The sequence below is a fragment of the Ischnura elegans genome (genome assembly GCF_921293095.1).
Source record: "Ischnura elegans chromosome 13 unlocalized genomic scaffold, ioIscEleg1.1 SUPER_13_unloc_2, whole genome shotgun sequence".
Lineage (NCBI taxonomy): Eukaryota > Metazoa > Arthropoda > Insecta > Odonata > Coenagrionidae > Ischnura > Ischnura elegans.
Window position 1 is genome coordinate 4130196 of NW_025791658.1, and position 144179 is coordinate 4274374.

The 144179-nt window shown below is 39.5% G+C and overlaps 2 protein-coding genes, 1 long non-coding RNA gene and 1 other non-coding gene across 7 annotated transcripts in view; 3 read left to right on the forward strand and 1 right to left on the reverse strand.

Annotated features, from left to right (window-relative positions):
- Positions 1–4520: 4520 nt before the first annotated feature.
- Positions 4521–120513, forward strand: LOC124172657. 4 transcript variants are annotated; one of them, XM_046552107.1, is made up of 15 exons: positions 4521–5093; positions 24140–24217; positions 40810–41073; positions 44299–44635; positions 57751–57929; positions 66202–66384; positions 69996–70127; positions 78435–78578; positions 83781–83915; positions 91698–91829; positions 92243–92368; positions 97278–97487; positions 103369–103579; positions 114084–114495; positions 120054–120513. In XM_046552107.1, the coding sequence occupies exons 1-15, from the start codon at positions 4797–4799 to the stop codon at positions 120145–120147; spliced, it is 2934 nt and encodes a 977-aa protein (XP_046408063.1). In that variant the 5' UTR covers positions 4521–4796; the 3' UTR covers positions 120148–120513. The 4 variants fall into 4 exon arrangements, with proteins under 4 accessions (XP_046408063.1, XP_046408066.1, XP_046408064.1 ...); XM_046552108.1 differs by lacking the exons at positions 4521–5093; positions 24140–24217 and adding an exon at positions 28545–28860; XM_046552109.1 differs by lacking the exons at positions 4521–5093; positions 24140–24217; positions 40810–41073 and adding an exon at positions 28545–28860.
- Positions 27146–28520, reverse strand: LOC124172659. The gene is made up of 2 exons (XR_006868237.1): positions 28376–28520; positions 27146–27783 (listed from the first exon to the last, which is right to left on the reverse strand). It is a non-coding gene; the product is annotated as an uncharacterized LOC124172659 (long non-coding RNA).
- On the forward strand, positions 75682–75754 carry Trnag-gcc. Its single transcript has one exon. It is a non-coding gene; the product is annotated as a tRNA-Gly (tRNA).
- Positions 120514–133218: 12705 nt separating the features above from the next.
- LOC124172732 (zinc finger protein 271-like) overlaps positions 133219–144179 on the forward strand; it is an 18904-nt gene continuing 7943 nt past the window's right edge. The window contains exon 1 of the mRNA XM_046552201.1: positions 133219–133345. The gene's annotated coding sequence lies outside the window, so the exon portion shown is untranslated. The remainder of the gene's footprint in view (positions 133346–144179) is intronic.

The window sequence follows — 144179 nt, forward strand, 5'->3', positions numbered from 1 at the left end:
ACTTATAGCTGACTTCTACAATGCATTTCCTTGAGGCAAAAATGACGTCACAGGGCGAAAATATTCGAGATCTGAGTCTTGTATCTCCACTGCGAGAATAACGTGTAAGAAGGTATCCTTATTAGTGCCCTACTTGACTTGACATGTTGCCATTGGCGGAAGATTACGCAGTCTGCTGCAAATAGAGTGGTTTCCTATTATTTTTTTATTGCCTATATCGGAAGATTATTACTCCTGGAGTACGTATTTCACGCTTTTAGATTTTTAAATGACGATATCTATTTTTCGCGATTAAATGAAAAGTGAAAATTTTCAAGCGTGCGAAAACGCGACGGGTAAGGAAATCTCTCCGTGTGACGTATTTCTGGTTCCCCCTCCCGCCTTGTGAGGTGACCTTGATCGAGGCTCTGAGCGCTGATAGGACGCAGGATGCTAGAGGGTAGCTGAGTACCTTGCTGTCTGGTAGCGCTTGACTTCAATAAGGATTATTAATACCTTATCAAACGAAGAAAACTTTCCGACCTTAGCCAGTTTTAATAGGTGATTATTAAGACATGTTTCCCTGAGCTCTGTGCCTCATGCATGCATTGGTAATCTCAGACGATGTATAACTCCTATCTAGTCATATAGAAACTAGGTCCTTGTGACGTCACGTGGAGCGGCATCGCATGGCCCTTTTCAAATGAGGATAAAAATGGACCATTGCCATTCGTCTAAACCGGTATTTCAAAAACGAAATAATTTGTATATTATGAATACAGTAATTGTGGGTAACAAATCGCAATCAATGCCTTTCGGTTTCTTTGATGAAGGAAACTACCCTATTGCTTCGTTTCTATGGAGTGGTACTCAGCTAAAAAATTATGAGCTTAAGGGTTGCATTACGACTGTAGCCAGCAGTTATGGGGACGGACCATAAGGCAGCCGTTCAGTGAACAGTCAACAACCACGAAATCAGAGGAACACGTGAAAAAAATTAAACAAAGTCTAATGATACCATTGGAAAGATACCTTCTGAAGTATCATACGTCGCTAATAGCTGAAATGCCTTTTCTTAAGGAAAACAATGATGTCCCAGAGTCAAAATATTCGAAATTGGAGGCTTTTATCTCCACGGCGAGAAGAACCTGTAAGAAGGTATGCCTGTAAGTTGCCCTACTTGACTTTAGCAGTTGTCGTTGATGGACAACTACTCACCCTCCTTCTAAATGCTTTGTTTGCCATATTCTGGCGTGGTACTCGGCGGAAACAGATCAGTGAATAGACATTAACCACGAAAGCTGCAGAACGCGAGAAAAAAGTAAACAAATTCTAATGATTCCATGCACGAAAATACCTTCTTAATTATCATGCGACACTGATAGCTGAAATTCCCATTCTTAAGGAAAAAAGATGTCCCAGGGCCAAAATCCTCGAGATTTGTGTCTTGTACCCCCACAGAGAGTATAACATGTAAAAAGGTATGCCTGTAAGTTGCCCTACTTGAATTTAGCTGTTGCCATTTGCGGAAGACTACTCAGCCTCCTTGTAAATGCTTTGTTTGCGATTGTCTGGCGCGGAACTCAGCGAGAAGATGTCAGTGAATAGACATTAACCACGAAAGCTACAAAACGCGAGGAAAAAAGTAAACAAATTCTAATTATACCATTTACGAAGATACCTTCTGACATAACATGCGACACTAATAGCTGAAATGCCTTTTCTTAAGGCAAAAATGACGTCCCAATGCCAAATTCATCGATATTTGAGTCTTGTATCTCCACGGCGATAATAACCTAAAAGAAAGTATACTTATAAGTTGCCCTACTTGACTTGAGCTGCTGCCATTGGCGGAAAACTACTCAACTACCTTCTTGACTTCATTAAATTTGGCGAGATGCTTTATGAATTATTCATAACTACATCAAAGGACGAAAACACAAATGTGACATGGAAACACTTCTTGGAAATTCTGCGCCAAGTAATCAACGAACATATTCCGCAAAAACTGATATGTGATAATAAGAAACCACGCTGGCACAACAACGACGTCAGAAGGGAACTTTGGAAAAAACTATACATTGGACACAGAAAGTCCATCACGTAATGTAACAATCGAAGGATCTTGACGCTGAAGAAAGTTACCTTGAACAACGCTAAATGACCAAGAAGTCAATGCGAACTGCAATGCGAATGTTAAAGAAAAAAGTACTCGGTGAATTACTCGAAGAAAATCCGAAATCTTGGGGCAAGCTCTGGTCTGGAAGGGAAAAAGCAATGCCCTAGGGGGGGGCAAGCCAAGTTGTGAAATTTTAGCATGGGAATGGTGAATGAAACCAACAATAGGGTGGTTTCCTATTATTTTTTTATTGCCTTAATCGAAAGATTATTACTCCCGGAGTACGTATTTCACGCTTTCAGATTTTTAAATGAAAATATCTATTTTTCGCGATTAAATGAAAAGTGAAAATTTTCAAGCGCGCGAAAAAGCGACGCTCAAGTATGAATGCCGGGAAATATCTCCGTACGTCGTATTTCTGGTTCCCCCTCCCGCCCGGTGAGGTGACCTTGAGGCGAGGCTTAGCGCTGATACGTCGCAGGCTGCCAGCAGGTAGCTGAGTACCTTGCTGAATGGTAGCGCTTGGCTTAAAAAAGGTTTATTAATACCTTATCAAACGAAGAAAACTTTCCGACCTTAGCCAGTTTTAGTAGGTGATTATTAAGACATGTTTCCCTGAGCTCTGTGCCACATGCATGCATTGGTAACCTCAGACGATGTATAACTCCTATCCTCTCGTGTAGAAACTAGGTCCCTGTGACGTTACGTGGAGTGGAATCGCATGGGCGCCAGTCTGGCCTTTTTCAAATGAGGATAAAATTTGACCCTTGCCATTCGTCTAAACCGGTATTTCAAAAACCAAATAATTTGTGTATTATGAATACACTAATGGTGGGTAACGAATCGAAATCAATGCCTTTCGTTTTCTTTGATGAAGGAAACTACCCTATTTAAGAAAATTATAACAGCGCTTTATTAGTTTATGAGATTATTTCCTTGATAAAATAGTTTTATTTTAGTTACATATGTTACATAGTTATATAACACATAGCAACACATGTAATTATTCGTGGGTTTAAAGAAAATTTGTTGAATACTTTCTTTTCAATGCCGTACTGATTTTGCTTAAAAAGAAATTTTGCGAATTTTTCCTTCTAGGGGGGGGCAGCTGCCCATGCTTGAAACCAAGGTCGGTAAAAGCCTTGCTCTTTTACTGGTCAGTAAAAGGGCAAGGCTTTTACTGACCTTGCTTGAAACCAAATTAGACGAGTACGTCACTTGTCTAATTCTCAATAGTCAAAGAGGGAAAACGAATGGTAAAATATGTATAGCTCATTAAAGAACAAAGAAGATATAATTCAACAAAAATTTATATTTTCCATGCGTCAAATTTCCTTAAGTAACAATTTGGGCTGTTAAAAGGAACACCAATAGCACTTTATCTGCCTAATCCATTTCTGCTCATCCGTCATCACTCTCTGCTGCATCTTACTTTCTCCTGTAACCAAAGGAAAAAATCCTCTATATTATTTCCACTGTATAGATACCTTTTTCTCAACTTATAACCGAACTCCACAAATGAGGTACCAAAATGCACACAATTTATCAGAGAACATGCGACGCCACATCTAACTTCCTAAATATTGCTATTGTTTCCTAAAATTGGTTTTTAAAAATTAAAAAGAAATCGATCTTAAAAAATCTTGCCGGAATCGATTTAAAAAAATCGATTCCGGCAAGATTGTCCTCATTCCAAGAGTAGTTTACGCCGTCGGATCCCACCATGCCTTTTAATTTGACTCGCAGAAAATTTTCCATTAAGGTTTCCTATGCGATGACTGTTAACAAGGCTCAGGGTCAGACTTTGCAAAGAGCTGGCTTATTCCTGCCTGACCATGTATTCTCTCATGGCCAACTTTATGTAGCATTCTCTAGGGTAAGATCTTTTCAAAATATTTTTGTAAATATTAAGGAAAACGCTAAACAAGTATTAACGGAGGATAGTGTAATTACTTTCAATGTTGTGTTTAAAGAGGTCCTCTGACCTCAATTTGTACATGAACATTCCATTTAAATTTGTACATAAGACCCTGCCTTTTTTTCTACATTTTAAAATTAGAAACGCGCCTATCCCTCTGTGGACCTGCATTGAAAAGAGCGGGGGAAGCCCGCTGGGAGCAGGCGCATCACTCTCGATATTGGATAAAAGATAACTATTTGATACTTCATTATAAATAATTATTTTATATAGTAGAATTTATTTATACAAGTACTTGGGGAATAACATATACTTAATGGATTAGTTTTCTGATAAAATGTGTAATAGAACATTCCATTACATATTTATACTTGAAATATGTTAGTGTACCTGATGCATTCCCGGTAAGCGAGTTCGTAAATTGCGGTACGGAGGTAAGTCACGTGATCCATCACCTTGGGCTACTTGGGCTATCTTCATTTGCGTTTGTCGTGCCAACCACATCGTATTTCACCGTAGCTCTTGGATGCGTAAAATTTCTTTCTTAACATTTCATTGGTGGATGAAAAATTCTTGCTATCGATTCAATTGCATGTGTGATGCTTTTCCGCAAGTTTTCGTGTCTGGAGACGGCTGTATGCCAGCGAAACCTTCCCGAGATAATAAACTCCCGTTTCACTTTTCAGCGAAAGATTGGCAACCCTAACTGTTGTGGGTGTAGGGAGAATTGGTTTTGTAAACACAAGAATTAATGTTGACGTTCCAATTCGTTCGCAAAAAATGGTTCAGTACTGCGCGGTTCCGGGTTGTAAAACTACAGGGTCGACTCCTAACGTTTCTTTTCACAGATTTCCCTTCGACAAAGTACTCTGCTTTCAGTGGTCCCTTCTAACCCGTCGCGATGGGGCAGAACCTAAAGTATCCCCTCATATGCGAGTGTGTTCTAAACATTTTGTGCCCAGCGATTATCGTACTATTAATTCCAAAAGGAAATACCTGAAGCCGACAGCCATCCCTAGTGTGTTCCCCGATGGATGCTCCGGTAAAAGTAAGGATGCGGACGAACCACGACAACAGGTAAGCTAATTCCCGAGATCATGTTTCATCAATGGCAACTATTATGATTCAAATGGTGAAGTGCCTAAAATTCCACGTAAATCTGCGATGTTGCACTGTGATATTCTGATAATGATCAAAGTGCACTGATTAACTCGGATAACTACACATACGTTTCTCATCTTTTTGGCTTCCATAAAATCCACCTTGTTTACACTAGTGAAAGAAAACATCTGTGGTAAATCAAGTATCTGAGTTATTAATCTGGATGCAACTCATTATTTATTAATTCCATCTGTATATATGGATATTTACTATTGCACACACATCAGCCTTCTTGGCATAACAATCAGGTAATTAGCAACACACACAAAACAGTTGCCAAGAGGCATGTTACTAGAGACACCTAGCAACATAAATAAAATAGATGTACAACAACATCCGTCAACATTTGTTACTGCAATTGGAATAATTCAGCGAGATTATTTGATTCCGTATGGGATTGCCTCGATCCACCAAATATTATCAAGAAAATCTCCTGATTATAAATCAATTGTCGTACAGGCGAAAGTGTTTCTATATTATATTTAATTCCCACGGCAACACCATTTTACGAGATAGGATGGTTTTTAAAGATGGCATTTAATAAGTACAGCAAGTTGTATGCAGAAAACATTTAGTGGCGTTAAATATGGATAATAAATACTGTGGGTGATACGTTGTAATTCATGAGAGTGTATAGTAACAAAAATGTGCATTCTGTTCTAATACAAATACAATAATTCACTGCAGGCAGCACAAGAGGTAACATATTGTCTGGCTTACTCCAAATCATTGGAAGAATAAACTACATTAACACCTAGAGATTTTATGAGCCTCTATGATATCAATTACGAAGTATAGGACTTGCTTTGAATGGTTGGGAACCAAATGAGTGTAGATGTGAAGTATTACCCTAATGTAAAAGGCAAGGCATGGTTCTGTGATAGATTCTGACGGATATGGTCTGATGCTTAGTAAAAGTCTTGATTGAGCAAGTTCCATAAGGAAGTTCCTTTCTAAGATCCTTTACCGCTTCACGGAAATTAAGGATCCCATCGCACTCCACTCCTATTTCTCGACGATTGTCCTTCCCATAGTTTTGTATTGCTCCCCAATTTGGTCCATGTCAGCCCCGAATAACCTAAAATCCCTCCAATTGCATCCCCCACTTCTTTGCCAAAATAGTGAGGCATAGAGTCCCTCACTTACGCAATATGTCCTCTGATGCTGTATTGTCTTCGCTTTCCTTGTCTGATCTGCAGAATCTCAGACTTAAAACGGACTTCAACTTTCCACACAATATCTAAAGGCCTGTTTACACGGTACATTAACACGTACCGGTTAATGTCTAAATGTATGAACTCGAGAATGAACCACCCAACTTGTGCGAATGCATGCACAGAAAATAGAGCCTGTTCTAATTTGGTTCATGCATTCGTACATGTTCCGTTCTGCTCCACAAAAATCATCCACTCAAACAGACATTAACTCGTACACGTGTAAACAGACCTTTAAACTCGACCTCTGACTGCCCCGAACTCCTGTCTCTGTTGAATTTTAGAATACCGACTCATTCCACCCGCTCGCTATAACTACTCCACCTGCCTGTTATTCCCAGAATTTCCCTGACCAAGCGCTCACCTTTATATCGCCTCTCCTCCCTTCAAAACTCACTCCCTCCTTCCATAGATCCTTTTTACCTGTCACGCAAAAAATTCACCGATCAAGCTCTGACCCATATGTCTGCTAATTGAATGCTATACTTCCCTACTGGTTAATTCTTTGTTTGTTTTTATGTTGTTATTGTATTGTGTTCAATTCATGTAATTGTTTAAAATTTCACTGTATACTGGCGTTACGGCTGTATGTGAAATTTACTTAAATAAATAAATACATAAAAAAACATAGAGGTCAATTAGCTGAGTGAGTTCCAGATAGTCTTAGTCAAGCATACATACGGTTGAGGATAGGGCACTGCCCTCTTACCTCATGCGTATGTCTTTACTGAAGTTAGGGAACCTTCCCAATGCGATGATGGTAGATACCCGTTAACCCATTATTCCCCAACCTGTATTCAGGACTTTTAACTTCGGTTGTTGCGCAATTTCAGATTTATTTTGGCCTAATTAAGATGAATTTTTGGAATAAAAATATTTTCATCATATGCTATGATTTTCATAATGCTGTGTATACGCAACGCTGGGAAAACTCCGGTAAATAAATACAAAAAAGTAATTTTTTACACTTAAGTTACCTCTTTTATTTTTTATCTTGATTTGTACACTCGATATCTTTGCCGGGAGTTATCAATATTCCTTCGGAGGAAATGCCCCATTCTGTCTTTTAACGGACATGCTGGGGTATGTCATTTTTCCTAGGGTGTCTCGTAAGTGTGCATCGATTTTTATGTCAAAGGCCATCAGTCATAAAAATACAATTGCATAAATGATAATGTTGGTGAAAATGACAAAATTAGAACTAGAGATACTTAACAAAAGTCAGTAAATCGAAGAAAAAATTATTCAGAAGTAGAAACTTGTTCTGAGAATTAGGATTCAATAACGTTGCGTTAGCGCAACGCTAGGGATTAATGGGTTAAGTATTCGACACATCCACATAGAATCTGATAAATACCGTGATTACGGATTTATCTAGGGGGATACCTAGAATACCTTCCAGGGAACCACCCTACCGATTTAAATAATACCCTTTGGTTACTCAAGGAAATAAGGGTTTTTAATAAAATTTAAGTTTACTCACCCATTTTACAAAATCAAAATGTACGGTGGCTATCTTTTTATTCTCTATCTGTTGAAATTTCGGAATTAAATGCTACAGAAGTGGTGCAAAATGACCTAGCTAAATCACAACACAGTAGATTCCGTTTAATGGGTCCACCGGTTGCTTGGGGCAGCCGCTTAATTGGGGCAGATCTTGAAGAACAGAACCCAATAGAGAGGAATATCCCAGAGTATTCTCCGCTTTATTGGGCCACAAGTTGTCGACAGAGACTCTGTATTCACGACGAAAGTAAAATTTTTTGTTTTCAGAATACTATTTTTTTACATTTTCCTCCTTTGATTTACTCTTATTTTTAACAAATGTTCCTATTCTTGCCCTATTTTGAAAGTTCTTGTTGTTATTCTATCCGCAAGAGGATAGGACTTTTCTTTAATAGGACTTAGTAAAAGAAATTCATTCATCGTCGCACGAGGCTGTGAAAAATATTTTAACAAAAATGTTGTAATTCTTAAAAATTATAATAAATTAACTAAACTCGCTGATCTATTAATCAAATAAATAGTTTCATAAACTTTTGTTGCATTATAAACGTTCCTTAGTCTTCTTTCCATCATTTCAACGTTTGTTTATGCCCATATAGAGGATAATTCGCCTAATTGGGACAGCCGCTTAATTGGGGCAAAGTGCACAAGTCCCGATAAGTCCCAATTGACCGGAATCTTCTGTACAACTACGTATAGCTAGAAAAAGTCTTGATAGAGCAAGTTCCGTAAGGAACATAAAGGTCAATTAGGCTAGTGAGTTCCAGATAGTCAAACATACAGCTATTCTGTTGTAGAATTTTGATACAGTTGAGGACCTCAAATACGGAATCCTGCTCCAGGACACCGAAAGATGAATTGGGCCTCAAAACCTCGGGAGTGTTCATATCATCCCCTGTGAGCGTAGTCACGCAGCGGCATTTCTATGGGGGGGAGGTTAAGGGGGCCATTGCCCCCCATTAGGCAACTAATATACACTAGATAGAATAGGGTGGTTACCTATTATTTTTTTATTGCCTAAATCGAAGGATTATTACTCCTGGAGTACGTATTTCATGCTTTTAGATTTTTAAATGACGATATCTATTTTTTGCGATTAAATGAAAAGTGAAAAATTTCAAGCGCGCGAAAACGCGACAGCTAAGTATGAATGCCGGGAAAACTCCTGTGTGACGTTGTTCTGGTTCCCGCTGCCGCAAGTGAGGTGACCTTGGGGCGAGGCTCTGAACACTGATACGACGCAGGATGCTAGCAGGTAGCAGAGTACCCTGCTAGCAGGTAGCGCTTGGCTTAAATAAGGATTATTAATACCCTATTAAACGAAGGAAACTTTCCGACCATAGGCATTTTTACTGTGCGATTATTAAGAGATGTTTCCCATAGCTCTGTGCCTCATGCATGCATTGGTAGTCTCAGACGATGTAAAACTCCTATCTACTCGTATAGAAACTAGGTCCCTGTGACGTCACGTGGAGTGGCATCGCATGGGCGCCAATCTGGCCTTTTTCAAATGTGATTAACGTTGACAATAGTGTAGTTTCCTTCATCAAAGAAAACAAAAGGCATTGATGGCGATTCGTTACCCACCATTAGTGTATTCATAATGCACAAATTATTTGGTTTTTGAAATACCGGTTTAGACGAATGACAAGGGTCAAATTCTATCCTCATTTGAAAAAGGCCAGATTGGCGCCCATGCGATTCCACTCCACGTGACGTCACAGGGACCTAGTTTCTACACGAGAGGATAGGAGTTATGCATCGTCAGAGGCTACCAATGCATGCATGAGGCACAGAGCTCAGGGAAACATGTCTTAATAATCACCTATTAAAACTGGCTAAGGTCGGAAAGTTTTCTTCGCTTGATAAGGTATTAATAAACCTTTTTTAAGCCATGCGCTACCAGACAGGAAGGTACTCAGCTACCCGTTAGCATCCTGCGTCCTATCAGCGGTCAGAGCATCGATCAAGGTCACCTACCAGGCGGGAGGGGGAACCAGAAATGCGTCGCACGGACTTTTTCCCTTCATTCCTACTTACGCGTCGCGTTTTCGCGCGCTTGAAATTTTTCACTTTTCATTTGATCGCGAAAAATAGATATCGTCATTTAAAAATCTAAAAACGTGAAATATGTACTCCAGGAGTAATAATCTTTCGATTTAGGCAGTAAAAAAATAATAGGAAACCACCCTATTGCCATTCATCTAAACTGGGATTTCTAAAACCAAATAATTTGTATATTATGAGTACACTAATGGTGGGTAACAAAATGCTATCAATGCCTTTCGTTTTCTTTGATGAAGGAAACTACCCTATTGCAATTTTGATTGGACCCCCATTACTGCTGGGAAGTTAACCCCCACTTAGACCCCTGCCCCTTGTCCTTATCCTGAATCCGCGACTGTGGTCACGACTACATAGGGGAAACTGTGGCCCATAGCTGACGGAGCATGAAAGACGTACAGTTGAGGACCTCAAATCCGGAATCCAGAAAGCAGGAAAACCACAAATCTGGAAATAAGATTAGGACAAATGGAAAAATCTGCAATGGCTGAGCACAGCATCCTTGAGAATCATATGATTCACTGGGAAGAAGTGAAGCATCTCTGTCGATCTCATGGATACTGGGACTACTAGTAAAAGAATTCATTCACATTCGAAAAAACAGCAATAACATCAACAGAGACTGCAGCTATAATTTAAGCCATATGTGGGACCACCTCCTAAAAATACGAGGGGACTGGCAGCCAATCAGGAGATGCTAAACCGCCCTCACCCACAGAATTCTATATATATATACCCCTAGACTTTGAGGATTTGGTATTGGATTCCTGAATCCCTGAAGACAATGGGCGAGTTGTCCGTGGAAACGTTGGAAGGAGAAATGGAGGACCTGACCCGGTGCAAAACCCGAGAAAGCTTCACTGCAATTGTTCGCCGGGAAAAAACCAAAAATTATAGAAATCTGGAACGTTAGAAAATTTCTCTGCATAGTGTCTTTTCTCTATGGAAGCGAGGCTTGGACGTTGACAGCAGCAAAGAAGTCAAGAGTGGAAGCATTCGAAATGTAGTGCTACTGAAGAATGATGAAGATAAAATGGATTGACCGTGTGAGTAACCATGAAGTGCTAAGAAGAGTGGGAGAAAAGAGAAGCCTCCTAGAAACATTGAGCAGAAGAAGGGACAACTTAGTTGGCCATATTTTGAGGCACGATGGTCTGATGAAGACAATCGTTGAAGGACAAGTGGAAGGGAAAAAGGGCAAGGGACGGCCCCGAATGAGTTATATCGGACAGGTTGTAAAGGATGTAAAAGAGAATAAATATGTAGCTATGAAGAGATTAGCGGATAGGAGAGAGAAATGGAGAGCTGCGTCAAACCAATCGTAGGATTGTTGACTAATGATGATAAGTGTTTTGACTTGCCACCTCATGGCACCACTTTCGGAGCCTTGTTCTGGGACGAGAAGGAAGTTGGCACACGCTATGAAAATACACCAACAACCTAGGCAGGGGTCCGTAGGGATCTCAAATATCGAATGCAAGAGCCTGAAGACTTTAATAAATTAATTAATTAATGAATAAAATATAGAAGCATTTGTACAGATTTACTGTCCGACTAAGAAAGGTTTCAATAGGTATCGCAACGTCTGCTGGGGAATGCTATCAACGAAAGCTTTTGAGAATGAAGAAAAAGGTACAGTGTGCTGAAGATCAGAAATCCAGGAAAACCAGAAGTCTAGAAACCCTTCCGTCCCAAGCTTTCTGGATTTGAGGTCCTCAACTGTACAGTGCAACCTCGGTAAAACGAGACCCCACGGTGCTCCAATAAACACTCACTTTAGCGAATTGTCGCTTTACTGGAGATGGAGCAAATAATAGCCAATATACCTATTGTGAACAGTTATGCAGGAACAGGATTGTTGCAGCGACAGATAAATTTTTATCCGATAAACGTAAGTATAAATCCAGACGAAAGTTGATGCTTGTTTTGCATCACTAAATTTCCTTACTCAAACAAAAACAAACTATTCAAACAATTTATAAGTGCCGCACTGAATAAAAATCATGCAAAGCATTGTTTTGTCAATCATTATGCCAGTGCACAACCGACAAAAGCAATTTTTCTACGCACTCAATTTGTGCATTTACGTAATCATTCTATTATTTTGGTATTTTCCACTGAAAATTCAAAAATTATCTTATAAAACTGTGTCGCGGTTATTTAATGCCTCAAATGTTTCCATTTATGTATGTTTATTGTTCCTGTACGTTAAGCGGCAGTTCAGTGAAGTAGCGTATTGTATTTATTTTTGCAGTCGAAAACGGTGGAAGCATATATATATATATATATAAAAAAACTTAGAAATTGACAGAAAAACGAAAAATAAAATAACCCCTTCCCGATCAATTCCTTGCCTTCCCTCTCCCCTCTGTGTCGGAAATTTCTTGCACAACAAAAAACATTGTATATATACTGTTGTGCCAGAAATGCCCCGCTTTTTATATCGGATTATCCACCACTCATCAGAATGAACGGGCATCGCTCTTCATGCAATAGTGTTTCTTCTGTTTCTGCTTCCCTTCCAGTCGCCGTTCATGCTTCCTCCCACAAAGCTCTGTTTGACCAATGCTATAAAGTGGGAATATTAGCCTCCCTCCCCCCGTCTACCACCCCCCTAGAACTGAAGGACTTGGAACAGGCATGCATATGGGCTTTCCGTGCGTTTTCTGGTCCAGGAATCAACCGCGCCCACTAGAAAGAACAACCAATCCCCGTCCACCGTTTTTCCTCCCTCCATCTTTGCCCTCTGCCTTGCACCCTTCCTTATGACCTTTCCTCACTTTCCCTCCTCTTCTCACTTGAGAAAGATGGGCTGCGTCCCATCGAAAATTTGTAAAAACAACCTTTCCCCGTAAGTTCCTCACTTTTATTTTATTTTTCGTTTTTCTGTCGATTTCTAAGTTTTTTTGTGTGCCCACCCCAGGGCAAGAAGAAGTTCCGTTACATTATTTATATATATATATATATATATATATGCATATAAATTCACAGGTAAGGAAAGAAAGGGAAAGGAACATGGAATAGACTGGGTTCGAGTCCCAGTCAGGCCGCATTTTTACCCTCTGATTTCTGGCTTTTTCCATCTACCACAGCACTGTTGTCCTTGTCCTTTTTCTATTCCATGTTCCTTTCCCTTTCTTTCCTTACCTGTGACTTTATATGCATATTTGCGCTTAAGGCGTCGTGTGAATGAATGAAGTATTGTGTCAGCTATTTTGGCTTATTTCACTTGGGCTCTGCGTGCCCCGAAACGCATGTTCCTGTCTCTTTCCTGCTATCGTGTGAGTGTGTATCTTTCCTTTCATCCTTGTGTCCTCGTCCATTCCTTCCGTTGGTGAGTGGTGAGCTGCCCCAGTGCCATCTATTGGTTACTCTGGTGGGCCATAGCAAAGGGAGTTTTCTGTATATAAACCCCCGCCGAAATCATGGTAAATCTAAGCGTCCTGGTAGCGCAACTGGTAGAGCACCTGGCCGGCAACCAGGAGGTTCTGGGTTCGAGTCCCAGTCAGGCCGCATTTTTACCCTCTGATTTCTGGCTTTTTCCATCTACCACAGCACCGTTGTCCTTGTCCTTTTTCTATTCCATGTTCCTTTCCCTTTCTTTCCTTACCTGTGAATTTATATGCATATTTGCGCTTAAGGCGTCGTGTATATAGCATATATATATACATATATATATATGCTTATATATATAAGCTTATGTCTGTATATGCTTGTTTTACCCAATGATGTTGGGGGTGGCAGAGCATTGCTTGGACATGGGCCATAGAATGGATTTTAGAAGTATGTAGGTTCTATGCTGGGCCATTGATTATTGGGATCGCATTGCAAAGGAAGTGATTGAAATAAACCTAGAGGAGAATAGAGGAGAAAACCTAGAGAAAAAGAGGCAAAGGCAGCCTCGGTGGCGGAGGAGATGTTTCCTCGCCTGCCATACTGAAGGTCAAGGGTTCGAGTCCTGCCTGGATAGGGTGTGTGATTGTCTGTTGATTGTTTAAACTCCCGATGTAAAGGCCCTTCTGTGCTGTTTTCGGGGGTAGTTGAGATAAATAAATTAATGCTTCCAACTAAGCTGTACATGGTATCCCCTATGAAAAAATTGTATAAGCCTGTTTCAAATTTTTATACATTCTTATACATTACCATGGTAATGTATAAGAATGTATAAAAAATTGAAACAGGTTTATACAATTTTTTCATAGGGGATGTCATGATTAATCGCTATACAGAGTGTTCCAAAAAGAATGACCTGATTTTAAATAAGATTATTTATTAGGAAGAAGGGCTTAACATCAACATATTGTATGCTAAAGTACTCACAAAAGACAAAAGTTTATAAAAAGCCATCATAAAAGGTCTATATGTCCCCCATTGGCTGCGCGGACGACATATAGCCAATAGCTGAATTCATCCCAAACTGAGCGTAAGGTGTCCTCTATCACTGAAGCTACAGCAGTTGATATTCTTGTTTTTAGTTCATCAATGTCATGAGGTAAGGGAGGAACTTAAACACGCTGTTTAATATTTACCAAAGAGAAAAACTCGCATGGTGTTATGTCTGGGGGCCTAGGAGGCCAAGAGTGTAAAGCCTGGTCTCGCGGTCCTGTACATCATCTTCAGCGAGACTGGCTGCACCTTATTGTTAGACCTAATTGTTAGACCAATGGTCAAAGGGTTGCATGCTCCACATCAGCGCTCGTAGTGACATTCAGCGGATTTTTCTAAAACTCTGAACAATGCCAATCACATCTGGTGCTGTTTCGCTTACCTAGTTACATTTGTTTCAATATTATTACGAGTTAAAATCCGGTCAATCTTTTTGGGACACACTGTATTAATGAGCAACAATCAGGGTAACCAAGGGCATAAATAAATGCTGTTGATATTTGTGGTTGTGGTTTCTTGAGAACTCATATTCCATATTGTTGCCAACCTTGATAGGCTGTGAGGGCCTAACATATATAATTTATTTCAAACTAGCCGGCCACCGGGCATTGCTCAAATTTCGTTTAAAAATAGCTTGCGCACAGAAAAAAACGAATTCATTTCAGAGAATGAAAAAAATTGTAGTATGCCGTAAAATATATCATTGCAAAAACCATTGGTAATATAACCACTTTGCAACGGATTCCTGCGGTGAGGAAGCTCATAAATGAGTCGGAGGGTCGGGCTTAATAACCGAGCATATGGACTCGATAAGCTGGGTCTCAAGCCAGGCCTGAATGCATCCAACAATAGGGTGGTTTCCTATTATTTTTTTATTGACTAAATCGAAAGATTATTACTCCTGGAGTTCATATTTCACGCTTTTAGATTTTCAAATGATGATATCTATTTTTTGCGAATAAATGAAAAGTGAAAATTTTCAAGTGCATGAAAATGCGACGGCTAAGTATGAATGCCGGGAAAAGCCCATGTGACATCTGGCTGCACTGCTGTGTGAGGCTACTGGGTGCAAGGCTATGAACGCCACTACCATGCAGGCTCCTTGCTGCCGAGCATAACGGTAGCGTAGAGTACCCTGCTAGCAGGTAGGCAGGAGCTTGGCTATAATGAGGATTATTAATACCCTATAGAATGAAGGAAACTTTCCGACCTTAGCCAGTTTTAATAAGTGATTATTAAGACATGTTTCCCTGAGCTCTGTGCCTCATGCATGCATTGTTAATCTCAGGCGATGTAAAACTCCTATCTACTCATATTGAAACTAGGTCCCTGTGAAGTCACGTGGAGTGGCATCGCATGGGCACCAATCTGGCCTGATTCAAATGAGGTTAAAATTGACCAATAACTTTCGTCTAAACTGGGATTTCTTAAACCAAATAATTTGTGTATGAGTACACTGATGGAGGGTAAAGATCGCAATCAATGCCTTTCGTTTTCTTTGATGAAGGAAACTACCCTATTGCTACCTCAGCGGTCACCTACCGGTCTACCTTGCGTTGGCTGGAGCCGACAGCCGCTTAATTGGGGCCGATCTTGAAGAACAGAACCCAATAGAGGAATATCCCAGAGTATTCTCCACTTAATTTGTTCAGCATGCCGCTTTATTGGGCCATGAGTCGGCGACATAAGACTCTATACTAGCGACGAAATTAAAATTTTTTGTTTTCAGAATACTATTTTTTTATATTTTCCTCCTTTGATTTACTCCTATTTTTCACAATTGTTCCTATTCTTGCCCTATTTTGAAAGCTCTTGTTGTTATACCATCCGCAAGAGGATAGGACTTTTTGAAAGACATTCATTCGACTTCGCCTGAGGCTGTGAAAAATATTTTTAACTAAATTGTTATAATTGTTAAAAATGATAAAAATTTAACTACACTCGCTGATTTATTAATCAAAGTAATGGTTTCACAAACTTTTGTTGCATTATAAACATTCTTTAATCTTCTTTCTGCCATTTCAAAGTTTTTTATGCCAATATACAAGAGAGTTCGCCTAATTGAGGCAAAGTGCACAAGTCCCGATATGTCCCAATTAACCGGAATCTACTGTATTGTGAAAAGGATGTTGGACTAGAAATTGGTGTGTGTCAGTTGGACCACAATCCAATATCCAATGGATTGGCCAATAAATTGAGAAGTGTCATATGGGCTTAAGGAAACATCCAGAAAAAAGTGGGAATTTCACAGCCAAGAAAGTTTAGTAATGTATTGTAGTTCTATTATCTATTTTTGTGAATTTGTTTCTTGAAACTGCACTGACGTCTAAAAAATCTCTAAAATGACCTTTTCGGCTGACCCTTTCAAAAAGAATCAGGTTCTCTTCTATCTTCGGACACATTCATTTTACAGTAAAACCTCTTTACATCATAAACCTCCATACTTCACACCACCCCTATGGTCCCGTCAGATTTACATGTAAATTTATAGGCAAACCTCTTTGTAGTGAACCTCTTTATCTCGTAAAACCTCCACTTATCATACCAAGGAGATACATCTGAGACGGCCTAACTACCTCCGCAAATCGTACCGAGACAACTAGAGACCATTAATGCAGCCGTGATTATGTACATGGAATGACATTTTCTGCTGTAAATGTTTCACCCTTATTTTTTTCTTATACACCTTTTATATGTTGTAATTATCGTGTAAACCCTGAGTAATGGCCTTTTGTTCAATATGAGAGCATACCTAACTGTAAATAAGAAAAAAGGTATCCAACTATCCTTAATCATTTTAAGTGTCTGTTGAATTAAGAGAGATCACATCATTTTCTCTCGTATCATGGTAAAAATCATGGAATAGCGCTCGCCTTATGTTATCATCAAATAATAAATATATGTTCACTAATGCATGCATTTTTTTAAATGCATAAATATAATGGTTCAAAAGACAGTAGAGCCTTTCATTTCCAAGGGATATGAAAAAAATGGTGCCTATCACTAAAACCTCTCTATAGTGAACCTCCATTCATCAAATTGCCTGAATTTTGGCCCCCTACTTTACTCTATATAGAGGTTTTACTGTATTAATTTTTTTAAATAATCTTTTTGCACTGAGCATGTTGTAAATAAACCAACTAATTAAAACGTATTATTTTCTAATTGCAAAATACTTTGGCTCAGGTAATCCGAGTCTTTTTTATTCATCCTTTCATATACGCTCCACGATAAATGCGATCGGTGTAGGGCCCCCCTAAGCTCAGGGACCTCAGCGATCGCCGACCAGCCGACCTGGCCACACCGCCCCTGGATGACCTTACTTTACGAATCAAGATACACACACTTTGCGAACACAATTAATGAGTACTTAGGGCGAAACATGGGGAGCGATGATGCGTGCAACGGAATGCTGCTATTTTCATTACAATACTCTGTTTTTGTTTGTTTTGCGTCGTCAAACAGAATTCCTGTCCATTATTACGTTACTCTCATTGTTTCTTCATGTCATCAACTATACTCTGTTCATTTTATCTCTGCGGGTGAGCTGGTGTGGCCAAAGCAAGTGGAGATGAGGGGAGGGAAAGTTTCTCGACATGTGACCTTGCCCAAAGCTAAGACTAAATCTGCCTATGTTGTACGTCCTGTCAGTGCATAAATGGCTATTGAATAACCAATAGGGTAGTTTCCTTCATCAAAGAAAAAGGAAGGCATTGATTGCGATTCGTTACCCACCATTACTGTATTCATAGTATACAAATTGTTTGGTTTTAGAAATACCGGTTTAGACGAATGGCAATGGTCCATTTTAGCCTCATTTGAGAAAGGCATGATTGGCGCCCATGCGATTCCACTCAACGTGACGTCACAGGGACCTAGTTTAGATTATATAGAGTTAATAGGAGTTTTACATCGTCTGAGATTACCAATGCATGCATGAGGCACAGAGCTCAGGGGAACATGTCTTAATAATCACCTATTAAAACTGCCTATGGTCAGCCTCACTTGCGGCAGCAGGAACTAGAATGACGTCACACGGAGTTTTCCCAGCATTCATTCTTAGCCGTTGCATTTTTGCGCATTAGAAAATTTTCACTTTTCATTAGATCGCGAAAAATAGATATCGTCATTTAAAAATCTAAAAGCGTGAAATACTTACTCCAGGAGTAATAATCTTTCGATTTAGGGAATAAAAAAATAATAGGAAACCACCCTATTTCGACGTATAACTGACCAATGAGAGACTCATGGCTAGGGCTAGGCAAGACTCTCGACCACCCAAAAGTCTCGCCCCTTCGAGATTTCTTCCCCGGCTCCTCGAAAAAAATAGAACTATTTCTATGTTAGACATTGAAAATTATTTAACCAACAGATTATTTTAAGACATGTTATACATTCCCAAAACCAAAAATAGTTTTGATATAAGATTAACATTGACAACTTAAGCACATTATATTATTTAATTAACCAAAATTGACAGGTAACCATGAACCTTAGTTACCGTTAATAAATATTGACAAAAGGTACTTATAATTCTATGGAATTAGAGTATGTTATCTTCTTTTTTTTTAATTTGCAAGTGAATGTTTCTTTTTTATAATATGACTATGATAAGATACATTGTTGTAACCCTATGACATGCCAATGTATCAAAATTATATGCTCAATTTCATTACGAGCCCTGATAATGGATTGTAAATAAACGGAAAGGTCGGCAAAATTTACATTTCAATTTAAACACCTACGCTCCAAGATTCAAATTTTATGTTAAATATTGAGGTCAGGAAAAGGAAATAAATTTTTTCCAAATCTCTCGTTGGGAACTATATTAGCATCATGCACACTCTTTAAAAAATTTGATACAGAGGGTGAATCATTAAATAATATATTTTTATAGTGTGAATAAATCCGTAATAGTCGTAAGGGATACCCCAGTAATCTCTATCATTGACTGATTGCAGTATTCATCGGAAATTCTCGCCTTGCCCGGGAATCTCGACCGGTGTCGAGAAATCACAAAGAGGCAAGACTTCTTGAGTCTCGTCAAGACTCTCGATCCAGGCGAGACTCTTGCCGTGCCATGAGTCTCGTCCCGACAATGCCGAGAATTGATAGCCTCGTCTCGACCGCCTAGATGAGAATCTCGCACAGCACTACTCACGAACCACCTGACAGGCTGTCTGATGAGTAATGCCATTCATTATGGCATTCATTTTGCGACCATTCCGGTTCTCGGCCATTCGTGCGTTTGTCCAGTGCTTGAATTACTACTATTTGAAGTACTGGAACGAATGACGAAACATTTAAACCACACATGACTGCAGCTTCCGATTGTATTTAACTTCATGTTTTACCGAGAATAAAAAATGAGTGGCATTTTTATAACTTTTTTATTTACATACTGTACCCATAAATGAAGAAAATTTGTATCAAATTTACTATTATCATTCACTTTTTTAAAAACCGTCTTCTGTCAGACTTCAATTAACCAGGTAACGCCTGAATTAAAAAGTTTCTGAGATTTTTGTAGTAATCATGCATCTAAATGTTTACTAAATTCTGAGTCATTTGGTGCAAAATTTATAAAGGCATAATTACATCATAAAACCTGTGTATCAACAGTACATAAGGCGTAAGTAAAGAAAATCGTAATGCTTATTCTAAAAATTCCAATCTCTTTTTTGGGCTTTTATTTTCAAATTTCAAACGGCTGTAAATGCCTTAATCACAGCTTTATAATAGCAAACTTTTCGGAAAATGTCACTAAAAATATTCTTATCAATTCAAAACTCTCAAAAATCCTAATAAATTACAGTAAATGACAAAAAAGTTACGTTTAGCACTGCACTACCACCTGGTACCATTCGGTAGCGCTATGCGTTAACGGGTTAAAACAAGAAATAGGAATTACTGACAGCTGCATCATACTAGATGTGTTGTATTAGTTCACCTGTTATCATTACAACTTAATTTTGCAACCTTAAAATACCAACGCTGTTCCGGCTGAAATTGTGAACTGCTGTTGTCAACTCTCTAAGTTCCTACTGTGCTAACCTTTGAGGATTGTCTTTATCACTCCGACTCCCTCACTTGGATGGGGGGAGATTATTATGCGAATACCATACCAATTCATCAGGAAGAGAATCGGATCACCGCAGGACAGATGGGACTGCCTTCTCTGCTAATGCGGCATTGCCAAATTCAACAGCGTGGCTCGTAAGCTTACGAAGGCATTGCATCCCATGTTAACATGGTCGTGGCCAGCGAGGGGCAGGAGGGGCCGGCCGCCCCCACGTAGAAGCAAAAATCGCAAATGCCTTAAAGGAAAATAATATTTTTTCAAGCAATTAATAGCATGTGCCATTATATGTATTGTAAAGATGAAACTAGGATATGTTCGACAAAGAGGTGGAGGAAGGTTAGTCGTTCTTGAAAGTGAAAGGTACATTTCCCAAGGTGTAGTTTGACAGAGCTATTTTGAGACATCAAACAATACATTTATATATATGTACAGTTGAGGACCTCAAATCCGAAATCCAGAAACCTGGAAAACCCGAAACCCAGAGCATTTGAAAATTCCTCTGCGTAGTGTTTTGACTAGCCACCTCGTGGCACCACTATCTGAGCCTTGTTCTGGGATGAGTAGGAAGTTAGCACACGCTATGAATATACGCTAACAACCTAGGCAGGGACGCGTAGGGATCTCAAATATCAAGCACAAGAGCCTGAATGCATTTATAAATTAATTAATTAACAAAATATAGAAGCATATGCACAGATTTACTGTCCGACTAAGGAAGGTATCGATAGATATCTCAATACCTGCTAGAGAATGCTATCAACGAAAGCTGTTGGGCACGAAGGAAAAGATGTATTCATTGCTCGTTCTCATCCATTATTAAGCATGTATAGTTTATGCTGCGGAAGCTACAGTCGTTATTTGACATATGTTAGTATTAAAATTCTCAAAAAAAAGTATACCACTTTTTCTATGCGCTGAAGACCAGAAATCCGGAAAAATCAGAAATCCGGAAATGCTTTGGTCCCAAGCTTTCCGGATTTGAGAGGTCTTCAATGGTATCTATTTTGGGAAATGAAATTCCTAAATTTACGGATTGATACGAGTATTTGTGATGGATATTCAGCATTTCAGCAATCAGGAAGAGAATCGGATCACTGCAGGACAGATAGGACTGCCTTCTCCGCTAATGCGGCATTGCCAAATTCGACAGCGTGGCTCATAAGCTTACGAAGGCATTGCATCCCATGTTAACATGGGGGTGCCCAGTGAGGGGCAGGAGGGGCTGGCTGCCCCCAGGTAGAAGCAAAAATCGCAAATGTCTTTAAGGAAAATAATATTTTTTCAAGCAAATAATATAAAAAAACTGATGAAGAGCTGGTACAGTTTCCTTAACACGTTGGTTTCGTTCACCTTTTCCATGCAATAAACTTACCTATAACTTGAACAACCATGACATCCCCCTTCTCCTAGTTTTGATCCTGGGTATACCTTTGTGTGTTAATAATAGAAATAATTGATAATTCTTCGAAGGTAGTCATCAGAATTGCCATAAATTCATTTTAGGTTGAAAAGCTGCATATTACTACAAGATTATCAGTATGTATAATATGGATTTTTTTATGAATAAATATTTTATATCTACATTTCGTGTATCCGCAGACCAAAATTATACCATAATAGGTAGACCAGTAGACCAAAAATGGGTGACATTTGCCCCCAATGTAGACCAAATGTAGTCGTCTACATTTGGTGTATGGCAAACCATGAGGTTTGCTGTACACCAGATAAAGGTGTCTACATCAGTGGCGCAGTGAGGAGGGGAGGGTTTGGGGGATAAACCCCCTCCCTTCCCTCCCCCCGAGATCAGAGAAATTTTTAAGTTTAATCCATATTACTTAATTGGATTGATATTACTAATGGAATAGTGTAAGGATTAATAAAAATATCACTGAGAAAGCCGTAAAACTCACCATTTTGAACCATTTGTCTTTAAAATTCGGCAATTTGTTAATCTCGCACCTACCGCTTATCCTGGTGGGTATCCTATACCCCCACACAACCCCGTATTAGTTGCACATAAACCCCCCCGGCCTTAATTCCTTGCTGTCCCCCTGGTCTACATCTGGTTTACATTTGGTATACTGCAAACTTTGTGCTTTGAGGGACCTCATGGGATCATATGCAAATGTAGCCTAGCTCCAACTGATCTCTTGTGTTTATCCTATTTATGTATTCCACTATTTATTCCACTATTTATTCCACCTTTGTACCTGATGTCATCAATTTATAATTAATTTATTATCATCAATCCTAACAACGTATGGTAAATATCACACGTTGCTTTGATCCTATGCTTTTATCCCTTTTATACTTTTTTCTAATATAAACTGAAGTTTTATCCTACAGTGCACATGGAATAGATCCAGTATGAAGGCTATAATTGTTTTTCTTTTTACTTTTTACTGGTTCTAAAAAATTATCTGTATCGGGACTGTGCCAATTATATACATTTTTATCCATTTATTTGATTTTATTTTGGTTTTTTATATTAAATCAGGTTGTTTACGAATTCTAATACATACTTAAAACCAAATTTTTATAATTTTATCAGTTCAATCCTCTTAAAATATTTTAAATATCTTTTCATCCTTCAATTTTGTACAACTTTACTTCCATGTCAATTATTATAATTTTATTGATTTTAAGCTCTTCCATTCAGCTCATTTAATGCCATTCTATTCATACTGTATATTTTACTTGTTTATTAGATGCATACCTATTTAGGGAAATTAAATTCTTCCATTTACAGATCAATACACTTGTATGTATGTGTGAAAGAAAGGTGCTACCTGGCAGGGGCGCAGCTAGAAATTAAGGCTGGGAGAGGGGGGGGGGGGGTTTGGGTGCAACTAATACCGGGGTGTGTGGGGGTATGGACTACCCACCAGGGTAAGCGGTAGGTGCGAGATTAATAATTCTGGAATTTTAAGATAAACGGTTAAAAATTGTGAGTATTACGGCTTTCTGGGGGATATTTTATTAATTATATCAATCCAATAAACAATTCATCAGATGCTACCATGGAGTAATATGGAGTATGTTTCTCTATGGAAACAAGGCTTGGACGTTGACAGCAGCAGAGAAGTCAAGAGTGGAAGCATTCGAAATGTGGTGCTACCGAAGAATGATGAAGATAAAATGGATTGACCGTGTGAGTAACCAGGAAGTGCTAAGGAGAGTAGGAGAAAAGAGAAGCCTCCTAAAAACATTAAGCAGAAGAAGGGACAACTTAGTTGGCCACATTTTGAGGCACGATGGTCTGATGAAGACAATCGTTGAAGGACAAGTGGAAGGGAAAAAGGGCAAGGGACGGCCCCGAATGAGTTATATCGGACAGGTTATAAAGTATGTAAAAGAGAATAAATATGTAGCTATGAAGAGATTAGCGGATAGGAGAGAGAAATGGAGAGCTGCGTCAAACCAACCTTAGGATTGTTGACTAATGATGATGATGATGATGATCAATCCAATTAAGTAAAATGGATTGACATTAAAAAATTCTGGGAGGGGTTTTATCCCCCAAAATCCCCCCCTCGCTGCACCACTGCTACCACATTTGTCATCTTGACTATGAGTACATACATAGATAACATTAGGGAGAAAGTTTTAATCCACAAACTTAATACAATATGGACTAAAGTAACCAAGTGTGAGATACAGCATGGATACAGTGACTTAAAACTTTGACAATAAATTGTCTCTTCTTTCAGGTTGACTTAGAAGAGGTCCGTGATAAGCTGAAGGAACAATTGGAATCAGAACCAGAGAAGGAGACATCAGAAGAGAAGGTAATTCCTTTTTTTTTTAATAGGGTGGTTTCCTATAATTTTTTTATTGCCTAAATCGAAAGATTATTACTCCTGTAGTACGTATTTCATGCTTTTAGATTTTTAAATGACAATATCTATTTTTTGCGAGTAAATAAAAAGTGAAAATTTTCAATCGTGCGAAAATGCGACGGCTAAGCATGAATGCTGGGAAAAGCTTGCGTGACATCATTCTGGTTCCAGCTGCCACCATGTGAGGTCACCTTGGTGCGAGGCTGTGAATGCCGCTATGATGCAGGCTGCTAGCAGGTAGCACTTGGCTTTAATAGGGATTATTAATACCCTATCAAACGAAGGAAATTTTCCGACATTATTAAGAGATGTTTCCCTGAGCTCTGTGCCTCATGCATGCATTTGTAATCTCGGACGATGTAAAACTCCTGACTACTCATATTGCATCTAGGTCCCTGTGACGTCACGTGGAGTGGCATTGCATGGGCGCTAATCTGGTATTTTTCAAATGAGGTTAAAATTGACCATTTTTGTCTAAACTGGGATTTCTAAAACCAAATATTTGTATATAATGAATACACTAATGATCAGTAACGAATCGCAATTAATGCCTTTCGTTTTTTTTAGATGAAGGAAACTTCCCTATGATTCAAGTGAGTGAAGCATTGCTGTAATCAGCTTTTGTTCCAGGCATAGTGATATGTATCATGGTTTTCTTCAGCACCTAAGCTTCAGTCTTCGCATTCTTTTATGATTCAAATATTAGTATTGCTGTGTGAGATCGATCGCATTGATGTCTGGTTAACTTTTTTTCCAAGAAAGGTATGTGTGTGTCTAAAAGAAATATTTTCATGTCCTCGGATTTTTGAGAAAATGTACTTAAACTTTCTTGATTGAAGCTTTTGCGGCTCATGATGATTAAAAATAAGTCACATATGGGTGTATGCCGCGTGTCGTGATGGAGATAGCCCCGACGTTTCGCGACCGACTGCTGGTCACGTTTTCAAGGGAATAATGTTGGGATTGGGTTCTTGCTGTCTTTTTATATATTTCAGGTGGGCGGAGGGTGTGGGGAGTCCAGCCCAGTCCTAACTCCCTACACCCTCCGCCCACCTGAAATATATAAAAAGGCAGCAAAAACCCAATCCTAACATTATTCCCTTGAAAAAGTGACCAGCAGTCGGTCGCGAAACGTCGGGGCTATGTCCATCACGACAAGCGGCATACACCCGTATGTGACGTACTTAAACTTGTTCTGCAGTTCATAACTTTTTGCATCACCTAATTGCAGTACCTCTCATCGATAATGTATCTGAGGTCCAGCGGATGCTAGTGGCCTTTATACATTCATCTATTATTCTTTAACTTTTTTTTTCAAACCTAGCGAAATGAAAACTTCACAGGAGAGCCACCTAAGAGATTGCCAGCATAAAATTTTTTCCTGAAATTATGGGGGGGATCCCCTTCTCCTCCACCACTGAATGCCGATTGCTTGCCAAACTTTGATTATATTTTCTTTACTGGAGGAAAATGTGCAGCGAATTAGAGCTTTGTTTGTGTTGCTTTGCTCGGTCTACATCTTCTGCACTGGAAGGAGCAAGGAAAATCGGGCGAGGCTGAAAGGTTCATCTCGTGCGTTTCAAACAGCTGTGTAATATAACTGATGCAGAACATGATTACGGCAAACATTATCGTGGAGGATTTTTCCGAAGACGATCATGTTATTTTCCCAGCTTTTATTCAGCCACAGCATGGTGATGTGATGACGTGTTATTCCAGTAATTGTTGCGATTTACTCGTGTTTATTTTGTTGCTGACTGAACACATTTGTTTATTGTTTGTTTTTTGAGTGTGTTGGTATTGCGTTGTTAGTGTTTCGACATCCTCCATTATTAATAATAAGGTTTTAAGTTTGCAAGTATGACTTATTTGATATGGATATCCTTGACCTAAGTTTATTATTTGGTGTGTGAATGGTGTCAATGTGGAGTTTTATTATCGTCGGAGTAATTTTATTGTCGTAGAACCATCTATATAATAGAAGTTCAAAGTGGAAAATAATCATAAACTCATTCCATACTAGTGAAAGACTAATCAATAATTAAGAATTCATTTATCAATCTAACAGGATATCAATGCAATTCATTGAGAAGAAGGTTGGTGGTATGAAAGTCGTCATGTTATTCAAAGTGTCAGTTGTAGCAAAAAAAATCATTTTTATGAATCACAATTTTACCTTCCACAAGGAATACCATTCCATCCTCATCGAAGAGTAATTCATTGTGCTTGTCTACATTCGGTAGAGCTGTCATTTTAACAACACAATATAGATCTGCTTACGGTGCCGTTTCTTTCACGAGAAAAGAATGTACGGTATAATTTTTAAAATTGCTATTGGATTGGCATCAGTCCCTTGCTGCGGGAGTTATTCATCCAGTAAAAGTGTAGTTGACGATGCGAACTAAGCTTTGTAGAAAATTGTTTAATGATGGGTTACCACGTTAAAACGTAGGTATTTTTCAATTAAATATTCACTTCTGCTACATTTAATAGGAAACTTACGCTTCATTTAACTATATTTTTATAAGTTTGCATTCGTTTACTATATAACCGCTTGTAAAAATTTAATATTGTTAATATTTCTCCCATTCAGATGTATTTCCAGATATTATAGATGTTTTATTCCTGAAGAAGAAACGTCAAAATGAAATTCCTTCTAATTTTCTGTTATGGGCATTTCTTTTCCACCGGTTTTCATCTGCCCATGATTCCTCAAGTTATACCTTTTGAACCTGTACCCGCGACGCGAACAGCGTTCGTCACTTGCAAACGCGGAAGTTGCTGAAAGGTGCGGGAAAGTACGGAAGTGGCAGCGACGCGAACAAAGCTTAGGTATTTCATTATGGAACAGAAAAAGTATGCAGTAATCATTCAGTGTAGGCTTATATCTTTTCTATTGAAAAAGATGTTATTTATTGATTTACAAGTGTAAGGAAAACAAAATTAGTGACTCCAACATCCTCCACTACTGTGGAAGAATTATTTTCAATTTTAACCAATGTTATCGTTCGAGGAAGTCACGTCTTGATGAAATCCATATGCGGGGATTTTCCTCCTAAATAAATAACTGTCACTTTCACAACACCCCACGACCTTCTTCTCTCCTCCGAATCCGCCTGGTCCGAACAGATCTCCTCCTCCTCCCTTGTCTACGCTGTCTATCCATAATTACTACAACCGCAAGCATAATGGATATGACTGCTATGGCTGCAGTCGCTGCCTCGTGCGAATTCATATTCTTCACAAAATTGGATTCAAATTGACTCCCAAACTTCAGTCTCCGTGTGCGTAGTCCAGCGTGATGCCAAGGTCAACAACGGGAAAGTAGGGCCAAACGAAGGTTCGAGGTCAATTATCAATCAGTGCGGAGATGCCAGGGTCGGAATCACGAGAGTTTAAAGAGAAGTTCGAAGAAAGCGAGGTCAAAAATGAAAACAGGAACACCGTAAACAAAGCGAATCACGTGTATAGGTAAATTCCGTATCATTCCGTATTATACCACCAGGTGGTTCCCACTGAAAAAAAAAACAAAAAGGTAATTTTTTCAGGGAGGTATCGTCTGCTTCCAATATAATAATACTGTTTACACGATTAAATTTTGTTCGTTGTGATGAGAATAAATAGCAACTAAACGCCTCGTGTTACGAGAAAATATGTCAAAACTTGTGCGGAATTTTGTGTGTAGTGCGAACGCATGTATCGTGTAACCAATCATTCATGCATCTCGTTCACGCAAACGTCCTTGAATTCAGACAAGCAAACAGACACGCATTCGTGTAACCAGCTCTTTAGAATGCCTATAAGTACTGCCGTATTGCATGCTTAATTTTACAAAATCTATTTTTGTGGTAATGATGAACAAACTAAAATACTCCGTCATGGAAGGAAGACTCCTCCTTCTTCCATGACTCAGTTATTGGACTAGCATTCCTGTATAATAATGGTAATTAACAAAATACCTCGAAAATTGCGCTTTGTTCGTTTTTTTTTATATTAATGGAAGACATATTATAGAAAAACAGATTTTTCTCACGATACGTTATACTCTATAAACCTTGGACATTTACTCGCTTCTTGCGCTAGATAATTATAAACTGCGATACTGACATTTTGATAAGAAAGTCTGTGGGATAAAGAACTCGTCAAGCCGATCATCTCTTGAAAGGCTTGAAAGAAGGCGATACTGAAATTTTGAATTTCCTTCGTCTTTTTCGATTCCCGTCATGCCTACAAAGTATGAACAAGCGACGTACGGAAAGCGCTGTAGTATGCGAAAACAAACTGAAATGGATGAGGTAAATAACCTTCTGAGGTCGAAGATAATGTGGTGAATCGGCGGATACCTTGGAGGTATTCACGATTTTATGTGTTCCTACGTTTCGCAAAGGATTTGGAAGCCTCCTCATGTGCATTTATTGTGAAGGATATTTGTGAAAATGCCTTACAAGTGTACTGTTCGTGGCTGCAATGGAAACACGAAGAATGGACCAAAAGTTCAAGTGTTCGGCTTCCCCAAAGACCCTTTACTTTCAGAGAAATGGGCAAGAGCTATTGGAAAAGAAGCTGACTTCGTCCCATCATACAGTAGCAAGGTTGGTATCTACGATTTTACGTTTTTTTAATCTTATTGATGTATCTGTACATGTATGACGTGCTGGTTGAGCGCTCAGGACACATCTTCGTGTTACGATATGTGTTTGAGAGATATAAAACTCATAATAGGTAATTGATACTTACTGAGTTTTCGGATCGGATGATCGTTAGAATTGAGTATTTGGAAAGACATCACGAAACTCCAAAGTAGAAATTGCCCACTGAAAATTCTTAATTCTCTCTGCCGCCTCATCTAGTGGTGATCGAATTTGTAAGCCTGTGTTATTGCGGCAGTCAGTAAACATTTTTATCATCGATTTAACCCACGGACTGAAATAGATGTCATTTGGTAATACTGTCGTAGAAATCACCTGCCCATTGTGAACAGAATGTCATACAACGTTGCTCCTTCAAGCAGAGGGTCTGCAGTAAGAGTAAAAGAATCTGTAGAAATTTGTCGTTCCGAGTTGACCAGGGGACTCATTTTTGCCTGAATACTTGGTGTAGACATATTCATAAATTTATATTTATTACATCAACCTTTTACTGTCCTCATCATTTGCGGCCTCAACGGCATGGGAAGATATTGTACTTAAAACTTTTTATCCAAATATACAGAGATGCAATCAATCCTTGTATACTTATTCATGAATTTTCATGTATCATTATTATCATGTATGTATTTAATTACATGTATCTTGGGTTTATTGTCATCTTTAAAGGAAATACATTCTCTCTGGCATAAGTTCAACAGATTCAGGCTTCAATTGGTGGAAGTTAGACATATTTAAATAAATAAAAGATCGTAGCACTTTTCCACAAGATTTTCAATGCGTACAACACGTTTCGGCTCACTGAGCCATCATCTGGCACAAGACACTTCAAAACATTTGAAAATCCCTTTTATACCCTCGGGGTTAGGGGAGTATTTGACATCTTTGAGGATGGGGGGTGGGAACGGGCGTACAGATTAGAGACAGTGGGAAAAGATAACAACTACGGGATGTGGAGAACCCACGTTGGAGGGAGGGTTCTAGTCATAACTGTAAAATGACGACACGTGGGGAAGAACCATAGTAAAACGGGAGGAGGGGGTGTTGAGAAGAGTGAAAAAAGGGCGGGTCAGGGTAAAAAGAGGCCGCGTGTCTTTAGAAAGGGAGAGGAGTAAGTAGCGATGCAGGAAAAGAGGCGGGGGTGAGGAGTCCCTTTAGCCGAGAAGGAGTGAAAGTTAGCAGGGGTGTAAGGGAGGAAATTGCCAGCAAAAGAAAATGGTCAAACACAATTCGGAGAGAGGGTGGGCGGACGGGGAACACCCCGTGGATGTTGGGGTCACTTAAGGCGTGGGTGAGGAAAGAATTTCACCATTTGTTTTTGGGACGGGTATCTTTAGGAGAGGGGAGTGGGTGAAAAGCACTTGTTCATTCATGAGCATATTCATATCACTCTGGGGGATCGGGTTGGTGAGGTGGCTAGAGTGTTGGCTTCCCACCCGGCGGGCTCGGGTTCAAATCCCGGCAGTGGCAGAGAATTTTCAGAGACTGCCCGATCCCTGCTTGAGTGTTGTGTGGAGGACATTTCAAGCGTAACACTCCGTCCGTCAGATGGGACGTTAAGCCGTGGTCCCCTTGGTGCCTTTCGTTAAGAGCAGGCTAATGCCGACGCCGGATTTCTCTCCACCCTTCCTTCCATACCCTTCCCTCATGGCACAAATGACCTCAGCTGTCTGTCGCCTCCTCCAAATACCATACCATCATATCACTCGTACACGCATTGTAACGCGTTGTGCGCATTAAAAATTCTTGTGGAAAAGTGCTACAATCTTTTATTTATTTAAAAATCTCTCTGGTGTAATGAATTCTTGGCCATATTCTACTGATTATGTGAAAATAGGAAATGTATTAGAAGAATGATCGGAGGCGTATGAAATCGTGGAAGGTGGAATTCCCCTGCAACCTTCTGCACGGAGCATTGTATTTGTTTATCATTTTCCTAAATGACCCTCGATGCAGGCGCAAAGCTAGAAATTGGGGCTAGGAGGGGTTTAAGGAGATACTAATACTGGGGGGTATGGAATACTTGGTTGGTATGGTATGGTATGGAACTTAGTTGGCCACATTTTGAGGCACGATGGTCTGATGAAGACAATCGTTGAAGGACAAGTGGAAGGGAAAAAGGGCAAGGGACGGCCCCGAATGAGTTATATCGGACAAAGGGTTATAAAGGATGTAAAAGAGAATAAATATGTAGCTATGGAGAGATTAGCGGATAGGAGAGAGAAATGGAGAGCTGCGTCAAACCAATCTTAGGATTGTTGACTAATGATGATGATGGAATACGGGAAGTGTGGGTGCCCACCCCCAAAATTTTTTTAAGATAAATTGTTCAAAATGATAAAAAAATTATTATTTCGGCAATCCGTAGACGAAGTCTTCGCGCAACTATACAAGCTTTGGCAGTTAGTCCGGAAAAATCAGGTTCCACTATCTACTTCGAGTTTTTATTCTCAACCATATGTAAAAAGGCTCACAACAAAGTAAAACAACAAACCCTTGACTACAAAAAAGTACATAGATATTTTTTCCGTCGGTAAAAAAAAATGGCGAAGAATATCCACGAAGATACGAAACCATGCATTTCATAGAAATCTCAACACAAAATGGTGAGTTTTTATGGCTTTATGAGGGATATGTTATTAATCCTTACACTATTATATAAGTAATATTTATCCAATCAAGTAAAATGGATTGAATTTTAAAATAGCTCCGAGTTCTGGGGGGGTTTTATCCCCAAAAACCCCCTCGCTGCGCCTCTGCATTGATGTATCCTGAACGCTCACAACGTAGGCAATTTGGCAGTAGCAATTTTCTAAAACTATAATTTTGGATATTCTTAAGGCTGGTTAATGGAAAGAAAAAGCAATTAATTTGAATTCAGCCCTTAACAAAACAGGAGCTTCACCGCTTTGTGGTGTGAATGCCATCCACCTTTCTCGTGCAGAACTATGAAGGCCCGGTGGGTAAGGTTTCCGCTATACAACGCGAATGATTTCATTCGCCTTGTATGACACAACGATTCGCAAATGAACCGTCATGCGCATGAACATCCAGTGAAAATTAGAACGTTCTATTTTGCTCGCATGATCCTGTGAATGATCACGTGATCATTCAGCATGATCATTCACCGTGTATAGCAGCCTTAACAGTAGGGTGACCAGACATAAGGAGTAATTCAGATATGTCCTCCTTTTTTGATTTTCGTCCAGTGTCCGGGTGGATTTTTCAAATATCGGAAAACATCCTCCTTTCTAGTCATCATGATCATCATGATTATATATATACAACCGTGCTTCCCCCGCTCTTTTCAATGCAGGTCCACTGGGGGATAGGCGCGTTTCTAATTTTGAAATGTAGAAAAAAAGGCAGGGTCTTATGTACAAATTTAATTGGAATGTTCATGTACAAATTGAGGACAGAGGACCTCTTTAAACACAACATTGGAAGTAATAAATAATATGGTATTTCCTGGAGTATAGGTCATTTATACAAAAGTTAGCAGCCAACGTTTCGATTTATTTTCTTAAATCATCTTCGGGGCTCTAAACTTTGAACATAATTACACTATCCTCTGTTAAACGTGCATGAAGACTCATACTTACGTATCAACAGGAGACTTGAGTGCGGAATCAGCCGCATTTTGATATAAGTTATTTAAAGAATGCGAGATATTGTTGCAAATGAACAAATGCATCAGTTTGTGCGCCGTTAACGTCAGGAATATTTACCCTTTTTTTTTTATTTTTTATTATTTAAAAACCAATTTTTGGAAGCAATATCAATATTTAGGAAGTAAGATATGCCGTCGCATGTTCTCTTATTAAATTCTGTGCATTTTGGTACCTCATTTGTAGAGTTTGGTTGCGTATAAGTTGAGAAAAAGGTATCTATACAGTGGAAATAATATAGAAGATTTAGTAAATCTGTTGATAACCGTTCAGTACTTATCAAAATTTCCGAATATTTCAGTGATTGGCACTGGTTAACTAAAGGCATTATTGTCAATTACCACTGTAATCAATTTTTCTGCGACAAAATTTCTAATTGATGCATTTTTAACCAAATCAAAAAAATTTGTAATGAAATGTAGATAGTTACCTGTAAAGAAAAACCCGCAGTAATATCTCACTTCTAAAAGAAGTTGAGAAAAAGTGTGTTTCGTCGCTGCTAATTTTGCCATGGAATCTATTCTAATCATGGAATCTAATCTAATCATGGAATCTGGAATATTTCTTCAGCATACCAAGTCACAATGAAAGACAGAAAGGGTATTATTTCATGCGTCTTATTTCATCTCAGTGGACTGATGAGAGAAAAACTTGAACATTGCCTCAGTAAAGGGACTCATAATAGTGAATTAGATTTTCAAACAATATTCTAGCTTGGAAATGTATGATTTTCGGTAAAAAATGGCAATATTGCTTGAAAAAAATTATATTCACAGAAAAAAATAATATTTAACCATAGTGCGAACAAATTTTTATTATTTGAAATAATGAAGTCACTGCTATTTTCCAAGTGTTAAACTCTTACCCCCTTATACCTCCTTTTTCACAGCGTGCTGTCCTTTTTTAACACATTCAATTTTCATTAACCCTTTCGCGCCGAATGCCACACCTGTGCGGCGTTAATTTTCCTAACCTAAGCAACGAATGCCACACCTGTGCGGCACAGGTCGAAAAAAGTGACCGTGGCGGACACAATAAACCCACAGACGCAGTCGCCCCTTGTGATCCGCCTTAGCGCGAGCCCAGTCCCATCTTCGGCCGCTCAGGTAGACCCTTTCTTATCCTCTCGATGCAGTCAACTACTGTTATTTGCAGTGTGTTTTCCAAAACTATATTTGTTGCTTACTTTTCATATCTATCGCTATAAATGAATTCATCTTTTTTTGCTGACCACATTGAAATTTCAAACAAAATTCTAACGTTAATATCAACAGAGTTATAGACCAACTAGTAAATATACTAAATCCGTCTATATCAACGTTAGAACTTCGTTTAAAATTTCTGCACGCTCAGAAAAGAAACACAAAATTCATTTTGAATGTAAAAAATCGATACGAACAACAAATATTTACATACATTTTGCACTAATATTTTAGCCAGTTGACCGCGGACTCGTCCTAGGAAGGGGCTTTTAATCCCTCTAGGGTCTGGGACGGAGGCCGAGGAAAGGGATCGGCACCCCTCTGAGTTGGGTCTAAAATGGTTAGGGAGGGAACCACTACCTTCAGTCGATGCGAAAAAGCTTCGTGCAGGGGAGTAAAGAAAACTTTCAAGAGACTCGTATTGAGGAAGAATTTCCCTCAACAAAGGTCCGGCGCGAAAGGGTTAAAGTCATCAAAATCAGCCGTAAAAATTAGAAAGAAAAATAGACGGAGGTTTTCTCACGGTAACTTTCGTTCAAATACTGCTATTTACTAACGGCACATACAATTTCCCAAGTGATACATGATTTTCTTATTCTGAATGAAATTTACCCTCAGTACCGTCCATAGGGACGTATGTGTCCCAGACTATACCTGGGAAACTATTAGAGATATCACTTTTAAATAAACATTTTTTGGAATCTGCTCATCAAAATAAGCCTAAAAATGTATTTAGTTAATCAATTTCGTGGCTGCAATCCTTATGGGCCTTAAAGGATTAAAGTCATCAAAATCAGCCGTAAAAATTAGAAAGAAAAATAGATGGAGGTTTCTGGGCCATAAATTCCGTTCAAATACTGCTATTTACAAACGGTGCACAAAGGTCGAAAGAGGGAAGCTTGCTGAAGGCAATGCACACGATCGGAAGACTCTTGATGTGGATATCAGTCATGTACGGAGGTGGAGAAAGGACTTCCAGCCCGACCGGCAGAGCACGTCCATTGACTTGCTCCACACTGAATGTGTTAACCAACGGTTCTGCATTCAGCACGGTAGCTGACAATGTGATGGTCTTCCGTGAATACAGGGTGTCCCATTTATCTTGACCACCCGAAATAACTTTTTGTCCAGATGCAAACTCAAAAATGTGTCAAGCAAATGTTCATTAGCCGTCACGGAGACATTAATCAGCATGGCTGCCTTCCTTGTAGCTTTGTTATTTACAAAGATATGAACAGCGGTATGTCTTTTTTTAAAAGGCACCCTAGACGTGGACATGGTTGTGGTCCCGGGCTCAAAGTGACTTTTGTGTTATGTTTTGACTTACTTGTCATTTGTTTACTGTTAACTCCAGCAAGTGGACGAGTTTCTTATGTTTTCATAACGTCCTGTTTATGTTAATGGTCCACTGTGCTACATTTTTGAATAAGTCTTTAGGAGAGGAAATGAATTGCGGAATAAAAAATATAGGGTGCCTTTTAAAAAAGACATACCGCTGTTCACATATTTGTAAATAACAAAGCTACAAGGAAGGCAGTCATGCTGATCAATGTCCCCCTGATAGCTAATGAACATTTGCTTGACACATTTTTGAATTTGCATCTGGACAAAAAGTTATTTCGGGTGGTCAAGATAAATGGGACACCCTGTATATTATCCTCAGTTTCATGGGTGATTTCAGCACGGGGGCACATTGGGTGGTTTCCTAAACATGAAGCTGAAGGCCTTACACAAGATCTGAAGACTCGGAAGTGGATATCAGTCGCGTACAGAGGCGGAGAAAGGGCTCGACCGGCTTGGACGGGACCACGTCAATTGACCTGCTCCGCACTGAATGCGTTAACGAAATGTAGCAACTACTTATGTGCCCCTAGATGCAGACATCGAGGGGAACTGAGGGCAATAATTGAATAACGAATGTCTCAACGTGACTTTGTTTGTAAGCAAAATGGAAACGAAATGGAAGAAGGCATTAGGGTGGTTTCCTATTATTTTTTTATTGCCTAAATCGAAAGATTATTACTCCTGAAGTACGAATTTCACACTTTTAGATTTTTAAATGATGATATCCATTTTTCGCGATTAAACGAAAAGTGAAAATTTTCAAGCGCGCGGAAACGCGACGGCTAAGTAGGAATGATGGGAAAAAGTCCGTGTGACGTATTTCTGGTTCCCCCTGCCGCCTTGTGAGGTGACCTTGGGGCGAGGCTTGAGCGCTGATACGACGCAGTGATAGGATTCTCACTAAAAATACCTTCTCTTTCAACCGTAAGCATTATCTGCAGATCAAAGGTTGCACCATGGGAAGCAGATTTAGCCCTTCGTACGCAAATTTATTTCTTGGTCTCCTTGAAGAATCCTTCCTATCATCCTACCCACTTCAACCCTCACTTTCGCTTTGCTATATAGATGATATTTTCCTTCGTTGGTCTCATGGAGAAGATTCACTGAGCTCCTTCATTTCGGCACTCAATGAATTCTCCGAACTATCCTTTACTTCTCACCACTCCCCCTCCCGAATAACATTTCTCGACAATTGGAAGGAAATTACTTTGCATTTAGGATTTCTACAAAACACACACTTTACTGCCGACTAGTTTCGGTTACACTGTACCATTTTCAAGACTAGTGATACACATAAGAATTTGCCGGGATATATAATCTGTGGTCGGGTGATTGGAGGGGAAGGGGAGAGGGGAGGTAAGTGACGGGAAGGGGGAAGGTGGGAAGAGATAAGGGAAAAAACCAGAGGTAGTTACAGAGGGGAGCGTGACGTTACCATTTCCCTAGAAAATAAAAATTTCGTCACTTCAGTCCACATTAAACTTACTAACAAACAACAATACCTTCACTTCAACAGCTGTCACCCCTCACATACTAAACAATCCCTTCCTTACTGTCTCTCAGTAAGAGGCCGCAGAATTTTCAATAACCCCGAATTCTTGGGCATTTTGGATTGGCAGAGCACATCAGTTGACATGCTCTGTATCTCGGCTTAGAGGGGACCACATCAATTGACGTGCTCCGCACTGAATGTGTTGATCCCTTACCACCTGGTCACCCTATATAACAGTAAACGGCACATTTAGGATTGAAGTTGAGTTGAGCAGTTTATTAGCCGCATAGATGTCTCTTCTGGTATTTTTTCCTCAATTCCGTATTTTATTCACTTAATGTTTCATTCCAAGATGTCTTCCTCTACGATTCACTGCCAAACACTAGTGAAAATCACATGAATAAAATGACTATGATACTGTGCTTTCCTGAAATTTTAGCTGTGATTCTTTTGAAATATCTCCATGCTTGGCCCTGTCGTACGAACTCAGAATGTTTTGAGCGGCATTACAGCAGTGGTGTCCCCTATGGTTCACTGCTAGAACTAACCAAACAGCAGTGGAAAGTAAATTAGTGACTCTGGTAACATCACACACAGCACAGTTCATTCATCATTCAAGAAGAAATCAACATGGGCTGATTGCAGCAGCTCATAAAATTCAATTCCTTCTCTGAATACTGGTAACCTCTGTCAGTATTGCTGCTTTTTAATGAGACGCAGCTGGTCATAAAATTTTTTTTCTGAGCAGTACTGGGTTGCATTGGTCTTTCAGTGCCTTGCATCCCTCTTCATCAACCAGAGTTAGTAAATATACCACTCTTCTTTCACTATCTATGTAGTTTGCCACTAATCTCTCTTGGTTTGTCTCCCAATCATCTCCATTCTGGTATTCATTCATGGAACCAATGCTGCTAGCTGAAACATGGACAATATTCATAGTTCCTGTTTGTGGATTAGTAAGGCCTCCATCATCTCAGATAGCTGGTGAAGTCATTTTCTTAGCCAAAATTTTATTACTGTGGTGGTTTAATCAATTTTCCTGGTCGCCAATTTGTAATACCACATCCTGCACAGTTTGTTCATCATTCAAGAAGATATCACCTAGCAACAACCAATTACAAAACATAAGCTAACCATTCTAATGCTGATGATTCTGCACTATTTTTTTCTATGAATGCATTGACGGATGGATATTAAAATATGCTAAGTTACCTTCATGGGAAATTTATTGCTGATTATTATTAAGGTATTCTACCAATTAAGGTAGGTTTCCATGGAGTTCCTAAGAAACATTCTGAGAGACTCCCTTTCATTGTATCTAAAATTCCTATTCTCTTCCTTCCTTTCCCTTATTTACCCAGAATTCTACCCTCTATAACACTGTTTTCAACATCGCCTCCCCGCTAAGTACTCGCTGCATCCATACCTTCTGTCTCCTCCATTTCTCATCTTAAAGCTGCCTCTCCTCACCCACCATGTCCAGCACTTCGTCGTTACTCCTCCTCTCTGTCCACTTCACCCTCTCCATTTTTCTCCATACCCACATCTCGAATGCCTCCAATATTCTCTCGTCTTATTTCCTTAGTGTCCACGTTTCCGCACCGTAGAGAGCTACACTCCAAATCAAACTCCTCACTAACCTTTTCTATAAAACTCTTACACAACGATCCTCTCAGAAGCTCCTTCCTGTTCGTGAACGCCTCCTTCTCTAATGCGATTCTCTTCCTTATGTCCTTACTACTGTATCCGTTTTCCTCTAACGTACTGCCTAAATAGTGGAATTGCTGAACCTGCTCAAGTTTTTCACCACCCACCTTTATCTTGAGTCTCACATTCCTCGCTCGTGATGCTTTACAAAACCGCATAACCTTAGTTTTCTTGCGATTACTCCTCATCCCATACTCCTCGCAACGTTCGTATAACGCATCCACTAGAGCCTGAAGCCCCCTCGCTGACTGGCTGATCAACGCTTGGTCATCCGCGAATCTCACTGATTTACCAGATCAGACTTTTTGTTAACCTTTTCTTTCAAATCATACATAATGATGCTCTCATAACCTCCTTCCTGTTCATGAACACCTCCGTTTGGTAATGCAATTCTCTTCCTAATTTCCATGCTGCTTTAGCCATTTTCCTCTAATGTGCTGCCTAAATAGTTGAATTGCTCAACCTGCTTAAGTTTTTCACGACCCACCTTAAACTTAACTTTCACATTCGTAGTGATGCTTTACAAAACTGCCATATTCTCCGCACCCACACCTCGAATGCCTCCAGTGTCTTCTCTCGTCCTCCTTCCCCTGTGTCCACGTTTCTGCACACGAAAGAGCTACACTCCAGATCAAGCTCTTCACTAACCTTTTCTTGAAACTCTCACATAACAATCCTTTCATAAGCTCCTTCCTGTTCATAAACGCCTCCTTTGCTAATGCAATACTTTCCTGATATTCTTACTACTGTATCCGTTATCCTCTAATGTGCTGCCTAAAAAGTTGAATTGCTCCACCTGCTCAAGTTTTTCATCACCTACTTTTATCTTGAGTCTCACCTTCCTCGCTTGCAATGCCATGCAAAACCACATGACATTGGTCTTCTTGTAAGTAGTCGTCACCTCATTCTTTTAATTGCTTGTCTAATGCATCCACTAGAGCCTGTAGTCCCTTTGTTGGCTGGCTGACATTAATGACTGTTTGTCCCCAAACCAGACTGATATAAACATCATTCCTCCCACTTTTGAACGATACAACTAAACGTCCCAGAAATGATCAGATCCTTCGCTAACCTTTATTTTATTTCTTACATAGCGATCTTCTCACGAGCTCCTTCCTGTTCATGAACGCCTCCTTTGCTTTATCCAACCTATCAGCATATCCATCCCCTGGGATCTAAATTGACCCCAAACACCGCTGACCTTTAAAGGATTTGAACACGTTTGTAGTGTGGGTTGAAATAAGACATTTAATGGAGTATTTGTTGACTGATTTTGACCAAATTTTGATACGTTGTTAAGAGTTAGTTGCTCATACATTTGGTTGAATTATTAATATTTCTAAGGCGTAAATTGCGATGGAAAAAATTATCGAAATAGCCACCAGAAGGCAGCTAATAACAGGGACACTATCCGACCAAAAACTTACAAAAAAATAAACTTGTAAGATAGCAGCAGGATCAACTGATAGATATCACTACGCGTTCTGCGTACTGGTACACTTGTGGTGTTTGTAGCCAGCTTCAGGCTGCGTACCAGTGCGTTTGTGGATACAAATGGGTTAAAATAATTGCAAATTTTTTCTATAATCCGGCCTTTAATATTACTGCATGTCTAACAAGATTTGTGCTACCAAGCATTATCTCTCTTTCCTTGAGTGGGCTTTCATGGTTTGGTGAGTATTGAGTGTGGAGGGTTTTGGGGTTACCACCGCATCAATTCATCTCTGCAGATGGCAGTTTTGTTGGCATTGCAGCAGGCTTCTTTAGGTCAATGAAGCGGAGATGCGTGGTATCACCCATTTCTTATACACCTTGTCCGAGGCCGGTGTCTTCTTTGTTCCCACGGATATTAGGGAAGCTATAGAGATAATGAAGACACCGAATTAACTCAATAGGGAGGATGGATACGAGCTTCCTAACACGTGGAGAAAGTCCTGAAGAGTAAACCCGGAGAGACAGGACAGAGCCAGGAGGTGTGGACCAATGAGAAGCCACCAGGGCCTCCTGAACCAGCCAATGAGAAGACACCGGCCTCCGATGGGGTGTATAATGATGGCTAAGTTCTAACAACATGTATCTCAAAAATAGCAGCTTTTCAGGAGAGCAAAAAATGATTAATTTTTTGTACTTGTACACTGAAATTAAAAACTAATAGTCCATAAAACTGAAAAAGAAGCATTCATTTGCAAACAAAGAGTTGTTTTTTGCTTGTATTTTATTTTTTTAATGTCGTTACACCTTGTTTAAGATACTGTCTCAAACCGGCCGATTTTGAGATACGTGTTGTTAGATCTTAGCCATTGATAAGAGACGGGTGATACCACGGATCTCCACTTCATTGACCTGAAGAAGCCTGCTGCAATACCGGCAAAACTGTCGTCTGCAGAGATGAATGTATGCGGTGATAACCCTGAAAACATCCACGCTCATTATCTCTCTTTGATATCAAACCTTTTGCCTTAATCTAAGGAATACATTACAGGTCTGCGAGTTACACTTCATGCCCGACGACATACGGAGGGAGTCGTACGCTGTGGATGAGAGCACGGGGCAGGTGGTTTCGTCGGCAAAGTTGAAAGTGCCTCAGTTGATCAAAGGTGCTATTCCTTCCGTGCTGGTGTCATACCAAGGACCCGATCTTTGGCGGAGACGCAGGCGGAGGAAAGTTGATGATGACGACATACCAGTACAAGAACTGGAAGCGGAGGGAAGCGACGTCAACGCCACCTTTGACAGCACGATTTTGGTATGTCAAATCATTATCATCCACTCGTTTTCTGTCTACTTCTTGGTTTCCTTGTACAGTAATTCCTCTGCTTATGAAACTATCCGGGATTTTTTCTTCGATAGATGAATCTTGTCAATATCTTCAACAGATATGTTGTCTGCAGGGATGGCAGGGGAAACTAAACGAAAGTCATAACCAGTAAAATATCGATAGTTTCGTTTCCAGGAGCGAAATGTAGAAACAAAGTGGATTTAAACGTGGGGAGCTAAACTCAGGGTGGAAACGAAACTGAAATCAAAACTACTTCGGGTTGAAACTGAACTAAAACTCTGGGACGAAACGAAACACAAATTATATTGTATTTCGATGATTTTACGTTTTATAAGCATTCGTGTGTTTTTTACGCTTAAATCAATAGTGAGGCAACATATTTTAGATACTTTCGTCCACGTTGGGAAGTGTCATACGAGCTTAAGGTCCATATACTTAGTCGACCCTGTAGGGCCAACCGACCCTGGATACGTCATCAGCCCCTACATAAACCGATCTCGCCCTAAATATGCCACATCAAGACCTAAATATGGCTGTTTTGGCATACTTAAAGGCAGGGATGGCAACTGAAATGATACAAAAGTCAGAAGCAGTAAAATTTCAATTTTTTCGTTCCCGGGAGTGAAATGTAGATACGAAACGAAAATTAATTACCGTATATGTCTGAATATAGTCCCCCCTTTTTTTCCAAAAATGCCTGTGGTAAAAGTAAAGGGGGGGACTACATTCAAACGCATTTTTTTAACTTTTCCCGAAACTAAAGCCACAAAATTAAGGGACTATATTCGGAGAAATACGGCAAACCCGGGAAGCTAAACTCATTGTCAAAACTAAACCGTAAACAAAACTACTTGTTGAAACTAAACTAAAATTCCGGGGCTAAAGGAAACATAGATAATTTTTCGCACCGAAGGGACCACGTGCTTCACCTTCGAACAGTTTAGTTTCGACCCACACATCGAGAAAGAAGTATGTTTGAATGAAGTAGAGGTTTGCCCTACCACCATTAAATGCATGGGGCACTCGTATTTTTTTCTACTGGCAGGAGAACGGTTAACAAAGACTGGACGTACGATTTTTAAGCTCAATGTTTTAACCTCTCCATATGTATGTCAGTTGTAATGTGTCGAAACTATTCCCTCTTATCCCCCTCCACTCAACTTCTGGGGTCAAAACTTAACTATGAGCAATGGAGTTTCGTTTAATTTCGTTTCGTTCCGGGTCAAAACCAAACTCCTTGGTGACTTCAATTTCGTGCAGGAACAAAACTAAACTTAGGCATCATATTTTCGTTTCTCTCCTGGTCCAAACGAAACATTTTCACTTCACTTGCCATCGCTGGTTGACAGGGTTATGGTCTAAAAATGGCTAATATCCACCCAAAATCCCATACTCAGATAACTTTATCATATTTGAAATATTTTCTTTTTTGCATTATACATAAACATGATGCATATGTAGCATCTGATGAATTGTTTCCTTACTTCTATGCTATTCTCAGCTTTAAGATTCTTCTTTTTGTAGAAAGCCGTCCTTGCCTGGGCTATTCTACTATTTCTTTCTTGCTTCTTCTATTGTTGGTAATTCAGCTTCTCAGATAAGAAAACTCTTTAACCTCTTCAAACTTATGCTTTCCTAGGTTAATCTTTGTCTTAGCCTCGTCTATTTTGCTGCAAACTAATATCTTAGTCTTCTTTTTGTATATTTTCAGCTGATATCTGGCCATTGTCATTTCCATATTTGTCAAAGTCTTCTTCAAATCCTTGTCTGACTCTGCTATGACTGCTATGTTATCAGCAAATCGAAGCATACCTATTTTTCTCCGTGGATATTGACACCTGAAGCTTTCTCCTTGATTTCATTGATGGCTTTCTCTGTGTAAGCATTAAAAATTAAGGGGGTAAGTGCACACCATTGTCTCACCCCTTTCCATATTCTTGCTTCTGCATCGTAGGGTCCACATTTGATCACAGTTACTTGGTTTTTATACAAACTATGAACAATTCTATGATCATTTTAGAGCACTCCGGTTTCTTTCAGAATTCTAAGCAATGAATTCCATTCCACGTTATCAAATTCCTTCTCTAATTCGACAAATGCTATGAAAGCTGGTTTGTTTTTCTCCATTCTCTATGAGCAGCCTAAGAGCCAACTGCTTCTCATGTGCCTTTGCTTTTCCTAAATCTGAATTGGTCCTCATTCAGGAATTCTTCTGCTCTTCGTTCTATTCTCCTGTAAATTATTCTTGCCAGAATTTTCGACGCATGTGTCGTCAGGCTTATGGTCCGACAGTCTTTGTACTTCTCTACTCTCTTCTTTTTGGGTATGGGAATGGTGATGTTCTTCTGGAAGTCACCTGGTAAATCTCCTTTTGAGTACATATTGCAGATAGTTTTATACAGTTGAGTTAAGACCTTTTCTAGAGCACTCTGATTTCTTTCAGAATTCTAAGCATTGAATAGGGTGGTTTCCTATTATTTTTTTATTGCCTAAATCGAAAGATTATTACTCCTGGAGTACGCATTTCACGATTTTAGATTTTTAAATGGCGATATCTATTTTTTGCAATTAAATGAAAAGTGAAAATTTTCAAGCGCACGAAAACACGACGGGTAAGTATGAATGCTGGGAAAACTCCCATGTGATGTCATTCTGGTTCCCGCTGCCGCAAGTGAGGTGACCTTAGGGCGAGGCTCTGAGCGCTGATACAACGCAGGATGCTAGCAGGTAGCAGAGTACCATGCTAGCTGGTAGCGCTTGGCTTAAATAAGGATTATTAATACCTTATCTAACTAGGAAAACTTTCCGACCTCAGCCAGTTTTAATTGGTGATTATTTAGAGATGTTTCCCTGAGCTCTGTGCCTCATGCATGCATTGGTAACCTCAGACGATGTAAAACTCCTATTTACTCGTACAGAAACTAGGTCCCTGTGACGTCACGTGGAGTGGCATTGCTTGGGTGCCAATCTGGCCTTTTTCAAATGAGGATAAAATTGACCATTGCCATTCGTACAAACTGGGATTTCTAAAACCAAATAATTTGTATATTATGAATACCCTATTGGTGGGTAACGAATCGCAATCAATGCCTTTCGTTTTCTTTGATGAAGGAAACTACCCTATTCCATTTGACGTATATATTTTACAGAAATCTTACGTATTTCAAGTATTTTCTTTTTTGCATTGTGCAGAACGATGGGGAATCCCCGCTGTCCATCCAGTCGGTCTACTCAATCGACGAAAAAGTGAGTGCAGATGGGACAGGTTTCCCTGGGAAGAGGGGCAGGACGAGTTCGTATTGCTCGGTGCCCAACTGTGACTCTAAAGGACCCACTGCCGCCACCGGTCTCCGATTTCACTGCTTCCCACCTCCGGGACAAATGGCCGCCGCCGTCAACGAGATGGGCATCAAGGTACATTTTGACAGGAGGCAAATGTGGATCTCCAGGCTGGGAATGGAGAGACCGGTGACGAAATGTATGCTTGTGTGTTCAAGACACTTTCTCAGATCCGATTATATCCTCCCAGGTAAGTCAGGTTTGCTTTTCCTTATAAAGGCTTCAGCAGGTTGATGTAAATCCTCTATAGTATTTCTACTGTATAGATACCTTTTTCTCAACTTGTACGCAACCAAACTCGACAAATGAGGTACCAAAATGCACAGACTTTAATAAGAGAACATGCGACGGCATATCTTACTTCCTAAATATTGCTATTATTTCCTAAAATTGGTTTTAAAAAAATCGATTAAAAAAATAATCGATTCCGGCGAGATTGTCCTCATCCAAGAATACAGTTAACGCCATCGGATCCCACCATGCCTTTTAATTTGACTCGCAGACAATGTCCCATTAAGGTTTCCTATGCGATGACTATTAACAAGGCTCAGGGTCAGACTTTGCAAAGAGCTGGTTTATTCCTGCCTGACCCTGTATTCTCTCATGGCCAACTTTATGTAGCATTCTCTAGGGTTAGATCTTTTCAAAATATTTTCGTAAATATTAAGGAAATTGCTAAACAAGTACTAACAGAGAATAGTGTAATTACTTCCAATGTTGTGTTTAAAGAGGTCCTCTGACCTCAATTTCTACATGAACATTCCAATTAAATTTGTACATAAGACCCTGCCTTTTTTTCTACATTTTAAAATTAGAAACGCACCTATCCCTCTGTGGACCTGCATTGAAAAGAGCGGGGGAAGCCCGCTGGGAGCGGGGGCATCACGCTCGTAATGACAAAACAGTAATTAGCTGGATGCATGACTTCCTGAGAGATTCCTGGGAAAAAATAATTGTTGAGGGAATTCGCTCTGATGATAGTTAAAGTGACATCAGGTGTCCCACAAGGAAGGGTAATCGGCCCCTTTTTGTTCAATACAGTGGAACCTCAATCTGTCGTTTTTCAGGGGGATGGATGAAAAAAACGATGAATGCGGGAAAACGATTGAAGCGGGAATTTTTGTTCTGGTTGCCTATGTCCCAGGATCCGCTGGATTTTTGCGAATTATGATATTAATGGATTCAAACGAGATTTTAGCTGATTACAGGAAATTTAGTACTTTATCCAAAAAGTTAGGTCATATTGTTGATTCGACATGGGCGATTCCACGCATCACGGACTGACCGTCACAATGCGTTTTTGCACTTTTAAGAACGCACGTAACACGAACGGATTGACATACAAAAATTTTTCAACTTCCAAATTGCTGCACAATGGTGTGAAGTTTAACTTTGGTTGTTACACTACTTTGTCTTGAAAAATGCAGGACTTACGTGACTTAAAATTCACTGTCACGGACTGACAAAAATGAAACGAACTTTCAGGTCGGAGTAAAACCTCTTGAGGTTTGCTCTGAAACAAAGAGTGATCAGAGTTTCAGTAAAATACATCTCAGAACACCAAATGCAAATTTCATAATGCTGCAAAGCCCATTACAATAACTGAGTTTACAGAGAAGTAATTCCTCTTGAAAAGCATCGTCACGGACTGACCAGAAATGTCACGGACTGACTTTTGTGATTCCCTTCTGGTATAAATTTATTCACTGCCAAAACATTTTACAAAATAACTTCTTTGATTCAAAATAAACAAAACAAATGTGTGCAAAAACCCTTAAAATCATTCAAAATAATGAACGAACCTCAAAGTAGAAAAAAATTATTAATACAGCGGCCATAAAAATCAATTAGCGAAACAGATTTTTTTTGCGCGTTGATGACTCATTAAATTTAGTATGTGGCTAAAAACTGTGGTGAGCACATAAAAAAATTTCTCTTATCAGAGACACACGCGACTCATGCTAGTGTGAGCACTTAATAACGAAAGTCTAGACTTAATAGCACAAATTTTGATCCACATCAGAGCCTCCAACCACTTTTTTTATTTAACCAGTCAGTATGACATTTACGTGGAATTGCTCACATATCTCTCTTTCTAATATCCTAAAGGAACAAGCCGCCTTGCTAAAAATGTTTGCACTCCACTCGGAATTTTCACTGCTACTATGCATTTCTGTCCAATGTAAAAATTCTTATCCATCAAATGTCATTTCAAGTGCACGTATTTACGAGAGAAATGTGCGTGTTATGCCTCAAACAACTGATTTCGCCGTCGCAGTGATTGGTTATGAGATGGATCAAGAAGGCCAAAAATAGTTTATTATTTGAAATGTTCCTTTCTAGCAATTAAAATTTTAATATGATTGAGGCAATGTGGCGTTAATCGTCAGCGGCACGCCCACCTGATCCTAGGCTTCATCCCACTTCTTGTTTTCACCAGGGATCTTGCTCTACCCCCACCCCTGCCGTCATGTGCTACCAGACATACTGAGGCATTCTGCAATATTCACGTATTTCTAGCCCGGATTCTTTTCTTCATCATCAATTATTTTCAGTCCATCATTTAAAGTTCTCACTTGTGTCTTCGGAAGGGCCATGGTCCGAAGACGAATAAGAATAAAACTAATGAAAATGAAACCGGACTCCATTGAACCCACACGGAAAACACTCGCTAGTTTTAAGTCAATCCACCCCGGAAAGTATGGAACCACTCGTACGAGGTGAAGTTCGGCACTAATGCTATCGCGTACGGTGTAGGCAGAGCTTACTGCAGAGGGTGAAGCATGACCATATGACTGCGCAATGAAATTTTTTATCCTATAGAGAAGGCAACTTACCCACTCATTTCTAACAATAAGTAGCATAGCTCTAGATGAGCAGATGAATTTAGATTGCTAGTAGGGAGAAACAGAATATCCTGAGAAGATATCGCTTCGTTAGCACCTCGTTAATCGTCAGCGGCACGCCCACCTGATCCTAGGCTTCATCCCACTTCTTGTTTTCACCAGGGATCTCGCTCTACCCCCACCCCTGCCGTCATGTGCTACCAGACATACTGAGGCATTCTGCAATATTCACGTATTTCTAGCCCGGATTCTTTTCTTCATCATCAATTATTTTCAGTCCATCATTTAAAGTTCTCACTTGTGTCTTCGGAAGGGCCATGGTCCGAAGACGAATAAGAATAAAACTAATGAAAATGAAACCGGACTCCATTGAACCCACACGGAAAACACTCGCTAGTTTTAAGTCAATCCACCCCGGAAAGTATGGAACCACTCGTACGAGGTGAAGTTCGGCACTAATGCTATCGCGTACGGTGTAGGCAGAGCTTACTGCAGAGGGTGAAGCATGACCATATGACTGCGCAATGAAATTTTTTATCCTATAGAGAAGGCAACTTACCCACTCATTTCTAACAATAAGTAGCATAGCTCTAGATGAGCAGATGAATTTAGATTGCTAGTAGGGAGAAACAGAATATCCTGAGAAGATATCGCTTCGTTAGCACCTCAGACAAGTGAGACTTGTAGCATAACTCATAAATTGTAACCAGACGCCCTGTTTTCGAAAGAAATCTGCATCAACTGCCGTGAAGCTCACTATCAGCTGCGAGGATATCGACATTCGCCAGAAATCACCATCGTATTATTCCAACTATTTCCTTGCTTAAAATGGTTAAATAACGTTAGAAATACGTCGTGTTTGGTATCATTCTTTTTTGAATTACGTGCACATCACTAATATCTCAATCTAATAAAAGTATAATACCAATAGCCAAAATTCATTTTTACACACGTTTTGGGCTAATCGGTGATTCATGCAGCAGTTGACCTCCAGAGATGGGGATCTTTGAAGCGAGTCAGCTAAAAAAAAGTCAGTGGTTGAGAAAGGGGGAGGCGTGAAAAAGGTTTCTTTTGCTCTCAAGTAACTTGATATTTTTTTTTCGAAGCTAAGGTCTTCGTAATACGATCCCTGCTCGAGCTGGGACCTTTTTTTATTTTGGAGAAGAAGAAAGCTTCAACCGGGGGGAGGCGAGTGCTGAATGGATGGGGTTACCGGATCTTGGGAAATGCGCTAATGTAACTATCCCACGGCACTCTGCTTTTCCCTACCGCATTTCAATCTCCTGGGGAAGATTCAAACTATGTGTCTGTTGTTATTAGCTATAAATAACACGTTGTAAACACTTCGTCTAATTTTTTCAAGCGATGAATGCGGGAACGACGACGATACTTCGGGGAACGATAGATGCGGGAAAAAATTACATTGTCTTTATGGAACTTAATTTGGACCAGGAGCGGCGAACGATGAATGCGGGAACGATAAATCGGGGTTCCACTGTATATGTATACATAAGTAACTTGTGCTCCCAAATTATTAGTAAAATTTGTTTATTTGATGACAACTCTTTCATCTATCCCAAACTTTGTCATTTGTAATAATAATTTGTTTTCTTGTAATTTTCCAAAAACAAAAATTACAAGAAATGTAATACATTTAAAGTTACAATTATTGTGCAATAAAGGTAGCATACCATATACAATTTACATCAAGTTGATAGGTAGTTTATTGACAGCAAATATGTTAACATATTTCGTTTAAATGAGTCAAGTAAATCACAAAATATGTCAGCATCAGTCACATGTGATGCACTGTGAAATAACCTCATTGCCCTGGCGACAAAATTATTGTAAACAGTGTTGTTTTACAAAATTAGAGATAATAATAGTAATATAGATAGTAATATTAGAGATGTGTTCAATTTTAGTCTACAATTGGTAATTTTTTATGAAATATGAGCAATTGCAATTCGGGTGTGACCCCTACAATGCCGCAACGTGCAACACATGGTTGTTTTTATTTTCATCCATAACTCCATTCCTGTGTGTTGAAAAGTCATGATTTTTTTCAAGAGCTACACGGTACACTCATACCTGTATGTTCCCCACTGCCGAAGGGTTAATTGTTTTGGCACTTAATACATATTCATATTTGATATTTGAATTTGAGAAAAAAGCTATTTGACCCACCACTACAGGCGGTCCTCGACTTTCGTACAATTCGCACTTTCGTACGCTCAAAATTGACACCTTTTACTTGACTTCCGTACGCTAATCGCAAATAAATTCGGACGTTGGTCTGTATTTTTTTTTTAATTCCTGCGATGTTTATTGCGCATCCCAACAATCAATTGTTTCAAATGGCAGTATATGCGAACAATACGAACATTTAAAATGAAGGGAATTGTTGGTAGTTGACTCTAATCTAGGTGATTTATTTGGGAGAGAGACTGCCTGCAATTCGAGACTCAAATCACCGATGGCGGCGCTGAAAGCAGTGACGTAATTTGCCAATATGGCCGACACATCGAGGATATTGTTGTGATGATAACATAGGTGTAATAGATGAATCGTTGAGCACTGCAAATATTAAAGTAGAAAATATCAAGGGAGATTTTTCTATGTTTTGAGGAGGTATTTCGATTTTTTGGAGCAACCACAAATTGCATTAAATATTCAGGCATTAATAAATATAGCTGAAATAGCTTACAATAGCTAGCGGCAATTACTGAAAGACTTTCTAATGACCGTAATTGTATGACACCGATAAAAAAACAGTATTCTTATTTGGTTAGAAAATAAAAGTCTAATACGTTGGCTATCTTAAATAGCATAAACCTTCAAACCACTGTCACAGTAAATGATGAATTTTTGCAATGAATGGCAACTGAAAGGCATTATAAATTATTATGAATGAATGTAATGTATTAATTACGACGTTATGATAGCATATTACCACAAATATAATTAGAAAAATCAGAAAATACTCAACAATCCTAATGATTTGTCAACGTGATTTCGTTAGGTAAGTGCTTGGTATCCTCGGAGCTCTACTTCCGAATTCAGCCGGTAGTTGGCGTATTGCTTGTCTGGATTCTCGAAGAGGCTCCTTCATCAAGAGAAGAAGAAAGCCTTCATTGGTGAGATTTTTCTAAAAAGTTGATAGACATCATCAAATAGCTTTCAACAAAACTTGTAAGATCTTCTTTCTAATTGTATTCTCTCGTTTGAGTGCTGTTTAATTCATGTAAACCTTCAGCAACGATATTGCACGAAATATCACCCGAATTCCGTTTGTCTTTTGTCTTTTTTGAAAAACATGCGGAATATACGCGATCACGAATGTCACCTGCCAAATATCGAATTTTGGTGTAAAAATTAAAAGGTATCCAGAGTGCGGGTTCAACAATTACATTTTGTTATGCTTCTTAATATGTCTTTTTATTTATAGTGGACGTAATAAGTGGAATGTCAACTTAAATGGCAAGAGGAAGTTTCACTCGATAGCCAACAGAGTTCTTGTTTTTTTAACTTTTATTTACAGTTTCTGCGTATTTTCGAAAGAAATTAGATGATTTGAGGAATTTTATTGACATATTATTAAAATTTAGTGAATTGAAATAAAATCTGTGGAAAAAAAGGTTTTAGTGCGTATATTCCGCTCTTATGGAACGTAACCCCTAATTATGTAGTATGGAAGTCAATGGTTCGACTTTCGTACAAGTTTTCGGGAACGCATTGTGTACGTAAGTCGGGGACCGCCTGTACTTGGAATGCATCTTGTTTGTATGTTGAGGACTTACTGTACACTCATACCTGTACTGTAATACACCACCGAAGGTTTAATTGTTTTGGTACTTGTTATAATTATTTGTTCCAGTCGAGACCTTATGTAATCTCCTTTTCATTATGTTTTGGTACTTGTATATCATGTGTAATTTTTCATTCGTGCACTCAATTCAGTGGTGGATACTGATGGGGGGTACGTGCCCCCCCCCGTTGTGGGCCGACCTGTATTGCCAAACATTGCAGAACCACAACTATAACATTTTTATACCATAACTAGCTGACCCGGCGAACTTCGTACCACCTAACAATCAATGAACTTACAGTTTACTTACACCATTTATAAATCAGGAGCGGCTGTATCGTTTTTAATCATGTTTAATTTATTATAATAAAATAAGGGTACAAATTCAATAAAACTACGTTTATGAGTACCAAAATTGCTTGTCAGAAAGACATTTTCTTTATTGAATCTACATAGGGTGAATCGGAGCACGTTTACGCGGATTTTTTCAACAAATTTTCTTACGTTTTAGCTTAATAAATTTTGGGCATTGTGGTTTAATAAAGCAGTTCATGAAATAAAAATTATACGCATTCAGTTGTTGGCTATTTGCGTTATTAGCTGTAAAAAAATGTTTTTAGGTCCAAGTCTGTTGCATACACTTGGCCCATTCAGGGGGCAGGTTGACACGACCCCAGACCGACGCTTGACTGATGCTCAAAATCGTGCAAGAAAAGCCCCTATGAAGCAGCATTCGCATTAAATGACTTAAGGCGCGCCAGTTTTAGTATCTCTGTTTGGAAAAAATGCTCTGCGTAAACGTACTGCATGCGTAAACGCACCACGGTGAGCCCTACACATTCGGGTTTAATGTCTTGCGTCAAGCACCTTCTGAGAAACAACAGTTTTTGTTTTGTTATCAGGCGCAAGATGAAGCGGATGAAGCTAAATAAATATAGCGAAGCAAAGCAGTGACGCAGCGAGGGGAGGTTTTGGGAGATAACCCCCCCAAGAGCTAGAGAATTTTTTTATGAAAGATTTTGTTATTAATATTAGGGGGACGGATGACTAACAAACAAAACATATTTAACTATTCACACAGCCGCAAAACCCACTATTTTGAACCATTTATCTCAAAAAATGTCTGAGGGAAGTGCCCCCACACTTCCCGCTTACCTTAGCGAGTTTTCTATACCCTACAGACCCGTGGTATTAGCTGCGCCCAAAACCCCCTATCCTAGCTACGCACTTGAAGCGAAGGATGAAATACAGAGGATGGTTTATCGACTTGTGAACATAGCACGCTAAATTGACCATGAGAAAATCATGGGTTTTCATTGGCACATGAGCACAAACAACACAAAAACTGAAAGAATGACCATGCGATTTTTTAATCGTTATCACGAATGCAACACGAATTGTAAATTGAATACGTTTTAGCTCAAAAGGGCATATGAGTTGAGATCGTGGAATCTACGGAATGAGGACTTCCTAACCTTTGAATTTTCCTTTGAGTAAAGTTGCGTGAATCACATTCATCACCAATTTTTTTAATGATCAAACACGTTCCGTTGGATAGTTATGGTTGGTTTAGGCTTCGAAAGATCATGAGTACAGAAACTACATTTTTCTGTAAATCGTGCCTTGGTAAGCCAGGTACGTCCAAGGACTTAAAATATTCAAATAGATAGTTGGTGATTTCGTCTTCGTTTGTTACACATTTAAAAGATTCGAATTCATGCAGAGTACGAACTATTTGAATTTACCTCATTTTAGTCATCCACATCTTCGTTCTTGCTCGCTAAATCAACCATCTTTGATTATTTTGGTGATCAATCATATTCTGGAACTCTTTGTTGATGAGCAAACTACTCGATTCCTCGACAGGAACACGGACATTACCGTTTGTCAACAATTGCTTGGAGATTTGTTTACAAACACGGTAGTGAAGTGTCAACTCGAGCTGGGCTACGGCTGGGCTTACAATCAGCTCGAATTAAATTTTAAAAATGTAATTTCAATTTAATTAATATTTTGAATATATTTAGTAATTAAAATGTTATATTGTTACTAAATTCAGTTATTAAAGTGGTAAAAACAAAACTAATTATTTAATTTGTAGTTTTGACCGACTTATCAATTGTTGTGTTACTATAACTCCTAAATGCATGTCCATAGGAAAGAGATGAATTTTTTTTGTGAAATTATCCTTTTTTTAATGGCCTATATGTTAACCCCGCCTGTGACGAATCCAAAGAACCAAATCTCATTGAAATCGGTGCAGCCGTTCTCGAGTTATAAGTGTTCTAACTAACACGATTTTCGACTTTCTTTTATATATATAGATATGGCATTTTCTTGTATATGTGTGCAATGAATGTAATTAAAATTTTCTTAACCTCTGCATGTGACTTTATTATTTTTCATTAGGATTAGTGATGGGTCGATTCCAAAATTTTATCGATTCCGGTCCCGATTCCAATTCTGACATTTCGATTCCGATTCTACCGATACCGATTCCATCGATTCTGATGTCATAGGCTCCATGAAAAATATCACTTCATTCGAAGTATCAAGGCAACCACTTTAAAAATTATTACTCCATGAAAGAATCAATTGACATAAGCATATTTCATATCATCACTATGTAATTAAAATATAACAGCTAATTTTCAAAACAGAACATACAGAAGAGTCCGGTTAATTGGGACATATCGGGACTTGTGCACTTTGTCCCAATTGAGTGGCTACCCCAATTAGGCGAACTATCCTGTATATGGGCATAAGCAGCCGTCGAAATGATAGAAAGAAGACTAAAGAATGTTTATAATGCAACATAAGTTGATAAGATTATTAAAATTTGACTGATAAATCAGTGAGTTTAGTTATTTTATTATCATTTTTAAGAATTATGACATTTTTGTTAACAAAAATATTTTTCACAGCCACGGGCGATGCTGAATGAATGTCTTTTACTAAGTCCTATCAAAGAAAAGTCCTATCCTTTCGCGGATTGTATAACAACAAGAGCTCTCAAAATAGGGCAAAAATAGGAACATTTGTGAAAAATAAGAGTAAATGAAAGGAGGAAAATATAAAAAATATAGTATTCTGAAAACAAAAAATTTTAATTTCGTCGCGAGTATAGAGTCTATGTCGCCGACTCATGGCCCAATAAAGCAGCATGCTGTCCCAATTAAGCGAAGAATGCTCTGGGATATTCCTATCTATTGGGTTATGTTCTTCAAGATCTGCCCCAATTAAGCGGCTGCCCCAAGTAACCGGTGTACCCATTAAACGGAATCTACTGTACCTGAAAAGTGGCGTTTCATCTTGGGTATTACTTTAGAATATTAGCACCCATTTTTAAATTTAAAATAAAAGTATCTCCTTTATTATCTATCTTTTATTGTAAATATCTTGTCATTATCAATAATGTCTCACAAATTTAATCCCTTTTTACAGATTTTCAAATTTTGCTCAGAAAGCGAAGCATCTTCACTCTGTCGGGATAAAGCCTGTTGCGTTTTACATCACATATTTTTCCTGCCAATCTAAAAAGTCTTCCACTGAACACAGTGGCTGGTGGTATGGCAAGAAACTTTTTCGCTACTACTTTCAGCCTTGGATAGTAGATGCAAGTCTTCCAGTACAGTGAGTCCTCGTTTAACGTCACCTACTGTTCCTGAAAAATGTGACGATAAACGAAATGACGTTAATCGAAGCACAATATCCCATAAGAAACAATGTAAAAAGTGAATATCTATTCCTAGACCTCACAATTCCTACGCGAAAAAATTTTAGCGTATCATATTTGGGCCATTTCTTAATATTAAAATGCCAAACTATGGCATAAACACGAGTCCCTGTCTTCATTGACGGCAATACCAGCAGCGACGTACATCCTTCTCCATTTTTGTATCTTCCCGCGTTTGTTTTTTCGGCTTCGCTATGGTGGTCACCTGGGCATCATCATCGCTGAAACATCGTCGCAGTTACAGGAACCAAGATTATTGAGAACACGGCGAAAAAGTGACGACAAATACTCCGAGTTCTACACGGAAACATTCCTAGAAATCACTTTTCAGGTTCCAGAAAACCGTTATGTCAAGTAAAATTTGCTAAAACTTTACTTGACATTTACGCACTTAACATTTGCGCACCTACCTAAGAATTCATTTTGCAGAAAATTTGCTATAAACGTAATCGAAATTGACAATAAACACACCGTTTTACTCTTCGTGTAGACTGACTGTATTACCGCCCACAAAACGAACAACCTGCAACGCCCGCCGCTCCGCATTTTTTCTCGCGCGAAATTTAAAAGACCTGACCAGACCTGACGTTATCGCGAAGCAAAGGTGCGATGAACGAATGACGGTCTCAAAATTTTCGTGACGTTATATCGAAATGACGTTAAACAGGGTGACGTAGAACGAGGACTCGCTGTATATCCCAGGGAAGGAATTTGGTGGTTCATTCATCTCTGATAAATAGCTGAGTTCCCACTCAACCGTGAAAACCTTAAAACCGTGAATAAGCCGTGAATTTCGTCGTAAAAGCTTAAAAATTTCTCAAACTTGATTGTAGAACTATGATAGACACATCACAAGAGAAATCGATACATCGATCATGTTTTTTATACTTTTTTTTTGATACTTTCCATGCATTTACCTGCACACTAGGCCGGCCCTTATTTTTCAGAATTTCGAAAAGTTATGTTTTCCTGGTCTTTTCCTGGAGGACTTTGGAACAAAGCCTGCTGGAATGGTTCGCGGCCGTATGGCGGCAAAAAATCAAGGTTTAAGGGGTCGGTACCCAGTGCTAAGGACGGCGTTGAAGGGTTAAAATTGACATTATAGGCTTTAACAACATTAATCATTGCACAAGAGGAACAACCTATCCAATACTGTACCACTAGCATGTAAATCTTGTCATCAGGAGCAAAGTCTTTGCCGAGGGAGGGGAGGGGATTGAGGGGAAGTCCGTAGTAAGTGGTGCGGGCCGTACCTCAGCGGTGCCTCGGTGCGGGGTGGCGCCCTAGGGGGGGGATTGCATTACGACGGACGATATCTCCTAAACGCTTTGAGATAGGTTAAAACAAACAGAAAATTGGCCCTAAAGGGCTTTACTTTTACGTTTTACATAGGAATAGCACTTTTTCGACCCCCAAAAAACTCAATTAAGGGTCCTTAGTACTTCGGGCCCTTGGGGCACGGGTTGCCGTTATTTTAAAGTAACCAAATTTTAACACGTGAATATAAACCTCATTTGGATCATTTTGAGACCAGGAAAACATAACTTTTCGCAATTCTGAAAAATAAGGGCCAGCCTACTGCACACGTATATTCTAAGCGCAATTATTGTTCCGTGTTGTAACGTTTTAAGAATATCCACTACTAACTTAACAAATAATTTCAGTACAATTCAAAAACAAGCTCTATATTTTGAAACTTGGAAACAAAAAACAACATCAAAAAGCCACCATTACTATCACAATACCATTTGTACTACCCGTACTACCCGTACTACCACTCACTGACCCAATGCCATGAACTGCACCAGTGGGGATCTTGAGTTCTGCCATATTCCTTTCCTCCCATTCTCTTCTCCTCTCGTAGGCGCCTCCTTTTCTCAGCGTTCTCTTCTTCTCCCTGCCGATCTTGAATTCTGCCGTATCTCTTCGTCTGCTCTCTCAATACACTGCTACTTAAGTCTTTCTCCCGATATTTCTTTTTAACACGTCTGCCTCCTCCTTCTCTCCATACACGACTCCCGTTTTCCCTTCACAACAATCTCTCCGTCCCTCACTACCATTGTTAGTTTTACAAACAACATGGTGGCTTGTTTACATTATGTTACAGTGTGCTGGGATGATACATTGACCTTTAGCCTCTACCAAAGCCGGAAGACCCGTAACAAAAGTGTTCATTAACCCTGGTGAAAATTCAGACACTTCTTAATTTCCCTGGCACCCTGGTCCCTCCATATTCCCACTCGCAACCATTAGCCAGAGCTGAATTTGGTAAACGAGACGTGACGTCAGAAGAGATAGCACTTTCATTGTTGCGTTTGGATTCATGGCGTCTGTCGCGTTTGTTAAAGTATTAGTTAACGTGAGGCCGATGATTGTTAAGCGATCAATTGTTCTACCTAAAATGGTTTATCTACAAACAGTGAATTTGACGGCATGTAGAACGTGAAAACCTGGAAAAAACTGTGAATTTTATATTTTAGTTTGAGTGGGAACCATGAAATAAGCTTCCGCTTCAGCTTCAACAGTGTTTGCTACGGTGACTTTTGAGTACTTTTCCAAATGCATCATCGTATCTTGACCACATACAGGCTCCCTAGTCTGCATTTGCTCCTCCGGAAGTGGTGTGCCACTTGGAATCTATATGTAATGTGTTCTGTTATTACGATTACGTGGCGTGAAAATTCAAATGGCTGTTAGAAACGCGGTCGTATATAAATTTGTGGTTTGATGTACTACTGGCATCGGAATCGATTTTTCACCTAGGCAAGTACTCATTTTCGATTCCGGTTCTTAGCCAAGAATCGAGGAATCGAACCGACCCATCACTAATTAGGATAAAAGTAAAGGTAACTTAGGATATCTTTTGCGGCCCTCGAGTTTTATCTGTGTCCGCTACTGACTCAATTCTATCACAGATTCTCAGAAAAAGACGTGCTTCTTGAAAAAAAATGCGATTCCGTCTGCAAACCTGCCGTCGTCGTCCTCGGGATTCAAACCAATGAAGCCGTTGGCTGTAAGAGGATTCCCCGATGGACAGCAGGTGCCTTTCAAAGCCATTAAACTCTTGCCAATCAACCAACTGCTCCCGACTGTGGTAAATATCGCAAAGTGTTTGATCTCATTAAATCTCAGGTTGTGCCAACGTTGAAATTTCATTAAATTGAAATTGGAAATACTGCTGATTTTTTTATTCCACCATTAGCGAGAGTTTGCATGGTTTTTTTCTAACTCTGATGACAGCATATGAATGCAAAGTTGATTGTTGTATCATTGTTGCAATGATGTTTTGATATATTGTTCATTTGTACTAAGGATAATTACTGTGTACTTTATCTGTACAATTATTATTATTATTATTATTGCTAAATATTATGTGAAACTAATCAGTGAATGTATGTGAAATAAATTTTTCTGGTAAGCACTCATTTCCTTTCTTTGATTTTGAAATTTTGTGCTGGGTGATTTGTGTATATGTAAAACGAAGGTGCTATTTCATGCTCGTGTGGCCGCTCCTTGAATATGCAGCGAGCATATGGGATGTGCTCAAGGAGGTTGTAAATATGTGGAGGTGCTGTATTCGAGTTTTAAGCCTGGTCAGAATAGGGTGGTTTCCTATTATTTTTTATTGCCAAAATCGAAAGATTATTACCGCTGAAGTACGCATATCACACTTTCAGATTTTTAAAATACGATATCTATTTGTCATGATCAAATGAACAGTGAAAATTTTCAAGTGCACGAAAACACGACGGCTAAGTATGAATGCTGGGAAAAGCCCGTGAGACGCTGGCTGCTTTTGTGTGATTCATAATACAGTGGAACCTCGATCTGTCGTTTTTCAGGGGGATGGATGAAAAGAACGATGAATGCGGGAAAACGATCAATGCGGGAATGGTTGTCCGGGTTGCCTATGTCCCAGGATCAGCTGGATTTTTGCGAATTATGACATTCATTAATGGATTCAAACGAGATTTCAGCTGATTACAGGAATATTATTACACTATCGAAACACTTAGGTCATATTGTTGATTCGACTTATCTCTCTTTCTAACATCCTAAAGGAACAAGCCGCCTTGCTAAAAAAATGTTTGCACTCCACTCGGAATTTTCACGGCTATTATGCATTTCTGTCTGATGTAAAAATTCTTACCCATCAAATGCCATTTCAAGTACACGTATTTACTAGAGAAATGTTCGTGTTATGCCTCAAACAACTGATTTCGCCGTCGCAGTGATTGGTTATGAAATGGATCAAGAATAAGAATAAAACTAATAAAAATGAAACCGGACTCCATTGAACCCACGCGGAAAACACTCGCTAGTTTTAAGTCAACCCACCCCGGAAAGTAAGGAACCACTCGTGCGAGGTGAAGTTCGGCACTAATGCTATCGCGTACGGCGTAGGCAGAACTTACTGCAGAGGGTGAAGCATGACCATATGACTGCGCGATGAAATTTTTTATCCTATAGAGAAGGCAACTTACCCACTCATTTCTAACAATAAGTAGCGTAGCTCTAGATGAGCAGATGAATTCAGATTGCTAGTCGAGAGAAACAAAATATCCAGGGAAGACATCGCTTCGTTAGCAACTCAGACAAGTGAAACTTGTAGCATAACTCGTAAATTGTAACCAGACGCCCTGTTTTCGAAAAAAATCGCATCAACTGCCGTGAAGCTCTCTATCAGCTGCGAGGATATCGTTATTCGCCAGAAATCACCATCGTATTATTCCAACTCTTTCCTTGCTTAAAATGTTTAAATAACGTTAGAAATACGTCATGTTTGGTATCAATCTTTACTGAATTACGTGTACATCACTAATATCTCAATATAATAAAAGTATAATACCAATTGCCGAAATTCATTTCTACACACCTTTTGAGCTAATCGGTGATTCATGCAGCAGTTGACCTCCAGAGGTGGGGATATTTGTAGCGAGTCAGCTAAAAAAAAGTCAGTGGTCGAGAAAGCGGGAAGCTTGAAAAAGGTTTCTTTTGTTCTCGAGTTACTTGATATTTTCTTTCCAAGCTATGGTCTTCGTAATACGATCCCTGCTCGAGCTGGGACCTTTTTTTTTATTTCGGAGAAGAGGAAAGCTTCAGACGGGGAGAGGCGAGTGCTGAATGGAGGGGGATACCGGATCTTGGGAAATGCGATAATGTAACTATCCCACGGCACTCAGCTTCTCCCTATCGTATTTCAATCTCCTGGGGAAGATTCAAACTTTGTGTCTGTCGTTATTAGCCGTAAACAACACGTTGTAAACACTTCTTCTCATTTTCGTCAAACGATAGATGCGGGAAAATTATACGACGGGACCGCGATCGTCAAACGATAAATGCGGGAAAACGATACTTCGGGGAACGATAGATGCGGGAAAAAATTACATTGTCTTAATGGAACTTAATTCGGGACCAGGAGCGGCGAACGATGAATGCGGGAAAACGATGAATGCGGGAACGATAAATCGGGGTTCCACTGTATACAAATTATTTGGTTGTAGAAATCCCAATTTAGACGATTTTTCCCAGTTTTCAATGAATTATCATCATCTTCAGGCGCATGTTATGATAATGATAATTTTGATGATGATAGTTCATTGAAATCCGGTTCGCGCTATGTAAAAATAAGTGGTATAAGTAATTGATTGTGTGATATCCAGGAAAACTTATACAGTGAGTCCTCGTTTAACGTCACCTACCGTTCCTGAAAAATGTGACGATAAACGGAATGACGTTAATCGAAGCATTATATCCCATAAAAACAATGTAAAAATTGAATATCGGTTCCTAGACCTCACAATTCGTATGCAAAAAAATTTTGGCGTATCATATCTGGGGCATTTTTTACGATGGGAATGCCAAACTATGGCATAAATACGAGTTCCTGTCTTCATCGACGACAATAGCAGCAGTTACGTAAATCCTTCTCCATTTTTGTATCTTCCCGCATTTGCTTTTCGGCTTCGCTACAGTGCGGTCCAATGAATGCTACCAGACGCTACAGACTGGTGCTCCGGTCCATAGGCCCTACCCTCGCTACGAGAATTTCTTTTCGGACCGGTGGAGCGAAATCAAAATGGCGGAAATGAGCGAGGGCGGGCAAACTGGGATTATGAAATCGAAGAGATGGTTTTAATTGCGAATTGAGGCGGGCGGGCGTCGCCTGGGCATCATCATCGCTGAAACATCGTCGCAGTAACAGGAACCAAAATTATTGTGAACATTGTTTTCTTGGACATTGTCGTGGAAATGTCTCTGATGCTAAAATTTGCCAAAACCGTAATCGCAATTAACAATATACACATCGTTTTACACTTTGAATAGACCGACTGTATTACCGCCCACGAAACAAACAACCTGTAACGCCTGCCACTTCGCCTTTTTTCTCGCGCGAAATTTAAAATATGTGACGTTATCGCGAAGCGAAGGGACGATAAACGAATCACGGTCGTAAAATTTTCGTGACGTTATCGCGAAATGACGTTAAACGGGGTGACGTAGAACGAGGACTCACTGTATTGGAATACCACAAAATTGATCAAGAGTTAGTGATTTTTTTTTATACGAGGGCTGTCAAGAAAGTAATTAACGTTTTGTCATGGTGCAGCACTGGGTGGAACTAGGGTTACATTTAATAAATCAGAGGTGATATATGGAATAGAATACTTAATTATAAACATACGTACACTGTTTCAGACTACGAAAATGGTCAAACCAAGATGGCAGAATAGGGTGGTTTCCTTCATCAAAGAAAACGAAAGGCATTGATTGCGATTCCTTACCCACCATTAATGTATTCATAATATACAAGTTATTTGGTTTAAAATAACTCAGTTTAGACGAATGTTAATGATCAATTTTAACCTCATTTGATTGGCACCCATGTGATGCCACTCCACGTGATGTCACAGGGACCTAGTTTCATGCGAGTAGATAGGAGTTTTACATTGTTTGAGATTACCAATGCATGCATGAGGCACAGAGCTCAGGGAAACATGTCTTAATAATCACATATTAAAACAGCCAATGGTCGGAAAGTTTCCTTCGTTTGATAAGGTATTGATAATCCTTATTTAAGCCAAGCGCTACCAGCTAGCATGGTACTCTGCTACCTACTAGCATCCTGCGTCGTATCATCGCTCAGAGCTTCGCCCCAAGGTCACCTTACTTGCGGCAGCGGGAACCAGAACGACGTCACACGGGGTTTTCCCCATATTCACACTTAGCCTTCGCGTTTTCACGCTCTTGAAAATTTTCACTTTTCATTTAATCGCGAAAAATAGGTATCGTCATTAAAAAATCTAATGGTGTGAAATACGTACTCCAGGAGTAATAATCTTTCGATTTAGTCAATAAAAAAATAATAAGGAAACCATCCTTTTATTGATTACTGTGATTGATTACTGAATTGATGAGGGGAGAATATATTTTGCATTCATGACATAATATTCTATTGATACTAAGTTTTTCTGTTATACCTGAACGTTTTCCTTTGAATAAATAGTTATATTGTTTCCTATGTATTTATAATAATGTCTGGAAATGTTACGCGGCTAGATACTCACGTCCATCCAGGATGGAATTTTATGTATATGCTTGTATAGTTTTTTTCCCCTTTGTTTTTTTTTTCATTTTTTTGCATTTATTGAGCCTTGCTTTCATGTTTTTTTTCACCTCTGTCCAATGCTTTTTTCCTGAATTGTGAAGGGGCTTAACACATTCAATGCATTATGATGTATAAAATTAAATCATATCCAAATAATTGAGTCTGGATTCAGCTTTGATACACTTTGCTTTATACATATCTAGAAGCTTTTATTCAGCTCTCTACTCAGTTCCCCAAAAGGCTAATCTTTTTACAACTATATATTAAAAATTGATACTTATTACCAAATAATTTAGCAGTGAATATTCTTAGAAACAAATCAAAGCGAATCCAAGGAGATTAGTATCGATATTACACGCACATGATTCAATCTAGTGGAATTAATATGATTGCAAAAGCTGACCTTTTTGATTACAATCTTACCCTGAAAATTTCATTAGTTTAGCTTGAACGGTTGCTAAGATATTCAAGATTGTGAGCTCCACAAAAAAATGGCAACAATGATTTTTCGTGTGCAGGATATTTTTTGGAATTCTATTTTAATTAATAATGATGTAATGTTTGTGTAAAATATCTCGTGGACCAAAAAGGCACAAGATAATAAATTAATTGAATTGAATTGTAGAAAAAGGAGTCCTATGGAACTCAATAGGGTAGTTTCCTCCATCAAAGAAAACGAAAGGCATTGATTGCGATACGTTACCCACCATTAGATTATTCATAATATATAAATTGTTTCGTTTTAGAAATACCGGTATAGACGAATGGCAATTGTCAATTTTAACCTCATTTGAAAAAGGCCAGATTGGCGGCCATGCGATTCCACTCCACGTGACGTCACACGGACCTAGTTTCTATAGGAGAAGATAGGAGTTATACATCGTCTGAGGTTACCAAGGCATGCATGAGGCGCAGAGCTCAGGGAAACATGTCTTAATAATCACCTATTAAAACTGGCTAAGGTCGGAAAGTTTTCTTCATTTGATAAGGTATTAATAATCCTTATTTAAGCCAAGCGCTACCAGCCAGCAGGGTACTCAGCTACCAGCTAGCAGCCTGCATCGTATCAGCGCTCAACTCGCCTCAAGGTCACCTCACAGAGCGGCAGCGGGAACCAGAAATACGTCACACGGAGAGATTTCCCGGCATTCATACTTAAGCGTCGCGTTTTTGCGCGCTAGAAAATTTTCACTTTTCATTTAATCGCGAAAAATAGATATCGTCATTTAAAAATCTAAAAGCATGAAATACGTACTCCAGGAGTAATAATTAGAGATGGGTCGAATAGCAGATTTCTCGAATTCGAATATCGAATTCGAATATTAAATCATTGCTCGAATATTCGAATACCTCGAATTTCGAATACCTCGAATACTAAATGATGAATGCTGGAATGTTTGACTCGGTTGCTTATGCAGCAGGCAACACAAGATTTTGGGGAGTAATTTTGATTTCCTTTAAATGATTCGAACAGGAATTTAGCTGATTAATGAATATTTTAATTTTATGGAAACAATTGGGCATATAATTAATTCAACTAATATCGCTTTACCCCCACTTCTGCTGCCAAGTGCTAGCTGACAATCTGAGGCATTTTGCAAAATACAAGCTCTTTTCCACCGGATTTTCTTCAATTATTTTCAGTCCATCTTTGGGAGTTCTCACGAGATAAGAAGATGAATTTGAATTGCTATCAGGGAGAAACCAAATATTCTGAGAAAATATCCCTTTGTCTGGGACTGTAACAATAAAGATTTATCGCACCACTCATTGATTGTAACTTGATATATGCGTTCGGAAAAAAATACCTCATCAACTTCCGAGAAGCTCTGCTGCTCATATCGAGTTTCGCCAGAATGCTAAGTCTCCGTCGTATTTTGACATTTATTTCTTTGCGTAAAATGCTTAAATAAACTCAGAAATACGTCGTGTTTGGTCTTATTCTTTTTGAAATTACGCGCACATTACTAATATTTAAATTCAATAAAGGTGTAACATCAATTGACGAAAGTCATTCTTAGACACCTTTTGTGCTAATAGATGACTCATGCAGCGGTTGACCTCCACGGAAATGGGGAACTTCGAAGCTGGTAGGAAAAAAAAGGTCAGTGGGGGAGAAAAGGGAGGGCCGGAAACACGTTTCTATTGTTCTCGTGTAACTTGGTATTTTTTCGAAGCTAAGGTCTTCGTAATATGATCCCTGCGCGAGCTGTGACCTTTTTTTATTTCGAAGAAGAGGAAAGAGGTCTAGTGCTGAATGGAGAGGGATACCGGATCTTGGGAAATGCGCTAATGTAAGTATCCCACGGTACTCACACAGCAGTTGACCTCCAGAAATGGGGAACTTCGAAGCAGGTAGCCAGAAAAAGGTCAGTGGGTGAGAAAAGGGGGGAGGGCGTGAAACACGTTTTTATTGTTCTCGTAACTCGATATTTTTTTCGAAGCAGGGGTCTCCGTAATGCAATCCCTGCGCGAGCTGGGACCTTTTGTTTGATTTTGGAGAAGAGGAAAGCGTCAGAGTGGGTGAGGCGAGTGCTGAATGGAGGGGGATAGCGGATCGTGGGAAATGCCCTGAGGTTGCTATCCCACGGTACTGAGGTTCTCCTGGTGGGGGGAATCGGGGATTTTCGCATTTTTTCACCCGACCATTTTTGGTTCCCCTCGTCGAACTCTTTTCACCGCTAAAATCCACGAATTTGATGTAATTCGTCAACTTGAGTAAAGTGGCGCTGCGAGCACTAAATAACTAGAGTTCTCTACATTTTTCCGAGTAAACTACCAACGACGTGCGTGCGACAGTGTATGACGCGAAATTCAAAGTATTCGAGGTATTCGAGGCGGTACTTTTCGCATAACTATTCGAAACCTCGAATATCGAATACTTTCTAATATTCGAGGTATTCGAGTATTCGCGGATACTATTCGCACATCTCTAGTAATAATCTTTCGATTAAAGCAATAAAAAAATAATAGGAAACCACCCTATTATGTAAAAAAATAATTAACATTACTGTGTTCATAATAAGCAAATTATTCTCTTTTGGAAATTCCAATTTAGACGAATGTTAATGGTTAATTTTAATCACATTTGAAAAAGGCCAGATTGGCGCCCACGCGATGCCACTCCACGTGACGTCACAGGGACATAGTTTCTATACGAGTAGATAGGAGTTTTACATCGTATGAGATTACCAATGCATGCATGAGGCACAGAGCTCAGGGAAACATGTCTTAATAATCACCTTTTAAAACTGCGTAAGGTCGCTAAGTTTCCTTTGTTTGATAGGATATTAATAATCCTTATTTAAGCCAAGCTCTACCTGCTAGCAGGGTACTCTGCTACCTGCTAGCATCCTGCATCGCAGCAGTGCACATACCCTCGCCCTAAGGTCACCTCACACGGCAACAGTGGGAACAAGAATGATGTCACACAGGGTTTTCCCAGTATTCATACTCAGCTGTCGCGTTTTCGCACGCTTGAAAATTTTCACTTTTCATTTAATCGTGAAGAATAGGTATCGTCATTTGAAAATCTAAAAGCATGAAATGCATACTCCAGGAATAATAATCTTTCGATTTAGGCAATAAAAAATAATAGGAAACCACCATATTCAGTCTACAAAGTGACTGTGTAAACTAGGCCTAAGGCTATCAGAAAACCATTTTCAGAGACACATTTCCTATCAACTTTGATTGGAATTTGTTTTTCCCATGTTCGGACTTATGCTCCAACTGTGCGCTGTCTCCTGCTTTCCAGTTGCGCGTGACAGCTGGTCCTGGGCAGACCACCGTCCTCACCCCAGTGCACAATGTTGCGGAAGTCCCAGGAGGCATTCTGTCCCAGGTGCTGCGTATGCCTAAACAGGGAGCGTCCAACGCGCCAATGGTGTCAGACAGAGTACCACTTGTACACCAAGTGGTGCATCAGGCAGCTAACATGGTGAGTTCTTGAAAATCACGAAATACCATTTATAATATAAGTACAGCGGACTCCCGATTATCGGGCTGAGGTTTATCCGTTTTGCAGCTTATCCGTGCATGAAATGTTCATCGTGAACATTTATGCACGATATGTTAATGAAATCGCGATATTAAAAAAAATGATGCAAAAGCACCGGGATATTTACATTTTAATGCCGATAAATCGGATTTATTATTTCGGTTAGAATTCCCTTCATAAAATGGAAATGTTTTATTTGCTTGCATACAAAGAATGTTGCAAGTCTAGTTGGAGGTCTGCTCTGGCATTGCTGATGACGATAAGTGGCAGGAAAAAAACTGTTGATTAATTTTTAAAGATTCTTCAGTGTTTAACCAATCGTGAAGTAGGAAAATGTTAATTACGTTCTTTAATTGCATATTTCATGCTGCGAATTCGCAGTGATTGCCGTGGCCTCGCATGCGGTTGAATACGGCCCAGGGGCCCTGGGGATTTCGTCGCAATTATGCATGTTCAAGCCACAACGAGTCAAGGTCAAACTGGAGAGAAAGGGAATGGTAGAAGTGAAGGCAGCGAGGGAAGTGGGAGTAGAGATAGCACGAGTCAGAGTCGGGCACTTGCCTGCATAGACAATAATCCATAAGGCGTGGTTTCCTACAACCGCAGTTGCTTGATGGCATGATTTCATGCCCGTTGCCTTCACGGGAGTTCCTTGTTCCTATTTCCGAGCAGCGTGGCGTGCAATGGCGCTCAGTGATCACGGATCTGCATCCAGCAGTAGTTACATCCCGGAAAACTCGTGCGAGATTCTCTCTCTCTTTTCTTTTTTCATTCTTTCACTCCTTTGCAAAATTCCCTCCCCACACTCATCCACTGTTTGGGGCTCAGCCAGCTCTCTTGCTCTTCGGTGGTCTTGGAGTGCACTTCCGCCAACTAATGGAGTGATTCCTTAAGAATCATTTTTGGTTCTGGCAGGCAAACACAGCTTTGTACTTAGATTGTCAAAGTACAGTAGATTCCGGTTAATTGGGACATATTGGGACTTGTGCACTCTGCCTCAATTAAGCGGCTGCCCCAATTAGGCGAACTATCCTGTATATGGGCATAAACAAACGTAGAAATGATGGAAAGACGATTAAAGAATGTTTATAATGCAACATAAGTTTATTAAACTATTAATTCGATTAATAAATCATCAAGTTTAGTTAATTTATTATGATTTTTAAGAATTACAACAATTTAGTTAAAAATATTTTTCACAGCCTCGGGCGACGCTGAATGAATGTCTTTTACTAAGTCCTATTAAAGAAAAGTCCTATCCTCTTGCGGATAGTATAACAACAAGAGCTTTCAAAATAGGGCAAGAATAGGAATATTTGGGAAAAATAATAGTAAATCAAAGGAGGAAAAAAAAAATATATTATTCTGAAAAAAAAATTTTAATCTCGTCCCTAGTATAGAGTCTATGTCGCCGACTCATGGCCCAATAAAGCGACATGCTGTCCCAATTAAGCGGAGAATACTCTGGTATATTCCTCTATTGGATTCTGTTCTTCAAGATCTGCCCCAAGTACCGTATAAGGGCGTGTAAGAGGCGCACCTTTTTTCCCAGAAATTGCAGCCGAAAATGAGGGTGCGCCTCTTACACAAACTTCTTATCTTCCCCCCTCCCCTTGACCGGTCGCAAGTCTAAGGGGAACTGAGTGGCCTTGGTTTTCAGAGTGAGTCAGTCATCTGTAATCCTAGGTCAAAAACAAGCGGCAGGCAGGGGAGTTTCTCCCTTAGTGACGTATTTTTAAAATGCTACTGTTCGCTTTTCTTGTAAGCATCGCGCCGTCACGTCGGTACCCCAGAGGTGAACATGGAAAAGATCGCGCGGGGGTTTTTCGCTCCGGAGGGGGCTCTAAATTTACTGCCATGAGTGGGCATCTCGCGGCATTTATACTGCATATAGTAATCGGTTATCAAACGTAGAGAAATGCGTATTTTTGGATGACATGCCTGGTCAATAGTCAATATCTGTCTTGCCGAGTGATTTCCATTACGCTGAGGACCTGATTTTCCAAAAATCATCTTCAGACGCTAATATGAGGATTATTGCAAATTGAAAATTATATTGGTGTCAAAACCTGCGCTTTAAAAAATTCAAACGAGTGTGTTCATTGTTGGACTAAATTGTGGATGGAAGAAATCAGAAATGCTTACAAGTGAAGAGCGGTGAAGGAGAGGTCCAGGGGAAGGAGCGCGATCCCTCCGTCTTCGAAGCAAGCAACGAAATACGGAGGGGAAGGAGCGCGCTCCCTCCCCTCCGTATTTCAAGCTACGAGGCTATGAGCGAAGGAGCACGGGAAGAACACGTCCGATCTTGCATGTGACGTCGTTGCCTTCAATGCGAAGGGGCGAAGGCGAAGCAATGTGATATACGCAGTTTGCATTGCCCAAAGTTTCCAGTCCGTCTCGTCTTGTTTGAATGCGCTTATGCTACGCTTGTTTCTTCCGAAATTGTCCTGTTTCGACTATTTTGAATATTAGTAGCCTTATTGTAACTATAAATCTTTGTGTCAAACAAATTAGAGCTTAAAAAACTTAAATTCTGTCAGATATGCGTCGCGTTATTAGATCTCTTTCTTTTTTTGAACCTCGTGCGTGTCATACAATTATTGAAAGCTATCGAGATATCTTCGGGCTCAGTAGATGACTCACCTAGCATTTGGCCTCCATAAACTGGGGATCGATCAAGGTCAGTTGGTGAGACGGGGTAGGGATGAAACACGTTTCGATTGTTCCCGTGTAACTTGATGTTTTCCTATTTTCCTGTGGGGTCTCGGAAAGGAAAAAAAATGGCAGAGGCATTGGCTGATGGAGGGCCGAGTGTGGTTCCGTTAAATCTACGACGTGGTTATTATCCTACGGCGCTGAGATTGCCCCGATTGTTGTCCAAGCTCTTGGGAAGGTTCATGCTATGTGCCTGTCGTGTTTTGCCTTAAAATTTTCCACGGCTGCAATTCTATCGCAGTACTCCTGCGAGAGCATTTAAACATAATTCTTCATGAATAGGAAAAGCATCGTAGAGCAACGGCTATGCGAAGAGAGGATCGGAACTCTTTCTACTCCCTCTTATGCCGCAATTATCAAAATTTCCTCTTTCAATTAATATTGAAAGAGGAAAGTTCGATAACTGTCGAAATTCCAGGTGTACGTCTACAACACCGCGCGATAGTATTAAAAAAATGCTGCAAATTTTTTTTCTTCATAGCTCCGATGCTCAAAATAGGGGTGCGCCTCTTACACAAGCTTATACGGTAACCGGTGGACCCATTAAACGGAATCTACTGTATTGTTAATGTTTCTTAAGAGATTATTAGTTATCATCGTTGTGTTCTGTAATAATTTTGATTTTGAATATTTCTACTTGGAATACATTTTGATAGAACATGACTCGTAATTTTGTGACAATTGTTTCTTTGACTGCTGATTATTCTCGTTTTGTGGAGCCTTTCCCTCATGCAGCTAGTAACAGACGAGCTGATTCCCAACTGTGGTTACAAAATAGTCGCTCCGTGTGACCTGGGCCTAAGGGTTAATAATATTGATTGTGGATTCTCTTACAGCCCCAGGTTTCAACTGCTTCCCGAAGTGAAGATGTGGATCCTGAGGGTACAGGAGCCATTGTGCCAGACCTCGACTGGAAGCTGGTTGGGGGCAAGAGGAAACCATCTCCCGAGGACGATCATGCTGCCCAGGTATGCCGTTCAATCCGTCAGATTACAGAACTGTTCCATTGCATGCTACTATATTGCATGAATGAGTATATCACGTACAGTGAGTCATCGTTTAACGTCACTTACTGTTCCTGAAAAATGTGACGATAAACAAAATGACGTTAATCGAAACATAATATCCCGTAAGAAACAATGTAAAAAGTGAATATCGGCTCCTAGACCTCACAACTCCTACGCGAAAAAATTTTAGCGTATCATATCTGGGGTATTTTTTACGATGGGAATGCCAAACTATGGCATAAATACGAGTTCCTGTCTTCATTGACGACAATAGCAGCAGTGACGTAAATCCTTCTCCATTTTTGTATCTTCCCGCATTTGCTTTTCAGCTTCGCTATGGTGGTCGCCCGGGCGAGCGTCGCCTGGGCATCATCATCGCTGAAACATCGTCACAGTTACAGGAACCAAAATTATTGTGAACACGGCAAAAAAAGTGACGACAAAAACTCCGAGTTCTACACGGAAAAATTCCTTGAAATCACTTTTTAGGTTCCTGAAAACCATAATGTCAAGTAAAACCTTGCGCACCTACCAAAGAATTCATTTAGCAAAAAATTTGCTAAAACCATAATCGCAATTATCAATAAATACACCGTTTTACACTTCGTTTAGACTGACTGTATTACCGCCCACGAAACGAACAACCTGCAATGCCCGCCACTTCGCATTTTTTTCTCGCGCGAAATTTAAAAGCCTTGATGTTATCACGAAGCAAAGGTGCGATAAAAGAATTAAAGTCTCAAAATTTAATGACGTTATCGCGAAATGACGTTAAATGGGGTGACATAGAACGAGGACTCACTGTACAGCAGCAGCAGCAAACTCAGTTCTACGTGTTACTTACTAAGGCAGCTCAGTTCCATAGTTTGGCATTCCCATTGTAAAAAATAAAAAAAATGTGTATTAAAACTGCGATGATGCTCTTGAACACTTAAATGTAAATACAGTAGAACCTCGCTTTTACGCCCCCGCAATTTACGTTTTCCCTCAATTTGCGACATTTTCGTCGAGTCCCGATGATTTAAGTATCTCTACAATGTTAAGTCTTCCCCGCATTTACGCTGACGAAATTTTAAATGACCCGCTATTTACGCCAGGCCGCCAAAGGGAACATGGCGGATAGCGCACCGTAATAAACAAGAAAGAGTTTTAGAGATCGGGGGCAGGGATAACCTTTTTGCGAGAAGGTTGCAAAATATAGGAAAGGAAGTTGTATTTACAACCTCCTTGCCTTTTCGGCATACCTGTCACCAGCGCCACTATCATTAATACGCTACAATAATTCCTTCTTCATCTGTTTCTGATCACTGGGTGCTTTCCATTCGTCGACGCAAGTTGACTTGCGTCGACACAAGTCGTGTTTTTTGCTTTCCATTCGTTGGAGTTGCCGACACAGGCGGACTCACACCGACTCTGACGAAAAGCTGAGTTTGAGACAGCGGACGGAGGAATTGCGCATGCATAGTTGTTTTGGCGCCTTTCACCTGCATTGGAAGTGGAGTTGAAACATTTTTTAAATTAGTTATTGGCAAGTGTGCGATATGTTCAAGGTATGACGTTTTAAATAAATAGGTTATATATAAATGTAATAATGCATTTTTGTTAAATTTGCAGTAGTTATTATACAATTCTGAGATGATTCTTATTGTTATTTTAAAATCTTGTGATTTTGAGTGATATTATTTTTAAATATACCTGCCATGCCTATAACTAAGTCGAATTATTTGCGTACAGTGCATCATTATTTTCACCGTAAAACGGTCAAGAGAACAATCCAAATGACCAATGACCATAATCCAACATTGGTCAATAATATAAACAAAAAACATTCCAGATCTTCACTCTGAATCACTTACATCGTTCTCTTTGGATAAATTTCCCGGTTTTCTAAACTCGTGTTCTACGCGCATCAACCACTGCGTATACGGTGCTTTCCATTCGTGGCTGGTGGTGGCTGGCTAGGAGTTGACTAGAGTTAACACGAGAGTCGCCTGAATGGAAAGCACCCACTATCGCGGGGATCGCGGGATTTCCTGAGACAGGTTGTTTGCGAAGTTTCAATTTCTTTTCGAGTATTGTAGGCAAATTGTAGGTTTTCCACTTCGCTTGTAAGCATCGTAGTTACAAATATAGACGCTATGTTTATACTCGTAGTCGTTCTCGTGATGATCCACGCAATGGGCGTTCTCCTTCGCGTACATAATTACCAAGTTCTTCGTTTATTTTTGAAGTCATTTTAATCGTAATCTCCTTTTCCCTGCTTTTTTTGTGACAGCGTCAATAAACGCGAATCAAATACTGAATGGCCTAGAAATGAGAGAGGAAAAACTTTTCAATAGAAGATAAAATAAAAATGTTGGGAAGAGTTGACTCGCATGTATAGGTTCACGCGTTTCCCTTGCCAAAGAACTTTGGATTCCAGTGTCCACATTAAACACTGTTATTAAAACTCGCAAAAACATAGAAACCAGTGCAGTGGATTGCGGACCTATTGCAAAGAGGCGAAAATATGTTAAGTACTCGAAATATGATAGACTATAGAAGAAATTTTAAAAGAATGGTTTCAGTGCACCAGGTCCTCGAACATACCCATAAGTGGAGTTATTTTGAAGGAAAAAGCGCAACATGTGGCAATGAGGCTGGGAATTGAAGACTTCGAGGCTTCAAACGGATGGTTAAGCAGGTTTAAGACTAGGCATAATGTTGTATACAAAACAATTTGTGGTGAGTCCAATAGTGTTGTTCGCCAAACAGTGGCACAGTGGAAGGAACATTGTTTAAGTGAGCATATATAGAAGGGTATGCTCCAAAAGACATTTTCAATTTAGATGAGACGGGCCTTATTTTCAATACACTTCCCCATAAGACTTCAAGAGTTTGGAGGTGAATCTTGCCATGGTGGGAAGCATAGCAAAGTGCGTTTAACAGTATTGTATGGTGCTATTGGTAGTGAAAAGTTAAGGCCATTTGTCATTGGAAAATCCAAAAATCCCAAATGTTTTAAAAATATCAAGACAAGTGAGGAGGATGATGATGATACAGAAATGCCAAAAGAAAGCGCTATCAATGCTATATCTGCTGTCAGTGCACCAAGGCTAAATTTACCAACTGTTGCAGGAAATGAGAGAGAATTAGAGCTGTTGGACATCATAGAAAAAGAGTATAAATAATTTGCACAAATAAAATGACCAATCAAACAAAGATAATGGAATATTTCCAGAAGAAGGCTAATTAAAAGAACATATTGCAATGGTGCTTCTTTTTTCATCACTGAATTCATCCCAGAATATTTAATTTAAATTCGGCGATATAAAATTATTTGCTTTCAATTTTAAGAAGACTTCATGAGAGTTTAGGTTGATACATATTGTTTTTAATTAAATGTTAAATGGATTTTAAGTCAAATATTTTTTTAGTTTGTCCAAAGATTAAAATATTTTTACTTTAAAAGATTTTTTAAATTTTATGGAGTTAATGGAATATGTTTATCCATTTTACTTATTTATCAGCAATTATCTGTGTTAAAGGATCTCTTTCAGAAGACTGATGTTTTGTATGGTCTACCTCACTGAGAGTTCAGTACTAGTAAAGAATTTTTTGTTATCATAACTAAAGGTTTTATACTTACTATTCACTTAGAACACGATCCATGTGAAAAATAGAACATTTAACTATATTTAAAGGAGTTATTTTTCATTAAATTGTGCCTAACCTCGATTTTACACTTTCCCGCGATTTACACTTTTTTTCCCTGTCCCCCTCAAAAGTGTAAAAGAGGGGTTTTACTGTATGTGTATAGGGTAACATACTGTTTGTGTAAGGGTGCGGGTTCCTGCCCTTGGTGTCGGGAAGCGAATAATCACACACAAGTATTAGAAGTTTTTAACCCAAAGTTTATTTCCTTTTAAAATCCCAGTTTTCCAATCAATTCAATGAATATACATAAAGTAATAATGAATTTGTGCGTCTAGAATAGCCAAAATTTAGAATATTACCAATGTCTCGGGAAGGAGAGGAGCTGCTGGTGATGGCACGGGTGGATAGCGTAGTGCTTAGGTCGCACGGGCCCTACGGCGCTTCGACTCCAACTGACGGCTACATAGCTGACAGACCAGTGACTGAGTAGAGTTACTGAGTGCGTGAGTCCCTGAGTGCCCGAGTGACAATAGGGTAGTTTCCTTCATCGAAGAAAACGAAAGGCATTGATTGCAATTCGTTACCCACCATTAGTGTATACATAATATACAAATTATTTGGTTTTAGAAATACCGGTTTAGACGAATGGCAAGGGTCAATTTTATCCTCATTTGAAAAAGGCCAGATTGGCGCCCATGCGATTCCACTCCGCGTGACGTCACAGGGACCTAGTTTCTACACGAGAGGATAGGAGTTATACATCGTCTGAGGTTACCAATGCATGCATGAGGCACAGAGCTCAGGGAAACATGTCTTAATAATCACCTATTAAAACTGGCTAAGGTCGGAAAGTTTTCTTCGTTTGATAAGGTATTAATAAACCTTTTTTAAGCCACGCGCTACCATTCAGCAAGGTACTCAGCTATCCGCTAGCATCCTGCGTCCTATCAGCGCTCAGAGCCTCGATCAAGGTCACTTCACAAGGAGAGAGGGGGAACCAGAAATGCGTCGCACGGACTTTCCTACTTACGCGTCGTGTTTTTGCGCGCTTGAAAATTTTCACTTTTCATTTAATCACGAAAAATAGGTATCGTCATTTAAAAATCTAAAAGCGTGAAATACGTACTCCACGAGTAATAATCTTTCGATTTAGGCAGTAAAAAAATAATAGGAAACCACCCTATTGCATCTACACCGTGCCATTATATAGGGAAGTGGAACCAGGATGTTTTCGTCCAAGCGTTAGGGGAAGAGGGAGGTTAGGCGTTCTAGAAAGTGAAAAGGTGCAAATCCCAAGGTGCATAGTTTGTCATAGCTGGCTATTCTGAGGCGTCTCACAACGACATATTTATGTATATTTTGGAAATGGAAATCTTCCATTTCCGGATCACTACATTTGTTATGTTGGTATCTATATGTATGTATGTATTGTATGACTTGACTTGCCTTATATCTGGGACATTATTTAATGCACTAGATCGCTGGGCAAATAAAATAATAATAATAATAATACTATTTCATAAAGAATTTCATGTGTATTAAAACTAGAGATGGGCCTCTTCCGGTTCCTGATTCTGCCGGTCCTTGCCTGTAGAACCTATCGCATAAAGTTGGTATTTTGGACTCGGAGATTTGATTTTCACTCCTCCTTCAAAGCACTGCAGGAACAAGTGACTTTGTACGCAGTCACGCGCACGGGTGCAAAGTTAAATACACCAAAGGGTTGTTCGTTGTCGCAGACCAGCGGCAAAATAAGGGTTTTTTTCACCCCAAACAGTGGCTTAGTAAGCACGACCCTCGCCACAAGCGCCACAGCCTGGACTTGTGACGTCAACATCTTGTTCGGTAAAACCCATCCCGAAGTTCACTCTGAGAAAATGGCTTGGTGGTGGAACTGGTTAACACGCCTGACTGCCAATCTGGTGATCTGGGTTCATATCCCGGCTAAGTCAAATATTTTTTCAAGGGGAACTTCATCCTTTGGTGTATTTGAATTCTATAACATTAGTGTTTTTTTATTTTGCTATCTTATTTATCTAATAATGCTTTCATTTTGCTTTATTATGTCTTTATTTTGCTTATTTATGCTGAATAATCCGCCACTGATCTGTCTGCATAAATGTGAAAAGTAAAAGGCTAAATTTAAGCGTGTCAGAACTTAAAGCTACTGTAAGCGTCAAGGGCCTATGCTGCATAGTGTCGCGGTGAAATAAAATAAAACTCGTGCTCTGCCTGTCAGATCAATTGTGCCTGACAGAAGGTTATTTTGTCGCAGGTCTGCGGCACCACATGTGCCACAGTGTAGACTTATGACGTCAACATCTTGTTCGGTAAAACCCGTCACGAAGTTCGCTCTGAGAAAATGGCTTAGTGGTGGAACTGGTAAACATGCCTGACCGGCATTCGGGAGATCCGGGTTCGAATCCTGGCTGAGTCAAATATATTTTTTTATGGGGAACTTCATCCTTTGGTGTATTTCACTTCTCCTAGTGAGAGTATTTCAAGAGAATGAGAGAGAAATATTCTCGTCCCGATCTTATATAGGATTACGTATAGGATATACTTTTATTAGGGATGGTCGGATCGGATACCTCAGATCCTAAGTCACGGAAGACATCGGATCTGGATCCGAAATTATAAATACAGTGAAACCTCTCTTAAACGAAACTCAAGGGACCAAAATTTTGCTGTTTCGTTGATCGGGAGTTAGTTCCCCGGAAGTGATACGCACGTTCCATCATCCCAGGGACTCAGAAATTGCAGCAAGTCTGCATGCGTCATCTTCATTCTACCTTCGCATACTTCAAAACGGTGCTGATTTCTTCAACTGCAATGCAAATCGCGGGCAATAGACCACATTTAGGAAGCCTCAGTTCTTATTATTCAATCACTTTGCATGCTTTTTAAGCGGTTTTCAAAAATGTATACAGCGTAGCAGTGAGCGCGAGGCCATCCCTTTATTCTCAATATTTGAAATAGAGTTCATGTATTCGCGAGGTATACACTGAAAAATTAAGAATTCGATAGATTTGACCATTACTATTATAAATTTAAGTTAACAGCGCCAATTATAGCTTCATCATGAAATTTAGATCTCTCTACCATAACGCCGCGAGTTGCGACTTTTGTCGACCCATTAAAGCGCAGCATTTCTTCATAGTAGTCGAATCCAAAATACGCCATTGCAATATTTGCGGTCGCGGGCTTCGTAAATAATTCATTGTACTAGCATCATTTCTATCGTATTGCGGATCGACAACTGCGGATAAAAAAACATCTTGAACGGCTTTATGCAGGAGTACTCAAAGTAAAATACGAATAGACCTTCGAAAATGAGTTTTTGTGAAATAATATTCTGTAACCCTCAGTTCACTGGCATTTGGAAACTTTCTCGTCCCGATCTTATATAGGAATACGTATAGGATATACTTTTATTAGGGATGGTCGGATCGGATACCTCAGATCCAAAGTCGCGGAAGACATCGGATCTGGATCCGAAATTTTAAATAATACCTTCAGAGAATGCAACACCCTCGTAAGAGTGGAAAGAGTTCCGATTCTATCGTCGAATGTGCCATCGCATGCAATTCTTGTCGTACTCATGAACCGTTTTCTTTGAAAGCTCTCACTGAGGTTACGTAGGAGAATTTCAGCTGTGGGAAATAAAAAAAGGCCAAATACGAATGTCACATAGCGTGACTCTTCCGAAATGATTGAACAATCGTTGGGGGAATCTCAGCGTCAGGAATTTGAAAATGCATTTGGATCCGAAAATATCCGATCCGAAAGATCCAGCTCCGAAAATATCAAGGATCCGTTCTAAATCCGGATCCGAAAAAAATCCTGGATCCGTCCATCCCTAAATAATAGTACAGTAGATTCTGTTTAATGGGTCCACCGGTTACTTGGGGCAGCTGCTTAATTGGGGCAGATCTTGAAGAACAGAACCCAATAGAAAGGAATATCCCAGAGTATTCTCTGCTTAATTGGGACAGCATGCCGCTTTATTGGGACATGAGTCGGCGACATAGACTCTATACTCGCGACGAAATTAAAATTTTTTGTTTTCAGAATATTATTTCTTAATATTTTCCTCTTTTGATTTAATCTTATTTTTCACAAATGTTCCTATTCTTGCCCTATTTTGAAAGCTCTTGTTGTTATACTATCCGCAAGAGGATAGGACTTTTCTTTAATAGGACTTAGTAAAAGACATTCATTCAGCGTCGCCTGAGGCTGTGAAAAATATTTTAAACAAAAATGTTATAATTCTTAAATATAATAATAAATTGACAGAACTCGCTCATTTATTAATCAAATTAATAGTTTATTAAACTTAGATTGCATTATAAACATTCTTTTGTCTTCTTTCCATCATTTCAACGTTTGTTTATGCCCATATGCAGGATAGTTCGCCTAATTGGGGCAGCTGCTTAATTGGGGCAAAGTGCACAAGTCCCGATATGTCCCAATTAACCGGAACCCACTATATTTTGATGCTTTCTATTTTATTGACAAAATGAGGAAATCAATAAACAAACGTGCATGTAAGGCAGAAGTGGTCTCTTGCATGTCGTAAGATTTGAGGATGAATGTGGTTTGCAAATGTTAATGTTGGTTCTTACTCTTCAGGTATCAAGTAATCGGTTGCCTGACGATATGGTTGTTTCGTGTCGGACTTGTTTTGGTGCATGTCGATCTGCGAGGAAGATATTTGCAGATCATGAACCAGGAGTGCCCCTGTACAAGACAATCAATGACATCTACGAGTTGAATGTGAGTACATTAAAACCTCTATGTAGAGAACCTCTTTACATCATAAACCTCCATACTTCATACCACCTTTACGGTCCCATCATATTTACATGTAAATTTATAGGCAAACCTATTTGTAGTGAACCTCTTTATCTCGTAAAATCTCCACTTATCATACCAAGGAGACACCCCCAAGACAGCCTAATTACCTCTGAAAATCGTAGCGAGACAACTAGAGACCATTAATGCAGCCGCAATTACCTACAAGGAATGACATTTTCAGCAATAAATGTTTCACGCTTATTTTAAAAATTGGGTTTTAAATTTCCATCACAAAATTAGTCCTCCAGAAACGAGTCCTCTACTTAAGACTAATTCATCAACAGCCATTCAGCAGTCTAGCTCTACAAAATTTTTAGGGTTGAAATTAACTGAAAACCTTGATTGGCAATATCATATTGAGGATTTAGTTAGCAAAATGGAAACGGGAATATATATGATTCGCAAATTGGCTCCAACTACTTCATTAGAAATACTGAAATTGATATATTATGCCAAAATTCATTCTCACTTGGCTTATTGTGTAGTTTTATGGGGAAACACAAGTGCTGCTGCTAGAGCATTCTCTATGCAAAAAAGAGCCTTGAAAGTTATGGCAAATGTGTCCATCAGGTCTCCTGGAAAGCCATTATTTCTAAAATATAATATAATGACACTACCAAGTATGTACATTTTTTACTGTGCACTATTTGTAAAAAAGAACCCTACCTTATTTTTACCAAACTCCTCGGTTCATGCCTATCTGACCCGTGGGAGTGAAAATATACATATTTTACAACAATTATGTGCCAAAAGAGGTCCACATCACTCTGCCTCGCTTATTTTTAACAAATTGCCTACGAGTATAAAACATATTTCAAATATTAATGTCTTTAAGACAGAATTTAAAAAATTTTTACAGCCTAAGGGTTATTATAATGTAAATGAATTTTTGTCTGATAGTTTATGACAACATGTATGTTTTGATGTTCTCCCTGACAATGTTCTATGTCACATGATTGACCCATAGAACAATAAAGATATTATTATTATTATTTTTTTTTTCTTTTACATGTAATTTTCACGTTAAACATTAGTTGTGGCCATTTTTTCCATATGAGAGCATACCTAACAGGAAATAAGAGAAAAAGTATCCAACTATCCTAATCATTTTAAGTGACTGTTGAATTAAGAGAGATCACATCGTTTTCTCTCTAATCATGGTAAAAATCACGCAATAGCGCTCTCTTATTGTTATCATTAATTTATAAATACATGTTAACTAATGCATGCATGTTTGTTTAAACGCATAAATACATATAATGGTTTAAAAGAGAGTAATGCCTTTCATTTCCAAAGGATATGAAAAACTGGTGCAAATCAACTTAAACCTCTCTATTGTGAATCTCCAATACATCAAATTGCCCAAATTTTGATCCCCTCCACAACAATTTAAGGAGGTTTTGCTCTCCCCCGCCTCTTCCTTGCTTCGCTACTTACTCCCACCTCTCCATTTCTGACGACACGCAGTCTCCCAATTTACCCTGCCCCCCCCTGTGCCTTCCCGTTTTGTGCGGTTCTTCCCATGTGTCATTATTCTACAGTTGTGACCGGAGTCCTCCTTCCACCTTTTTTCCCTGTCTCCATACATAATGCATTCATATTTATGGCAGTGGCTTAGTGAGGGGGGAATTGGACGCGGATACATCCCTTCTCTCTTAATAATCACCTATTAAAACTGCCTTTGGTTGGAAAGTTTTCTTCATTTGATAAGGTATTAATAATCCTTATTTAAGCCAAGCACTACCTGCTAGCAGGGTCCTCTGCTACCTGCTAGCATCCTTCATCGTATCAGCACTCAAAGCCTTGCCCCAAGGTCACCTCACCTGGCAACAGCGGGAACCAGGGCGACGTCACACGGAGTTTTCCCAGCATTCATACTTAGCCGTCGCGTTTTCGCGTGCTTGAAACTTTTCAGTTTTCATTAAATGGTGAAAAATAGATATCGTCATTTAAAATCTAGAAGCGTGAAATGCATACTCCAGGAGTAATAGTCTTTCGATTTAGGCTATGAAAAAATAATAGGAAACCACCGTATTAGGATATTATAAACTAACGATGTCACTTTTTGTAAAATAAATAAAGAGATAATCTACACTGTGAACCTACTTCAAAGCCACAATACTCAAAGCTGAAACGTTTCTGTGATCAACGAAAGAGTAAGAAGAACTTTCAAGTGTAGTGTTACGAATTTTAAACAACCTAAAGTCTTACCTGCATTCACATGATGATTAGGTGGCTTCCATCGCGGTAGAATATGGTCCGAATCTCTTACAATGGACAGGAAACGCGATAATAAGGTGCAAGTACAACAGATATGCTGCAAAGTTGCATGGGTAACAGCAGCTAAACTGCCTTCCCTCCATCGCCAACCGATCTAGTCGAAGTCTACCACAGAAGTGAGCAAGAGGGAAAATTTCCACTATTAGATATACTACAATTCAAAGAGGATAAATATCTGTTCTCAAAATCTATTTGCATAGGTTTAAAAGCCCTTATTAAGGTAATCGTCTACAGAGTAATACATATCGTTCAGTAATAGCCTTTTTAATTTACACTTAAACAAATTGATGTTGTTCACATTTTTCATACATGTGGGTAGTTTCTTAAACATTTGATGCCCATTTCCTCTGGGCCCATTTTAGCTACCTTATTGCGTACAAAATGGTAATGCAAGTCACTTTGTGACCTAGTGGGGTAATTATGAAGAACACTATTCATAATGAAATTATGAAAGTTATTTTTTACGTACGTAATAGTAAATAAAATATACACCAAAAGGAAATTTTAAAAAAAGAATCGAAGGCAGGATCACCAGTGAATACCATTACCACAAGTTCATGGGTAATATGAAATCCTTCGTTGACATGTGGTGTCAGGGCGGTGTCCTGTGTGAGGTGGCAGACACGGAAGCTGGAGACCTGATACTGAACATGAGGACGGAGCCATAGAAGAAAGAGCATAACAAGAAGGGCGGAGCCTTCCTGGGGCATCACGACTCAGAGGGGGGGGCCTCATGCGCGGAGGGATGGGGTCCAAGGTTGTGGTAACCAGCCCCTTCGGCGGACCTCCCCTGTGCGCGGCCCTTCCCCTCGGAGAGTGGTGGGGCGATGGGGAAGGCGTTGAATGAAAGAAAATGAATGAATGAAACGAAAGAATAATGATGATATATTGATGAACAAAACAATGTGGTGACGGAAATATATACCTTTAGAAAAACGCCCTTAGAATAATAATAATAAACACAGCCACATTTAGTTCCACATCTGTGCAACTGTCATTTTCTCTCACAATGGGGTGAAATGGAGTGAAATCACTACTTTCACTCACAGGGTATATATCCTCTCCTAGCACATTGCTGTGTAAGTTAATTTCACCATACCTAGCTGAACGGAGACCTAGGAGACCCTTAACCCTGATTTTCTTTTCAGCCTCCAGGATTTGTACCATGGAAACATTTATAATTTCCTTCAGAAAGTTGTCGGCAAGTCCCAAAGCGCCTTTCTAAATTCTCTGTTTGGAATTTACCCGTCAAGACATAATCTGCTGTCTGTCAGTGAAAATAATAATGTCTGTCAGTGAAAATTTAATTATCTCCACTACTGCCTTAGTAGAATGATAAAGGGATGCCGTTGTGTCCTTAGTCAACCCAAATTTAGCAAAGCTGGAAAATCGCCATGCATTTAGTTACTGTAAAAATCCTTCCAAAAATTTTATGCGACTGTCATGCACATCCTTAAAGGGATGCTTATTCTCACGTCTCAGACGAATCCCTTGGTGGTGACGAAAATATTTATGCCTTTTAAAAAACCGCCCTTAGCATAATAATAATAACACACAAGGAATCGGTAGAATTTGCAATTCCTTTGCAGATCATCTGACCACCTTTCTTTTTTTGCTCCAGGAGTAGTAATTCAGGCAATAAAAAAGTAATGGGAAACCACCTCATTGTCGTATTCCCCGAAAGTCTGCCTTGTTCTGCATAAGGCTCTTGATGCCTTAGACCAGCGGTTCCCAAACTGGGGGTTGCGACCCCCAGGGGGGTCGCGGGCCGTTCGGAAAGGGGTCGCGAGATGTGCGAATAATAAAGTGAACTATGTACTTAAACTTAGACAACCATTTTTAGGGGGTCGCGGCTAAAACGTATGGGCTAAAATGGGTCGCAGAAAGAAAAAGTTTGGGAACCGCTGCCTTAGACCAATGGTCTGAGATTTGGAGTCTGAAAATTAATCCAGCCAAGTCTACCATTCTGCCATTCACCCTACGCAAGTCTATCCTGAGTATAAATTACCGATTATCTATTTCTTCAGTCACCTCTCAGAAGGATTTAGGGGTTATTTTTGACTCTAAGCTGCTCTTTCGCGAGCACATTAAATCCATTTCCACCCGTGTTATGACTTTGGTGGGTATGATGTATCGCCACAGTGAGGTGTTGGATTTAATGCTATATGCACCTTCTTCCTTTTCCTGTGTCTCTCCGGTCCTAGAATACTGCAGCCAAATCTGGTCTACGGCCCCACCTTCTTCATCAAAGCTCCTGGAACGCCCATTGAATTTTTTCCTTTCTATTGTCCGCTACCACCACTTGCCTTTTCGTAACTTCTCCCTCAATAGGATTAGTTCCTCTCTTGGCATTGCTACTTTAGCTGATCGCCGTATCCTCTATGACCGGAGACTCTTCTTAAATATCATTAATGGCAAATACAGATCATCTGACCTTTCTTTTTTTCCGCCTCGTGTTCCTTCGCACATGACGACATGACGAGGTCGAGTGACCTATTCCATTGTTTCGCCTTTCTGTCTCTAAACGCTCTTTTCTATTCAGACATCCCTTCTTCCATTAACTCCTATGCCAAATGTGTTCCAAATTTTCATCCTTTTTTATCACCCCTCACCCAACTTGCACCATCGCTATCGTAATTTTCCCCCTATTCCTCTCACCACCCGATGAAATTTACTTTTCTTTGTTATTTATTTGTAAATACTGTTGAATATTTTTTGTTAATTATTGGTTACGTTGATTAATTTTATGAAATTGTTCCTCCTGTTATTGTAGTCCTCTGTAATTGGACTCGTGCTGTTTTTTGATTAAATAAATACATAAATGTTTCTCTCTTGTTCCAGATTGTCCCGCGGGATGGGCTAGCTGAGCATGTGTGTGACTCTTGCTTCCAGAGTGTATTGAGGTTCCAGAGGTTTAGGAGCACGTCCAACCAAAGCCACGTCGCCCTCACCAGCATCAAGAAGAAGCTAAGTGAGGTAAAGTCTGACCTTCTCCATTTATCGTATTTTTGTACATTTAGGCCCGTTTCACTTGGACGCAGCTAGCAATACTCTTATCAATGAATATCTTCACCCATCCTCTTCCCCTATTCTGGAGTCCATTTTAATATTCGTCAATTAAGTAGGTAACAATAATATGATAAACAAATCATAATTTGTGCCCGAAGATGATGATAATTCATTGACACCTGGGTCGTGCTTCGTAAAAAAAGAAGTGGTATAAATTGTGTGATATCCAGGTAAGCCAAGTAACCAGGGGCGCAGTCAGGAATTGAGGCTGGGGGGGTTTAGGTGCAACTATTATCTGTTCATTTTATCTCTGCGGGTCAACTTTCGTGAGATCCCAGACACTCTCGGAGGGCCTCGCTGAAGGGGGAGGGGCCTCGCTGAAGGGGAAGGGGTAGTACCGAGAGAGAGAGCAGGAGCGACCTTAACGTTGCCAAATGTACATAGCCGCCCTTGTGTCTCACTGAAAAGGTGTGACTCACACGTGGCCACAGATATTTTGGGCCCGGCGGCGAAACAATGCATACAATGTATTGAGAATAATCCCATCTCAGAAGCCAGGATATTGTCCGCTAAATGCGAGACCGCTGGTGAAAGGCATACATAGGCGTAACATTCTTATAAACGGGGAGTGCAAGGGAAAAGGATTTGGCAACACAGCTAGCAGATTTACGAAGTTGACACGACGGAGGTCTGAGAGCGACTGACGCGGACTGACGTTCCGAAGTGCTAGACCACGCCTACTGTCTGCTGATTGGCAGAGGGAAAGTCACGTGTAGATAAACTTTCCCTCCTCTCACCCCAACTCGGTTAAGCCACACCAGCTCACCCGCAAAGATAAAGTGAACAGACCTTAATACCGGGGTGTGTGGGGGTATGGAATACCCACCAGGATAAGCAGTAGGTGCTGAGATTAATAAATAGCTGAATTTTAAGATAAATGGTCAAAATGGTGAATTTTACGGCTTTCTGAGGGATATCTTATTAATCATTACACTATTCTATTAGTAATATCAATCCAATTAAGTAAAATGGATTAAACTTAAAAATTTCTCTGAGCTCTTGGGGGGGGGGGGGTTTATCCCCCAAAACCCCCCAACTTGGATTAAACTTAAAAATTTCTCTGAGCTCTTGGGGGGGGGGGGGGGTTTATCCCCCAAAACCCCCCAACTTGGGCGTGGATGAAAACCGACCGCATCCTGCACAGTATCAGCCATGTCTAGCTTGCTAAGGTGGAAGAATGTCATACTGACCGGTGCAATTCTAGCAATTGCTGTATACCAGGTTAGAAGAAAACAGAAGAAAAAGTGCCCGTCGAAGGAGGTTTTGGGTGCCCCCTATTGTGGCACGAAGAACATTAAAAGCTGCTATAGTGACCATATTTACGTAATACTAATGAATATACAGTAAAACTTTCGTAGTTGCAGGGACCATAATATGGCCACTGTGTAAATTTAAAGTGTGTAAAATCAAGAGTTGGTATTGAGGAGGAGTATAGTTTTCAGGATAAAAATTGCCCTTTATTGTTAGAACACTCAGTCAAACACTTCTGTAAAGATCTGATATTTGGGGATATACATATTTAAAAAGTTCTTTTTTTATGCAATCACTCATTTTAGGGGAAAAAATCTTGGATTTCACTTTGTTGCAAATCCTTCACGAATATTTTATTCACAACTGCCTCTAATGAATTAGTGTTTTCAATGTAGCCTTCACTAATCTCTGAATGTGCTGTGGCATTACGTAGTTGAATCTGGTTGATTGTTCACGTAAGCCCAGACATAGGGAAAACTCCAACCGTCGGTCACAATCTGGATCAGGGAAAGACTCCACAAACAAGAAATCAGCTCACAAGAAAAAAATTGCCAAAAAATTTACGAATATTTTCGTTCAATATCTATTTGAAGTAGAGTATTCAAAATCAGAAATATTACAGAAAACAATGATAGTAATTAATGATCCCATAGGAAACATTACCAACTAAATACCAGCATTATAATTTTTCTAAATGGGCCATGTCCCACTAGCCATGCGTCCACGACCAGGGCCCGAGCAGAAGAGAACTTGGTTATTGCACGACGTGACAGGATTGAGGGGAGGGGTTTTTCCAAGGAGCGGAGGGGTAGTCAGCCCAATGTTCTATCCGCTGCGTCACTGCCCCTGTTGACAGGCTGCTCCGCAAAACATCGTCCCTGGGTTGGAGTGAACAGCATACCAGCCAGAATTTTCCCCTCAAACTTCTGGGTTGGAGACATCAGTTGAATCAGAGGGATATTCATTGGAACACAAGGAGGGGAGAGACATAGTGGGGTGAGGTGTTGGAGGGAGAGAGAGTTGTGATAGGACTATGGTAAAACTTCTCACTCCAAAGTGCATACTAGGGACTTAGCACTGATTTCCCCTTGCTTGCCAAGGAGTAAGTATTCCTCCGCAGTAGTCCTATATAAGTCTTGCATTACAGGTAGGCTGGGTTCGGGGCTGGTTGCGGGTGCTTGTTTCGGATGCTGGTTTCCGGATGCAGGTTTTCCGGAGGCAGGATTTTCCGGAGACAGGATTTTGCGAAACAGGGCCTTTGTGGAAAGGGCCTTTGCGCGAAAATCCTTTGCGCGAAAAACCTTAGTGCGAAAAGTCCTTAACGGGAGAAGTTCTGCGGATAAGTTCGGAGGAAGTTCGGAGGAATTTCTGGGGGGGTGTACCAGAAATTTAGGGGGGGGGAACACTAAAAAATGCCACATCGCGTAACGAAAATTGTCTCCAACGCAATCATACGCGATTACCATACGGAACATATGAAGTAATTATGTGGGGACATGATTTGAAGCAACATGGTTTGTAAATGGTTAGCTCTGTCACTGCTATCAGTCTCGCTTTATTGGATGCTCATTGTAATGCGATACCTATGTTTTGATTCAGTATATTGAACATTTCTGTAGGCATGCGTTATTCTTTGAGAGACTAGATGATAAGTAGATGAATTTGAGGTCAGAATTATCATCAATATTGAGTTTGTTCTGCGCGAAGTCAAAAGACAACTGCGAAATCAAAATTAGCAGCCTCCTTGGGGCTGAGATTTTGCGGTGCAAAATCAAAAAACTGGGTAAAATCAAGAAAAGACGTAAAATCGAAGTTTCGCCATTGCATTTCCCTATGCTGTTCGGCCGGACTTACATGTCACCGCGTAAAAACAAGACTTGATGCAAAATCAAAGTGTGTAAAATCGAAGTTTTACTATAAGTTTATCAATTATTTTCGCATGCCCACTCCAAAAATGGAAGGCCATTGAATACAAGCTAATGAACTATTCATGGCGAATAGACCCACTCGCACTATCTCCAGGGTCGTTCCATGTCAACTCAACCAATTTTTGGGGGATCCCATGCCCACCATCTCAGATTTTGATCATTTTTTCCCTGTTGTTAGTTTCAACCTTAGTTAAGAAAAATCCAAAATATTAAAGACCCCTTGCTCGTATTTTCCAAGATATGAGTGTTTGAAGTCAATGAGGCACACAAAAATTCAGTGCGCCAGTCAAATTATTCAAAACTACCATATTTGTGCCCCTGTAAAACCTAAATCAAATGAGCGAAGATAGTAAAAATTTTCCTGTAAACCCGTATCATTTTTTAAATTTAGCACCCATTTGGCATCAGCTTCCATTAACATCAGTGGAACCTTATCCGTGCACGTAGCGCGGAGCACGGACTGCACGTGTGAAATGAGCCTTAAACCTTCTTTTAACAAATCAATACCTCCACTGTGCAAACGCTCAAAAATCGCCCACTGAATCAAATCTGCTCATATGCTTTACTTACGCTATTGTCAAAAGGTTTGTGTTGGACAAAATACGTGCCAGCATAGTTTGATGAATCACCTTTCCTGTCCTGCCTGCCGTGTAGACCGTTCCAATCCTGGGCAGCTACCACACAAAGCCTCCAAGGTCATTGTAGACTCTAAACGTTTCTAAATATGATTATGAGTTAAGTTGGCTGTACACAGCATTTCAGTTGTTGCTGAGGACATTTTAAGGTTAGAATAAAATTGTTACTAAGAAATGCGGTATTTGAAAAATGGAGGGAGTCGTGGAGGATTCTAAATAAAGCAAGCTCCGTGGCATCAAGGACATGGTGGCAGCGTGGCCCTCCTCAGCTCGTAGTAATCGGAGAGAGGAAGTAGTACTTACACGATTGAGGATAGGGCACAGCCCCCTGACCCATGCATATCTCTTTACTGAAGAGAATGAACCTCCCCAATGTGAGGATTGAAAGTGTCCATTAAGTATTAGACACATCATGCTAGATTGTGTTAAGTACCGCGAAGCGCGAAGACGAAATAATCTAGGGGGAGACCTAAAAACCCTTTTAGGAGACCACCCTACCAACTTAATCTGTACATTTTGGTTTCTCAGAGAAATAAACATTTTTAATAAAGTCTAATTATGTACACTTTGAACGAAGACATCAGATGCAGTGGATTACTATATACATAACTTTTGTAATTAAATCACACAGTAGTGGTGCAAAATGACCTTGCCGTCGACGCACCCTAAATCCAAACACTACTACTACTACTAAAATTGTTACTAAACTTTACTTCATAGTTGGTTTAAGTAAATATTCCTGCTTTAAGGCTACTTTAATCTTGTTAATCAGTGTTTATCAAAGCATTATTGTTTGAGTGTCAATTTAACAAAGATTTTTGTTTGGAAATATGAATTTTATTTTTTTGACCTATGTTTATTAAGGATTTCTTTAATTCAAATTTATGGATAATTCGAAGTTTCCAACTGGTCCGTTGATGTTCGAATCATCCAAGTTTCATTGTACTCAGAAATATAGTCAGGCTCGAATGTCATATTCTCCATGTTGCACCAGAGGATATGTATTCTTAACCTTTTCCCTACGGAAGACAAAAATATGCATCTGGACGTTTCTTCAAGTCAGCATTTTATCAAAATTTTTCGTTTACTAAAACGTGCCATGAGAATCATTGCACATAAAGGTTACAAATCTCCCAGCAGACCAATATTTAATGACATCCTTATCCTCACGATTCCGTGTGTATATATATTGTTAACTATTATGTATGTTAAGAACAACCTAAAGAATTATACTTTGAGTAATAATGTACATAGTCATTATACTAAATCACATAGTGATATACATCATAATTTTGTACGAACAAATGTTGCTATAAGGGGTCACAGAGAAATGGGCGTAAAACCTTTTAATAATTTGCCTGCTGATATTAAAAATGTTAAGGATGATATTTTGTTTAAAAATAAGTTGAAAAAATTCTTACTAAGAAAAATGTATCATTCAGTTGAGGAATATCTGGATGATGCTCTTTAACACCTTAATGTAAATATGTATGTGTATAAAGGGTAATATACTGTTTGTTGTTGTTTGGTATCTATATGTACGTGCCTTATATCTGGGACATTATTTAATGCACTAGATCGCTGGGCAAATAAAATAATATTAATAATAAATTCTTGACAAATTTTCGTCGGAGATTATCCTATGCTAGTAAACGAATGCCGAATAAATACCTTTCCTAGCTCTCCCCCTTTTATGACAGTCTTATATTACTCCTCTTAGTGGTCAGGGACCACGGTCATACATTTGTATGTGCAGTCATTTGGTGAAATAAATATTTGTTCCTTTCTCAAAAAATATAAACTCCCTTTGGGCTCAGTACAGCAGTCATGCTGAGACGAGAACTCAACCGTCTCGGAAGGGTTAACTGCTTGAGCAATTTTCCTACTGTAAGCATTGTGGGATGAGGGACTGTCTTCCTCTTTTCCCACATCATGCCACCTCACCGCCCTCGCGCAGCCAAGTCGGCAGTCCTTCCTTCGCTTCTCGCCTCCCTCCCCATTCCTCACATCAAGGCCGTATCACACTAGCGACTGCAACTGCGATTTTGGCTGCAACTGGCCCGTCGACCAATCAGAGCAAGGGAGTCGACGCTGCGACTGCGACTCAGAAGAATAGCCAACCGGCTATTCTTCTGAGTCGTAGTCGCAGTCGCAGCCAATCAGAGAGCTCTATTTCATTCTCGCGCGCTTGCGGAAGACGTGTTTGTTTTGGTTACCGTAGCGAGGGAAGTTCAAGAAGGTTGTGAGATAACGCTGAGATAATTTCGGATTTTTAAAGTGAAGATGGAAGCCCAGTGTATTGGATATTGGGCCCGAGTACACAGGTGAGTAATAATGAAGTACGTTTTAACATATTTTAGGAACAATTTCAACAATTGCTGCCCTCCATCCATTCTTTGGGCTTTCGTAAACAAACAAGCCACAAGCAGAAACGTTCATACGTGCGCATGCGCGACCGTGGCGTCGGCCGCAATGTGTGATGGGGTGCAGTCGCAGCAGAAATCGCGGTCGCAGCGGCGGTCGCAGTCGCTAGTGTGATACGGCCTTCACCTCACCTCAAGCGTGGGACCGACGCAACGTCGACAGAATGGACGCACCACGGGGCGATGGGGTGGGAAGGGAGATAGAACGGCGTGCATGCAAGAAGGAGACGCTACGAGAGAGTGTGTGGTTGGTGGCTGTAGAGCACAAACGTGGCTAATAAACCTGCTTTGAGTAATGTAGAGTTTTTTCTTTTAACTGATCCAGCCTTCCCTGATGGTATCGATATACTGAACCCATACACTACTTTAAATTGATTGAATATATTTTTTATCTTATATATTTTATTTGTGCTTACAGTAATTCACAATTTTATGGGAAGGGTTTATCCCATTAATCTCAATAAATACCGTATTCATCTGAGTATATTCCCCCCCCTTTTTTTTCAAAAATACCCATGGTAAACGTAAAGGAGGGACTATATTCAAGCATATTTTTTAAATCTTTCTCGAAACTGTGGCCTCAAAATAAGGGGGGGACTATATTTGGAAAAATAAATAAATTATAATGATAAACCAATTTCAAACCAAATGTTTTGAATGTTTTTGTGCACCCCAAGTGACTTTCTTCAAACTCCTAAAGTTGAGCTCATGACTAGCTTGAAAATGTGATGTAATTTTGGAATAGGGTGGTTTCCTATTATTTTTTTATTGCCTTAATCGAAAGATTATTACTCCTGGAGTACGTATTTCGCTCTTTTAGATTTTTAAATGACAACATCTATTTTTCGCGATTAAATGAAAAGTGAAAATTTTCAAGCGCGCGAAAACGCGACGCTTAAGTATGAATGCCGGGAAATATCTCCGTACGTCGTATTTCTGGTTCCCCCTCCCGCCCGGTGAGGTGACCTTGAGGCGAGGCTTAGCTCTGATACGTCGCAGGATGCTAGCGGATAGCTGAGTACCTTGCTGAACGGTAACGCTTGGCTTAAAAAAGGTTTATTAATACCTTATCAAACGAAGAAAACTTTCCGACATTAGCCAGTTTTAATAGGTGATTATTAAGACATGTTTCCCTGAGCTCTGTGCCTCATGCTTGCATTGGTAACCTCAGACGATGCATAACTCCTATCCTCTCGTGTAGAAACTAGGTCCCTGTGACGTCATGCGGAGTGGAATCGCATGGGCGCCAATCTGGCCTTTTTCAAATGAGGATAAAATTTGACCCTTGCCATTCGTCTAAACCGGTATTTCAAAAACCAAATAATTTGTGTATTATGAATACACTAATGGTGGGTAACGAATCGCAATCAATGCCTTTCGTTTTCTTTGATGAAGGAAACTACCCTATTGAAGATGTGAAAGTCTATTCATTCAATTTTATGTCTTCTGCAGGACAAGGTGAAGAGTATGGACAATCTGTGCAGGCTGTGCGTCAACCAGAGCAATATGTTTGGACACATTTTCGACCAGAAGCATCGAGGCGTCCACATCTACGAAATAATCAACGACCTCTGCAGGTTAAATGTAAGTGCAAAATTTCATTATACCCCATGCCATTAACACTTAGGGCTTTTGCACACTACAGGCAGTATTCTTCGTTGACCCTACATATAATGATAATAAAATAACCTAAACTCGCTGATTTATTAGTCAAATTAATAGTTTAATAAACTTATGTTGCATTATAAATATTCTTTAGTCTTCTTTCCATCATTTCAATGTTTGTTTTATGCCCATACACAGGATAGTTCCCCTAATTGGGGCAGCCGCTTAATCGGGGCAAAGTGCACAAGTCGTGATGTGTCCCAATTAACCGGAATCGACTGTTTTATGTAAATTACCATACATTGTTGTTATTAGTTGACTGCTATGTGTTGACAAATGCGTTATACTTTACACGTCTCTGATGTCGCCGCGTCCCTTTGTTCCCCCTGCAGGTGTGTGAGGATGACGGTCTGCCAGCCTGGTTGTGTGAGGGCTGCCACGGCGAAGTGGTGGAATTCAGTGACTGCAAGCGGTTTGCGCATCGGGATGCGGGCGAGGGCAGCACTAACGCAAACGAGGTACGTACAAGTTTTCTTTTTTTTTTTTACATGCTTTTTCTTTACTTGCTTCGTCTGTTTCATTGATGGAATTTTGTGAAAAATAATGAAAAATATATTTGTTGTCCACGGTGTTAGGTTTATGTTTCATCGTAACTTTACAAAATCTTGTTATCACCAATCCAAAACACTTTTAAGGCCTTTCAGTGAAAATTTTGGGAGCGACAAAGCGCATATCGGAACGCCACTCGTTTCACTACCATTCTCATCAATTCTCTGTTCCATGTCGTCAACAACAATGGTTGTCCATTATTGTTTTTTTGTCTATTATCACTTCACTCATTGTTTTTCTCCCATTGTCAACATTAACTGCTTCAAGCGATTTGCACAATACAAACATGGGACACGTCATGTGAAGATCATCAATATTACCCATGTACAGGTATATCATGCGGTGTTCTGTCCGTCGGCTTGTCCCTCGCGCCAATGCCACCTCCACTCCCTCCTGTCTCTAGCTATCTCTTTGAAGTCTCTGTTCTTTCTCATCTTCAAACTGTCAATCGACTTTAGCCTTCCCCTTCTTCTTATCCCTTCCACCGTTCCCTCCAAGGCTATCTCCGGAATGCCATTCCCTCTCATCACCAGGGTTGACAAGTGAAACGATAATGTTTCGTTTTGACCCGGAGAGAAACGAAAATACGAGGCCTAGTTTCGTTCCCGTACGAAATTGAAATCACAAAGGAGTTATAGTTTCGACCCAGGACGAAACTTAACACGTTGCGAACAGATGGCGTGAATTCTCGTCATTTTTTCCCCGAACGTTCCGAACGGATGACGAAGATTCTAGTCATTTAGGCGCGTCAACCTAAACAATTTTAAAGCGTACAATACGTATTCGTTAGTACGTTTTCAGTTGTTGTTCGTTAGTCATAATGAATAGGGTAGTTTCCTTCATCAAAGAAAACGAAAGGCATTGATTGCGATTCGTTACCCACCATTAGTGGGTTAACCAAATAATTTGTGTATTATTCATAATACACAAATTATTTGGTTTTAGAAATACCGGTTTAGACGAATGGCAAGGGTCAAATTTTATCCTCATTTGAAAAAGGCCAGATTGGCGCCCATGCGATTCCACTCCACGTGACGTCACAGGGACCTAGTTTCTACACGAGAGGATAGGAGTTATACATCGTCTGAGGTTACCAATGCATGCATGAGGCACAGAGCTCAGGGAAACATGTCTTAATAATCACCTATTAAAACTGGCTAAGGTCGGAAAGTTTTCTTCGTTTGATAAGGTATTAATAAACCTTTCTTAAGCCAAGCGCTACCTTTCAGCAAGGTACTCAGCTACCCGCTGGCAGCCTGCGACGTATCAGCGCTAAGCCTTGCCTCAAGGTCACCTCACCGGGCGGGAGGGGGAACCAGAAATACGACGTACGGAGATATTTCCCGGCATTCATGCTTGAGCGTCGCGTTTTCGCGCGCTTGAAAATTTTCACTTTTCATTTAATCGCGAAAAATAGATGTCGTCATTTAAAAATCTAAAAGCGTGAAATACGTACTCCAGGAGTAATAATCTTTCGATTAAGGCAATAAAAAATTAATAGGAAACCACCCTATTGATGCATCTTAACGTTTGATTGGGTAAAGTTATATATTCTAAACATTAGCTTACCCCGGTAGGCAATGTGTTAACTCCCGAAAATGAAACTTAATTAATCGAAACTCCGCTGCTCATAGTTCAGTTTTGATTCCAAAAGTTGAGTGGAGGGGGATAAGAGACCTTAAAAATAATAAGACCTTATAATGATTGACCTTAAAAATCGAATGTCCAGTTTGCGTTCACCGTTCTCCGGTTAGTGGTAAAAATATGAGTGCCCCACGCATCTAATGGCGGTAGGCCGAACCTCATTCAACCATACTTCGTACTTGATGTGTTGGTCGAAACTAAACCGTTCGAAGGTGAAGGACGTGGTCCCTCCGGTGCGAAACATTATCTGCGTTTCGTTTCGTCCCAGAGTTTTAGTTTAGTTTCGATTGAAGTACAGTGGAACCTCGTTAAAGCGAGTACGGGCTATAGCGACACCCCCGCCATAACGAGAGATAGCCGATGCACCGTCAATTGACCCTATAATAAGCGTGTTAAAAAATTCGTTTTTACGAGACCCTTTCGGTGTTGGCTCTCGCCATAGCGAGGGTTTCACCGCCGGAAGACTTTCATCAAGACTCCTTAATCTCTGTAACTGCTAGCGATCTGTTAGAAATGAAGTTAATGGAGTGCTCAGTCTCAAATTTATGTGGTAAACTGTCATTCGATAAATATAATGATTGACGAAACAATGCTTTGCATGATTTTTATTCAGTGCGGCGCTTATAAATTGTTTCAATAGTTAGTCGTTATTTGAGTAAGGAAATTTAGTGATGCAAAAAAACATAGCCTTTCGTCTGGATTTATGCTTACGTTTATCGGATAGATGTTTATCTGTCGCCGCACCACTCCTGTTCCTGTATATCTGTTCGCAACAGGTATATTGGCTATTATTTGCTCCACCTCCGGTAAAGCGACAATTCGCTATAGCGAGTGTTTATTAGTGTACCGTGGGGTGTCGTTATATCGAGGTTGCACTGTAGTTCTGACTCCGATTTCGTTTCGACCCTGAGTTTAGCTCCCCAGGTTTAAATCCATTTCGTTTCGTTTATACGTTTCGCTCCCGGGAACGAAACTATTGAAATTTTACTGGTTTTGACTTTCGTTAAATAGTTTCGATTCCCATCCCTGCTCATCACACGTCCCAGCCTTAGTTACCCTTCCTTTTATTTATTTCATCCATCAATGTTCTGTCCTCATCTACCCTTTTCAACACTTGCTTATTCCCATTTGCTCGAATCAACTTAAATACCAATGTATGTGCAGGGAAATGTCTACTTCACCCTCGTAAAATTTTATTTTCAGCTGAGCTAGTTGTACAACATGAAAAATGCCACCATAATCATTAGTATTTCGCTAGCGATTGTCATCAGATTTTCACCATCATTGGCGATACTTCTATTAATGTATAAACTCTGTTGTGTCTGTTAGCATCTTTACTGGTGGGAATATCCTTGAAAATATACTTTATTACTGTAACTATTAATTTACGTTGGCTATAATTAAATTCAATACCAGTATAAGTGCAGGTATATGACTAGTTTACTCTCGTAAAATTTTATTTTCAGTTGAGCCGGTTATACAACATAACCATGGTGATTGATAATAATTTTTCCCTGAGAAAATATGTTTGGACCATGACTACGCGAAGCCTACACATGCAGTAAGAAAAAAAGGTTTACATTGTGCATTTTGTAGTTAATTTTAAAGTATTAATGAGTTATGACCAAAAATTTCACCAAATGGTAATCATCGGCCCTTATAGGATTGTCAATGTTTTTGACCCTTCCACCTTTTTCCCCAGGGGTACCTTCAAAATACCATCACCTCTCATCATATGTCCCAGACAATTACTCTTCCTTTTACAGTAAAACCTCTATGTAGTGAACCTCTTTTCATCGTAAACCTCCATAGTTCATACCACCCCTACGGTCCCATCAGATTTCTCCCCTCCTGGGCCGGGCTGGGCTGGGAACAATTTTTCCGATAGCCACTCGAGAGGCGTCTTCATAGACCGTAGTCTCCTTTCCTGCGTGCGCAGATCTAAAAATATTTCATCACTTCTCTAAAAGTTGGTAACATCGATTTGTTTAACGCCGACGAGGCGCTAAATAAGGGACAAGTCGTCTCACTACGCATCGTTTTTTACCTTCTACCATCTTCTTATTTATATTATCAAAGATGAATGCCCTCCTAGCAGCATGCGCGGGATGAATTTTGCTGTATTAGAGGCGTGGGAGGGGGAGAAGCGAGCGTGGAGGGGAAGGGATCGGCCTGCGGCTCTGGTATCCGCGACGCTGCGTGGGCGTTGGAATATTTTCTTCGCGGACGCGGACTCAAATTAGGCATTTCGTGGCTAAACGGTGGCAGATACCTACGTCAAAATGCACGAAATTTTTGCCCTAAAAGGGCAGTAACTCGGCAAAATCTATAGGGAATGACCATAAAATATTATATTTTTCGAATTTTGACCCTCCCCCCCTAAATTGCATTTGAGCGAGGGTCAGGGGTTCACGTACAGGTCTCAAATTTTTCAGGCCTTATTTTTGATCGGTCCCACAACTTTTTTTCATTGGGCCTGATGGATTTGAAAAAAATCGATTTTTGCGATCCGCCCTAGTGTACAGGTCCACAGAGGGATAGGCGCATTTCTAATTTTAAAATGTAAAATAAGGCAGGGTCTAACGGTACAAATTTAAATGGAATGTTCATGTACAATTTGAGGTCAGAGGACCACTTTAAACACAACATTGGAAGTAATTACACTATCCTCTGTTAAACGCACATGATGACTCATACTTACGTATCAACAGGAGACTTGAATGTGGAATCAGCCGCATTTTTGATAAAAGTTATTTAAAGAATGCGAGATATTGTTGCAAATGAACAAATGTATCAGTTTTTGCACCATTAACGTCAGGAATATTTACCGTTTTTTTTATTTAAAAACCAATTTTAGGCAACAATGGCAATATTTAGGAAGTAAGATATGCCATCGCATGTTCTCCGATAAATTCCGTGCATTTTGGTACCTCATTTGTAGAGTTTGGTTGCGTATAAGTTGAGAAAAAGGTATCTATACAATAGAAATAATATGGAAGATAAAATAATAGTAATAATAATTTGATTTTGTCGAATATAGTAAAGAAAGTCAGGGACCGTCTGTAATCACTTCTAACATTATTACTCTGTGAAAGAAAACCGGGAGTTATGCTGGAAATTTTCTGCTTTGATTGGTATATCTTGTGGTAAAATGATTGTATTCTCTCCTCTTAGTTTTCAGAGGACGACGGGCTTGTGGATGACGGTGGTGGGGGGTTTGAAGGGAGGGTGCCGGAGGATGGAGACGAGGACTGGATGCCAGAGGAGGGGGAAGAGGAGGATATTATTAACAACAAGGACGGAGAAATGGAAGGCGAAGATGAAGATGAGGAGGAGGATGGGGGAATCTCAATCGACAGCTTCCTGGAGACCAAGCTAGAGGAGGTAATGAATGAATGAATCCTTCATTAAAACTTTTGCAGGTCATGTTGACTATACACCCATGCCTTGCTTAGCACATTTCGATACAGTGCAAATTCGTTCCTTGGGGAAACATCGCAACGCAGTGTACCCTAATCAAAAAAACTTTAATGCTCTCATGATAAAACATGAGCTTGCACTAAGTACACACGAAATAGCTATCATTTTATGCATATTAATAGCATTGCTTGCCTCAAATCTTCCATTATTATAGTCTTCCTGGAGACCAAGCTGGAGGAGGTAATGAACAAATGAATGAATGAATCCTTCATTAAAACTTTTGCAGGTCATGTTGACTATATACCCATGCCTTGCTTAGCACATTTCGATACAGCGCAAATTCGTTCCTTGGGTAAGCATCGCAACGCAGTGTAGCCTAATCATAAAACTTAAATGCTGTCATGATAAAACGTGAGCTTGCGCTAAGTACACGCGAAATAGCTATCATTTTATGCATATTAATAGCATTGCTTGCCTCAAATCTTCCATTATTATAGTCTTCCTGGAGACCAAGCTGGAGGAGGTAATGAACAAATGAATCCTTCGTTAAAACTTTTGCAGGTCATATTGACTATACACCCATGCCTTGCTTAGCACATTTCGATACAGGGCAAATTCGTTCCTTGGGTAAGCATCGCAACGCAGTGTAACCTAATCAAAAAACTTTAATGCTCTCATGATAAAACGTGAGCTTGCGCTAAGTACACGCGAAATAGCTATCATTTTATGCATATTTATAGTATTGCTTGCCTCAAATCTTCCATTATTATAGTCTTCCTGGAGACCAAGCTGGAGGAGGTAATGAACAAATGAATGAATGAATCCTTCATTAAAACTTTTGCAGGTCATGTTGACTATACACCCATGCCTTGCTTAGCACATTTCGATACAGCGCAAATTCGTTTCTTGGGTAAGCATCGCAACGCAGTGTAGCCTAATCATAAAACTTAAATGCTGTCATGATAAAACGTGAGCTTGCGCTAAGTACACGCGAAATAGCTATCATTTTATGCATATTAATAGCATTGCTTGCCTCAAATCTTCCATTATTATAGTCTTCCTGGAGACCAAGCTGGAGGAGGTAATGAACAAATGAATGAATGAATCCTTCATTAAAACTTTTGCAGGTCATATTGACTATACACCCATGCCTTGCTTAGCACATTTCGATACAGCGCAAATTCGTTCCTTGGGTAAGCATCGCAACGCAGTGTAGCCTAATCATAAAACTTAAATGCTCTCATGATAAAACGTGAGCTTGCGCTAAGTACACGCGAAATAGCTATCATTTTATGCATATTAATAGCATTGCTTGCCTCAAATCTTCCATTATTATAGTCTTCCTGGAGACCAAGCTGGAGGAGGTAATGAACAAATGAATCCTTCATTAAAACTTTCATGGGTCATGTTGACTATACACCCATGCCTTGCTTAGCACATTTTGATACAGCGCAAATTCGTTCCTTGGGTAAGCATCGCAACGCAGTGTAGCCTAATCAAAAAACTTAAATGCTCTCATGATAAAACGTGAGCTTGCGCTAAGTACACACGAAATAGCTATCATTTTATGCATATTAATAGTATTGCTTGCCTCAAATCTTCCATTATTATAGTCTTCCTGGAGACCAAGCTGGAGGAGGTAATGAACAAATGAATGGATTCTTCATTAAAACTTTCATGGGTCATATTGACTATACACCCATGCCTTGCTTAGCACATTTCGATACAGCGCAAATTCGTTTCTTGGGTAAGCATCGCAACGCAGTGTAGCCTAATCATAAAACTTAAATGCTGTCATGATAAAACGTGAGCTTGCGCTAAGTACACGCGAAATAGCTATCATTTTATGCATATTAATAGCATTGCTTGCCTCAAATCTTCCATTATTATAGTCTTCCTGGAGACCAAGCTGGAGGAGGTAATGAACAAATGAATCCTTCATTAAAACTTTTGCAGGTCATATTGACTATACACCCATGCCTTGCTTAGCACATTTCGATACAGCGCAAATTCGTTTCTTGGGTAAGCATCGCAACGCAGTGTAGCCTAATCATAAAACTTAAATGCTGTCATGATAAAACGTGAGCTTGCGCTAAGTACACACGAAATAGCTATCATTTTATGCATATTAATAGTATTGCTTGCCTCAAATCTTCCATTATTATAGTCTTCCTGGAGACCAAGCTGACGGAGGTAATGAACAAATGAATGGATTCTTCATTAAAACTTTCATGGGTCATGTTGACTATACACCCATGCCTTGCTTAGCCAGGGTTCCCACTCAACCATGAAAACCTTAAAACCTGGAAAAAGCCGTGAATTTCGTCATAAAACCTTAAAAATCTCATGTTAAAATAGTTCTTGGAGTGTAGGTTTGCTAACCCGTTTATTTTAAACCATTCTCAGGGCTTCAATATGTTCTAAGTTTCCTCTCGTATTTCTTCTAAAATTTTCCATTTTCGAAGTCCAAAAAATAGGTTAAGGTATGATGTTGTTATACAGCTACTACACTACAAGGTTAAAAAATAGGTAAAGGTTTGATGTTGTTGACCTACACTCCAAGAACTATTTTAACATGAATTAAACGAGGTCGAGATAAAAAAAATTATCTTAAAAATCTCTCATACTTGATTTTAGAACTATGATTAGAGATACGTGAAAATCGCTAGTACGATAAATGCGATATAGATGCGATGCACGCAAATAAATGTGACGTAAATGCGATGACTGGACTTTTATGATATTTTTACGCAAATTTGCCTTTTCGACGGCAAAATTCGTACGTTTTGTGCCGAGTTCAGTTTAAATGCTCCGCCGACACTCACCACTTAAAGCATGTGAGCGACTGGCCAGCTGCTAGTTGGCTGGCTGACTCTAATGTGGCCGCGAACTGCAAGTGGGCACGGGCAAGCTACACCTCGGCAGAGATGGGCAGTATCGAAAATACTTGTATTTGAAATACGTATTTTCGATACTTTTGTAGTTTGTAATTTGTATCAGAAATACATTTTCTGAGAGTATTTTGTATTTTGTAACGAAAATACATCTAAAGAGTAGTTTGTATTTTTAAAATACATTCAAAATCAAAATACATGTAATGTTTTTGTGCATAAGTAGAAAGAGCGTGCGACGAGAAGGCAGGGATCCCAAATGAGTTGGTATTAGGGACAATAAATTGCCCCTTAATTTACTTCTGTAGCACCCGCAGGCGCTTGTATACTTGCAAAGCGTAGTCGCGTGTGGAGTAGTTTGCGAAATGTAGTTGTGCATTGCAGGGGCAGGAATTAAGGCTGTGGGGGGTTTAGGTGCAACTAATACCGGGGTGTGTGGGGGTATGGAATACCCACCAGGATAAGCAGTAGGTGCGAGATTAATAAATTACGGAATTTTAAGATTAATGGTTCAAAATGGTGAGTTTTACGGCTTTCTGGGGGATATTTTAATAATCCGTACACTATTCTGTTAGGAATATCAATCCAATTAAGTAAAATGGATTAAACTTAAAAAATTCTCAGAGCTCTGGGGGGGGGGTTATCCCCCAAACCCCCCCCTCCCCCAGATTTTTCTCCATTTTATTTAACACATTTTGCCATGAATAATGATCTAATTGCCAGTTTCCTATAAATACGTTGTAAGAATGTTTGATCCTCTCATTCTAAAAACAGTTCATATTTGAATCGATTTTTTAATTTTTTATTAGGTAAGAACTTCGGTGAAGGCATGTATTTTGTATTTTAATAGAGTATTTTGAAATTACATTTGTATTTAGTATTGAAAATACAATTTTTAGAAGTAATTTGTATTTTGTATTTGAAATACAGATTTTAAAAGTAATTTGTATTTTGTATCTTAAATACATTTGACAAGTATTTTGCCCATCTCTGCACCTCGGCCACTATATGTCTTATTCATTAATTTATTATTGCTCTACAACATAATTATTTAAAATATTCTGTATTTTGTCATATATCTGTGTTTCACTACATTTTATCGTCATCTACCTCATCATGAAAATAAAAAAATAGACGCTACAAAATGCATTGAAAGTGCGATACAATAAAAATGAAAGTGCGATTTTCACGCAACTCTACTCATAACCTTATAATCGTCATTAATCCCCATTTACGCACACACACTTCCCTCCAAGGGCCGTGGTCTAGGGTTAGGTTATCGGAAAGGAGCAGGTAGGGAAATGAATGCGCCGATTAAGCTGAGCTGACCTGGCGAACTTCATACCGTGTAGTCTCACGATCTATATATATTGAATATGCTTTTTCTTAAAATATATCGAATCGTTATTACGTACAGGATTTTCTATCCACGTACATAGTTGACCAGGAATTTTAGGGTTGATGATCAAAGACTGGAACAGGATTGCGAATTTTCAATACACGTGTCAGTATACTTGATAATTCGATACGATAATGATAGCAAATATGCCAAAGCTATTTTTTTCAAATTGGAATATATTGAGAATAACTATTTTTTAGTACCAAAGAAATTTGGGGAATCGTTACAATTTAGTATTTTACACACTGCATTATGGACATATGTTTTGCGAGTGGTATATCTTTATATATTTATCTAAGGAATCTGCGTTTCATTTTCAAGTTTCGCTTATCACAACGCTTTTGGACTTTAAGAGTTGAAAAATAACCACAAAATCATCACTGTCTTGAAATTTTAAAAACCTTATTCCAATTATGTCTCAGTGCTAAACTTAGCCTATTCAAATAATGAACTATCCGTCAAATGAAATCATATTGAAAATAACAAATAATTTTAAAAGTAAACAATTAAGTTCCTTACCCTTTCAAAAACCGGCAGGGAAATTTTTGAATATTTTAAACACTTATGGACACAATACTCGACAACACGTGACACAACAATGTTCCCACCCTCCTAATTACCCGCTTGAAGAATTCAAGCACCCAATCGACTCGCGTATATTCCGCATTGTATAAGTAAAAAAGATTAGTAGTAGGGTAGGGTATTGTGATCGCGTATATTCCGCATGTTATTCAAAAAAGACAAAAGACAAACGGAATTCGGGTGATATTTCGTGCAATATCGTTGCTGAAGGTTTACATGAATTAAACAGCACTCAAACGAAAAAACACAATTAGAAAGGTCTTACTAGTTTTATTGAAAGCTATTCGATGATGTCTAGTCAACTTCTTTTGAAAAATATCTTCAATGAAGGCTTTCTTCTTCTCTTGATAAAGGAGCCTATAGCAGGCAGTCTCTCTCCCAAATAAATCACCTAGATTAGAGTCAATTACCAACAATTCCCTTCATTATATACGTTCGTATATACTGCCGATACTGACATTTGAAACAATTGAATGTTGGGATGCGCAATAAACATCGCGGGAATTTTAAAAAAATTACAGACCAACGTCCGAAAGTCCGAATTTAGCGTACGAAAGTCGAGTAAAAGGTGTCAATTTTGAATGTACGAAAGTGCGAATTGTACGAAAGTCGAGTGAACGAAAGTCGAGGACCGCCTGTAGTGCCTTTCATTTCCGAAGGATATGAAAAAATGGTGCATATCACTGAAACCTCTCTATAGTGAACCTCCATGCATAAAATTGCCCAAAAATTGGTCCCCTCCATTACGATACAAAGAGGCTTTACTGGATTCCTGCCTAAAATGGCTTTTCAACAGACCGTGAATTTGACGACACTAAGACCGTGAAAACCTGGAAATAACCGCGAATTTTATGATTTAGTTGGAGTGGGTAGCCTGTCAAAACAGCTATCCTAACTACATTTTGTATTTTTTTTAGCATTGCTGTTTTTTCTACAAAGACGCTCAATTGTTTTTCCTGCCTCCCTCTTGCAGGGGACCAACTTGGAGCTGAGTGTCGAGGAGGCTGCCGAGGGCAACCAGAGCGTGGTGACCACGACGCCGAGCAGGGAGGCTGAGATGCCCACGGATCCCATGCACCGCAAGCGCTCCGAGAAGTGGGGACTCAAGAAATTCAGCTGCCACATCTGCAAGAAGCCCTTTGCGCTGCGTCACCACCTCACCATACACGTGCGGACGCACACAGGTGGGAAACATTTGCGCAACACTCTGTTCTCAAGGCTTGGGAGAATGCAACCGGTGAAAATAGCCCTCATGGCATTAGGGTCAGTAACAGTGGTGAGTCGATGAAGAACTCCCACGAGTGACATGGCCTTGGATTTCATTTTGTTGAGGTGCGGAAGAAAAGTTAGTTTGGGGCCATTCCATGCCAAATGGTCCAGTAAATAGTGGACTTGACACCCAAGATTCTTGGATGTCAATAAAATTTTGTATGCTAAATACATGTATTTAGTTAGGAAAAAGTCCAAAATTTCAGCTCATTCTGACAAATAGTTCCAGAGATATGGTAGCTTGAAATTTTAGTCTATTCCGATTTCCAAGCATTGTGTGCATGCCGAATGATCGTCCATGAATTCTCGTTTTTACTTGACAAATCAACAATTTTGAAGCTAGAGGCTTCTAAATTCATTCAATTGTTCCAAATTTCATGGAGAATCATAAGATACCAAAAAAAATGTGAATCATAACCTTCTATCACAACAAAAATTAATCCCAAACACAAAAAATATGATTTGTGTAAAATCCGTGCATCGATTTAGAAAAAAAATCAATCAAAATTCACTCTGTTCTTGAGGATATTTATTTTATTTATTTATTTGTTTAAGTAAATTTCACGTGCAGCCAGTTTACAGTGAAATTTTTAACAATGACATTTAGACATAATACAATGACAACATAAAAACAAACAAAGAATTAACCAGTGGGGAATTATAACATTCAATTAGGAGACATATGGGTCAGAGCTTGTGCAGTGAATTTTATGCATGACAGGTGAAAAGGATCTATGGAAGGAGGGAGTTAGTTTAGGAGGGAGGAGAGGCGATATAAAGGTGAGCGCTTGGTCAGGGAAATTCTGGGAATAACAGGCAGATGGAGTAGTTATAGTGAGCGGGTGGAATGAGTCGGTATTCTAAAATTCAACAGAGAGAGGAGTTAAGGGCAGTCAAAAGTTGAGTTCAAGACGTTGTGTAGAAAGTTGAAGTCCGTTTTAAGTCTGAGGTTCTGCAGATTAGACAAGGGAAGAGAAGACAATGCAGCATCAGAGGACATATTGCGTAAGTGAGGGATTCTTTGCCTAACTATTTTGGCAAAGAAGTGGGGGATGCAATCAAGGGATTTTAGGTTAGTCGGGGCTGACATGGACCAAATTGGGGAGCAATACAAAACTATGGGAAGGACAATCGTTGAGAAATAGGAGTGGAGTGCACTTGGATCCTTAATTTCCGTGAAGCGGTAAAGGAACTAAGAAAGGAACTTCCTTATGGAACTTGCTCAATCAAGACTTTTACTAAGCATCAGTACATATCTGTCAGAATCTATCACAGAACCATGCCTTGCCTTTTACATTAGGGTAATCCTTCACGTCTAGACTCATTTGGTTCCCAACCATTCAAAGCAAGTCCTATACTTCGTAATTGATATCATAGAGGCTCATAAAATCTCTAGGTGTTTATGTAGTTTATTCTTCCAATGAGTTGGAGTAAGCCAGACAATATATTACCTCTTGTGCTGCCTGCAGTGAATTATTGTACAGTGGAACTTGGTTAGTACGTTCCTCCTTAGTACGTTTTCCTCCTTAGTACGGCGATTTCCCTCGGTCCCGGTACCATCCGAACAAAATACAGGTAAAAGAATTTGGTTAGTACGTTTGAAAAAATTGCGCTTTCCTGGTTAGTACGCTCAATTGCTTGCCGTGACGCAACCCGCAATTCGTTCTCTAGTGTCTTCTTAAGGGTCGCAAACGTCTGAATTCATGATTTAATTTATTATTATTAGCCATTAACATTCTTCCATTCATTCCACATCTCTTTCTTCTACCGTAATTTATCCAAATGCATTTCTGAATTCTTGTGACGTGCTGAATAATAAAATGCGGCCATTTTTCGGGAATGTCTGACTATGAAAGACTACAGCCAATAAGAAGCCCCAATTTTCCCCACCCAGAGCTCCTCACCTTCTGTTGCCTTTGGAGCGCTTGGGAGTGCCCACTGCTGCGCACGAAGTTCGAGTGGGAATTTGTTGCTATTGCACGAGTTATCATGATGAAGAAATGAGTCTTAACGGTATTAGACAATTCCCACATTATCTAAAGCAGTACTTCTCCATAAACTCGACGTCGTACGTATTTACTTGACTACTGTTGCAGGAGCAGACGATTCTCTGGTTCTCCACGCGAAGCTTAGCTTAAAAATACTTGATCTCGGAACGAAAGCAGACGACATTAGACAAATTTTGAATGTAAATTTCAACTGTTTAATATAAAATTTTCTTGTAATTACGTCGTAATCTAATAATCTTGCGTGTCATCAGTCGATATATCGATCGATTTTACAATCGAAATGGTATCATTCCAGAAGCGAATGTCTACGGCTGTTGCCGTAATTTGAAAGTCAATATAATTTTGCCCAATTTTTATGATGTTTAAAAAACCAGTTGACTTACTCCGGGTTGTTGTTATATTCTCCGAGTACGCTGTGAGAAAGAAAAATGACTTGTCTGAGCTTCACTCGTCCTCGTTCTGTAAATATATATAAATCACGGGAGATAGACGCGGTAATCATGAAATCGTCTCCGGGATGTCCATGAAAAATTGCGATTTTTATTCAGAAAAGGGTTTGTTTTTCATGGTAGCGCTCATTTTCTTGATTTTAAATGTGAAAAGAGTTCAGGTAGGCGATCCTATGAGAACTACCGATAGTAATTGTAATTATGACGACTTTTCCACAGATTGCAATAACCCGGACTGCTATTATTTACTTTCCTCGTTAGTACGTTTTCCTGGTTAGTACGTTCATTTTTCGTGGTCCCTTCAGAAACGTACTAACCAAGTTCCACTGTATTTGTATTAGAACAGAATGCACATTTTTGTTACTATACACTCTCATGAATTACAACATATCATCCGCAGTATTTGTTATCCATATTTAACGCCACTAAATGTTTTCTGCATACAACTTGCTGTACTTATTAAATGCCATCTTTAAAAACCATCCTATCTCGTAAAATGGTGATGCCGTGGGAATTAAATATAATATAGAAACACTTTCGCCTGTACGACAATTGATTTATAATCAGGAGATTTTCTCGATAATATTTGGTGGATCGAGGCAATCCCATACGGAATCAAATAATCTCGCTGAATTATTCCAATTACAGTAACGAATGTTAATGGATGTTTTCTTTCACTAGTGTAAACAAGGTGGATTTTATGGAAGCCAAAAAGATGCGAAACGTATGTGTAGTTATCCAAGTTAATCAGTGCACTTTGATCATTATCAGAACATCACAGTGCAACATCGCAGATTTACGTGAAATTTTAGGCACTTCACCAATTGAATCATAACAGTTGCCATTGATGAAACATTGAATTATTGTATTTGTATTAGAACAGAATGCCCATTTTTGTTACTATGCACTCTCATGAATTACAACGTATCACCCACAGTATTTATTATCCATATTTAACGCCACTAAATGTTTTCTGCATACAACTTAACCAACGCAATGCAACCGGTGAAAATAGCTATCACGGCATCAGGGTCTTAGTGGTGTGCAGATGATGGGGAGGGGCGGCACAAATAATAGGGTAGTTTCCTTCATCAAAGAAAACGAAAGGCATTGATTGCGATTCGTTACCCACCATTAGTGTATTCATAATACACAAATTATTTGGTTTTAGAAATACCGGGTTAGACGAATGGCAATGGTCCATTTTTATCCTCATTTGAAAAGGGCCAGATTGGCGCCCGTGCGATGCCACTCCACGTGACGTCACAGGGACCTAGTTTCTATACAAGTAGATAAGAGTTTTACATTGTTTGAGATTACCAATGCATGCATGAGGCACAGAGCTCAGGGAAACATGTCTTAATAATCACGTATGAAAACTGCCTATGGTCGGAAAGTTTCATTTGTTTGATAGGATATTAATAATCCTTATTTAAGTCAAGCTCTACCTGCTAGCAGGGTACTCTGCTACCTACTAGCATCCTGCGTCGTATCATCGCTCAGAGCTTCGCCCCAAGGTCACCTCACTTGCGGCAGCGGGAACCAGAATGACGTCAAACGGGGTTTACCCCGTATTCATACTTAGCTGTCGCGTTTTTGCGCTCTTGAAAATTTTCACTTTTCATTTAATCGCGAAAAATAGATATCGACATTTAAAAATCTAAAAGCGTGAAATGCGTACTCCAGGAGTAATAATCTTTCGATTTAGGCAATAAAAAAATAATAGGAAACCACCCTATTGGAAATCACGGATGATCCAAAATTTCACTTTAATTTCTCGCTACTTTCATCATTTACGTTAGTCAATCAGTCTATTGTTATGTAGGCATGTTTTATGATATTTTTTATTTTTTTCCAGTTTTTTATTTTTCATTAAGAACTTTCTTTTCCCATCTGCGATCTTTTTTTTAGCAGGGATAAATTGATTAACAGCGGTGAGTCAATGAAGAACTCCCACGACTGACATGGCCTTGGATTTCATTTTGTTGAGGTGCGGAAGAAAAGTTAGTTTGGGGGCGGAAGTAACACCCAGGTCATTGATGGAGGAATCTATCGGAATAATTTCATTAAAAATAGTATAAATTATAAGGAGTTATGGTGCGTTTTAAAGTAAAAGGTATGTATGCATTTCGATTTTCTTGTATTAATTTTGAGTTGCCACTGAAGGCACCATGCCTCGAGGGAATGAAGGGAAGACGGCAAAGACTGAGAGTCAGTAGTATTCTCAACTCTTTTTAATATTTTGCAGTCGTCTGCAAAGAGGAGAAATCCGCATTCGTTAGAAAGTGCCCAGCTCATAATATTGTCAATGAAGAGGGAAAGGGAAGCGTCGCATTGAAAAAGTATGAACGTGTTGCGTACGGATGGCGAGAATTCTTGTCATTTTTTTCCCGAACGTTCCGGACGGATGACGAAGATTCTCGTCATTTAGGCGCGTCAACCTAAAAAATTTTAAAGCGTGCAATACGTATTCGTTAGGACATTTTCAGTTGTTGTTCGTTGTTCATAATGAATTGATGCATCATAATGTTTGATTGGGTAAAGTTATATTCTAAACATTAGCTTTTTAACCATGTTTAAACCAAAGGCATTAACGCCCTAGTAGGCACATATTTCCAATCTCAACACCTCCACTCAGAATCGGCGTTCCTAGGAATTTAAACACCCCGATACGCAATGTGTTAAAAGGCTCTCGCCAGCTGGACTATAGATGCATTAGGTAGGAAACATTTGCACCACACTCTGTCATTAGAAAGCAATCGACAAAGTTCGCGATGGCCCAACTTCATCAGTCCGCAACACACGGTCACTGGGACACGCAGTCGACCTTAACCTTTCGTCAAGTACAATATTGGAATTGCTGAGTTCAGGCGTAAGGTGCCTGACAGGCTAAATGGATGTAGATACGTCAAAATGCACTAAATTTTTGCCCTAAAGGGCAATATCTCGGCAAAATCTATAGGGAATGACCATAAAAATATTATACTGTACTATATTTTTTGAATTTCGACCCTCCCCCCCTAAATTGCATTTGAGCGAGGGTCAGGGGTTCACGTAGAGGTCACAAATTTTTCAGGCCTTATTTTTGATCGGTCCCACAACTTTTTTTCATTGGGCCAGATGGATTTGAAAAAAATCGATTTTTCCAATCCGCCCTACCGTACAGTCCCGGACTGAAGGCAGAAGTGACAGTGTGTGGCGATTCCTTGAGGCGGATCGTTGGCCGGATGGGAATCCAATGAGGTCTGGCCTCAAGGCCAAGCGACCTCGAGGCCGGACCTCAAATCTAATGCTTATTCTGGTGTAGCCTAGCATTAAAATGCAAATATCCTGGTGCTTTTGAGTCTGATTTTATTTTATTACAAAGATCGTGGAAAACATCGAAGAAGTGTGAACTTACGCACGGATAATCCGCAACACGGATTATCGGGAGTGTGCTGTCCGTATATTTTCAAATTTTAAGAATTTTATTGATGTAGATTTGAGCCTGGACTCAAGTCATATATAGATTCGATTTTGGATTCTGAGTCGAGAAAATTGTAGATTTAACCCGTTCGAATAAAGGCCGTTTACGTACTTGCGCAATCTGACGTGTGTACGAAAGCGCAATGAAAATTGCATCGTGTAAAGCAGTGAATTGCTAGAACACAAGCGAGAATGCGTGGATGTGAGATGGCGAAAAAGCCCGTTCTAGTTTCGTTCATGCATTCGCGCAATTCCACGCCATTTTAGAAATTAATGCAGCTCTAACTTGCGCAATTCTGTGCCCCGTGTAAAATGGCCATAATATCGATTAGTTCTTAATTCATTGTGCTGTAACGAGTTCCTCCGCAAAGCCTTTGCTTACTTCAATACAGTGGAACTTGGTTAGTACGTTCCTCCTTAGTACGTTTTCCTCCTTAGTACGGCGATTTCCCTCGGTCCCGGTACCATCCGAACAAAATACAGGTAAAAGAATTTGGTTAGTACGTTTGAAAAAATTGCGCTTTCCTGGTTAGTACGCTCAATTGCTTGCCGTGACGCAACCCGCAACTCGTTCTCCAGTATCTTCTTAAGGGTCGCAAACGTCTGAATTCATGATTTAATTTATTATTATTAGCCATTAACATTCTTCCATTCATTCCACATCTCTTTCTTCTACCGTAATTTATCCAAATGCATTTCTAAATTCTTGTGATGTGATGAAAAATAAAATGCGGCCATTTTTTGGGAATGTCTGACTATGAAAAACTGCAGCCAATAAGAAGCCCCAATTTTCCCCACCCCGAGCTCCTCACCTTCTGTTGCCTTTGGAGCGCTTGGGAGTGCCCACTGCTGCGCACAAAGTTCATGAGTGGGCAATTGTTGCTATTGCACGAGTTATCATGATGAAGAAATGAGTCTTAACGGTATTAGACAATTCCCACATTATCTAAAACAGTACTGCTCCATAAACTCGACGTCGTGCGTATTTACTTGACTACTGTTGCGGGAGCAGACGATCCTCTGGATCTCCACGCGAAGCTTAGCTTAAAAATACTTGATCTCGGAACGAAAGCAGACGACATTAGACAAATTTTGAAAGTAAATTTCAACTGTTTAATATAAAATTTTCTTGTAATTACGTCGTAATCTAATAATCTTGCGTGTCATCAGTCGATATATCGATCGATTTTACAATCGAAATGGTATCATTCCAGAAGCGAATGTCTACGGCTGTTGCCGTAATTTGAAAGTCAATATAATTTTGCCCAATTTTTATGATGTTTAAAAAACCAGTTGACTTACTCCGGGTTGTTGTTATATTCTCCGAGTACGCTGTGAGAAAGAAAAATGATTTGTCTTCGCTTTTCTGAGCTTCACTCGTCCTCGTTCTGTAAATAGATATAGGATAAATCACGGGAGATAGACGCCGTAATCATGAAATCCTCTCCGGGATGTCCATGAAAAATTGCGATTTTTATTCACATGGTATTGTTTTTCATGGTAGCGCTCATTTTCTTGATTTTAAATGTGAAAAGAGTTCAGGAAGGCGATCCTATGAGAACTACCGATAGTAATTGTAATTATGACGAATTTTTCACTGATTGCAATAACCCCGACTGCTATTATTTACTTTCCTCGTTAGTACGTTTTCCTGGTTAGTACGTTCATTTTTCGTGGTCCCTTCAGAAACGTACTAACCAAGTTCCACTGTATATGATCACACAGGTGAATTAAATTTAATTATGATTGTCATTATCTTAAGTCTGGTTCTAGCCAGATTTAATGTGTCTCATTGTGAAGTATAGTATTTTTAGGTGTAATTTCATTACTGTAAGAGTGTCAAGTGCAGTGTACATTCATTGTTAAATTTTTAATGGTCTATATATTCTTACTTTAAATTGAGTGAACCTGTATTTTTTTATCTTATATATTTTATTTGCATTTAGATTGACTTAATATTTTTGGTTGGAAGGAAATTACTTTGCTTTTCTACAAAACACACACTTTATTGCCGACTAGTTTCGGTTACACTGTGCCATTTTCAAGACTAGTGACACACATAAGAATTTGCCGGGATATATACTCTGTGGTCGAGTGATTGGAGGGGAAGGGGAGAGGGGAGGTAAGTGACGGGAAGGGGGAAGGTGGGAAGAGATAGTGGAAAAAACCAGAGGTAGTTACAGAGTGGAGCGTGGGTTGGCGTCACAAGGATTTTTTGGCGTGTAATAGTGGAATGTCTAGGAGGGGGGAGTGGAAAGGGAAAAGGTGGTCATTAGCAATGGGTTCTTTCCTCTTTACAATTTTTTGTAAAGGATTTATCCTGTTGATCTCAATAAATAATATAATAATTTACGTGTTGCTCTGCAACAAATTCCTGTGACGGAGACTGTAAAATCATTTCAGGCTTGATTTTGTGGAAGTTTGCTGTATCCATGATAAAAACACAAACAGTAATTTCCACAGTATTTAATTCACCACTCCATGACTGACCATGGTCTCAACACTTACGAGGAGACATACTATACAGGTAAGGTAGAAAAAGTGTCACGGCTTTCTTCCACATAGGCCCGGGTTCGAGAGATATTCGCATGTAAAGATTTCGCACTGCATGACAGCCCTTGAGTAAGCGCTCCCCGTCATCTACGGCCATGGCGGTGCGGTCAAGGGCGTTAATCCCTTAACCTGTAGTTGGTTTCTCGGGTTCGAGTCCCAGTGGCGGCAATATTATTTCTCTTTTCTAATTTTTGAAATCACTGTTACATTTTATCCCCATTCGTTTTATTTGGGTACTTCGCGAATTTTTAAATTTAATATCAATATATAGATTTTAAACGAAACTCCAATTTGTGCCCTACCAAGCGAATTAGAAGATGTACATAATGACTTACCCTCAAACAATCTCACCACTCTATATGCTCGATGGTTCTACTCTTACGCAATCTGCAGAAGAGTAGAACCATCCGCCCTCCCTCTCCATCCCGTCGTGATCCACAAACGTATCCCTCAGCCCCCCAACGTACTGGGAGCGACAGTCGATCATGACGCGCATGTTTGCCTGACAAGGAGACATCGCCAAAGTGATGGTCGGGATCTGGATGTGGATGTTATTTTCTGAAACTATATAGGCGAGGTAGAAAAAGCGTCACGGCTTTCTTCCACATAGGCCCGGGTTTGAGAGATAAGGTGCAAATTTTATTCTCTTACCACTATTAGTTACGCCTAGCGGTACTATGTGGTACCACCAAAATTTTTTCCATCATAACATCACAAATATTTTGCTCACATTAAATAGCCATACTTTACATGACATATACATGTTATAAAAATCATAGTTTCATAATAAAACCTTTGTATTGACAGTACATAAGGCATAAGTAAAGAAAATCGAAATATTTGGTCTAAAAATTCCGTTTTTTTGGGCTAGTTGATAATAGGGTAGTTTCCTTCATCGAAGAAAACGAAAGGCATTGATTGCGATTCGTTGCCCACCATTACTGTATTCATAATATACAAATTATTTGGTTTTAGAAATACCGGTTAGGACGAATGGCAAGGGCCAAATTTTATCCTCATTTGAAAAGGGCCAGATTGGCGCCCATGCGATGCCACTCCACGTGACGTCACAGGAACCTAGTTTCTACACGAGAGGATAGGAGTTTTACATCTTTTGAGGTTACCAATGCATGCATGAGGCACAGAGCTCAGGGAAACATGTCTTAATAATCACCTATAAAAATTGCCTATGGTCGGAAAGTTTCCTTCGTTTGATAGGATATTAATAATCCTTATTTAAGCCAAGCGCTACCAGCCAGCGGGGTACTCAGCTACCCGCTAGCAGCCTACGTCGTATCAGCGCTAAGCCTCGCCTCAAGGTCACCTCATAGGGCGGCAGCGGGAACCAGAAATACGTCGTAAGGAGAGATTTCCTGGCATTCATACTTACGCGTCGCGTTTTCGCACGCTTGAAAATTGTCACTTTTCATTTAATCGCGAAAAATAGATATCGTCATTTAAAAATCTAAATGCGTCAAATACGTACTCCAGGTGTAATAATCTATCGATTTAGGCAATAAAAAAATAATAGGAAACCACCCTATTATGGGTTTAAAATAGCAAATTTATCGGATAAATTTTATTAAAAATATTCTTATCAATTTCAAACTCTCAAAAACCCTAATAAATTGCGTTAAATGACCATTTAGTACCACTAGGCGTTAATGGGTTAAATGTATGATCAAACTTATGTGTACTTCAAACAAAGTTTGACGAACGAAAAAAGTATGAACAAACAAAGTTTGACGTATCCTGCATCATTGTATATTTGTATTTATTGTATATATATTTTTTTTAACCTGACGTGTCCTATATCAGTGTACCCCCTTGTACTTCCAGATCTCTGGACAAATAAACATTATTATTATTATTATTATTATTACTTAAATGTATGATCAAACAGGTGAATATGTTTAATTGTATTTATGACTGTCGTTATCCAGGTGAGAAGCCGTACCGGTGCAAGTTCTGCAACAAGCCATTTGCGTCCCACTCTGGCCTGAGCGTCCACGTTCGCATCCACACGGGACACAAGCCGCACGTTTGCAACGTTTGCGGCAAGCGCTTCACGCAGAGCGGCACGGCCAAGGAGCACGCAAAGATCCACTTGGAGGAGCGCCAGCACAAGTGCGAGCAGTGCGGAAAGGCGTTTGCGCAGAAGCGCACGTACCTGAACCACGTCAAGTCGCACGAGAGGGACACGCCCGTCAAATGCGGGGTTTGCGGGACCATGCTCGCCTCGATGGCCAACTGGCGCAAGCACCACGCATTGGTCCACCTCGAGCGACGACCCTACAAGTGCGACGTGTGCGAGAAGGAGTTCGCCTCGAGCTGGTCGTTCCGATCTCACTACAGGTACGTGACCGTGTGGTTCACTGCCCTGTAATGGTCATAACCATGGTAAAATAACCTATATAAAATCTATCACTAAACAAGTTAAAATGATATAAACTTTCCAAAATAGTATTTTTGGGATTCTTTCATTTCATAATACCAGGTGTTTATAAATGAATATCGTGGTTTTAATGCTTTATAATGTTTATTACATTACACTTACAGTTATATATTATATGTCAAATGAAAGAGCAACTCAATTTTTTTTTTTTTTTTGGCATCAATGCTCATGTACGTGATATGTTTCCGCCACGATCCGCTAGAGAGCGGTGGTAGCAAAGATGGCGACTAGTGAACAGAAAGCGTTGTTTGCTTTACAGTTTGCAAAGACTGAATCTGATTTGTAATCAATTGGTCGGGAGTAACGGAAGGTTGTTGATGACTGAGGTAATGACGGACTAGTCCGTAGGAGTGGGGGGAGGGGAAGGATGTAGGAGTGGGGGGAGGGGAAGGATTATGGGTAGAGATGCGTGAAAATCACAAATGCGATGTGCGCAAATAAATGCAACATAGATGCGATGACTGGACTTTTATGATATTTTTATGCAAATTTATGATATTTTTAAGCAACGCAATGACTGGACTTTTACGATATTTTTACACAAATTTATGATATTTTTACGCAATGCAATGACTGGACTTTGATGATATTTTTACGCAAATTTGCCTTTTCGACGGTTAAATTCGTTCATTTTGTGTCGAGCGGAGTTTAAATGCTCCGCCGACACTCACTGCTTAAAGCATGTGAGCGACTGGCCAGCTGCTAGCTGGCTGGCTGACTCTACGTGGCCGCGAACTACAAGTGGGCGCGGGCAAGCTACGCCTCCACCTCTATATGTCTTATTCCTTAATTTATTATTGTTCTACAACATAGTTATTTAAAATATTCTGTATTTTGTCATATAACTGTGTTTCTCTACATTTTATCGTCATCTACCTCATCATGAAAATAAAAAAATACACTACAAAATGTGATAAACTGTTATTGAAAGTGCGATAAAGTAAAAATGAAAGTGCGATTTTCACGTATCTCTAGTCATAACCATGGTCCTTACATACTGGTTGCTAATCTCCCAACATATTCAGGCTCGGGATTGTTGCCTGAGATTCCGCTTTCAGCCCTCACACGCCTCCCCTCAAACGAAACTCTGGGCACAGTGCGCTGCCACTAGGGGAAATATGGTACTAACTGCGCTGTCGAAAGCATATACCGCCGCCGACAGCGCAGTTAGTTCCATATTTCCCCTAGTGATAGCGCGACTGTGAGAGGTAGTTAGGCAGTCTCAGGGGTGTCTCCTTGGTATGATAAGTGGAGGTTTTATGAGATAAAGAGGTTCACTACAAGGAGGTTCGCCATTAAATTTACATGCGGTCCTCGACTTTCGTACACTCGACTTTCGTACAATTCGCACTTTCGTACGTTCAAAATTGACACCAATTACTTGACTTTCGTACGCTAAACTCGGACTTTCGGACGTTGGTCTGTAATTTTTTAAAATTCCCGCAATGTTTATTGCGCATCCCAACATTCAATTGTTTCAAATGGCAATATATGCGAACAATACGAACGTATATAATGAAGGGAATTGTTGGTAGCTGACTCTAATCTAGGTGATTTATTTGGGAGAGAGACTGCCTGCAATAGGCTCCTTTATCAAGAGAAGAAGAAAGCCTTCATTGGAGATATTTTTCAAAAGAAGTTGACTAGACATCATCGAATAGCTTTCAATAAAACTATAGTAAGACCTTTCTAATTGTGTTTTTTCGTTTGAGTGCTGTTTAATTCATGTGCACCTTCAGCAACGATATTGCGCGAAATATCACCCGAATTCCGTTTGTCTTTTTGAATAACGTGCGAAATATACGCGATCACGAATGTCACCTACCGAATGTCGAATTTTGGTGCAAAAATTAAAAGGTATCCAGAGTGCGGGTTCAACAATTGCATTTTGTTATGCTTCTTGATATGTCTTTTCATTTATAGTGGACGTAATAAGTGGAATGTCAACTTAAACGCCAAGAGGAAGTTTTACTCGATAGCCAACGGAGTTCTTGTTTTTTAAACTTTTATTTGCATTTTCTGCGTATTTTCGAATGAAATTAGATGATTTGAGGAGTTTTATTGACATATTATTAAAATTAAGTCAATTGAAATGAATTCCGTGAAAAAAAAGGTTGTTGTAAGTATATTCCGCTCTTTTGGAACGTAACCCCTAATTAGTATGGAAGTCAATGGTTCGACTTTCGTACATTCGACTTTCGTACAAGTTTTCGGGAACGCATTGTGTACGAAAGTCGGGGACCGCCTGTACATGTAAATCAGACGGTGCCGTTGGGGTGGTATGAAGTATGGAGGTTTATGATGTAAAGAGGTTCACTACGTAGAGGTTTTACTGTAGTTAAAAGAAGAATCTTTATTAATTTTTTTATGAAAACTTTGCTAAACCTTTAACTGTGCCATGCCAAAGTACACTCGGGTCATTTTCCCACAATCGTACAAAATTATGTCCATAGACTGCAATATAAATCAACCAATCCTGGTAAAGCAAAAATATAGTGGCATATTATCTTGTGTACTCTTTTACTAATTTTAGTTGCAAAATAGCAAAGAAAAAACATTATACAGTGAAACCTCGATATAACGACACCCCACGGTGCACTAATAAACACTCGCTATATCGAATTGTCGCTTTACCGGAGGTGGAGCAAATAATAGACAACATACCTGTTGTGAACAGATATACAGGAACAGGAGTGGTGCTGCGACAGATAAACATCTATCCGATAAACGTAAGCATAAATCCAGACGAAAGGCGATGTTTTTTTGCATCACTAAATTTCCTTACTCAAATAACGACCAATTATTCTAACAATTTATAAGCGCCGCACTGAATAAAAATCATGCAAAGCATTGTTTCGTCAATCATTATATTTATTGAACGACAGTTTACCGCATAAATTTGAGGCTGAGCACTCCATTAACTTCATTTCTAACAGATCGCTAGCAATTACAGAGGTTAAGGAGTCTTCATGAAAGTCTTCCGGCGCTGAAACCCTCGCTATGGCGAGAGCCAACACCGAAAGGGTCTCGTAAAAACGAATTTTTTAACACGCTTATTACAGGGTCAATTGACGGTGCATCGGCTATCTCTCGTAATAGCGGGGGTGTCGTTATAGCCGGTACTCGCTTTAACGAGGTTCCACTGTATTCCCCAAATTTAATGTCCACTGACTATTCGTTATATCCGTGGACAGTTCCTCATAGATTTTCGAAGAGGTGTTTATTGATTAACAACCTTTACTAAATAATTAAATATAAAATCTATCATTAAACAAGTTACAATGATGTAAACACTCCGATAGTCTTTTCAGGATACTTTTATTTCATAATACCAGGTGTTTATAAATTAATATCGGGGTTTTAACACTATATAATGTATATTACATTATACTTACAGTTATATATTATATGTCAAATGAAAGAGCAACTCAATTTTTTTTAGCAACAATGTGTGTGTGAAATGTTTCCGCCGTGATCCGCTAGATAGCGGTAGTAGCAAAGATGGCGACTAGTGAACAGAAAGCATTTTGTGTTTTACAGTTTTCAAAGGCAGAATCTGTGCAACGTGCGTTCCGCATTAAATTCGGTTGTGATCCTCTAAGTGACAATAACATCCGTAGATGGTATCATCAGTTTGAAGATACAGGCTGCCTTTGTAAAGGGAAGAGCACGGGACGACCAAGAGTTAGCAAAGAGACTGTTGAGCGAGTGAGAGAGTCGTTCACTCGCAGCCCAAAGAAATCAGTCCGGAAGGCTAGTTGTGAATTAAAAATTCCTGTTTCGACTGCTTGGAAAGTTTTAAGGAAACGCTTACAACAACGTCCTTACCGTTTACAGTTACTACAGGCTCTAAAGCCTACCAACCACGGATTACCTGCCAACTTCACACTGGAAATGTTGTTTCATGACGATGATGATTTTCTGGATCATGTTGTCTTCAGTGATGAATCGACTTTTCACCTCAGTAGACATGTAAACACTCATCATGTGTGGATCTGGGGTTACTGTGCGACACACGTTGCACAGTAAGTACAGATTCAGTCTTTGCAAACTGTAAAATACAAAACGCTTTCCGTTCACTAGTCGCCATCTTTGCTACTACCGCTTCCTACTTGATCGCAGCGGAAACATTTCACGTACATGTGTATTGCTCCTAAAAAACAAAACTGTTTGATTTGCTCTTTCATTTGATAAATAATTTATAACTGTTAAGTACAAATGCAATAACTATTATAAAGCGTTAAAACCCCAATATTCATTTATAAACAACCTATATTTATTTTGAAATAAAAAAACATTTTCCCTATCCAAAAAAGCAATGTCCGTGGACACACAGGAAAAAGGGGGAATCATTCATAAGAGATGATGGCAGCCCTGAACAACCAGTGCGTAGAGAAAGATATTGCCAGCTATATCGGATTGTTTGAGTTTAAACTTGATTTAGTGAATGTTTTAACGCTGGAAGAAAAATTTTGGTTCAGTTTTTCGAAAGAGCCAAGATCATCAATGATGTCTGTGGACAGGTAAAAATTAGTAAAAGTAAAATCTTTTACTAATTAGTAATTACAATTGAGATGTCTTTGGCAGCAATAAAATGCAAGTTCAAGGTTGTAAGGACACACAGTGGGCTGAAATCGAAAAAAGCTGGCCAAAAGTCGCTTTAGTCTTGAGTATTGCTAAATTAATGAAACTTTTTGCGAATTGGGTATTGTATGGACACAATGAAACTTATTTAGGATGATTAAGTCCAGAATATTGTTTAGGTGGGCAATAAAATATCCAAATAAAAGTCCCAACAATAAATTAATTTAGAGGAAATCGCCATGTCTTATAAGTTCAACAGAGTCAGGCTTCAATTGGTGGATGTTAGACATATTTAAATAAATGAAAGATCGTAGCACTTTTCCACAAGATTTTTTAATGCATACAACGCGTTTCAGGGGGGCTAGGGGAGTATTTGACATCTTTGAAGAAGGGGGTGGGAACAGGCGTACAGAGTGGAGACAGTGGGAAAAGATAAAACTACGGGATGTGGGGAACCCACGTTGGAAGGAGAGGACTCTAGTCATAACTGTAAAATGGTGTGGTCATAACTGTAAAATATAGTCCCTCCAACATCCACATCCAGTAGTTGTATCTTTTCCCACTGTCTCTACTCTCTACAACCGTTCCCACCCCCTTCCTCAAAGATGTCAAATCCTCTCCTACCCCCTCTGTTCTCAAGGGTATAAAAGGGATTTTCAAATGTTTTGAAGTGTCTTGTACCAGATGATGGCTCAGTGAGCCGAAACTCATTGTACGCATTAAAAATTCTTGTGGAAAAGTGCTACGATCTTTTATTTACTTGAATATGTCTAATAATATGAAACGTTGGCTAACAACTATTTTTTATTGTAAATATATGACCTATACTCCCAAGAATCATTTTATCTTTAATTATTGTTTCTTTTCGTTTCAGGATGCACAGCGGAGAGAAGCCGTACGAGTGCAAAGTTTGTCTCATGAGATTCGCCAACCCATCCAGTTACAAGTTGCACCTGCGCAAGCACTAGCAACCTGCGGTACGCTCCTCGGGAATGGAGTTTTTGCGATGCCTTCACAGACTGTTTTGGTGCATAACCGGACGCATTATCCCGGAACGGGAAGCTGCGATTATTGTTCCCAGATGCGCCCAAACGTGCGGGGGGGGGGGGGTGAAGGCTGCCTTTTTGTACAAATTGATGTAATTGTTTTGTCTCCCAGTTGCGTGATTGTATATAGCGTTGGATTGTGTGGATCAGAGAATGGTGTTCTATCGAACAAGGTGGACACACACGCCTACGGATTTGCTAGAAACTGAAGGAATATAATCATGAATGATATGTAATGGATTGTCAGCAAAAATGATAAATATACTAGGAAAAATCGTGTTACTGTAATAGTGGAGTTGTGATTTTTTCCTGGTCCTCTTCTGCAGAAGTATGTCCTTCATATAGTGAACAATGGTTTATGGAAAAAAATCAGACATGAACCTAAATTATGCACTTAACAGCAAATTAGTTTCAAAGCTTCAGGACTTTCATGCAAAATAAGTGACACATCCATTTCTCTGATATTTCAACACATACCTCTATGACCATTGACCCCCATGATGACCTTCAGAGGTCAAAATATCAACAATTTGGATCTATGAACTGCAAAACTGTCTTGGGCAACCTTTAAAACCTATGAATCGACACGTTGGTTGTCACGATGTTTACCTCTATGACCTTTGACTTCTGTGTTAACCATTGAGGTCGATTAGTGAATAATACGGGTATTTGGACAATATCAATGACTTGGGCATCCTTAAAAACCTGTGGATAGACACCTTCGTTGGTATGCTATTCTTTTTGCCACCCCTATAACCTTGAATGTGACCTTTCTGGGTCAATGGTTGAATTTTCGTGAATAAAAGTGTTATTTTCGGTTTCCTCGTGTCCGAAAACCTAAGAATTGACATCTTGGTCAATGAAATTCAGACTTTTTTCTACCTCGATTTTTTTAACATTGAAACCCCTTAAGGCAAATTCAAAATTTTGGTTTGGACCGAGAATTGTGAGGTCAGGAGTTCTAAATTGTAAAATTTTGCTTGTACTTGACAAAACTTAGGACCTTTCCCCATAAGTATGCCAATTTTCATGAATAAATAATAATAATAAATTTTATTGGCTGTGATACTCGTATGTTACAAGTATAGGACAAGTAAAATATAAATCTTAAATCATTTGTTACAATACACATACATATATCACAACATAGTACAATATTATACATCAGAAACTTATCTTTTTTTTATCTTACAATAATCAATTTCCTAGGAATTCATTTACAGTGGAACTTGTTTAGTACGTTTCTGAAGGGACCACAAAAAATGAACGTACTAACCAGGAAAACGTGCTAACGAGGAAAGTAAAAAATAGCAGTCGGGGTAATTGCAATCTGTGAAAAAGTCGTCATAATTACAAATACTATCGGTAGTTCTCGTAGGATCGCCTTCCTTAACTCTTTTCACCTTTAAAATAAAGAAAATGGGCGCTACATTGAAAAACAATACCATGTGAATAAAAATCACAATGTTTCATAGATTTCCCGAAGACAATTACATGAAAATGGCGTCTTTCTCCCGTGATTTATCCTATATATGTTTATAGATAGAGGACAAGTAAAGCTAAGTCATTTCTTTTTTGTCACAGCATACTCGGAGAATATAACAACAACCCTGAGCATGTCAACGGGTTGTTTTTAAACATCATAAAAATTGGACAAAATTATATTAAGCTTAAATTACGGCAACAGCCGTACACATTCGCTTCTGGATTAAACCATTTCGATTGTTATATCGAATTATAATACGCAAGATTATGATATTACGACGTAATTACAAGAAGATTTTATATTATACAGTTGAAATTTACTTTAAAAATTTGTTTAATGTCGTCTGCTTTCGTGCCGAGATCAAGAGATTTAAGCTAAGCTTCGCGTGGAGATCCAGAGCATCCTCTGCTCCCGCAGCAGTAGTCAAATACGCACGTACTCCGCAGCATTGTCGTCGTTCAGTACTGCTTTAGATAAAGTGGGAATTGGATGAGACTCATTTCTTCATCATGATAACTCGTGCCATAGCAACAATTGCCCACTCGTGAAATTTGTGCGCAGTGGGCACTCCAGAGGCTACAGAAGGTGAGGAGCTCGGGGTGGGGAAAATTGGGGCTTCTCATTGGCTGCAGTTTTGCATAGTCAGACATTCCTGATAAATTCATCACGTCATAAGAATTGAGAAATGCATTTGGATAAATCACGGTCGAAGAAAGATATGTAGAATGAATGCAAGAATGTTAATGGCTAGTAATAATAAATTAAATCATGAATTCGGAGCTTTACGACCCTTAAGAAGATACTGGAGAACGAGTTGCGGGTTGCGTCACGGCTAGCAATTGAGCGTACTAACCAGGAAAGCGCATTTTTTTCAAACGTACTAACCAAACTTTTGCCTGTATTTTGTTCCGATGGTACCGGGACCGAGAGAAATCGTCGTACTAAGGAGGAAAATGTACTAAGGAGGAACGTACTAACCAAGTTCCACTGTATATCATAATGACACTCGTTTATCAATAATAAATTTACTATTTTTTTTAATTTTTCCAATTTCTCTCTTGATTTTATATTTTCGAGTAGTTTATTGTAGCACTTCAGTGCCATTTTGTGTGGGCCCTCAAGGTGTAATTTTGTATGGCTTTTTGTGGTATGAATATTTGTTTTACACCTTGTGTTGTAACTGTGTACAGGCATCCCCCGAGTTACGTATGTCTCGACTTACGTAAATCCGTACTTACGTAAGCGATAACCGTATTTCAAATGATTACGTGAATTTTCGAATGCGAGCGCGAAGAAGTAGATATTCGCTCGTACAACCTATGGTAGAAAAAATATCGAATAGTTATAGTTTTTTACTTGCTAAAAATAACAAAGTGACCCATTTTTGTCATTCCTCGAAGGAAATTTCATTAATTTCTGTAGAAAAATCGCTTATAAATCCCAAGTCAGCAATCAACGTGAAAATTTGCAGTTCTAGCGATGGATGTGGTGGCGTATGTGGTTGCGCTCATTCCTGTACGATACAACTTGTTATACAGCAATCTCTGAAGTGCCAACGCAAAGGTTCGACTTACGTAAATTTCGACTTATGCATAGTCTGCCGGAACGCATCTCTTATGTAACTCGGGGGATGCCTGTATATCGCAGTTCTTACAGAGAATATGATTATGTTTTTTACAAATACAACAAGTTGGAGAATGTATAAACATGGCAGTGGTAAGATGCCTAACTTTTTAAAAAGTGGCCTGCAGTGATCCCTACTCTTGGCGCCTGTCATGAACTTATTGCTCTTTTCTGTAATAATAATAATAATAATAATAATTTTTATTGTTCTGTTGGTCCAAGGAATAGAACATAGAACATGGTCAAGAGAATATTACAGATAAAAGGAGATACCAAACACACAAAAAAACGACACAGATCAATTATACATTATCACACATATATTCGTCTAGATTGTAATAGGCTTTGGATAAAAGCAGCCTTCTCAATTCGCGCTTGAAGGTTGCAATGTTGGACTGAGTTTTTACATGCGGTGGTAATTTATTAAAAATAAGGGAAGCTGAGTGATGAGTTCCCTTTCTAGATAAGGCACAGGGTTGCCTTCTCAGGTGAACATCATTTCTGCGCCGAGTGAAATAATCATGAATGGTAGAGCTCGGACAGAACAAATCAGGATACATTTTGACAAATAGTGCACAATAAAAAATAAACAGACATGGTAGTGTCATTATCTTGAATTTAAGAAACAGTGGCTTTCCTGGAGATCTGATGGAAACAGCAGCAATTGCCTTCAAAGATCTCTTTTGCATGGAGAAGGCCCTTGTGGCAGCACTGGTGTTGCCCCAAAATATCACGCCATAAGACAGGTAGGAGTGGATTTTAGCAAAGTAAACTAGCTTTAAGATCTCCACGGAGGTGGTGGGGGCAAGTTTACGAATCATGAAGATACCAGATGAAATTTTTTTGTTGAGATTATCAACGTGGAATTGCCAGTCAAGATTTTCATTTAGAGTTAAACCCAAGAATTTAGTACAGTTAGATTGCTTGATTGAATTATTACTGATAGTTCGGAATAAAGGGCTTGAAGTCGGGGGAGAAATTTTGTTATGGAAGTGGAGAAAAGATGTTTTGAGGTCATTTAATTGTAAGCTGTTATTATGGCACCATTGACCTATAGTTGAAACAGTAATTTGAGCAGCATTCGTTACTCCTAACAGCGTATCGCTAAGGTTCAGTGTAGAAGTGTCATCAGCATATAGGGTCACCTTACACATAGGTAGGTGATATTTGAGATCATTGATGAAGATGACAAATAAAAGAGGGCCCAGGATTAATAGTAGAACATCTCTGGTATGACCGCTATTTCCCCAGAAAATTAAACCATATGATGTTCTAGTATTGATTCTGATATATATTCTGATCATGAATATTCCTCGATGCAAAGTTACTAAAATTACACAAATGACGCGTGACCTGTAGGACAGTCTGTATACTCATGACTTCTGGGTTGGAACACCAATGGAGTTAATGCATAACAATATTTTTCTTTGCAAATAAACGTCAAGCCATCCTATACAGCAAAAAGGGTCGCAAACTGGTGTATAGGCCATGTATCACACATGTTTTATCTCGTCTAAAAACCGTTATGACCCGAGTAAAAACGGAATAAATGTGGTGAATAAATAATAATAATATATATTTATTTCACTGTTGGCATATACATGCATGGTTTTGTCAAAAGCATACAGATGGGACAAAGACATAAGTTACAATGTTTCAGGTACATACACAACCATATACCACATAATTCCTTAATTTTTTAGTTTGAATTTCAATTTTAATAAAAGCAATGCACAAAGATACACCATAATTATTTAACAAAAGTATTATCATTTAAAAAGTTTTATATGTATCATAATAACATTTATTTATTAGTAACTCTTTGACTCTCCTATTGAACGCATCAGGAGAGTTAATAGCTAGAATGCTATTTAGGTAGTTTATTGTAAAGTTTTGAGGCCGAGTAGTGAGCTTCTTTTGCAAATGGTCTTATGTCCGCTAAAAACCGGATAATACACATGCATGCACAGGGAACCCAAGAACGGGACCGTTGTAGTTATTCCTTTCTCCACCAGGGTTAGGGCTTCTTGTTGATGACGGGTAGAGTATATTTCACCGCCGTTCACGCGGCAGGGTTAGAAATATTACACATACCGCTTTGCGCGGCCTTAGCGCAGGGTCGAGGCTCTCAACTGGTTGTGGCTTCCTGGAAGTCCTTTCTCCCTCGCGTTGCCATCCTTGATGGACCGCAAGGGCCTAAAAGGGCCTGTGGCCATTTTGTTTCATATGAGAGCCTACCTAACAGTAAATAAGAAAAAAGGTATCCAACTATCCTCATCATTTTAAGTGACTGTTAAATTCAAAGAGCTCACATCGCTTTCTCTTGAATCCTGGTAAAAATCATACAATAGTGTTATAATTGAGAACTGTGACGCTAATGTCATAGTTGGTGAGTTGATAGCTTGGATGGCTTCAAAAAAATATGTGGAACTTCTAAAGATTTTTTTGTGATTATGTGACATATCTCAGGGGTCTAGAAAATATTGCAATCTTCTCTCTACAGTATGTGGCATCATCAAAGAAGATGTTTGTTCCATGTTTGAGGCTCTCAACCGGTTGTGGATTCTTGGAAGTCCTTCTCCCTCGCGTTGCCATCCTTGATGGACTGCGAGGGCCCCACACCTGGTACCATGAGCCTCGGTAAAATTGCCATGAGAATCAAAGAACCTGGATAGTGTAGTGGTCTGCGCATTGGCCCGGAAAGCCAAAGGTCCGTGGTTCGATTCTTGATCCAGCGGAATTTTTTCTCATGGCAATTCTTGTATATTTCACCACCGTTCATGCAGCAGGGTTTGAAATGTTACATATATAGGTTTGATAGAAAAAGTGTCACGGCTTTCTTCCACGTAGGCCCGGGTTCGAGAGATATTCGCATGTAAAGATTTCGCGCAGCATAAAATCCCTTGAGTAATTGCCACCCCCTAACTATGGCCGTGAAAAAAAAGTGGCGGCACGGTTTAGGGCGCTAGTCTTTTAACCTGTAGTAGGTGTCCCGGGTTCGAGTCCAAGAGTCGGCAATATTTTTTCTCTCTTCTGATTATTGAAATCACTGTTACATTTTATCCCCATTCGGTTTATGTAGTTACTTCGCGATTTTTTTAATTTAATATCAATTAATGGATTTTAAACGAAATTCTGCATTGTGCCTTACCACGCAAATTAGAGGACATACATAATAGGGTACTTTCCTTCATCAAAGAAAATGAAAGGCATTCATTGCGATTTGTTACCCACCATTAATGTATTCATAATTTACAAATTATTTGGTTTTAGAAATTCCGGTTTAGTTGAATGGCAAGGGTCAATTTCATCCTCATTTGAAAAAGGCCAGATTGGCGCCCATGCGATTCCACTCCGCATGACGTCACAGGGACCTAGTTTCTACACGAGAGGATAGGAGTTATACATCGTCTGAGGTTACCAATGCATGCATGAGGCACAGAGCTCAGGGAAACATCTCTTAATAATCACCTATTAAAACTGGCTAAGGTCGGAAAGTTTTCTTCGTTTGATAAGGTATTAATAAACCTTTTTTAAGCCAAGCGCAACCAGCCAGCAAGGTACTCAGCTACCCGCTAGCATCCTGCGTCCTATCAGCGCTCAGAGCCTCGATCAAGGTCACCTCACAAGGCGGGAGGGGGAACCAGAAATGCGTCGCACGGACTTTTTCCCATCATTCCTACTTACGCGTCGCGTTTTCGCGCGCTTGAAAATTTTCACTTTTCATTTAATCGTGAAAAATAGATATTGTCCTTTCAAAATCTAAAAGCGTGAAATACGTACTCCAGGAGTAATATTCTTTCGATTTAGGCAATTAAAAAATAATAGGAAACCACCCTATTACTTACACATGCACGTGAATTTCCGTGTAAAGTGCTCATCATGTGCACTGATGCATACCTCTGCATCAGTTAACTGATTGTACTTCTATTCATGAATCATTTCCAATCGTTCATGATGAGCACGTAACACGGAAATTCGTGTGTAAGTAGTTATGTACGTCCTCTAATTCGCTTGGTAGGGCACAATTCGGAGTTTCGTTTAAAATCCATTTATTGATATCAAATTTAAAAAATTGCAAAGTAACTAAATGAAACGAATGTGGATAAAATGTAACAGTGATTTCAAAAATCAGAAGAGAGAAAAAAATATTGCCGACTCTTGGACTCAAATCCGGGACACCTACTAGAGGTTAAAGGACTAACGCGCTAGGCCGCACCGCCACGGTCACATTTGATAAGGAGCACTTACTCAATGGATCTCATGCTGCACGAAATCTTTGCATGCGAATATCTCTCGAACCCGGGCATATGTGGAAGAAAGCCGTGATAATTTTTCTACCTTACCTATATAGTTTCAGAAAATAACATCCGCATCCAGTTCCTTAACATCGCTTTGGCAACGTCTCCTTGTTAGTAAAACCACTTGTCTGTTTCTACACACTTTTATTTAAACCGACCATGGTTTCGGCAACTCGTGCCATCATCAAGGTATGTATAAGGGAATGTTAGTCCGTGACAGTGTGCATTGTTTTTCTGAAGCTCTTGTCGAGTGTTTGGGCGTGAGAAGAGCTGCTCCCGGGAGGCGACCAAAGGTACCTTTTTCGACAACCGCTTACTCCTACAGCCAAGGTAACAATCCTCCATCCCTGTTTCTAACCTCGCCTTTTCCCCCGAGTCTGTTTGTTGGTTTCCTGGCTACCACAGTTCAGGAAGGTGATTTTTTTTGTAAATCGACCGTTTCTTTTGTTATTAAATTATTTGATTCTCGTGTTCAACCGTGCCTTTGTATTTTTTTCTGTGCTTTACACTCCTCTGCATAACCGTGGGCCTCAAAGTACTTTTCAAATATTTATAAAAGCACATTACATATAAGGCTGATGTGCAATGCCCCCTATGATGCACCATGTCTTCCACTTTTTAAAAAGCTGTGCATCCTGCCAATTTCATGCATATATATCTATGTCATTAGTATGCTTGTAAAAAATAACATTCTTCAGTACCCATCAAATGACCTATACCACGGCCACAGCACTAGAACTTGTAAAGAAATTGATCAAAACTTTATCAGGTCTCATAATACTGCCATAGATCCTAAACCTATGGGCCTGAAGAGTTTTAATGGATTGCGTATCGGGGTACATACTTATATTCCTAGGAACGCCGATTCTGGGTGGAGGTGTTGACATTGGAAATATGCCTTTGGTTTAAACATGGTTGAAAAGCTAATGTGTAGAATATAACTTTACCCAATCAAACGTTATGATGCATCAATTCATTATGAATAACCAACAACAACTGAAAACGTACTAACGAATACGTATTGTACGCTTTAAAATTGTCTCCTCTGAAAAATTGCATCTGAGAAAATACTAAGGTCAACTTTTCGTACTTGAAGTTTTGAGCAGGGCCTACCTAAATTTTCTGAAAATTCCAAGTGGATAGTTTAACTTCTAATCTGAAAATAATTCGAATGAAAAAAAGAATGTGTAATGTTTGCGAATCGGTTAATGACATCTAAAGCGGTTGGACATCCTGCAGGATAGGCACACCACTTGACGCTCGCGAATGGAAACAAACATAAGTCTGAGGATACTACACTTCAATAATAGGGTAGTTCCCTTCATCAAAGAAAACGAAATGCATTGATTGTGTTTCGTAACCCACCAGTAGTGTATTCATAATATACAAATTATTTGGTTTTAAAAATTCCAGTTTAGACGAATGGCAATGGTCAATTTTAACCTCATTTGTAAAAGACCAGATTGGCGGACATGCGATACCACTCAACGTGACATCACAGGGACCTAGTTTCTATACGAGTAGAGAGGAGTTTTACATCGTCTGACATTACCAATGCATGCATGAGACACACAGAGCTCAGGGAAACATCTCTTAATAATCACCCATTAAAAATACCTAAGTTCGGAAAGTTTCCTTTGCTTGATAGGGTAATAATAATCCTTATTTTGGCCAAGCGCTACCACCAAGCTGGGTACTCTGATACCTGCTAGCATCCTGTGTCATATCAGCGCTCATAGCCTTGCGCGAATCGCGAAAAATAGATATTGTCATTCGAAAATCTAAGAGCGTGAAATACACACTCCAGGAGTAATAATCTTTCGATTTAGGCAATAAAAAAATAATAGGAAACCACCCTATTATGACTGCTTCCTTAATGATGCAATTGATAACAATGGGCCAAAAGGAGAACCCTTCTTACCGGCAACACGGTGGGGGAATCGAAAGAACCGTCATAGGCCCCATAAGGGTATAATAGGGTGGATCGCAAAAATCGATTTTTTTCTCAAATCCATCTGGCCCAGTGAAAAAAAGTTGTGGGACCGATCATAAATAAGGCCTGAAAAATTTGAGACCTCTAGGTGAACCCCTGACCCTCGCTCAACCACTGACCTCTCGACTTTTTTCTGGCTGACACACCTCCCGCTCACCCTGGCAGGTATGCCACACCCCCAGGCATCCGTAAGTATTAGTTGCGCCTAAAACCCCCCCTAGCCTTAATTCCAAGCTGTGCATTTGGCTAGGAGGACACTCATCTTTTTTATAATATAAATTTGAAAACGGTAGAAGTTAAAAAAGGATGCATTGTGAGACCACTTGTCCCTTATTTGGCGCCTAATCGGTGTGAAAGTAATCAATGTTACCAACTTCTAGAGAAGTGATGAAATATTTTTAGATTAGATGAAATGTTTTTAGATTAGATCCTACGGTCTCTGAAGAGGCCTGTCGAGTGGCTATAAAAGTGCGAACTATGGTGAACAGGGCCGGATTTACCCAAAGTTACGCAATAGGGTAGTTTCCTTTATCAAAGAAAACAAAAGGCATTGATTGCGATTCTTTACCCACCATTAGTGTATTCATAATATGCAAATTATTTGGTTTTAGAAATCCCAGTTTAGACGAATGGCAATGGTCAATTTTAACCGCATTTGAAAATGGCCAGATTGGCGTCCATGCGATTCCACTCCACGTGACGTCACAGGGACCTAGTTTCTATACTAGTAGTCGGGAGTTTTACATCGTCAGAGATTACCAATGCATGCATCAGGCACACAGAGCTCAGGGAAACATGTCTTAATAATCACTTATTAATACTGGCAAAGGTCGGAAAGCTTTCCTCGTTTGATAAGGTACATATTAATAATCCTTATTGAAGCCAAGCGCTACCAGCTAGCATGGTACTCTCCCACCTGCTAGCATCCTGCGTCGTATCAGTGCTCATAGCCTCGCCCCAATGTCACCTCAGTTGCGGCAGCGGGTACCAGAACGACGTCACACGGGAGTGTCCCCGGCATTCATACTTTTCGCGAGCTTGAAATTTTTCACTTCTCATTTAATCGCGAAAAATAGATATCGTCATTTAAAAATCTAAAAGCGTGAAATACGTACTCCAAGAGTAATAATATTTCGATTTAGGCAATTAAAAAAATAATAGGATACCACCCTATTCACACTAAGATCAACCGAGTGCCAGTTAGGCTTGCTAGGGGGATTTACAGATTTTTTCAATTCAGAAAATGTCCTCCATTTTGGAAATAATGATTATATGCATAGTAAATCTGATAAAAGCCATTCAAAACTTCTCAAATTTTCTGTCAGTGGCACCGGGGTAACGTCCCCTACTGCTACTCTAGGGGTCGTGGGCTTGAATCCCGCCTGGGTGGATTTATCACCTGCACCCATGGCATGGATTTATGAGATTGTTAAACAAGTAAATAGTAAGAAAGGACTAAATAGTCCTAAATTTGCTTGAAATAAAGAATACAAATGCAGAACGGGAATATCCTCTAATTTCATCTCAGTGGACTGCAGAGAAAATCAAAAGTAAACATTGCCTCGGAAAAAAAATTATGAAAAGAGTTTTGTTGGTAATGCAAAAATTGCTTGAATAAATTAGATCCACAAAAAAATACACAAATTGTCGTTATTTTTCAAGTGTCCTATTTTTTTCCCCTTAACACGTTGCGTGCGGATGGCGAGAATTCTTGTCATTTTTTTTTCGAAAGTTCCGGACGGATGACGAAGATTCTCGTCATTTAGGCGCGTCAACCTAAACACTTTTAAAGCGTACAATACGTATTCGTTAGTACGTTTTCAGTCGTTGTTCGTTATTCATAAAGAATTGATGCATCAGAACGTTTTATTCAGTAAAGTTATATTCTAAACATTAGCTTTTTAACCATGTTTAAACCAAAGGCATATTTCCAGTGTCAATACCTCCACCCAAGATCGGCATTCCTAGGAATTTAAATACCCCGGTACACAACGTGTTAATCAGCCTTTTTCATTGGCGATGAAACCTTTCCCCAATGATGGCCCAAACGCCTGTGCTACATAAGGGTCCTGTCCTCTTTTTCACCTCTTGGCATCATGCCACTCCACACAGAGAGGATAATACGGTGGTTTCCTATTATTATTTAATTGCCAAAATCGAAAGATTGTTACTCCTGGAGTGCGCATTTCACGTTTTAAGATTTTGAATAGACGCATTGAGGCAGGCTTTTAAATTGATAAAACTGTGTGTCCCAGAACCATCAAGAAATATAATCCTCTGTTATCGTATAAATCCAGGCAGAACAGTGCATGTATATGAGGGAAAAATTAATTGCTGTAGTAGCTTTATGAAAAATTTATTTTTTCAAGCAATAGCCTCAAATATTACATCACTTTACAAACATACGCTTAAATGTAAATTATGAACTCAGCAAAAATAATTAAAATAAATTGTTTACCCGGTCAATGCCAAACTGTTGCATTAATCACGACAACAGGGTAGTTACTTTCATCAAAGAAAACGAAAGGCATTGATTGCGATTTGTTACCCACCATTAGTGTATTCAAAATGTACAAATTATTTGGTTTTAGAAATCTCAGTTTAGACGAATGTTAATGGTCAACTTTAACCACATTTGTAAAGGCCAGATTGGCGCCCATGCGATGCCACTCCACGTGACGTCACAGGGACCCAGATGCTATACGAGTAGGTAGGAGTTTTACATTGTCTGAGATTACTAATGCATGTATGAGGCACAGAGCTCAGGGAAACATCTCCTAATAATCACTTATAAAAATTGTCAATGGCTGGAAAGTTTCCTTCGTTTGATAAGGTATTAATAATCCTTGAGGAGGACTTTACAGTCAAATACCGTACTACTGAGCAGTAGACAGCAGGAATTCAAAAGGACTGCTGCTGTACTTAATGTACCCGTATTGTAAATAAGATAGCAGTATTGCAATTACAGTTCTACTAACTTACATACCCCATAGATGAGTAGCATGTCTACTTTCTCTGTGTTTGTGTAGTACATTGTACTCACACAGCTCTTCAACGGACGATGGTTGGTGTGCATTTTACTATGTTTTCATTTGTTCACCGTCAACGTCAGCAATTGGAGTAGTTCCAATAACCCTGTACATACCTGCACTAAGCGCTAGTGAGTCAGTCATTTTTAATAACTCTGTGTTTATGTTAATGGTCCACTGTGCTACATTTTTGAATAAGTCCTTAGGAGAGGAGGTGAATTGCCGAATAAAAAATATAGGGTGCCATTTAAAAAATACATACTGCTGTTCGTATCTTTGTTTATAACAAAGATGCAAGGAAGGCAATCATGCTGGTTAATTTTCCCCTCATGGCTAATGAACATTTGCTTGACACATTTTTGAATTTGCATCTGGACAAAAAGTTATTTCGGGTGGTCAAGATAAATGGGATACCCTGTATATTTTGTAAATTTATTCTGTAAACTGGCATTAACTAAATGGGTAATCCTCATGAAAAATGGTTATTTTCCATTGATTTCTGAAAACTTCTTTTGGTTTCTTAGTCTATTAAAATATTTTCTTTTGCTCTGTAAAGATGGACGTCACATCCTTTGATATCCCTGTGGATTCTTTGGACTTCCTGTTCTCAAGGGAAAAGGATTATTCATTTCAACCTCTTGTGCTTGAGAAGCAAGGTCAGTCGTGTGGATCACCGATCTCAAAAAAGGTCAGAATTGAGTTTATTAATAATATTGATAAATTTACTTCAACATTGGCAATGAATACATTTTCATGGCCAAAGTGAAGGTGGGTAAAAAATATGGTATGGTATATGGAGGAGTCGATTGATAGCTGAAGTCATTTGCACCATGAGGGAAGGGGTAGGTAAGGAAGGGTGGAGAGAAACCCGGCGTAGGCATTAGCCTGCTCTTAACGAAAGGTGCGAGGGGGACCACGGCTTAACGTCCCATCCGACGGACAGAGTGTTACGCTTGAAATGTCCACACTCCACTTCATTCAAGCAGGAATTTGGCAGTCTATGAAAATTGTCTGCCACTACCAACCCCGGGGGAATCAAACCCAAGCCCACTGGATGGGAAGCCAACACTCTAGCCACCATACCAACCGGATCTCGATGGGTAAAATACATTCAATCCTTTGCACACGTGCGTGAGGAAAGTAGACTTATAAGCTTCCAATATTCCATTATTACAATTATATTTATTAAATGTAAATGGAATTAGGCAGTATGCACACCAAGGATGAAATTCCAAATGAAAAAATATTTGGCTTAAATTGGATGCAAGCACTGATATCCCAATTGCTGTTCTGGTATTTTTCCAAATAACACACCACAGCCATCTTATTCCTTGGCAAATTTCAGGCTGGGTTATACTGAAAAAGTAGTTTGCATCCTAAGTCTTCAATATGGCACAGGAGACACACGTTTTGCAATGGTTATTTCTCTGACAGTGGCTTGCAGTAAGCTCTTTCTGTGCCACAGTGTGGATGACAACATCTCGTTCGGTAAATACAGCATGAGAAACGACGTGGAAGAAGATGGCTTTGTGGTGTAATAGGTTGTATACCTCAACAGCACGGGCACATAAGGGTGAATCATTGCCAACAGATGGAACTACGTACCATCGAGAGAAGCTGAGCACCGCAGGATTGTAACTGCGTCCCACATTTCCCATAATCCACCATTCCCAACTTATCAGTTCTCAGTCCATCCCTCTTAACACATTTCCTCTTGGGATATTATGCAAGACTTACTTTTCAGAGAGCATAGTTAGCCCTGTGAATTGAAACAATGGTGCTTGGTGTGGTAGTTTGACTTGAAGGGGAAGTGGGTGTGGGATTACAAAATTGAGAGGGTCTGAATAAATGTGGAAAGTGCATTAGAAGTGGGAATAAAAGTGGAAACACTCTTAGTTGATGTGGAAAGAGATTTTGAGGTTGATGGGGTCTGGTCAAAGGAAGGATGATCGCTTGAGTCTAAAGATTGGCCATTTTTTTCTTCATCTACATGGCTTTCTGATGAATTCTGTTGCTGAAATACCCAATTGTTACAATGATTCTATTTTGTGACATTCTCAACCAAGCTACACTTGGGATCTGCTACGCTAACGTTAGTATTACCTCAATATCGAAAATGATTAGTATTTCCTGCAAGTCTTCATGCCCGTGTGTCGTATTCTTCCCTGTCAGTGCTGTCACACGTTTTTAGTATGATTAAGCTCACTAAATTTAGAGGCTCCAACCCAGTCTGGCTGCCTACACGATTGTAACACGCTAATCATCGCACACATCAATTAGTGTGTTATGAGTTAGCAGTACGTCAATCGATGTGGTCCCACCCAAGCCGAGATGCAGAGCACGTCTATTGATGTGCTCTGCCAGTCGGTCCGGGAGCCCTCTTCTCCGCCTCCGTACGTGTCTAATATCTGCTTCCGAGTCTTCCGATCATGTGCATTGCCTTCAGCAAGCCTCTCTCTTTCGACCCGTGTGCACCCTCTGTAAATAGCAGTATTTGAACAGAAGTTATGGCGTGGAAACCTCCCTCTATTTTTCTTTCTTATTTTTACGGCCGATTTTGACTACATTAATGAAATCAGGCCCGCATTGAATGTGTAAACGTTTTCCTCCTGTCCGAGACCACCTAGCTTCTGACACTCTAGATCATAGCTAGCACAGGGTTCATGGCTAAGTCAAATGATTTTTTCATGGAGAATTTCATCTGGAGTGCGTGTAACTTTGAACCTGTTGGCTATAAAGCAGGCTGAAGAATTCCTATGATCGTATGCAGCAGGCAATTCAAACGTGGATGGAAGCATAACCTCTAAATATTTTTATATGCTGTAACAGCACTTTGTGAACGGAGGTAGTTTACATTTTATTAAACACCAAAAAGGGATGCAATATTTTATTTCTTCATGAATTTTGTTATATAGGATAGTGGCAGCATGGCTGGGACCGTTCAGACAGAGAGAACTGGAATTAACATAGGAGAAGTAGGACTGCCGCAGGTGGAGTTCTGTTGGTGTTTGGAGTGCAACGAAGAATTCATATCTCAGGAGGAGCTGCGACTTCACTCAAAGAAACATGCGGAAACTCGAACTCGAGATGGCTTTGAGCAAAATGAGGACTTAATACTTTCAAGTGAGGAGTACAAGTTGTTGTCGGGAGAAGTGAGTTTGTTGAAAAATCAATTGTGCTGTGGTAAGTGCCAAAAAGAATTTAAAAGTGAGAAGAAATTGGTGAGGCACGTGAAGAAATATGATTTTCAGTGTGAGCATAGGAGCTTTGTGAATTTAAACAATCAGTTGAAGAGTTTGAAGATCAAAAGGGCTGAAGATAGTGCCTTGATGGACACCCAGGGCAAAGATAGTAGTTTTCATGTTAACTCTAAATTGTGTGAAGCCACACCACCACTAACCAGAGATTTATCAGACAACAGTAATGGTGTTTTGGTGAATAATAAATGTATTAATGATAATGGTGGGGAGGCAGGTGTATCAGATGTGAGCTTTAAAGTCAAGCAAAGGAAATTTCGTGAAAAACTGTCAAGTTGTGTTGGTTCTCATTCCTCTATGGTGACTTTAAATAAACAAGATCCAGCTGTTTTTGAAAATTGTGCAAAAAAGTGTGCAGAAATAGTCAGCCTTGAGACATTGAAAATGGAGGTAAATGTGTGTAAAAGAGTTGTGATTTGCGATTACTGCTCTAAACCTTATTCCTTAAAGTCACAACTTAGTGAGCATATCGTTCTCTGTCATCTATCTATAGTTTCCCACAAGTGTTCAATATGTCACACGTTTCTCCCATCAGAGTCTGAATTGAAATTTCATGAGGCGATACATTTCAGCAAGAGTAAATATATTTGTAGTGTATGCTATTGTAACTTCCCATCTAGGGAGAAAGTGTTAATGCACTTGAAGAATGTTCATAATATGGATAAAGGACGTACCTGTAGTGCTTGCTTTATTTGTTTTCCATCTAAATCAGAACTTGGACTTCATCAGGACTGCCACTCTTTGGATAAGAAATACTGCTGCTCAGTATGTGGAAAGAAGTTTATGAGCAGGGATTACTACAAAACCCATGTTGGTTTTTGCCTGTCTGGACAACTCTTGCATAAATGTGGTTTATGTGGTAAAGAATTTCTGAATCATAGTCACTTGAAAAACCACTTGCTCTCTCATGATCCTGAAAAGAAATTTGCATGCCATTTGTGTCCCAAGAGATACACACAGTCCAGCAAATTGTCCCTCCACGTTAGGATTTTCCACTTGAAACTCAAACCGCATGAGTGCGGTATTTGTAAAAAAAGGTTTGGTGAGAGAAGCAATCTACGCGATCACTACTCTGTCCATTCAGACCATCGGCCTTTTAAGTGCAATCATTGTGAAAAACATTTCAAGTCAAAGAGAGGACTGTATCGTCACACCAAGTTGCATTTTAAGCGTCAGTAGCAGTAACTGGGTGTCCGATTATCAGGAAAACCCTGAATATTCAGGTAATGGAGTGAGCATCCTGAAAAATAGGTTTTTGATAGTGGTGACAAAAGTATTGAAAATATTTACTTTAGCTCAATCACGATAACACTGTCATATTAGTAGCTATATAATTACGATAAAAAGTTACTTTGACAAAGTAATTAGTTGGATTGCAATTACTCTTAACTTAGTTCCTTTGTATCCCTGTGCATATTTTATTGCTATATTTAAGCATACAGGCTATTACTGACATGCAAACCTGTATTACGATTACTTTTTTTTGCCAATTCATGAAATTAAAATGAAAAAATTTGATTGATGCACCTTAGTGTACATTCTTTTAAAATTTACTGGGCTAATTGAGGCGAATGTAGTTGCAACAGACTTTTGATCAACGTGGGCATAATTTAAATTCTCTCTTTTTATTACTAAAATGTGACGATTACTCAAATGTAATTATCAGGTAGGTTCTAAAGCGGTTGCTGTCCGAGGAACAAGGCCCACTTCCATTATCGAATGCTTTCAAGTATTCGAGTATTCGCGGATACAATTTGCGGAGACTCTATATTTTATGCTTCCACATGAAAGAATAATTAGAACGTTTTATTTTGCTATGTTAGGCTTGCATAAATATATTCCATTAAAAATTCTCACCTGTAGTTGATGTTAGTGCAGCTGGAACAGACTTTTGATCAAAGTGCTTGAAATTCAAATTCTTACTATTCATAACATTTTTTTTAGGTAATTATCATTTTTTTAAATTAAATTGATGTAGTATTTGGAGGCAGAATCCATTTTTAATAGTGACGAAATCCATTTTTTGGGCATGCGATTTCCTAAAATTTTATTGATTGAAGCTTTCGCGGTTCATGATGATTAAAAATAAGTCACATGCGGGTGTATGCTGCATGTCGCACTGGAGATTGCCCCGACGTTTTGCGACCAACTGCTGGTCACTTTTTCAAGGGAATAGGGTGGTTTCCTTCATCAAAGAAAACGAAAGGCATTGATTGCGATTCGTTACCCACCACTAGTGTATTCATAATATAAAAATTATTTTGTTTTAGAAATACCGGGTTAGACGAATGGCAATGGTCCATTTTTATCCTCATTTGAAAAGGGCCAATTTGGCGCCCGTGCGATGCTACTCCACGTGACGTCACAGGAACCTAGTTTCTATACGAGAAGATAGGAGTTATACGTCGTCTGAGGTTACCAATGCATGCATGAGGCGCAGAGCTCAGGGAAACATGTCTTAACAATCACTTATTAAAACTGGCTAAGGTCGGAAAGTTTTCCTCGTTTGATAAGTTATTAATAATCCTTATTTAAGCCAAGCGCTACCAGCCAGGAGGGTACTAGGCTATCCGCTAGCAGCCTGCGTCGTATCAGCGCTAAGCCTCGCCTCAAGGTCACCTCGCAGGGCGGGAGGGGGAACCAGAAATACGTCACGCGGAGAGACTTCCCGACATTCATACTTAAGCGTCGCGTTTTCGCGCGCTTGAAAATTTTCACTTTTCATTTAATCGCGAAAAATAGATATCGTCATTTAAAAATCTAAAAGCGTGAAATATGTACTCCAGGAGTAATAATCTTTCGATTTAGGCAATAAAAAAATAATAGGAAATCACCCTATTATGCTGGCATTGGTTTTTGCTGCCTTTTTTTTATATTTCAGGTGGGAGGGGTGGGCGGAGGGTGTGAGGAGTGGAGGGGGAAGATGACGAAATGTTGCGGATGACTGGGTTCCAAGTACTGCTGATTCTTAATCCGGTATCTCTATTATAGTTGTTCTTGTTCTTCTTTATTTCTATGGCCTCGCAGATGAGTTGGGTTTTAAAATGTTTTATCCTTGCGATGACTCTTGATTTTTCGAAGTCGATCGCATGTCCGGTGGCTTCGTGCTCCGCTACGGCTGACTTTGAAGGGTAACCCAGTCGAATGGCTCGCTTGTGTTCTTCTAATCGAGTTTTGACTGTTCATCCCGTTTCTCCGATGTATTTCTTCTCGCACGATCGGCAGGGGATTTCGTATACTCCTTCCATTTGAAGTGGAGCCCTATCCTTGGTATTTCCTAGGTGTCGTACTTGGGCGTGTGGTTGAAAAATGGCTTTACTGTCAAATTTCCAGAGGATGTTACCGATCTTATCCGTCGTTCCTTTCACGTAGGGGAGGAAGGCTTTCTTTCCTCGAAAGAAATTTTTCGATCCGACCTCTTGTGCTTGGGAAGCAAGATCAGTCAAGTGGATCACCAAACTCAAAGAAGGTCAGAATTGAGTTTATTAATAATATTGATACATTTATTTCACCATTGGAAATTAATATTTTTTCGTGGCTGAAGTGAAGATGGGTAAAATGTATTGTTTGGTATTTGGAGGACGCGACACTCAGCCGAGGTCATTTGCACCATTTAGAAATAGACGTAGGTAAGGAATGGAGAGTGGGGAGAAATCCAACGTTGGCATTAGCCTGCTCTTAACCTGTAATGACGAGTCTATCTCGTCATGAACTTCCGACGCCAAACTGCGCAATGACCAGTGTATCTCGTCATACGATTTTCATAATTTTAGCACTATTTATTTAGAGGAAGAATATAATTATTTTTAAAGCTGAAAAATGTTAAAACATGTATAGAATAAAGTGAGTCCTCGTTCTATGTCACCCCGTTTAACGTCATTTCGCGATAACGTCATGAAAATTTTACGACCGTGATTCGTTTATCATCCCTTCGCTTCGCGATAACGTCACGTATTTTAAATTTCGCGCGAGAAAAAAGGCGATTACGGTTTCGGCAAATTTTAGCATCAGAGACATTTCCACGAAAATTTCCAAGAGAACAATGTTCACAATAATTTTGGTTCCTGTTACTGCGACGATGTTTCAGCGATGATGATGCCCAGGCGACGCCCGCCCGCCTCAATTCGCAATTAAAACCATCTCTTCGATTTCATAATCCCAGTTTGCCTGCCCTCGCTCATTTCCGCCATTTTGATTTCGCTCCTGACCGGTCCGAAAAGAAATTCTCGTAGCGAGGGTAAGGCCTATGGACCGGAGCACCGGATCCCCGGTCTGTAGCGTCTGGTAGCATTCACTGGACCGCACTATAGCTTAGCCGAAAAGCAAATGCGGGCAGATACAAAAATGGAGAAGGGTTTACGTCACTGCTGCTATTGTCGTCGATGAAGACAGGAACTCGTATTTATGCCATAGTTTGGCATTCCCATCGTAAAAAATGCCTCAGTTATGATACGCTAAAATTTTTTCGCATAGGAATTGTGAGGTCTGGGAACCGATATTCAATTTTTACATTGTTTCTTATGGGATATTATGCTTCGATTAACGTCATTTCGTTTATCGTCACATTTTTCAGGAACGGTAGGTGACGTTAACCCTTCAAGCGCGGCAGGCATTTAATTAAATCCCATCTCAGCGGCCGGATGAGATTTAAATGACTTCGCCTTTTCGGCATACTATCATTCAATAATTTATATCTTTCATAATATACGATTGGTATCGTAGAAAATTTTTGTAAACGTGCGTATTATAATGCGCTACTATATAATAATTTTTCGAGCGATTGGAAAAAATATTTATTGTTTTATGTATCTCTTTTTATGAACTAATGAATAAATTTTCAATTTTGAAAGATTTTTATTTGGTTTCGAATTAGCTACGAGATCTCTAACATTCCATGCATTTAAAAAATACAATTACATGATGTAATTTAGTTATTAGGGGTTGAAAATTTCATAACAGATTGGATACTTTCGATAGGATTACCCGTTTCGCCTACTTGAAAATTTACCACTCCGCCCACTTCTCTGACTTTGTTCCATTATTACCGTATCATTTCATATAGGTAATCACATGATAATGTTTCAAACGTCAATATCCAAATATTCAAATGATTTACCTTAGAAAATCTGCTCTGACATGATTTGAAGCAATCCAAACATAATCCCACTGCACATTTTTCACAACAGTACACGCAAACTCTTCATTTCCCATGTTACGCACTAACTGCACACCTCCTTTGAGACTTTGATTTCTTCCCAGCTGCAGGAATTGTCTTTAGGAAATTAATTTTTGTGAGTCTTGGTACTAAATTGTGTAATGAGTGACGGCCAAGTCCAAACAGTTCGTATGACGTTGGATATTTCAAAAATATTATCTCGCCCAATGGCACGCGAAATGCTAAGTCAAATTTTTATACGTGTTTTTCCTGTGAACAACATATGAATTTAGGACTTCCTCATTCAATAGTCTCCTAAATAACTTCATACATCACTTGTAATGGCGTTTTCTTTCCATTACTTACGAATGCAATAACAGGTCCTTGAAATTCACCCCACCAATGATTTTACTATAGCCTAACACACAAACAGACTTCCGAGTCTCTTTTTTGCCTTTCAATACTATTCCCATTTCGTAGGATCCCCAATTATAAAAAAAAATACCACACACAGGAAGTACACCCGATGAGAATTTCAGCACACTGCCTGAACGAACACCACACAGCATGAATGACTCTGGTGGACTGGGTGGACTGAAGCTCGTGGTTTAGAAGCTCCCTCAAGAGACGAGAAAATATCTCGAAGGGGCCCTGGTATACGCTGACTGTTTAGATGGAATCTTATCTTCGTTGATTACTGTCCAGAAAAAAAAAATAAATGCAAAGCGAAGCACATGGCCCCTTCGCTTAGGACGCTTAGGACTAACGAGGCGGACCAAACACACTTGGGGCTCGAGGTGACGACAAACAAGGAGAAGACGGAGAGATAGCATTGAGCTTCGAAGATACCGTATCTCAAGCTAAAGTAGCTGACCCTTCTAGACGTCTCCCAAGCAGAAAAGGCGGAAGTTTTCATGATAGAACAGCTGAAATAAGGCGATGAGTTTTTGGACCGAAGTCGTCAAGGCGCTGGTTTAAAACGGAATTTTATCGAAGCATTTTTTTTAAATCTTGAAGGCATAAAACCGCTATGAATATTTTATTGGAAAGGAAAAACTTTTCTTCAAAAGATAGAGTAATTAGTTTTAATTTATCATACAATATCTGGCGGAGAAAAAATATTGTAAACAGTAGGTCAGGAAGCGTACTGGGTACGCATGACGGCGGCATACGAAATTTAAAGGGCGCGTACTGGGTACGCATGACGGCGTTGAGGGGTTAAACGAGGACTCACTGTACAAATATAATTCATATTTCATGAAATTGATGCATTGGAAGGGGGGCCCAGCTAGGAATTAAGGCAGGGGGGGTTTCAGGCACAACTAATACGGTTTGGGGGTATTGCATACCCGCCAGGGTAAGGGGTAGGTGCAGAGGCCTTCCGCCGGAAAAAAATTAAGATAAATGGTTCAAAATGGTGATTTTTACGGTCTTCTGGGGGATATATTTTATTAATCCTCACACTATTCTATGAGCAATATTAATCTAATTAAGTAATGTAGATTTAACTTAAAAATTTCTGTGAGCTCTGGGGGGGGGGTGTTTTATCCCCCAAAACCCCCCCCCCCTCGCTGTGCCACTGCATTGGAAGGATGAAAATGATTTCATTCGAGGAGCGATAGCTGTGTTCTCCATGTTTAATAATAACATTTCATTTCACGGTTCTACGTTGATTACAAATTATAAAATATCATTTCATTACCTACCATTTTAAGGAGAACCACCAAAAAAATAAATGGTGAATAGGAGCATGATACACATTCAGAAAATTAATTGAAGGTATGGTGTGGTATTTGTAGGAGGCGACCGACAGCTGAGGTCATTTGTGCCATGAGGGAAAGGTATGGAAGGAAGGAAGGGTGGAGGGAAACCCGGCGTCGGCATTAGCCTGCACTTAACGAACGGCACCAAGGGGACCATGGCTTAACGTCCCATCCGACGGACAGAGTGTTGCACTTGAAATGTCCTCCACACAACATTCAAGCAGGGATCGGGCAGTCTCTGAATATTCTGTGCCACTGCTGGGATTTGAACCCGAGCCCACTAAGGTGGGAAGCCAACACTCTAGCCACCACACCAACCCGAACCCATACAAAAAAGGCTCTTGGGAAGGTTCATGCTATGTGCCTGTCGTGTATTACCTTAAAATTTTCCTCGGCTGCAATTCTATTGCAAAACTCCTGCGAGAGCATTTGAATAAAATTGTTCATGAATAGGACAAGCATTGTAGAGCGATGACGTATGCGAAGAGAGGATCGGAATTCTTTCTACTCCCTCTTATGCCGCTATTACCGCCGCAGTTATCAAAATTTCCTCTTTCAATTAATATTATTTCAATTAATATCTAATAATTAATAAAATTCGATAACTGTCGAAATTCCAGGCATACTGGAATCGAATATACGTCTGCAACACCGTGCGATAGTATTAAAAAAAAATGCCGCAAAATTTTTTTCTTCATAGCTTCGATGCTCAAAATAGGGGTGTGCCTCTTACACACGCTTATACGGTAATGGAAGTGGAAGGGGTTAACGAATGGCACCAAAGGAGCACAGTTTAACATCCCATCCAGCGGACTATGTGTTGCACTTGAAATGTCCTCCACACAACAACACTCGAGCAGGGATTGGGCAGTCACTGAAAAATCTCTGCCACCACCGGGATTTGAACGGGAACCCACTAAGGTGGGAAGCCAACACTCTAGCCACCACGCCAACCCGATCTCAATGGGTAAAGTATGTATTCAATCCTATGCACACATGCTTAATAGAAAAGGAATCTATTAGCTTCGAATATTCCACAATTACAATAATATTAATGAAATATGAATAAAATAAAGCAGTATATACATCAAGGATGAAATTTGCCATGAAAAAATATTTGTCTTAGAGTGTATACAAAAACACTGATATCCCAATTGCTGTTCAGGTATTCTACCAATTACACACCACAGCCATCTTCTTCCTTGGCAAACTTCAGACTGGGTTATACTGAAAAAGGTATTTGAGTCCTATGTTTTCAATATGGCACAAGAGTCACACGTTTTCCAACGGTTATTTCTCTGACATTGGCTCATAATTAGTACGACCTCTGAGTCATATTTCATTGTG

Excerpts from the sequence above, each read along its gene's own strand:
- LOC124172657 (XM_046552107.1), top strand. The coding sequence starts at position 4,797 with ATGGTTCAGTACTGCGCGGTTCCGGGTTGTAAAACTACAGGGTCGACT. Across the intron at positions 70,128-78,434 it reads AGGACGATCATGCTGCCCAG|GTATCAAGTAATCGGTTGCC; the intron begins GTATGCCGTTCA and ends CTTACTCTTCAG. Across the intron at positions 83,916-91,697 it reads TCAAGAAGAAGCTAAGTGAG|GACAAGGTGAAGAGTATGGA; the intron begins GTAAAGTCTGAC and ends TGTCTTCTGCAG.